The sequence below is a fragment of the Zingiber officinale genome, chromosome 10B (assembly GCF_018446385.1).
Source record: "Zingiber officinale cultivar Zhangliang chromosome 10B, Zo_v1.1, whole genome shotgun sequence".
NCBI classification, from domain to species: Eukaryota; Viridiplantae; Streptophyta; class Magnoliopsida; order Zingiberales; family Zingiberaceae; genus Zingiber; species Zingiber officinale.
The window spans coordinates 45,161,955-45,306,133 of NC_056005.1; the positions used below are offsets into that span (position 1 = coordinate 45,161,955).

Consider the following 144,179-nt stretch of genomic DNA (forward strand, 5'->3'; position numbering starts at 1 on the left):
GGATTCCTCCCCGTCTTTGAGTACCGGGAGTTGAGAGCATTGCGCTCCCCCATCTATGATTTGGGGTAGGAGGATAGGTGTACTCCGACAGCATCCCGTCCACTCGGTCACTCATCAGGAGTAGTGACGACAGAGTGCACGGTTGTCACAGCCCTACCCACTCGGCCTCACTTTTGTATGAGATGATCGACTGGCGTCAGGGGTGACCAGGACGCATCATTGGCATCATATGCACGATGCATTTATTGTTTGTGTTTGTGTTTGTGTTTGTTGCATTTATATGCTGCATATTGTTTGGATACCTATGTTTGACATGCATACAGGATTTCCTTATCCCTCGGACTGTTTGACCTTATACTCAGGACCTGGTTAGTACAGTATTCTCCTGTTTATTTCAGATGCATTCTTATCTTTCTTATCAGGAGACTGTACGCATGATTAGTGCTAGGTGTTGTTTCTTTACTTTGCATATCAATTGTACCTGCTGAGTGTTGGACTCACCCCGCCTCCATTGTTGATATTTTCAGGTTGATGCTGTCAGGAGGGAGTTCCAGTCGCTAGTCCTCACTGCACGTAGTGCTGGTCCTGCAGACCTCCAGGATATGTTTGGTTTTTCTTTGGTTTCTTTCTGTTCTAGACTGTTTGAACTCGTTATGTTCTGGATTTATTTGCTTATGGACATGATATAGATTTTATTATATCGATGGATTTGGATTTGATTTTTTATTCTACTACATGCCTGCCTGGTTGGCAGAAGAGGTGAGTTCGTCGGTTTTGAGCTTTACGAGTGTAGTTGAGTAGGGTGGTTTTTGAGTCAGAGTATTATTACTGCGTGGTTGTGTCAGCCAGAGGCTGAATATATATATATATAAACTGCGTGGTGATTGATTTTTTTTTTTATTGTTATGATTCCAGCCGCCTGTGGCTGAGTATTTAGTGCTTGTAGAAATTTTTGATTGTCCGCCGTACAGGGGAGATGCTGCCGAAATTTTCTCGGACAGGGACTCTTCTGGGGCGTGACACCCCGGCTCGGTTTTGCTGCAGGTTCACTGGAGTCCACGTCAGCCTAGAGTCTACACGGAATTAGCGGAGAGCGCCACGTCCCCAGCGTCAGCCTAGTAGTCCAGTCAGTCGAACTTTTAGCCTCCTTCGACTAGACTTGAGGGGGAGGCACGTGATCCGGTGATGAAGGAGGGGGCCCGGCCGTACAGTGGTCAACGACACGTGGAAGTCAAAGTCAAGATGGGTAGACCAATGTTTTGGCCGCGTGGGGAGGTCACCTCGCCGATCGGCCCTAATAGCGCTCGGGCCGGCGCGAAAACAACCCGATCACAGGACGGGTTTCCGATGCTCAGAGGGTTTCGTATAAAAGAGGTGATGCGCCGACCGACGAGTCCGCTCGGCTGAGATACCAAATGACTAAGGTTACACGCTCGTCCGAGTATGCGACCGAGCAGCCGAGATCCAAATGACTAAGGGTGCCCGTCCAAGTATGCGACCGAGCGGCCGAGATACCGAATGACTAAGGTTGCACGCCCGTCCGAGTATGCGACCGAACGGCTCACCCGCTCGGCCTAGCAACAAATGAGAGAAGAGGACAAAATAAACAGCTAGCGATATCCTTCTCGAGACATGCGCCTCCAACAGACAGTATGGTCGGCGACCAGATCGGACAGAAGATCATACGATGGAAGTTTCCACTATCATATCGGAGATATGCTTGGACGGTTGTGGTACGGCGTCAGACACACTTTTCTGACACGCCCATTTTGAGGTATGCTTTGAGGAGCGCGCATACCTCGGGAAGCGTACACGCGCCCCCCAGGATCCTATATATAAGGACCCCGAGACTTCGACGGAGGTAAGCATGATCATCTACTGTAGCTCTTTGCCTCATTGTTCTGCTTCAATTTCTTCTCGCCTGACTTGAGCGTCGGAAGGTCGTGGTCGGGATCCCCTCCCCGGCTCGGTTTTGCTGCAGTTTCACCGGAGTCCATGTCAGCCTAGAGTCTACACGGAATTAGCGGAGTGCGCCACGTCCCCAGCGTCCATCTACTCGACTCTCGGATAGGATCAATATATATTCCAGTCGTGTTGGCTGATGATTGTGAGCCCCGAGGGCTATGTAGATAAGTTTCAGATTGTCACCCATATAAGGGAGATACTGCCAAAATTTCTTCTGGCAAAGACTTCCCCGGGGCGTGACACTAGAGGAGAGAGACTCTCAGTAAGGACTCATCCCGATGGAGGGACAGTAGGAGTTGGTCCAGTTTAGGTCCATGGATCTATAAACTGAGACCTTAAATAGATTCTAATCTGAGGGAGACAGAATCTAATTACTACTCATTATTATTATGCTAACACTTGTCTTGTAGGTTATTGGTCTAACATTTTTTTAAGGCAAAAGGAACACAAAAAGCCTCGGGTGGACAGCGCCCGAGACACCTTCAAGTTTTGGAAGGCGCCTCCGCACTATTTATGGAAGACACCTTCAAGGCTATGGAAGGCGCCTTCGGCAGGAAAAATTCAGACTTCATTGCAGATAAGGTCCGGGTTGTTTGGAATCAGATTTTCCATATTAGAGGCTCCTTCAAGGCTTTGGAAGGTGCCTTCCATGCCCAATAAAAGCAGTGCTCACCCAAGCCATCAAATCAATCATTGATATGAGTTTCTACACTTCCGATCGGACTTTTGACTACTCCAGCTTCCTGCTATTGCCTCAAAGAAGTCTGTCTACCACCGAGCTACACTTCCGAGTCAATCGATCATCTTCGGTAGATCGACAGCAACACACGAGCGTGTCCAAATTGTTGGTAACTTTAATCGTGTTGTAAATTTTTCATACTACTGCTTTTAAACAGAAGTGTAGCTTGTTACACTGTCCCTATTTTATACTTGATTACCTCTTTCAACAGTTCTGGAAGAGACATTTAATGGATTACCCATCGATAGGTCCACGAGACCTGGATCTTGGAGTAAGAGTTGCCGAAGGCTCCAAACCAAGTAAAATCGATTAAGTTTTCCTTGTGTGTTGTCTTTCCTTAATTTTTTCGTTGCGTAATTCCGTTTAACTCACGATTTTCGACGAACATGATTCACCCCCCCCTCTCATGATCCAACAGACTGGAGCTAGGTCTGGTTGCCCAAAAGTGAAGGTTTATCACATCAAGTTATTCTTGTAGGTCCCTTGATGGTCGGCAAGAGGGGGGTGAATTGTCCTGCACAAACAAACTCAACCATTTCTTGATTTATAACTTAATTATGAACACTTGTATTAAAAAAATAAGAGACTAATTAAAAAGACAGAGATACAAAGAGAATTACTTAGTTTGTAATCAGAAGATTACTAATCCAAGGAAAATGAAGTGCACTTATGAAGATCTCCTTCGGGCGGAGTAGCCTCTTACAACGTTAATAGCTCACAATCAAAAGTAGAACAGAAAGATAATGATTTACAAGTTCTTATCTGAACTACTAAAATCAGGGGTATATTTATAGCTCTGTTCCGAGCACTTGGAAGGATTCCGGGCGCCTAGAGTGGGATAGAATTCTATCCCTGACGCGTCGGTCAACGTCCACATCGATTATGATAAATTCGGGTTCTGGGAACCCGAAATGAGTTTGGGCGCCCGGACCCACAAAGTCAACATAGTTGACTTTTTCGATCCGGACCCTCTGCACTAGTTCTGCTCACCACGGTCAGGGTCTTCCGCTCCGGCTCCACTCACTTTGGTGATTTCAGCCATCCGGAATAGGGCTCACCTGAACCCAACTTTCGGCCTTCTCGAGCAGTCTTCCGCTCCGTCTTCTCGTCCCTCGAAAACGCCGCACGCGTCCTTCTCGTCTACCAGCGTACTCTTCCGCAGCACCTTGTCCCTCGGACACAAAGAGCCCGTCGGCTCTCTCCCGTGTCATCCTTCTCGGTAGCTGCGTCTTTCGCTCGACTTCTTGTGCTCCTAAGTTCCTGCACACTTAGACACAAGGCATCAAATAACAATAGGACCTAACTTGACTCACTTGATCACATCAAAACCTTCACGGGGTACTTACAATCTCCCTCTTTTTTATGTGAATCAACCCTAGTGAAGTTAGGGTAAAATAAGACATGAAATTAAAGACATGAAATAAATATTCAAGTTTTAAGACTTTAGATATGTAATAGTTTGAAAAAAATATACCTCCCCCTTAAACTTAACTTCTAATTCTCCCCTTTTGATCACATTCAAAAATAGGGGTAAGCTTAAAAATGATTAAGAAAATTTAAAAGAAAGTCTAGTTGGTGAAAATTTTAATTAATTATAAGAACGATTAATCAGAGTTATTCAAATATATAGTTAAAATTTGCACGAGAACATAAAATAAATTTAAGTGGTAAAAAAAATTAAAGGTTTAAATAATTTTTTAGGTTAAAAAAATTAAGTTAAATTATTTTTTTAAGTTAAAATAAATTTTAAGTAGTCATGTAGAAAAATTAACCTTTCAGAAACTTAGTGATCGAGAATTTTAAAAATTGGCATGGGTATAAATAATTCTCAAAATTTTGAAATTATTTTTTCTTGAGAGAAAAAACCCAATAAATTTTGTAAAAAAAAAAGTATAGAAAAATATTTTTAAATTAAAAAATATGTTTTTTGTTTAGAAATTCATAGAAAAAGTAAACAAAAACAACTTTAACTTTGTCGATGCTATGTAATGAAATCTTATTTCTCAAAAAATTAAATTATGATTAAATTCTAATAGAACACATGCTAAGAAATTTATTTGACACTATTAAAAAAAAATTAGAGCATGTGAATAAATTAATTTAGGCATGATTTTGGAATTCAATATATGTTTCTTCCTACTGGGTTAATTAAGTATTTTCTAAGGATATAAGTTTTGTCACTTTTCTGATTTGACCTTTATGAAATCTATAGTACCAGTTTAATCTTTTATATTTTCTAATATTTAAAACAGAAATATTTGAACATGTGGAATTTTTTAAGTTTTCTATTTGTTCCTTTAATTTAGCATTTTCAAGTTTCACTTTGTCAAAATCTTTTATTAGACATGATTTTGCTAAAATTCTTTTTATTTCTAAGTTTTTATTTTTTTTAATTTATCATTTTTACTTTTTAACTTGCACATTGATTTTGTTATAGATTTAATACCAAAATAGAGTTCATCGGGAGGTAAGAGACATACCTCACTTACCATATCAGACTTGAAGCCTGAGTCTCCCCTTACTTTGCTGTATTCATCTGAAGTCGCTCCCCCTTCATCGATGCTGGCTTTTGAGGTGCTTCGCTCTTCATGGCTCGCCATCAGTGCAAGTCTGACATATTCTTCTATTTCTGATTCGAATGATGAGCTTTCGTCCCAAGTAGCCTTTAGATTCTTGCGCTTGTTTTGCTTAGGCATCTTGTCTTTTTCCTTTTTGGGTTTTCGGCAGTCCTCTTTTATATGTCCTTCCTTTTGACATTGATAGCATCAAACTCTTCTTCTATTTCTTGGATTTTTCCTGTTCTGCATTTCTTTAAATTTGTAGATCTAAAGAATTTTTTTGAATTTTCTTACCATGTAAGCTTCTTGATCTCCTTCTGAGTCTGACTCGGGTTCATCCTTCTTGGTTGCATTTAATGCCAGAATATGGCTTGACTCTTTTATTGTACCTGCATATCTAGTTTCATGTAATTCTAAAGTAGAAAAGAGTTCCTCTAAGATACTTACCTCTAGGTCTTTTGAGATATAGTAGGCATTGTTAGTTAGAGCCCTAAAGCCAATCATTTGATGATTGTTGTATGGACTCGTTGTATCATATTCTTGTATATAAATAAAGGCATTTGTTTTGGTTATTATACTTACTTGTATTGGTGTCATATAACTAAGTATAATAGCGTCCTTGAGTAGAAGGTTCTTACCTATATCAATCGATTGGTTGAATCGATAGTGAGATGATATAGGGAATGTTGGTGCGGTTAGCACTAACGATTTAACCCAGGTTTTGATGAATGACAAATCAGGTTAAGTTAGTTTGTTTTTGTCTGACACTTTGATCGAGTGTGCAGGAGAAGTCCAGCTAGGTCGACGGGCTGACCGGATAGCTGGCGAGAAGTCCAAGCGGGTCGACGGGCTGACCGGACGCTTGGCGAGAAGTCTAGCTAGGTCAACGGGCTGACCGGATAGCTGGCAAGAAGTCTAAGCGGGTCGATGGGCTGACCGGACGCTTGGCGAGAAGTCCAGACGGGTCGACGGGCTGACCGGACGTCTGGCAGGTAAGTGAGGTAAGTCACTGGAGGGGAGTGACTGTGAGGACGCGTTCCCGGGAAGGGGACATTAGGCGTCGATCCGGCTTAGATCCATTTCGGATGTCTAAGTCGAGATCGTGACTAGATTCCGGTCTCGGAAAGACGGAATCTAAGTCATACTCTCTTTATCCATCTGTTGAACTTTAACTTTGCTAACAATTTGTTTTACAGGATGTATATTTGCCTCGGACTAACTTTGTTTTGCAGGAAAAAGGAGTCTTTCTGGAACAAGGTGGTCCGGGCGCCCGGAGGTCCGGCGCCCGGAGGTCCGGGCGCCCGGAAGGCGAATTTTATCCAGCCAAGTCGTCGTCACGTGGAGCATCTTGGTTTGAGCAGTTACGTCACACTCCAGGCGCCCGGAAGGGATCCAGGCGCCCGGAACAGCATATAAAAGAAGCCCCAGGCAGGAGCTTTAGAAATCAATTTTTATTGAGAACTCTTCTACTGCTGGTCTTGCTGCTCGACGTTCAAGTGCGACGTCAACAACGCTCCGACAAAAGTGCTCCTCCGGTGTTTATTTAATTTTTCTTTGTCGGTATTGCTTTATTATTACTAGCATTTCCTGTACTTATTCTGTAATCATATTTCGACTTGTTAGTGATTGCCCAACGAAAGTGGTCAAGGACCACGGGCCTTCGAGTAGGAGTCGTCACAGGCTCCGAACGAAGTAAAAACATCTGTGTCTACTTTATTTTTTCGCTGCGTTTATACTCGTCTTTTTCGAATCGATATTCACCCCCCCCCTCTATCGAATCTAACGGTCCTACAAGTGGTATCAGAGCAGGTACCGCTCTGATTTGGTGCAACCACCAATCAGGCAAAGGGGGGACTTTTTGAAAGAAAAATTAGATATCGTTTGTCTTTAAAATAAAATCTTACGCCTTTCGTTTTTTCCCTCCAAAACTATTTTTGAAAAATACATCATCATCTCTTCACCATTGCTTAGTATTGACAAGATATTACATTTTCAAAATTTTGAAATAATATTTTTTTATTAATATTTTAATAATATTTTTTTATTATTTTTTCAAAAATAGTGAAATATTATTTTTTTTCGGCACTGCTAATCCAAGACCAAGTCTTGGGATCTCTTGTTTGTTTCTCTGTGTGCAAGAAATTATGACTCTTCTAGAAGGACGGAATCCCTGCGAACCGCCACCATACGATCATGAAGACTTCAACTACTGGAAGCGATTAATGGAATGCTTCTTAGGAAGCGTAGACATCGATTATATGCTAATTTCGAGGAAACCTTCTCAAAACTCGGAACTGAACAAAAAGGTAAGTAACATTATTTGTAATGTTTTACCTAACAATATTTTATGCAGATTAGAAAAGTACAAGAATGCATATGAGCTGTGGACCCAGTTGATCAAGCTTCACGAGATGCCGATGGAGCTAGAAGATCAAGTTAAAGTCGAATCCGGACTCGAGTCAGATCCAACGGAGAAGCCTGCTGAATTAGGGGTTGCGCTCAAGGTTAGTAATATTTACCAAAACACCCTTGCTAGTAGTAGTTTAAAATATGCGACTGTTAATTTGGATATGTCTGAAAGTATATGTGAAAATAGTGTACATGACAATACTTGCAAAAATACCTCTAGGATATTTTCTGATAAAACAAATATAATTAATTTAGAAAATACAGAAAATCTGAAAATAATTAATAAATCTAAAAATTTGAATTTAAACCTAAACAAATTTGAAAATTCAAACAAAAAAGATGACAAAGTCAATATTGATCTAGATAAAATTAATAAATTATTTAATCTAGACAATATTAATCTAGAAAATTCTATCCAAAACCAAGATAATTTAATTAATAAGAAATTAAACTTTAAAGATAAAACTAATCTAATAAATTCAATTAACCATATCAATTTAAAAGGCAAAGAAAATATAAGGATAAAATCAAACACTTTGATAAAATCAAAACGGAATTTAACAAACTTAAAATTAAATGTTAAAGATAACATATTAAAAAAAAAATAATCTAGAAATTTCAAAATTAACAATTAATAAAAAGCTAAAAGATAAACCATTAAGAAAATATAATTCAAACAGTTTAGTTAATTCAAATTTAAAAATAAATAAAAACTTAAACTTTAAAAATAAGCTATTAAAGAAAGATAATTCAATTAACCCAATAAAATTGAAATTAAAAGAACATTCAAATATTAAATACACCCTCTTAAAGAAAGATAATTTGACCAATTTAATTAATTCAAAATTAAAAACAAATTAAACATTACAACTTAACTAAAACCAACTCTAATTATACAAAAATCTTAAATTAAAGACCAATGATTTAGGGGGAGGCTCCAGAATAGCTGGCACCTCCAAAACTAACCCAAACAAACTAACCCGGCAGGGTAATTAGGATTAGTTAAAAAGAGACCAAGTTTAACTTGAATTATGGTACTGGTGAAGTTTTTGGATGAAGGTACGTTAGGGAAGCTTGGGCATCGCATGTCTAGAAAGATATGGCTTCGATCTGGTGCATTTGGCCAAGTGGAACTGACCGAAGCTACCCTTAAATGGATCCTAACTAGTTAGACCAAGGTTTAATACTAAGCTCCGTGGATAGGACTATTCGGAAAACCTCGAAAGGTTGGCTACTTCTAATGACGTCCAAGTGACTCACCAAGCTTAGAAGTTTATCCGAAGAATGCCTATTTGTTGAGACCAAAGCTAAACCTGAATCTAACAAAAGTTAAACCAAACTCTGTAATTAAATCTAATTCATCTCACAAAATTATAGGATTCCCTGATTAATAATCTAGATCGGGTGAGATGAATAAGGATCAAATTAATTTTCAAATTAAATTAAAATTAATTAAAAATTAAATTTCGAATTAAAACTAAATTAATTTTAAAAAAAATATTAAATTAACTTTAAAAATTATTTTAAAAATTAAATTAACTTTAAAAAATTATTTTAAAACAAAAATTAACTTTAAAAAATAATTTTAAATTTAACTTTAAAAATTTTATATTTAACTTAAAAATTTTATTCTAAACTTAAAAATTATTTTAAAATTATCTCCAAATTTTTAAAAAATTATTTTAAAAACTCTTTTAAAAATCATTTTAAAAACTTTAAAAAATTCTTTTAAAAATTTTTTTAAAACATTTTATAAATTATTTTAAAAACTATTTTAAAAATCATTTTAAAAACTTTAAAAAAAATTCTTTTAAAAATTATTTTAAAAAACTCTTTTAAAAATCATTTTAAAAACTTTAAAAAAAAAATTTCTTTTAAAAAATTCTTTTAAAACATTTTATAAATTATTTTAAAAACTCTTTTAAAAATCATTTTAAAAACTTTAAAAAAAAAATTTCTTTTAAATTATTTTTAAAAAAAACTATTTTAAAAATCATTTTAAAAACATTAAAAAAAATTCTTTTAAAAATTATTTTAAAAAACTCTTTTAAAAATCATTTTAAAAAACTTTAAAAAATTCTTTTAAAAATTATTTAAAAAAAAACTATTTTAAAAAGCATTTTAAAAACTTTAAAAAATTCTTTTAAAACATTTTAAAAATTATTTAAAAAAAAAACTCTTTTAAAAATCATTTTCAAAAACTTTAAAAATTCTTTTAAAACCTTTTAAAAATTATTGTTATTTTAAAAATTATTTTAACATAAAAATTATTTTAACTTAAAAATTATTTTAACTTAAAAATTATTTTAACTTAAAATTATTTTAATATAAAAATTATATTTTTTAAATTATTTTAACTTAAAAATTATTTCAAAAATTATTAAAAATCATTTAAAAACTATTTTAAAAATTATGTATCATTTTGAAAAATTCTTCTTATTTTTTCACTATAATAAAATTCTTTTAACTTAAAAAAAAATAGTAATAATAATAAATTATTTCTATAGACTATTTTCACTTTAAAAATTATTATTTTGACTTTAAACTCATTTTTAATCTTAAACATCATTTTAACCTTAAAATTATTACTTAATTTAACCTAACTGAAAATTAAAACTTAAAAATTTAACTTAAACTTAAAACTTAAAGCTAAATTAATCACTGATATTAATTTTAATCTAAAATCAAAACTGAATTGAACGTATATTAATTGTCATTAAATTCCTGTTAGAAATCCCTTAAAAATAATAATTATTATAATTCTTTTAAATTCATTTAAAACTTAGACACCTAACTTAAAACCTTAAATTCCGTTAACTTCAACTTTAAACTTAATTATGTAATTAATAAGTAGAACTTAACTATTTAAGTTTAACTTTATTTGAGAACTAAGCTTGATTTGATCAGAACCTAGGTTTAACCTTAGTAAAAATATTAAAATTACTCTAAGTCATTTTTCTTAATCAACCTTTAAAATATTAATTATTTTTATTAAAACATAATTAAAGTTTGACTTAAATTGAACCTTACTTAACCTTGTTTAATAACGAGTTTAACTTCAAATTACCACCAACTTTAAACTAAGTCAATCCAACTTAAAAGGAAATAAATGAAAAGTTAAATTATAACTAACACCTTCATCAATTAATACAAAATTTAGATTATAGCAAAATTTAATCAATAAATTATTAATATTGATCAATTATTGAATTAATAACAACTTATCTTACTTAACATTACACTAAAGGTTAATTTATTTCAACTTAATCTAACATTAATTACGGTTAGTCAAATTTAAATGAACAATCGTCTAAAACACTTAGGTACAAAAATATGTTACGGTTGTAAAATTTTATATTAAGGGGAAGTAATAAATAAGGAGGATTAATAAATTAAAGGAGTATCAAATTAAGGGGGAGGTTTATTTTTTAATTATCTCTTAAAGTGTTATTTTTTAATCTTCTTTTTAAAATCTCTCTAGAAAATTCTACCTCAATTTAAAAAATAAATATATATCTACTTTGAATATTTTTAGCAAGTATTTTCAAATTTTATGTCAGGTTCAGGGGGAGGAATTAATTAAAAATTTCCCTTTATATAAAATATTTTAAATTTTGTTTGAAAAATGTTTTCTTAAAAATTTCTTAAACCTACTTTTGAAAACTAACTCTTACAAAACTAAGTTGTTTTTAAGAATTGGGTTTTACTTTTTATTGAAAATTGATTTTGAAAATTAGATTTAACTTAGTTTTGAAAATTGTGGAAATTAGATTTTTCAAAACTTAAGTTTACAAACTAAGCTTCTCAAAATCATTTTCCTTAATTTTGAAAATCAAAGTTTAAAAATCAATTTTCAAAATCAACTTGCTTAAAATTGTGAAAATTTTTTAAATCAACTCAAAATTGTTTCTTTTAAATCACAAATTTTTTATCCTTTTTACTTAGTTTTTGAAAACTCAACTTTTCAAGTATTTTAAACCATGGTTTTGAAACTAGTACTTTTGAACTTTAAAATTTTGATTTTTGAAAATTAGATTTAATTATTTTACTTTATCAAAATTAGTTCTACCAAACTCCTTTGAAAACTAAAAGTAAAATTCAAAATCAATATTTGCAAACTGAAATTTGATTTGCAAAAACTCAGTGTTGAAAATTATGAAAGTTAGATTTTTCAAACTTAAATCATTGTCAAAACTTAAGTTTTAAATTAAATCGTTTACAAACTTAGTGTTGAAAAATAAATCAGTTTTTGGAAAAATAAATTTTTCAAACTTAGTTTTGGAATTTTGGTTTTTGAAAACTTATGTTTGAAAATGAAACTATCTAAACTTAGCTAGCTTTCTAAAAGCTAAAAGCTAATGCTTTAAACAAATTTTTAAAAGCTTAAACTCTCCCAGATTAACTTGACATTTTTTTTGTCTGAAGTCTATAATTACTTAATCCATGTTATTTTTGATGAATGCCAAAGGGGGAGGGTTAGGTGGTTAAGTTAGGTTAAGTTAGCTGAACCTAACTGAAAATTCAAACTAACTTAAAAACCACATAAATGCATGGTTCTTGCATATGTTTTCACTAACTTAACCAAGTTGTCATTCCATCAAAAAGGGGGAGATTGTTGGTGCGGTTAGCACTAACGATTTAACCCAGGTTTTGATGAATGACAAATCAGGTTAAGTTAGTTTGTTTTTGTCTGACACTTTGATCGAGTGTGTAGGAGAAGTCCAGCTAGGTCGACGGGCTGACCAGATAGCTGGCGAGAAGTCCAGCTAGGTCGACGGGCTGACCAGATAGCTGGCAAGAAGTCCAAGCGGGTCAACGGGATGACCGGACGCTTGGCGAGAAGTCAGATGGGTCGACGGGCTGACCGGACGTCTGGCAGGTAAGTGAGGTAAGTCACTGGAGGGGAGTGACTGTGAGGACGCGTTCCCGGGAAGGGGACATTAGGCGTCGGTCCGGCTTAGATCCATTTCGGATGTCTAAGTCGAGATCGTGACTAGATTCCGGTCTCGGAAAGACGGAATTTAAGTCATACTCTCTTTATCCATCTGTTGAACTTTAACTGTGTTAACAATTTGTTTTACAGGATGTATATTTGCCTCGGACTAACTTTGTTTTGCAGGAAAAAGGAGTCTTTCTGGAACAAGGTGGTCCAGGCGCCCGGAGGGGATCCGGGCACCCGGAAGGTGAATTTTATCCAGCCAAGTCGTCGCCACGTGGAGCATCTTGGTTTGAGCAGTTACATCACACTCCAGGCGCCCAGAAGGGATCCAGGCGCCCGGAACAGCATATAAAAGAAGCCCCAGGCAGGAGCTTCAGAACTCTTCTACTGCTGGTCTTGCTGCTTGACGTTCAAGTGCGACGTCAACAACGCTCCGACAAAAGTGCTCCTCCGGTGTTTATTTAATTTTTCTTTGTCGGTATTGCTTTATTATTACTAGCATTTCCTGTACTTATTCTGTAATCATATTTCGACTTGTTAGTGATTGCCCAATGAAAGTGGTTAAGGACCACGGGCCTTCGAGTAGGAGTCGTCACAGGCTCCGAACGAAGTAAAAACATCTGTGTCTACTTTATTTTTTCGCTGCGTTTATACTCGTCTTTTTCGAATCGATATTCACCCCCCCCCCCCCTCTATCGAATCTAACGGTCCTACAGGGAACACTACTCTTAATCATTCTTAGTCAAGTATTAACATTTAGGGACAATGTTAATGCGATGAGACTAGCATGTAGGTCAACTCGATGACTTAATCTCACAAGTCATGGATATGGAGATATCAAGTTGACACATGGGTATGCATTGGAGAATGTATACTGAATGACCCGCCATGAGAAAGTATCATGGATCGTTATATGAATGTCATATACTTTCTCATGTGGCTATTAGTATGACTATTAGTCCTTGGACCTGAAGTCACCATGGTTCCCTACATAAGGAGTTACGTACTTTGGCTTCGTCAAACGTCACCCGTAACTGGGTGGACTATAAAGGCGATTACTGGGTATGTAACAAATTATGCGGAGGGATGTGAGTGATGTAGATGCGATCTATCCCTCCTATATGACGGGAGTGACATCGATATTCTTGATAGAGTGAGACCACTAGGTGCATGGTCATGCCCAAATGAGTTAATATGAGATATTGAGCTCATTTGATTGAGTGAGTCTACTTGGGATTCAAGATTTAAATTGATTAGAGGATGACACGGTCTATGCCTCATATTGATCAATCTAGATGTCTAGGATAGAAGGACAATGTCATATATTGTGAGGAGTCACAATTAGTAGTCACAAGGTGATGTTGGATCTCAACATTCTTATAACTTGGGTAGTAATGATGTGTTGCTAGATACCGCTCATTGCTTATGCTTCTAAATGGGTTTAGGAGCATTGCCAACGTTATAAGAACCTATAGGGTCACACACATAAGGCAATTAGATGGAGATTAGGTTCATTTGATGAACCTAAAGGATTAGGCTCATGTGATGAACCAAATTGGATTAAGAGTAATCAAAATTGAGCTAATTGAGTTGGACTCAATTTGGTTCATGTGTTAAGTTAGTCTAATTTGGACTTAGACTCATTTAATTAATTTAATTCAATGAATAGAGATTCATTAAATTAAAATTGACTTGAACCAATGGTTAGATTAGATCAACCAAGGGAGAGAAGTGGTCAAGTTTGACTTGACTTGAGAGGAGGATGAAGGGTCAAGTTTGACTTGACCATTTGCCACCTCATTGGTGAGTTGGCATTAAGTGGGCTTATGATGATGTGCCACATCATCAAGACCACTTCATGGTGTGCCACCTCATGAGGGAGAGTTTTTAACTCTTGAAATTCCATGGAGTATATAACCACTCACTTGAAGGTGGCCGACCACTTTTTTTGTAGAGTTATAAGCTTGAATTGATTTTTCATTTAAGTTATCTTTTTCCTCAAGCTCTTCTCTTCTCTCCCTCTCCTCCCTTGGTCGAACCCTAAAAAGGTGCTAGCACACCTTTTGTTTAGTCTCTCTATCTCTTGCTTGTGTAGATACACATAGAGGAGTATCTACTTTGACACTCTCGAGATCCGGCGAACTTTGGACGAGCAGGATTAAGCGAAGGGCTTCGCATCAAGGGTAAAGCTTTTCTTCTTTGTAGATCTAGTTTAGATCTAGGTTAGAAAACTCATACTCGAAGTTTTTACGAAATTTTAATCTTCGCACGGATCCGTGGCATGGGAATTTCGGGGTTTCAGCAACGCAAAAAGCAGTTTTTGCGGCCCGAAAAACCCAACAGTGGTATCAGAGCCACGTGCGAAGCGAGTATGAGTTTTAATTTGTATTTTTATGAAAATTACAGATCTGTAACTTTCTATGAATTTATGATTTTTGGTATTTTTATTGGTATTTTTCTCTTAGAAGCGAAGCACAAGTGTTTAAACACTTGTAGGTTTCGACTACCAAGAAAATATTTCCGAAACGGTAAGGTTTCACCCCAAATCATTTTAGGACAGTGGACTAAGGTACTGTAGGATCGCTTAGGAACACTCGCGATGATTATATCGCGGGTAGGGGTGCTGCCCCTGACCCCGCAAGGGGATTCGTTCCGCGATTGCGCTCGAAAATCGCTAAACGAGATCGTCGAGAATTGTTACTCATAAAAATTGTAAAAATTGTAAGAAAATTACATAAATTTTTAGAAATTACATAATTTAGAATTATGTATTATTTTGTGATGATCATGGCCCAAAAGACCCAATTAGATTGGAAATTTGTGTTGTAATTCATATTATGGCCTGCGTGTCATTTCTGTGATGTGCGTGTTGTATATGATACGCGACCTGCGCGTCGTACCTTTCCTATTTTTATATTCCTGTTGTAAATAGTTTAGACTTGAATATAACTCGAGTTTCACCTTTGTAATGTACAAATTGGAGCGGTGGAAGATCCACTCGAGACGGAGTTACAAGGAGGGCGCGAGCAACACAAGGTGGTCAAGGAAAGAGCTTGAGAAGCTGTTGACCTTAGGTTGACCATCCGATCTTCTCATTGGCTTGAGAAGATCGTAGTAGGGCCATGACTAATCACAAAATATTTAATTAATTGCTTGTGTGTGTATATGTGATGCATGCTAGAATAGTAATTAATTAGCGCCTTACCGATTAGATTAGATCTAAATCGCATACATGATGCGCCCTAACGATTAGATTAGATCTAAATCGCGTATATGATACACCTCGTTGATTAGATTAGATCTCAATTGCGTCAACTCATAATGTCTACCATGTCATGATACCTATCACTACATCGATCACATGTTATTGTTGAATCTGCCAAAGCAGAGCAACACATATTATCTTGGTAGGGTACGGAGGGACAATTTTGGTCCCACCTAACAACGCATGGGTGAGTACAACTTAATTAGATTGAGTAACTAGTTAACTCAATTGGATCGAGTTTAACTATAGGCATTTTTTCAATGATTGGTAAATAGGTCAAAATCACGTTTATATTAACTCTTGGGCGTATTAGCCAAAGCTAAATCGAGTATTAATATAAATGTGGATCTTGATCCTATAAATAAGAGTTGCATAGAGATGTAATTGGTAATTAGTTACCTACCGATCATACTAACTCTTGGGCGATTTAGCCAAAGCTAACTTAAGGCATAGTATGATGTGGATCTTGTCCCACATGAATTATAGAATTTAGTGGGAGCATCATTTAATTAAAAGGCCTAATTAAATGATTAATAGAATATGATATTTATTTATTTTTCTGTATTTTTCTGTTGTAGATAACCATGACGTCAAATACGAACTCTTTCTCCCCGCGTTCCGTCCTTGAGAAGGACAAGCTCAACGGATCAAATTTCCTGGACTGGAGCAGCCCATTCCGGAGGCACCTCCTGCCACTGCCACGCGAGCTGACCGTGATGCTTACAAGAAGCATCAAGATGACACATTAGATGTGTCATATCTTATGCTCACGACCATGAACTCTAAGCTTCAGAAGCAATACGAGTTGATGGGCACTTATGATATGGTTGAACATCTTCGTCAACTATATCAAGGACAAACGAGGCACGAGAGATTCGAGATCTCTAAGGTATTATTTCAGTGCAAGATGCAAGATCAGACTCCTGTAGGCCCATATGTACTCAAAATGATTGGGTACATAGAAAACCTACAGAGGTTGGGATTCCCACTTGGCCAAGAGCTGGTCACTGATCTGATCTTGCAATCCTTGCTAGATAGCTATAGTCAATTCGTTCTAAATTATAACATGAACGAAATTGACAAGCCACTGCCTGAGCTGCATAGCATGTTAAGAACTGTTGAGCTCAACCTTAAGAAGGTTAAGCCCAACTCCATTGAGGGGTCGCCAAGGATGCTACCTGCTTCCACTGCGGTCAGACCGGGCACTGGAAGAGGAACTGCAAAGTGTACCTGGAAGATCTTAAGAAGAAGAGAAGTGAGACTTCCACTTCAGGTATCTATGTTATAGAAGTCAATCTATCTATTTCTTCATCATGAGTATTAGATACCGGATGTGCTTCTCACATTTGTACTAATGTGCAGGCGCTGAGAAATAGCAGGGCATTGACGAAGGGCGAGGTGGACCTACGCGTAGGCAATGGAGCACAGGTTGTTGTTGTTGTTGTAGGAACTTATCATCTATCTCTACCTTCTGGGCTTGTATTAAAATTAGATGAATGTTGTTATGTGCCTTCTTTAACTAAGAACATCATTTCAGTTTCTTATTTGGACAAGAAAGGTTTTTCATTTATTATAAAGAACAAATATTGTTCAGTTTATTTAAATGATATGATCTATTGTAGTGCACCTCTGATAAATATACTCTATATTCTAGACCTTGAGAACCCTATCTATAACATTAGTACCAAGATGTTCAAGTTAAATGACATGAACCAAACCTATCTCTGGCACTATCACTTAGGTCATATAAATGGCAAACACTTATCCCAGCTCCATAAAGATGGTCTGCTGGACTCGTTTGATTTTGAATCATATGAGATATGCGAGTCATGCCTTCTAGGCAAGATGACCAAGACTCCCTTTAGTGGACACAGTGAGAGAGCAACTGACTTGTTAGGTCTTATACATAGTGATGTGTGTGGCCCTTTCAATGTCACTGCTAGAGGTGGTTATAAGTACTTCATTATATTTACTGATGACTTCAGTAGATATGATTATGTGTACCTGATGACACATAAGTCAGAATCCTTTGAAAAGTTCAAAGAATTCAAGAATGAAGTATAAAACCAGCTTGGCAAAAGTATTAAGATACTTCGATCAGATCGAGATGGTGAATACCTTAGCCATGAGTTTCGTGACTATCTAGTTGAGTGTGGGATTCTATCTCAATTCACTTCTCCTGGAACATCACAGTGGAATGGTGTATCCGAAAGAAGGAATTGTACCTTATTAGATATGGTACGATCTATGATGAGTCACACAGATCTTCCTATGTATCTTTGGGGCTATGCTCTAGACACATTAACCTTCATTCTCAACTGAGTTCCATCTAAGGTTGTAATAAAGACACCATATAGGATATGGACAGGGAGAGATGTCCAGGTGTCTTTTATGAGGATTTGGGGTTGTGAGGCTTATGTTCGACGTCAAGTCTCGGACAAATTCAGACTCAAATCCGACAAGTGCTATTTCATTGGATATCCCAAAGAAACGAAGGGATATTACTTCTACATTCCCAGTCAACATAAGGTAGTTGTGGCTAAGACTGGGGTATTTCTAGAAAGGGACTTTGTTTCTATAAAGACTAGTGGGAGTACGTTCGATCTTGAAGAAGTTCAAGATATGGACCATAGCACTGAAGCCTCGATGAAAGTTGAACTGGAACCACAAAGTGTTGTGGATGATGTTGTTCCACAAGGAGTTGAGGAACCACAACCAGTTCAAGTAGACCTACCTCTTCGCAGATCTGATAGGGTATGTCGTCAGCCTGAGAGATACTCATTTCTCTTATCTGACCATGATGACGTTGTGCTCATTGAAGATGAGCTTACCTCCTATCAGGAAGCTGTGATGAGACCAAATTCTGAGAAATGGCTAGAAGTCATGAGATCCGAGATGGAATCCATGTACACCAACCAAGTATGAACTTTGGGTGATCCACTTGAGGACGTAAAACGCATAGGGTGTAAGTGGGTCTTTAAGAGAAAGACTGACATGGATGGACTTATCTATAAGGGTCGCTTGGTAGCTAAAGGTTTCAAACAAATTCATGGTATTGACTATGATGAAACCTTTTCTCCAGTAGCGATGTTTAAGTCTATTCGGATCATGCTTGCTATTGCAGCATAACATGACTATGAGATATGGCAGATGGATGTCAAAACCGCGTTTCTGAATGGAACCTGCTCGAGGATGTGTACATGATACAACCTGAGGGTTTTGTAGATCCACAACATACTAGCAGAGTATGCAAGCTGCATAGGTCCATTTATGGACTAAAGCAAGCTTCTCGGAGCTGGAATCTTCGATTCGATGATGCAATCAAACAGTTTGGTTTCATCAAGAATGAAGATGAACCTTGTGTCTACAAGAAAGTTGTTGGAAGCACAGTTGTTTTCCTTATATTGTATGTGGATGACATACTACTTATTGGGAAAGACATCCCTTTGCTGCAGTCTGTCAAGACTTGGCTAGGGACTTGTTTCTCAATGAAGGACTTAGGTGAAGCATCCCGCATTCTTGGCATACAGATCTATAGAGATAGATCTAAGAGGTTGCTTGGCCTAAGTCAGAGTACATATATTGACAAGGTACTCCTTCGGTTTGCCATGTAGAACTCCAAGAAGGGATTTCTGCCGATGTCACATGGTGTGAGTATTTCGAATACTCAAGGTCCCTCTTCTAGAGAGGAGAGAGATCGTATGGATCAGATCCCTTATGCCTCAGCCATAGGATCTATCATGTACGTCATGCTATGTACTCGTCTTGATGTCTCGTATGCTTTGAGCATGACGAGCAGATACAGTCAGATCCAGGTGAATGTCACTGGATAGCGGTCAAGAATATTCTTAAGTACTTGAGAAGGACTAAAGAATATTTCTTGATATATGGAGGCGATAACGAGCTAGCTGTAAAGGGTTACAGTGATGCCAGCTTCCAGACCGACCAAGATGATTATCGATCGCAGTCAGGATTCGTGTTGCCGAGTATATTGCTGCATCAGAAGCAGCAAAGGAGGCAGTTTGGATCCGCAAGTTCATTGCCGAGCTTGGGGTGGTTCCTAGCATAGCTGATCCCATAGAGCTCTATTGTGACAACAATGGAGCAATAGCACAGGCTAAGGAACCTCACTCACACCAACGGACCAAATACATACTAAGGTGCTTCCATCTCATTCGAGAGATTATCGAGAGAGGAGATGTGAAGATTTGCAGAGTACCCACAAAGGCTAACATCGCAGATCCCTTGACCAAGGCTTTGGCACAGAGAAAGCATGATGGTCACACTAGGTCATTAGGCCTTAGAGCCTACACTGATTGACACTAGTGCTAGTGGGAGATTGCTAGTTAGAGCCCTAGAGCCAATCATTTGATGATTGTTGTATGGACTCATTGTATCATATTCTTGTATATAAATAAAGACATTTGTTTTGGTTATTATACTTATTTGTATTGGCGCCAAATAACTAAGTATAATAGCGTCCTTGAGTAGAAGGTTCTTACCTATATCAATCAATTGGTTGAATCGATAGTGAGATGATATAGGGAACACTACTCTTAATCATTCCTAGTCAAGTATTAACATTCAGGGACAATGTTAATGCGACGAGACTAGCATGTAGGTCAACTCGATGACTTGATCTCACAAGTCATGGATATGGAGATATCAAGTTAACACATGAGTATACATTGGAGAATGTATACTGAATGACCCGCCATGAGAAAGTATCATGGATCGTTATATGAGTGTCATATACTTTCTCATGTGGCTATTAGTATGACTATTAGTCCTTAGACCTGAAGTCACTATGGTTCCCTATATAAGGAGTTACGTACTTTGGCTTCGTCAAACGTCACCCGTAACTAGGTGGACTATAAAGGCGATTACTGGGTATGTAACAAATTATGATGAGGAATGTGAGTGATGTAGATGGAATCTATCCCTCCTATATGACGGGAGTGACATCGATATTCTTGATAGAGTGAGACCACTAAGTGCATGACCATGCCCAAATGAGTCAATATGAGATATTGAGCTCATTTGATTGAGTGAGTCTACTTGGGATTCAAGATTTAGATTGATTAGAGGATGACACGATATATGCCTCATATTGATCAATCTAGATGTCTAGGATAGAAGGGCAATGTCATATATTGTGAGGAGTCACAATGTGATGTAGGATCTCAACATTCTTATAACTTGGGTAGTAATGATGTGTTGCTAGATACCGCTCATTACTTATGCTTCTAAATGAGTTTAGGAGCATTGCCAACGTTATAAGAACCTATAAAGTCACATACATAGGGCAATTAGATGGAGATTAGGTTCATTTGATGAACCTAAAGGATTAGGCTCATGTGATGAACCAAATTGGATTAAGAGTAATCCAAATTGAGCTAATTGAGTTGGACTCAATTTGGTTCATGTGTTAAGTGAGTCTAATTTGGACTTAAACTCATTTAATTAATTTAATTCAATGAATTGAGATTCATTAAATTAAAATTAACTTGAACCAATGGTTAGATTAGATCAACCAAGGGAGAGAAGTGGTCAAGTTTGACTTGACTTAAGAGGAAGATGAAGGGTCAAGTTTGACTTGACCATTTGCCACCTCATTGGTGAGTTGGCATTAAGTGGGCTTATGATGATGTGCCACATCATCAACACCACTTCATGGTGTGCCACCTCATGAGGGAGACCAAGAGTTTTTGACTCTTGAAATTCCATGGAGTATATAACCACTCACTTGAAGGTGGCCGGCCACTTTTTTTGTGGAGTTATAAGCTTGAATTGATTTTTCATTCAAGTCATCTTTTTCCTCAAGCTCTTCTCTTCTCTCCCTCTCCTCCCTTGGTCGAACCCTAAAAAGGTGCTAGCACACCTTTTGTTTGGTCTCTCCATCTCTTGCTTGTGAGGATACACATAGAGGAATGTCTACTTTGACACTCTCGAGATCCGGCGAACTTTGGACAAGCGGGATTAAGCGAAGGGATTCGCATCAAGGGTAAAGCTCTTCTCCTTTGCAGATCTAATTTAGATCTAGGTTAGAAAACTCATACTTGAAGTTTTTATGAAATTTTAATCTTCGCACGGATCCGTGGCATGGGAATTTCGGGGATTCCGCAACGCAAAAAGCGATTTTTACGGCCCGAAAAACCCAACAGGCATCAATTATCGAGGTCCATTCTGGAGTTCTGAGAAAGACATTGAGTGCGTAGCGTACCGAATCTTGGTTGTTTACTGTTTCACCGAGGTTTTTGAGTCTGGTGATTAGTTCTTTGACCATCACGTGTAGATTGACTACCTTCTCACCTCTTTCCAGATGGATATTCATCAATTTATTCCGAAGTATGTCTCATCTTGTGAGCTTGACTTCGGATGTACCTTCGTGGTGTTCTAGAAATTTTTCCCATAGTTCTTTGGCCAACGAGTAGCTTCCGATATGGTTGACTTCTTGAGGTGGCAGCACACTCAGCAAGTGATATTCCGCTCTATTTTTGCTACGGAATCATTTTGTTCTTTCTTCGTCCAAAGACTCTCCTCCTTCTCCTCTCCGTTTTTATTTATAGGAACTACAAAATCATAATTAATTATTAAATGAATCTCATAGCCAGTTTTTATAAATACCTCCATTCGGCGTTTCCAGTATACAAATCCTCCTTCGAAATTTGGTGGAACTATGCTTGGTCCGGTCATTGATTTCTTTGCTTTGGTCGGCGGTTAGTCCTTCTGAAGCATCCTCGCTCTGATACCAATTATAGGTCCCTTGATGGCCGACAAGAGGGGGGATGAATTGTCCTGCACAAACAAACTCAACCCTTTCTCGACTTATAGCTTAATTATGAACAATTGTATTAAAAAAATAAGAGACTAATTAAAAAGAAAGAGAAACAAAGAGAATTACTTGGTTTGGAATCAAAAGATTGCTAATCCAAAGAAAATGAAGCACACTTATGAAAATCTCCTTCGGGTGGAGTAACCTCTTACAACGTTAATAGCTCATAATCAAAAGTAGAACAGAAAGAGAATGATTTACAAGTTCTTATCTGAACTACTGAAATCAGGGCTATATTTATAGCTCTTTTTCGGGCGCTTATGTAACACCCATGAAATTATATGATAGGTATATGAATATTATTTTCCTTAGAGCATAAAGAAATGAGAAGAATAAGAGAAAAAGGAAAAAAATAAAAACAAAAGAAAATATAGAATAAGAAGAGGTGAGGTCAAGGATTGAACCTTGAACCTTCCACAATTGATGGAGATAAATTGATGGTTGATAACCATTAGGATAAGGAGAAATAATTGGATAGAAAGGAATGAAAAATTTAGTTAAAGAAGAAAAGAAAACTAAGCAAAAAGGAGCAAGAGAAACCCAAGTTGCTTACCTTCTTTTCCCTCTTGGTTAAGAAAAGGAGCAAGCAAAGAGAGATTGTCTACTTCCCTCCCTCTCTCTATTTTCATGGGAATTAAAGGAGTGGGGGAAAAGAGGAGTTGAGGGAATGGATGAGGACATGTTTCATTTGGCAAAGGGATAAATAGGTTTAGAGAAGAAAAACAAGGGATTAAATTCATTTTCTTCTTCCTACTTCTCCCTTCTTCATTCTTCACCGAACCAAGAAAATTTCCCTCTCCTCATTCCAATAGCTAAGTTAAGTTCTTCTCCAAGAAAGCTAATTTCCGAGAAGAAACCTTCAAGTTCTAGCCCTTACAAGCAAAGGAAACAAAAGGAGGTACAAGAAGAAGAAGCTTCCTTTTTCCTTGACACCTAGAACACTTTTCTCTCTAAGGAAAACCACAAGCGAAAGGATGTAAGTTCCCCTCACCTGTGGTACAATAGCTCTTGTTGTTCTATGAAGATTCGGTTACATAAAAATCTAAGAAAACATCTTGAAGAATTCCAACCAAGATAAAACCAAAGGAAGGACCTAGGGAATGAAAAGATCTAAATTTGATATGCTCAATATTTTTCTTGTAACATGTATTCTATGATAAGGATTTATCTCATGTTTCTATGTTAAAATGTTTGGTAGAACTTAGATTCATGAGTATTCGGCCATGGTAGAACTAAGGGCCTAGGAGAGCTTTAATTTAAAACTAAGCATGCCATGATCTCCCTAAGATAAGATATGAAACTATTATGATATGCCCATGATTGTATGTTAAGTTGAACTCTATTTCATGTCCATGAAGGTTCGGCCATGTTTAGTTTTGAAGCCTTGGAGAATTTAAAACAAGTCTAAGATGCTCATGATCTCCTTGATGAAATGTTATGAAACTAACTTAATGTTCTTATGTTTATTGTTGCATGGAAATTTAATTACATGCTCTATAACATTCGGCCACATCATGTTCAAGGGCTTAGGAAATTTAGAACCTAACTCAACTATGCTCATGTTATTCCTTGAAATATTTGCTTTGAAAGTTGTTTAAGGTTCTCATGCTTTTAGGACACTTGAACCTTAGTTTTAAGTCCTATAACATTCGGCCACATCATGTTCAAGGGCTTAGGAAATTTAGAACCTAACTTAACTATGCTCATGTTATTCCTTGAAATATTTGCCATAAAAGTTGTTTAAGGTTCTCATACTTTTAGGACACTTGAACCTTAGTTTTAAGTCCTATAACATTCGGCCACATCATGTTCAAGGGCTTAGGAAATTTAGAACCTAACTCAACTATGCTCATGTTAATCCTTGAAATATTTGCCATGAAAGTTGTTTAAGGTTCTCATGCTTTTAGGACACTTGAACCTTAGTTTTAAGTCCTATAACATTCGGCCACATCATGTTCAAGGGCTTAGGAAATTTAAAACCTAACTCAACTATGCTCATGTTAATCCTTGAAATATTTGCCATGAAAGTTGTTTAAGGTTCTCATACTTTTAGGACACTTGAATCCTAGTTTTAAGCCCTACAAGTTTCGGCCACTTCATGATTAAGGGCCTAGGAAACTTAGAACCTAACTCAACTATGCTCATGTTATTCCTTGAAATATTTGCTATGAAAGTTGTTTAAGGTTCTCATGCTTTTAGGACACTTGAACCTTAGTTTTAAGTCCTATAACTCTCGGCCACTTCATGTTTAAGGGTCTAGGAAACTTAGAACCTAACTCAACTATGCTCATGTTATTCCTTGAAATGGTTGCTATGGAAGTTGTTTAGGGTTCACAAGCTTGAATGATAGTTTTTAACCCAATGTATGCTTGATAAGTTTTCGGCCATGATAAATTGTAAGCTTAAGAATCCTAGAACTCTACCTAAACTTGCTCATGGTGTTTCTTATGGTATAAAAATGATGCTTACTTAGGGTTCACATGTTGGTATGGAGTTTTTTTTACCAAAAACCCAATCTATATGGTTCGGCCACTATAAGACATTAGGGTTAGAAACCTAATTATATTTTCCATGTATATTATATGTCATGATTATGAGATTTCTATGATTCTATGTGTAATTATGCACACTTATGATCTATACATGATGGAAACCCTTATGCTATGGTGTGTATTATTTATGATGAGTTATGTGCCAATTTATGCATGATATATGTGATGAGCAGTGTGCCCAATTTATGCATAAAATATATGATGTGCTGTGTGCCCAAATTTTTACATACCATTATGATGAGCTGTGTGCCCAAAATTCTATATGTTATGATATGATAAGAGATATGATGTGCAAGAAATGATAAGAACCATGATATGTAAGACATGCTATTTTACTTTATGTATGACTTGTACCAAGGTGGGCTCCATAAGCGCCCCGGGGTCGATGGACTAAGAAACGGGCCTCGTTAGGGATGGGCTCCTAAGTGCCCCTAGGTCGATGGACTAAGAAACGGGCCTAGTATGTATGCCTTGTAGGGTTCAAGACTTGCTACCTTGGACCTACATAGGGCGCGCGCATTTATGTATGTGGTACAAGCCGGGGCCCTAACCATGTTATGACTATGTTTAAGTATGTATGAAATAAGTTTTCAAAGGACATGTTGCATATATTATTGCATGAATCATGTTTTTAAAAGTCATCTTGCATAACACATTATGATTATGTTACGATATACCATGATGCCTATGATTATGTTATGTTATGTTAGGATGAATCTTATGATTATGTTTTGATATGTTATGATCATGATCATGTTATGCTAGAATGCACTTTATGACTTTATGAGGATATGCCATGATACCATATGATTTTGTTATGATATAATGCTTCTATACCTGATATGATGAGTTGTCTTTATGCTTTATGCATTGAAGCTTTATTTATGCTATACGGTTTTTGTGAGTAGGAAAGGATCTTACTGAGCCTTGAGTGCTCACAGCTTACTTTCCTTGTACCACAAATAAGGGCAAAGAATGGATGTACTAAGGGAGTAGCAGGAGGGGCAAGAAGGACGTGTGTAGTAGTGACTTGGCTAAAGAGGAAAAACCTGCTTTTAATTAATAAGAATTATGTTCATGTTGTTTTCCTTTATAACTCTATGACACTTCATCATGCTCTTTAGTATCATGGTCTAAGTTTATGTTAAGCATGTTATGTGACTCATATGATAGGTAGTTGATGATGATGTGTTAAAGAAAACAACAAAAAAAAAAGAAAAAATAAATATAGGCTATAGATAAGACTTTCGTTGTTTAAGAAGAAAGGATAAGTAACCCCCGTCAGCTTAAGCAGGAAGGGGCGGGACGTTACAGCTTAGAAGGGTTCCAAACGTCTAGAGCGGGATAGAATTCTATCCCCGATGCGTTGGGCAACGTCCACGTCGATCATGATAAAATTCGGGTTCCAAGCGCCCGGACTCGCTCCGGGCGCTTGGACTTCGGGGGCCCGAAATGAGTCCGGGCCCTCTGCCCCGATTCTGCTCGTTATGGTCCAGGTCTTTCGCTCCGGCTCCGCTCGCTTGGGTGATTTCGGCCATCCGGAATAGGACTCACCCAAACCCAACTTCCGGCCTTCTCGAGCAGTCTTCCGCTCCGGCTTTTCATCCCTCAGAAACGCCACACGCTTCCTTCTCATCCTTTAGCATACTCTTCCACAGCATCTCGTCTCTCGGACGCACCGAGCCCATCGACTCTCTCCCGTGTCATCCTTCTTGCTAGTTGCGTCTTTCGCTTGACTTCTTGTACTCCTAAATTGCTATATACTTAGACACAAGATATCAAATAACAATAAGACCTAACTTGACTCAGGAGCTTTAAGTTAATCGGAAGAGTGCAAATCGAGTTTTATAAAAGGGGAATCGAGGTATAAACATCTAACAACAACTACAATCAACTTCTTTATTCTAAGTGTTTGAAATATCATCCAAGGTCTTCTCGTGTGATCCAAGAAGAGCCAGGACGAGCGTCATTACACTCAGGACTTTAAACATATCCCACAAGTTTGTTTTTAATTATATGTTTTCTATTACATCATTTTTTTTCTTTTATACTTGCGGTTGTGCTTGACAAATTTGTAAGAGATTTCTCCACCTTCAGAAGATTTCTAGAAAGGAGAAAAACACTAGTGTTCACATTGAAACATAGGTGGAGTAGAGACTCAGGGGTTGTCGAATCATATAATATTGGTGTACTTTATATATTGTCTTCTTTTTAGTTTATTATTCTGATGCACTTCTTCTAACTAACTCTAATAGAAAAAAAAATTGATAAAAAGATGAGTTCACTATTTACTCATTCTCTAGTGTCTAGTGTCAAATAAGATTTTAAAAGCTATTTACACTACAGGTATTATAGGCCAGAGTTAGAGGACATCTAAACACAAATATCTCAAGGGCTTATGCCATTTCATTACTTGGGTATGCCTCTAACAATAACCAAACTCAAAATTATGCACTATACCCCCTAATAGACAGAATTTTAGTATACATTAATATTTGTGCAAGCAATAGACTATCATCATATGGGACAAGTATGCCCTCTCCCTCGTCCCCTCGGATAGGTCTAGTGACTAGCGCATGAGATGTTGTCATAATGAGATCTGGGGTTCAAATCTCGACAAAGGCGATGTAAATACCTCCCTTATGTGCTAGTCACTATTCCAAAGGCTAATAGCCGCCCATGATTTACCTCCTCCGTGTTGGTCTTGGGACGGGTTGACGGGGGCGCTGGGGGTGAGCGTATTCACCTTTTGCTACAAAGTATGCCCTCTCCCTTAAGGTGGTATGATGATTGAGGTGTGAGATATTATCATATGAGGTCTTGGGATCAAAACTTGGCATGTCCGAGTATGTCCTCTCCCATGCCTTGACCACTTGCACTAATGGCTAGTAGCTATCCGTGATTTACCTTCTCCATATTGATATATAAACGAATTGATGAAAATATTAGGAGCGAACAAATATTGAATTGGTCATATATTATTGATTATCCATCTTTCCTATATCAGCCATAGTTGTAGAAAAGATAATCAGTATGTAGATATTTCTTATAGGGCTCTAGAAAGTTGCTAGTGACCGAGAGAGATTTATGTTATCCAATAGAGGAGGGTTGATTGAGCTTCCAAGAAATTAAAATTTGAAATAGAGCCCTTATGATGAAATTATTATGGAAATCCACGCAAACAAAGACTCCTTGGGTATCCAACATACTTTCTTAAGTCACAAACCATCTAGGAGTGACAATCTAAGAAAGGAGATTCACATAGATGAAGCAAAGGACTAAAGGGAAGATTGATAACAAAAGATAGAATCACTTGAATGGAGTTAGATGAGCAATGTGAACACTAGATCATTTATTTTTTGAATGCCGATAGATAAGTCAAATATGACGACATATTAAGCAGTAGGTGAATATATATCTAGAGCTATGAGAACACTAAAATGTGCTTGCAAGATTAAGGAGGTAAGAGAAATATCGTAGACAAATCATACTCGAAGATTAGTATTGACATGCAATGTAACAAGTACATAATTAAACAATATTTGAAGCCTAGATAGTTTCTACGACCGCTATAAAAATATAAATGCGGGTATATAAAATAGTTTTTGTGATTTATCTATAAATTCTGTTCTTATATGAACACTGAACGTCAATAGTTGATAAAGGAAAAATAGTTGAGAAGGAATTGTGAAACAGACAAGATATTATGAAAATCAATTTATGAGAGTAGATTAGGAAGAAAATCTCATGTAAATATTTTTATTTTAATAAATAATATTTATATTCCTTATAAAAAAAAACTTCAAAAATCTACTTGAAAAAAATGAAACCATTTTAACAATTTTAGATTTTTTAAAATTTAAATATGAAATTTAAGATTGCTAGGCATTCTTTCTAAACACTAGTGTGATCGTGCACACGCGTTACGTTCAGAACCAACGCATTGCGTTGTGTTCAATTATTTGGATTTTCTAGTGTCATCCTTACATTCAGAACCAAGACTCATGCAATAGTGCAACAATAAACTACTATAACGAGTTTCCCTATGCAAAAAATTATTTTAATTTAATATTATACTTATCTTAGTAAAAAAAATTAAGAAAAATATATTTTTTAACATCGTCGGCCTAAAATATTTATAAAAGCTTCTTTAATCATAGTATTGTCAATTCTAAAATGTGGGACTAAAGAGAACTATATTTTTTTTATATAAAATAACCAGAGAAAATTAATGATGAGAACAATTCATAATAATATGTCGTCGCTGAGTCTTGAACTCTAGATCACTAATTGTTTCGCTTGTGGAATTATTAATAAACCTTGGAATTATTTTTAGTGTCAATAGAAAAAAGGATAGTAACGTAAATTTATTTTAGGCTTCATCAAAGTTAGTTAGTAAAGGAGAAAATTTTTAATAAAATAGTAAGATAAAATCGATTATTTTGAAAAATTAAAAATATTGGGACAAATTAAAAAGTTTTACATTTAGGAAAAGAAACAGGAGGTTTTAAAAAGTTGGAAGGCTAAACTGGGGAGTTACAAAATTTCAAGGAAGTTGAAATTTTTTTAAAAATTATGGGATGAAATTGAAAATAAAACAATTGAGAGTGGTAATTAAAAAAATAAAAAATATAATATTGAAAACATCCGGTGCTAATTGAAATATTAAATATTGAGAAAACATTGTTAAATTAGAATTTTTCTAGGGCAACATTTCTTTGTTTTTTCCCCAACCTCGAGCTTCAACGCCGGTGACACGTCGACCGTCCTTCCGCTGCCTCCTCCGTCGGCGACCACCTCGACTCTCTCCTCGTCTCTTTCTCCTCCGCCTCTTTTCCTCCATCTTTGCAAGAAGTTCACAGGTGTGTTTCTCATCTCCAACTAGATTTCGATCGGTGTTGCGAGATACCAACACCGATTGATCCTTGAGATCTCTTCATCTCATCAGATTCTGTTTTAAATCCACCTTTTGCCACACACTTCTCTTCATGCTTCTAGCACCATCTCCGAAAAATCGGGGAACCTCTGACTGGCCACGGCCGAGTTTTCAGCCTATGAATATCATCCTATTAGTCAAGAGTTGTGATACTTTCATGATTTGCGCACTTCTGATTTTTGTTTCCTGTCATTGTACAAGTAAGGAGAAGCGAAACGAAGAAGGGAATGAAGGGATTTACGAGGTTACTCACAAGATCCTATCTTGCTGGTAGGGCACAAAAACCAAGTTCAAGTTTGTTGAGAGGAGGGAGCGCATATTATCTCCATTCTTCCCGTCGTGTGGTCTCCACTGCATCAATCCCCCTTTCCCTTCAAAACCAGTGGATGATTTCACGAAATCCATACGACTCTTGGCGCTTGGCTACATGGATTGGGTTCGGAGGTGAGACTTTACTCTATTTTCCCCTAAGAGATTATTTGTTCAAAAAAATTTGCATTGGCGTATGGACAAATTGTGAGGTGTCATCATTGTAAAATAGAAGTAGAAAAATTAGGTTCCTTATTCAGTCAAAAGAACCTAGGCTTACATATTTGCAAATATAAGATATTTTTTCAAAAGAAACAACTAGATAAGGAATTACTAAGAACAAATAAGGAAAACAACAATATAAAGAAGAAAATGAAAGACATTGTATCAAAGCTTGTGATTTGTTTATCAAAACACTAGAGACAAAAACATACATACCTCAAAATCTTGATTGTATTGTAAACATAATTCGGTTGGATTAAATCATTTTTATCATTCAATATTTTTAACTTTAGTTTAGTGTTGACTAGATATCTGCCAACTATAGTATATATACATTATACAATGAGCTAATCATATGTAGCTTGCATACACTTTTAAAATCTTTATTGGTCAAACAACCATTAGCAACTTGACATTTGAAAAGTGATATCTCATCTTTAGTAAAATTGTCGAATAGATCATGTGTTTCTTGTGTGTGTTGTCTCTTCATAGAACTCGTTGCTTCATGCTAACTTAATACCTTATTTTTACTTAAAGGCAACAATTGCCAATCAACATGCATGTATAATAGGCCAACCAAGTCTATAAAATTAGAGAGACACTATACTTAATGCCTTATTTTTTTACTTTATTTAATTCTCTAAGGAAGAAATATTTTTAATAAGCTACACAAGAAAGGTTGGTTTGATTTGAACTTTCTGTTTGGCTTATTTGACTCGCTTGGTCATTTGGTTTATCAAGTTTCGCCAAGTGGACCAAATATATTAGGTAGTTTGCTTCACTCATTTGAAAGGGAGAGTTGGGTAGATTGATCATGCTTAATGGAAACCATGAGCTAGGCATGCTAAATGGATCTAGGTATTGGATGGATTGATTTGCTCTAAAGGGAGTAGGTGAATTAAGTAGGCAGAGGTGGACAAATTAAACGATCTAATTAGAACAAACTAAGAGGAACAACTAGGACAAATAGGCTAGACTGCATAGATAAATGGGATAGGTTTGACGAATTATGTTTAGCAAGCAAACCAACTAATTGGGTTGAAATTGTTAAAAAGGTGTTTTGGTCTTCTGGAGTTACTCCTTGTCCATTGCATAGAATGCCCCTTGTCTATTATTAGACATTCTATAAGGCAAACATAGGAATAGTTGTTCTATGGTAATTTTATTTCATAAACCAAATTAAGGAATAAAATAGAAGACATTCCATTCCTTCTCTCTTCCGTTGAGTGCACCAAACACATCACAAGTTGTTAAATTGGTGAGGTTCCGTTATGAATCTTTCTTTCTTTGCTAAAATATTCAAGAGAATTAGTATAACATTCAGTTACATCGTTGAACTAGAATTTTTATAACTTTTGAATTATACATATAGGTTTTTTTTGTTATCTTGTAGACCTTCATTGATCAATAAGCTTTAGAGAGTGCACCTATTCGTAGTTTTAAGTAGTTGAATTTCATGTGAGTTAATGTGCCATGGAATCTCTATTGCAAATTGTCATGCCCTACACAAGCTAGGTTTGTTGTGAAATTAGCTTCGCTTACCCCCTAAAACTATATACAAAACCTAATTAAACTAATTAAATGCATGCCTTTGTAGAAATTCCATTCGTATTTTGTGCAAATCTTAGCAAATAACTTTGAGGTGAAAAAAAACATAAAAATGCAAAGTGAGTATACAGGAAAGATATTAATGAATTTGATCTTCATTAAAAGATTAAACTAATCTAATAACTTATAATTTATTTTACAACTTTAAGATCTCATTTATTTATTTATAATATATATGTATAGTCAACTATTTTTTTCAATTATTTGTTATTATTGAGTTACAATTATTATCATAAGCTTTTATCACAACAATAACAACAACCAAATTTTTATCCCATTAAGTGGGGTTGGTTATATGAATCTTCCTATGCCATTGAGCTTGATCCCCTATTATATCTCTATTTATATTTAAGAGAATTTTATCCTAATTTATCATTGCTAACTAAATTTTTTTGATCTCCCTCTTCTTCTATTTATGTGCATATTTGTCATAGGCTTACATAGCCTAATTATGACATTTATTGGACACCTAAGTACATGTTTGCATTATTTTAAATGTGTTTCTTAATATGTGCTACTTTGTTTTCTCTCAATATGTGCTACTTTGTTTTCTCTCTAATATTCTCATTTTTTATTGGTTCATCCTTGTATGTTCATACATTCACCTAACATTCTCTTCTTTGCGACTATCATCTTTTGCTATATGGTCGCTTCATAGTTCAATATTTAGTTTCATATAATATAGTAGGTCTAACTATCATTTTATAAAACTCCCTTTAAACTTTAGAGGTACTTTATAATCACAAAGAACACCCGTCATCCTCCATTTTAACCATCCTACTTGTATTCTCTGTAAAACAACTTTGTCAACCACTTCATCCTTTTGCAAAAATGATCCTAGATAGTTAAAACTCTTATTTAAATGTAACTCATCATCTTCTAGTATAACAATTGCATTTATTTGTACATTACCAAACTTAAATTTCATACATTATATTTTTACTCTACTTAATTTAAAACCTTTTACTTTGAGTGTTTCTAGCTTAAATTCCAACTTAGTATTTACTCCTTCACTTGTTTCATTGATCAAAATAATATCATTTGCAAATAACATGCATCATGGTAACTTATTTGGGATGTATCCAATAAGGTCATTATGACTAATATAAAAAGGTATGAACTTAGAGGATGTACTTATTATATTTTCATATATATCCTTAATTGTTTTAATATACACTACAATAACATCTTTCTTTTCTAGAATTTTCTATATAATTTTCCTCGGGACTTTTTAAACTTAATGAATACCATATGTAAGTCTTGCTTCTTTTCTTGATACACTTTTCAATTAGTTTTTTTTAGAGGATGTATAGCTTCTATCGCTGACCTTTTATGCATGAATCTAAATTAATTTTTTGTCGCCTTAGTCTCCTTAATTTGATCGGTAGTACCATTTTTTAAAGTTTCATAATATGACTCATTAACTTAATGTCTCTTTAATTTACACAATTTTGTGCATTTCCATTATTTTTATATGAGAATTAGTATATTTACCTTCCATCGATCATGCATTTTCTTTATTTTCAATATTAGGTTTAATGAGTTTGTAAGCTATATACTCTATTTTCCCAGGCATTTTCATAACTCATTTGAATGTTATTCAGTCCAACCCTTTTTATTTTGGTTCTTATTTAACACCTTATCTATTTGTAAAGTTTAAATTCTTAGATAAAAATTTAAATTTCTTAGTGTTCTGAATGATGCTTAAGGCGGCCGCCTAAGTAGCCCCTAGGCGGCGCCTAGGTGGGAGGCAGACATCACCTGCTCTGGTTTTGGCAAAGGTGGCCTTTTATGGTGGTCAAAGCAACAGTAGATTAAAAAAAACCCTTCGGTGCTTTGATTTAAAAAAAACTCACCTCCTTTCTCCTTGAACTGTCGTAGCTGCTGTCGCTATCACTGCTGTCGCTCGTTGTTGCTGACATCATCGCTCGTTGCTTGCTGTCATTAGGTTAGGCTTTTATATATATTGAAATCTTGTCTCATTTCGTCTGGATTGGTGGCATACGCAGGTGTCAGCGTGCAACAACACCTTGCCTGAGCTCGACGACAAGTTTCGACCCGTCACGCCGGCCCAAACACGTCACTTGAGCCGGCAATGGGCTCGGACGCATCGCTCGAACCCGGCGACAGGCTCGGACGCGTCACCCGAGCTCGGTGACTCGTCCGGACCTGTTGCCCTGCCAGGCGAGGCGTCCGTTGCGATGCCCAGGTCTGGCAAGGCGTCCATCACACGAGGCCTCCTATGCATGAAGTTGAAAATTTGAAACTTAGGTTTTTTTCTTTCAACTTAGGGTTTAATCAAATAGTTTAGATTAATAATTTTAATCAATTCCTAGCTGTGATTGGGTTAAGCCTATTTAAATTATCCTATTAATATAATATATATATTTAAAAGATTATTTTTATAAAATTTTTTAGATTAGCTTTTTTATATTTAGTTAATATATTTTATATTTAGTTATTAATATGGTTACTAATTTTTATTAATATTATGTATGAAAATAGTATAAGAAATTCAACCGTAGTGGTTGAGGCAGTAGTCGGTTACTAACTGCCCTGCCACCTATGTACTCTAACCTATTTAAGTTTCGTAAGTTAAATTGGTATCTAAATCTTTATTAAAAAAATGGATGCTCATTTATTTTCTCATTCTTCACTAGTAGTTTATTGATTCATCATTAATGCATTTTATTTGAATAAAATTCATTATTTTTTTTCTTTCACTTAACTATTTTTAGATGTACTTTTCCTCTTCTGTTTCTTAGCTATTGCATACTTTTTTAAGTTTTCTTTGTTCTTAAGTGTACGGTAACTTATAGGCAGTTTTGTAATCCACCACTTTCTCCTATAATTCCTCATTCTACCATCAAAATTTTTTATTTTGTGGTATTTATCTTTTTAACTTATTGAGTACACTCTTGCCTATCGTTTTCAAATTTGATACCATCTTATCCCATGTTATCGCTCAATCACTATGTATTTCTCCTAATATTTGTACTCCGATCATCTCCTTAAAAATATTTGGCTTCCTATATTTTAACTTCCACCACTTGAGCGTAGGAGACATGTATATTTTTTTTCTATTGGAAGTATTCTTGGGGCGCTTATCTATTGGGTGGTTAAATTTTTTCTAGGCATGCTCTTACAATCTCTATAAATTTTTATTATAAAAAAGTCAATTTAGAACTTGTTGTTCTCACTTTAAACAGTAACTTGATGTTCTTTCTTCTTGGAAAATGTATTAACTATTATAAGTTTATATGCTATTGTGAAATCCAATATAACTTTTTCTTAATTTATTGGTCTAAAACATGACCTCGATGCACCCTTTCATATTCGATTTTTCACTTTTACGTGCCTATTTAAATCTCCTCCTATTAAAATCATCTTCTTGTTGGAAATGTTTTGTATGACTTTATCTTCATCTTCCCAAAACCTACAAAGAATAAAACATCTTCACCTAATTCTACTTAAGGTGCATATATGCTAATTATATTAATAGTTTTTTTGCTACAGCTAGTTTTAGAGTTATAATCCTATATCTCTTTCTAACTTCTACTTCATCCCTTAAAGAATTGTCTATAATAATATATACTCTATTTTCTTGTTTTATTCTTTGTAGTGTACCATAATTTAAAATTCGAATTTTCTATTACTTTGCTATCTCCCTACCCATATAACCCTTTATAAATACAAAAAATTAATTCTTTTTCTAATTATCGTATCTACTACTTCATTGCTTTGATACTAAGTGTTCTTATGTTCCATGTTGTAAATAGATAATCAATATTCTTATAGGGTTTGAGAACTTATGCATATTTAATACTAACTTAAGTTTTTATGAAAATGTAGCGATCCTAACGCATTCCTTTTGGGAACAACATAGTATTTACATAATAGTCTGATAGATCCATACATAACATTTGCCTTATTTGAAGTTGACTTACAACCTAACACAATTCTCCTTTATTCGGTCTTGTGATCGGGCTGTGACTGATTAATCTTTTATCACAAATTAAGATAATATTTAATTATCATTTTCTCTTAAGTCTTTATTGATAAATCTATCACCAATAATAAAATTTTAATAAATTTATCATGAATAAATCATTAAAAAAGTGAATCATTGGAGCTAGAGTTTTTAGAATGTGATAACATGTATGCGCCAAGGCCCTCACCGATATACAATAATATAATTACCCATGTGCAAATAAATCGCGATTGTGAGGGAACATTCATTACCACAACCTTATATGGGCAGTTATAACTCTAGATTATATAAAAGTTTAGGCTTAATGTTTTCACTTTTTAGTATTTTTTTAATTTAAAATTATTATTATTTCACTCTAAATCTTTACACTAAACCACAATTATTCTCTTCTAAATTTACATCTTATTAGCTAGTATGAACAAGTAAATTGAATTAGTTTTTTTAATATAAGTTATGGTAATTTAATTGTATATTAGCATCTAGTCTACATATATGAGGTATTCATTATAAATGTATAAATATCAACATCTAAGGCAACATATAACATGGAAAGTAAAATCTGTTGAAGATCATTTTAATTCTTAAAAATAAAGCTTCTCATGTTAAACCTTATATAGCCACCCATATATGTTAAATACTAAAAGAAAATCAATTATTTATCCCCTCAATAGTTTAATTTATTTCAAACTTATTTCACTATTTTAAATTTCATTTTATTTTTTTAAAATACATTATCTATGCACAAGGAAACATAGAAGGAAATCAATAGATAGCTTTACCCTAGAATGAAGAAATCCTCATGTATCCGTTGACTATAGAACCTCAAAAGTAAATTACATGTGGTGGTGATTTCTTCACTTGAGATGTGTAAATTTATTCTTTGACTTCACAAGATTCTTATACATGAATAACGGATAAAATGGATTACCTATTTTGCTATAAACCTTTTTGAAAAATGAGATTAAAATAATATTTTAAATGATGAAATAGTTTTAAAATAAATTAAATCATCGAGTGGTTAAATAATTGATTTTCTTTTCATCTTATATGTGGACAATAGGGATTAACATTGGGACAGATTATTTTTTAAAAATTAAAATGATACTTTGAATATACTTTACTTATTTCATTATACTAATTTACCTCCAATGTTCTTTTTTAGCTTAGATTCTGATACTTGTATTTTATAATGCATATGTCTTATATCTAAGCTAGATGCTAATACACAATTAAATTAGCATAACTTATATTAAAAAGTTGATTAAAGTTAGTTGTTCTGATTAATCGATAAATATACATCTAGAGTAGAGGAATTGTGGTGCAAAGATTTAAAGTGAAATAATAATGATTTTAAGTGAAGTGAAAGAAGTATCATAAAATAAAAATTTGAATCTAACCTTATACTAGAGTACTTGACTTAGTAGCAAGTGGTTGCTTGCAGATAGGATTTGTTTATACGAGGACACTATAGTGTTGTATATTATTAGTGAGGGCTTTGATCCATACGTCAAATAACATAATTATACTCCAAGCTTCTTAGCTCCAGTGATTCATTGCATAGTGATTTATTAGAGATATATTATTAATGACAAATTTATTAGAGGAGATTTAAAAGATAATAACAATAACCAAGCTTTTATCCCACCAAATGAGATTTACTATATGGATCTTTTTACACCATTAGACTTGATCTCCTATTATATCATCATTTATATTTAAATAAATTTTATCCTCTTTGATTATTGTTAAGTAATGCTTCTTTAGTCTCTTTCTTAATTCATCTACGTATTTGTTACGGTCTCACATTACTTAACTGGGATATTTGTTAGTTGCTAAATACATGTTCATATCATTTTAAAAGCTCTCTTGGCGTTTTCCCATAGACCCATCTTAACATTCTTATTTATGTGATTCTCACATTCTGCTTGTTTGCTCGATTCATAGCTTAACATTTAGTTCCATATAATATATATAACATGTTTAACTATCGTTTTGTAATTTTTTTAAAGCTTTAAAAACACTCTACAATCATAAAAAAAACATCCAATACCCTCCTCCATTTCAATTATCTTAACTTCATCCTTTTACAAAAACGACCCTAGATACTTAAAGCTCTTAGTAACGATAACTTTTCATCTCCTATCTTAACAATTGCCTTACTATGCCTACGACAATCAAATTTAAATTTCAAATATTCTGATTTTACTCTATTAAGTCTAAAATCTTTTACTTTTACTTTAATAGCTTAGCATTTCTTTATCTGTCTCATATGCAAACAAGATGCATCATGGTCCAACGAGTTCATCCATGACTAGTGTAAAAATATGAACTTAGAGCCGATCAATAATGTAATTCTATTTTTATAGGAAACACATTGATTAATTCGCCTGAAGTCTTTCACTCTCGTTATTACATCCTTATACATATCCTTAAATATTTCAATTTATGCTATGCTAATACCTTTCATTTTTAGAATTTTTCACATAATTTTTCTCGGGATTTTATCATAGCTCATAACTATTTTGACATTAATAAATATCATGTGTAAGTTATATGTCTTTTTTTTTTAATATATTTTTCAATCAGTTGTTTGAGAAGATGAACTTTTAGACATGAATCCAAATTGATTTTTTTTGTTATATTGATCTCTTTCCTTAATCTTTTTTCTATCACTCTTTTTCATAATTTCATAGTATGACTCATTAACTTAATGACTATAATTCACATAATTTTGTACTTTTGAATTGTTTGAAAAGAAAATGATTATAAAAATATTTTAATTTGTGATAAAAGATGATAATAATAATTGACTTTAAATGTTGATATATAGTTGAAAAGAAAATTAATAGTAAATTGTGATTATCTTTTAATCATTAATTTTATGCACATTTTTTCTATATATCCATGTTCTAAGCTTTTGATCTCAAGTTATTGTAGTTCATGCATAGAAAGCGAAGCTAGGCTTAACAACTAACCTAGCTCATGCAGGGTGACACAAATTTTTCATTTTTATTCGAAGAAAATTCATGAGGATCCTTATTATTTTTATGTATTTCTTTATTTTTTCTGCGAACTCCTGTTGATAGCCACATTATGGATATCAATTTTGTGCAAGGACTGAATACACTTTACCATGTTACAATGATTCACCTTCTGTTATTCAATAAGCTTTGAAATTTATCTGTTGCATTCTTTTTAGTTAATTGTTAAGATGCTCCTTGTGTGGTAATAAACTTATTGTATGTCTGGGGTGCTAAAATGAGGCATTGGGTGAAATGCTTGCACTGGATCAATTTGATTCATCTTAACAGGTGGAATCATTTCGGTGGATGGTGGTTCTATTTTATTCACTCCAAGATTTAACATATGGAATGCACATCCTATTTTCAGCAAATAGTTTTATATTTTTTTACCCCTGAACAAAGGGTCAACAAACAGGACTTGGGAAATTAGACATTAGTTACGCTTTGATTTTATTCTATAAAATTCATTTTAATTTTGTGAAATCAAACCTCAGAATAGAATCAGCCATTTCTCGGGATACTTTTTTGCTTCCCTTCTTAAGTACAGATTTTATTCTTAGTGGATGGTAAGGCAAATTCGCACAAGGAGATGTATTATAAGATATATGATGGGTTTAGAGCAAATTCTCACATTGAGGTGTATTATATGATATGAGATATATGATGGCGTAAAAATCCCTTGGTTTAAGCTTTTGATTAAATTATCTTTTTAATATGATTATATTGGCAGTTCATTGAGAAGACTGTTTAACCTTGAAGGTCTGTTGAGTTCGTTGCTTATGACTACTTAGGTGCATAAGGGGTTTGTTTTTATCTCATTTTGGGGAGATGTATTAACTTGGCTAATTGAGTTTGATGCATCAGACAGCTCTACCAAATAAGTAATCAATGTATCTCTGTTGTTTTTGGTAGAGTTCGTAGGTTACATGTATGTGCAGGCTGTAGCAGGCTGGATTGTGGGTTTTCTTAGTTGAATTTTTTACCAGTGTTCTCTCTTTTGGTGCATTACCTGCATATAATGAACTCACAATGATCATGTCACATTGGTAATGATGCTATTGTGAATAATGATTTTTTTTTCTTATAAATTAATTATTTGGTGTCATTTGCCGATTTCTGGATGGTTCATTTTGTGATGATTATTTGCACAGGACAGAGGAGGAGCATGTTTATTCAAACACAGTCAACACCAAATCCATTATCCCTCATGTTTTATCCAGGAAAACCGGTAATGGAAATTGGAAGTTCTGATTTTCCAACCATTCGTGCAGCTATGATTTCACCACTTGCTAAATCATTATTTGGCATCGATGGTTAGTCCTATTTTTTTTCCTTATTTATTCATTTCCTTCCTTTGCTTAAACATTTGTGTATTGGTCGGCTTAACTAGTTGCTGAGGCAATTTGACTTGGTTCCAATTTATGATTAGATGGTTTGGACATGTTCTAATTTTATAATTTGAAGGATTGAATTTATTAAAAGTTGGATCATGATGATAGTGAAGTGATGTGAGCGCGAGAGGGCGAATAACTTGTTTGCAAATTAAATTACTCTTTTATTAGCAAAGTGATAACCGCGTTGTCGTACCACGATTTCAAACTCAATTGAATTACCGAACTCTCTCTATGCTAATGTAACATTGAGATAACTCAAGTCGACTCCTAATGCATGTAACGTCAGGATGAGAATTCTCAGGATCGTCTTATTGCTTTGAGTTTTTGATATTGTAATTGGGGGTTTGGATTTAGGTTGCTAAGACTAATGAATGAAAGACATTCTAATATAATCTAAACTACGATTGCAAGAGAATTAAAGGAACCACAAGCATTTCTTGCATCCAAATTGATGACAAGAACTTAAAGCATTAAACAAAACAAGCATGCAAGTAATTAAACAAATTGAAATGCATTAACTAAAGTAAACAAAGTGTAAGGGGCATTTGAAGAAACACTTGACATGCATAAAAACTAGGCAAGCTAAGACTAAGGTAAGATGGAGATCTCTCTCTTCGATGGTGAATGCGGATTCTGGCGATGAAGGAGAAAACGCCTCTCCTCCAGACCAAGGCTTGTCGATGTGAATGAATCCTTTTTCTCTAATCTGATGAAGAGATGATGTTGACGGAGTGGTGGCAATGAACGGACACACTTTGTAATCCCTAAGGGTGCGTTTGGTTGGGGGTTATCTTTGATAACCTTGGTTATTCGTCTAAGGTTATCAATGAAAATCCTGTTTGATTTAGGTAATCGATGATTCCCGAGTAATGTTCGATGCCCGACACATCAGCAAAAGGGACATGCAACCCGGAATCGAAAAACCTCGGAAAACTGAGATTTTTTTAGATTCCGGGGTTAACAAATTTTTTTTTACCAAAAATACTCTCCGACAAGAGGAAAATGTAAAAAAAAGAAAAACGTAAGGAAATATAAATTTTTTTTAAAAAACTTAAAAAAACAAAGAAAAAAGACGAAAAAAATAAAACAATAAACAATTTAAAAATAAAATAAATAAATAAATAAATAATAAAAAATAAAAACTTAAAAAAATAAAAACGTAAAAAAAATAACGTAAAAAAATTTAAAATGTAAAAATTAAAAAACATAAAAAAGGAAAAAGTAAAAAAACGTAAAAAAAATAAAAAAAAAATAAAGGAAAAAAAAGTAAAAAAGTAAAAAAGAAAAAAGAAAAACATAAAAAAATTAAAAAAACATAAAAAAGGAAAAAAAATTAAAAATAAAAAGAAACGTAAAAAATTTAAAAAATGTGAACAAGAAAACATAAAAAAAAGAAAAAATGTAAAGTTTTAATAATAATAATAATAATAATAATATTATTATTATTATTATTATTATTATGTATGATTGTTTTTGTAACTGAGGGTAATATAGTAAAATATTAAACTAGGTAATTTATTAAAACTTTCAAACAAACAAGTTTTTGTTGCATTATCTAGGTTAAACCAAATAATATTTCGTTATGTTTTTTCCCCATAATCTTAGTTATGTGATTATCAAGTAATCACATATTCAAGGTTATACATGATAACTTGAACCAAACACACCCTAAGCGTGATGAACAATCCTAGCTCTCTCTAATCTGTTTGAGATTGGGGGAATGTCGTCAGAGATGGAATGGATCCTCTTCCTCTCTAATCCGAGAAGGAGAGGTGGAGATGAACTCCCTTCCTGCTAATCTGGAGGAAGGGAGGTGACTAGGGTTGATGGAGGTTGAAGGAGGGTTGCTAGAGAGAGATTCCCCTAACCCTAGGTTTGAGTTTGGTTTAAATACTCCCTTCAATTGACTTGTAACATGGTCGTGTCAGCCGTTGTGAATAGCTTCCGAGTGTTCTTCCATCCGACATGGCCGTGCCCATAGGCATGGCCAAACCCTGCTGGAGGCTGTGGGGGTAGTGGCACAACTGGGCTGTGTTGACCTGAATTGCCTCTGAATCGTGCTTCAGGATGGGACATGACCAAGCCGTGTTGGTTTTTGTAGTGAGCTTCGACTTCTCTTTTGACTCTGATTTTACTCTCTTTTGATTCCCTTAAAAGATAAAGTTCAAGTATTAGTAAATAATGCTCTAAATGTAGAAGAATTGCAATGAAGCTCTAAATAAACCTTTGCTCATAAAATATGATATGAATTAACAATTAAGCATATGAGAGAATTAAAACGTTGAGTATAAGAGTGAAATAATATGCCAAAAATGATTGTTATCACAGTCAGAAAACACAATTAGTAGTGGAAAAATGTAAATGAAACAATCACATACCACACATAATGATACTAATGATTTAACGTGGTTCGGTAGCACCTAGACTCCTAGTCCACAACCCATGTTTTGTCACTGGCTCACTCCTAGAATGCTTTTCAATAAAATGCTATAGGTGCAAAAACTTACAAGATCATTAATGGACAACTTTGGAGGCTTACAACTGAATTCTAGGTTTTGCGATGAGGCTAAACAAATTAGCAATTAAAATAACAAATTAATTAATTTGTGTTGTCTTGGGGCCTCTAAATCCTTTTATAAAGCCTCCTCTACACGGTAAAATTTTGACAGTCTTATTGATGTGGCACCCATTAGTCAACTAATCAGTCAATTGATACAATTGATGCTCATGGTTCGTGATCAATTATTGTGACGATTGCTTCATCTAAGGTTGTTGACTGAAAACCAATCATTAGTAAATTAATTTTGACTAAATATTGCAGCTTGCAATTGAACGATTAGTAGATTCCAATTAAAACATGATATAAAATATTTTTTAGTAGATTGATTGCACTAGTTGATTATACAATTGGTTGACTACACAATCAGAAACAAAACTCACATTAAGTTTGTTAGTTGACTGATTTGACTGCACTAATTGATTGCCCTAGTCGACTGCTAATTTGACTTCAATCCATCTAATTTCTAAGTACATCCAAGTTGAAATCTATCCACATCTGAGTATATTTTCACTCAACTCTTATCTCACAACAACTATCATTCATCACGAGATCTTTTGCCTTCAAGCTAGGGATGGATGCTCTGAGTTCTCTCTTTCCCTTCCCATGTTATTCTTCTCGCTCTGTTTACGTAGTGTCTCCAACAATCTTTGCTAAATTTCTCGTCCCTCAGAGGCACCGAACTCTTGGCTCCCTCCCTGTGCCATCATCTTTATTCCTCGTGTACTTTGCTTCTTAGGCATAATTGCTTCTAATGCATCGTGTCCTATGGACACTTGGGTGCCCCATATCATCCTTTGACCTTTTATGGACTTTGAGCCATTGGGTACTTCACGTGTGTAACCCTAAGTCCCTACATCAAATATAACTTAAACTCTTTACTCAAATATCAAAATCTATATTTACACAGAACCATTTAAGCACCGAAAGTTCTGATAGTCTCCCCTTCTTGATATTTGACAATTTGTTTAATGTAAGAAAAAAAATATTTTTCTTAGAATTTATTGCATATTTTTTTAACATTGGGACATATGACTACTTTACTAGAAATCCATCATGATCAACTATTTCAAATATTAGTCAAGTGTTACGTAAAAGCATTCAATTTAGGTTAAATTCAGTGTATTTTAGAAACCCCATTTTTTATGTTGGCAAAGAGGGAGTAGTTAAGTTAGAAGACTAAAATTCCACAAAATATATAGTGATGTAGGTTAAAAGAAATTAGTTTAAGGGAGAGTTGATCTCTATAAAGAGCTTTCGATAGCCTAGGACATTTTTGTATTTTTTAATTTGTCTATAAAATCAAATTAGCAACATAGATTAGAAAGAAGAAAAATGATAAACCTTCGTGCAAGGCTCAAGGAACTAGTCATAGGTTTAGATAACTTGGGTAAGACAATGTCTAATTCAGACATTAAAGAGTGCAATAAATGTCTTTCCTAGAACACTTAGCTTTATGGTCAATGCATTTTACATATCAAAAGATCTCGAGGCAAGCTAATTGATTTGGAGATTTCTTCTCAATCATGGAATTACACAAGTCTAGATTTGTAGACATAGAAGAAACTAAATCTTTTGGAGCAATAGAGAAGAAATCCTAATCAAATTCTGTCTCCATTGAGACTAAAAAGGAAAAAGATAAGGTTAAAGCAAAATCCAAGGTGAGGGACCTAAAAGTTATATGGGACGACACATCACCCTTCTCAAATTAGGAGATGGATCACATGATGGTATTGCCTCTACATCAAAAGCCATCCAAGATCAAGTAAAGGGGGAGTTGCACCTTATAACTCAAACGAGACAGTGAGGTAAGAAATTTTCCTTTTTAAAAATTGTATGATGCAATTAAATTGTTGTCATTGTTGTCAAAATTTTTAAATAAAGTTGTAGGTAAATATCTAGACATGAAGAACTTAGTAGACTCACTTGATTCCAAATTAGAAAATTCATGTTAAAATTTAAGAAATTAGAGGTTGACAATTAGGATTAAGGAACATGTAGAAACCATTAATGTATCCTTAGGAAAATTCTCCATTGGCTAAAAATAGGATGTATAAAGGAAGCTTTAGCGTATAAAGACTTAACTTAAATTTTAGATTACAAGCTCGTAGGGGAGAAATGATAATTATAAATCTTTGGAAAAGCTTAATATCTAAAAATACCTAGTAAATGCAGTTGACACTAAATTATTGTGTGCCAAAATAGCTCTTAACATTTTGAAAACCCTAGGCCAGCCAACCATAGTTTAAATGAATTTAAAATATGTTTATGGTTGACTTGACATATAAATTGCATTATGATATAATCAAATTTTGAAAAATTAATTTAATAGTGAAAAATATTTTTCTAAAATATACGGTGAAACAAATTATATGTTTTTCTAGATTTTCTAGAATTTATTGTATTTTTTTAAACTTTGGCACGTTAAGAATAGTCACCGATTTAGATATTGAGTGCAATTGGTAGGAAGAAGTATCAAATTATAGGTTCAACTAAGGTTTAAAATTTCAAGTCGTGTCGAAGTTTCGGTGTATGACTATGTCAGTATGATTTTGGTATTATATCATAATGTGCTAATACAATTTTGGTACTTTTTAAAAATATAAATATATTAATTAAAAAATATTTTTATAAATATTTGATTATTATAAATATTTACTGTTGAGTTATATTTGATATATTAAAAATTGAGTTAAAATTTTCTCATAAAATATTTGATGTTTATTGAGTAAAAATTAATTTAGAATTAGTTAAAGTCCACCAAGTAGATATGATAGTATCACGAAGACTTATAAATTGAATTGAATTTGGATTTATTTTGACTAATTTAAAATCAAACTACATTTTTATATATAATAATTTAATTCATTGTAAAATCGCCAATGTTGATCCCAAGTCCATATGAAAAAGGTTAGGGGTTGTGTTATATTTCTAGCAAATGTCTATCAAACCAATAATTTAATTCACAGTAATATATTTTATAAGGTTAGGAGTTATATTATATATATTTTTTATTTTTTTAAGAATTTATTTTCCCCCTCTTAAAAAGTTTATTTTCTTCTATTTACCATGTGAATAGATACAACAACAATAACAAACTTTATCTTATTAGGTGAGGTTATATGAATCGGAGCATTTATTGATCATTTAAGTACATGCTTGTACCATCTTAAATGCGTCTTAATTTTCCCTCAATAGTTGTATACCTGATTTTTTTTTCTAATATTTTCATTTCTTGTATGTTCGCACAACAACCTTAACATTCTGATCTCTGTGACTCATCTTTTGCTCTCAAGTTATGGCGCAACGTTTAGCTCCATATAACATAACAGATCTGACCATCATTTTGTAAAACTTTTCTTTAAGTCTTAGAGGTACTTTACGATCATAAAGAACACCTAACGCTCTTCCAGTTCAATCATCCCATTTGTATTCTGTGTCACGTCTCGAGGGTAAGGTTGTCCAACAAAAATCGGACAGCACCTCGCTTGTAGCAGTGACAAATGAAATATATATACAATGACACAAGGCTACTCACAAGCTATCAACAACCCACACGGTTGGATGTAAACACAACCACGCAGTTTATAAGTAGGCCACACGGCTGGAAGTAAAATACAACGAAAGTCACAAAATAACGAACGTAAAACCACACAACAACTAATTGCGAGCCAGCTCGGCTTGACACCATGACACTAAAACAAATACAAGATGCCACAAGGCTAAACTTCAAGTTCACGTCGAGTTATTACAATACCAAGTTCACAAATTCAAAACACGAATAAAATAGGAATTAAAACCAGAAATCCATCCTCGGATGTGATGTGAGAACGGCAGTCAGGATCCTCTATTTCCTGGCGAAAGAAAAACTAGTCCAAGGGGTGGTGAGTGCTCAGCGGGTAATAGACAGATAGTGCATAAACATAATATGTAACTTGAGATCCAAAGGTTTACAGTCTCATAGGGAAAAGTATCATGAACTACAAAGATATCATAATAGATGTCCATACCTGAACCCATGTACTAAGCTAGTAATAGAAAGTCAAGAATAGTGAGGTATATATATATACTACCAATAAATAAGTCAATGTCTAACACATGCAACATGTGTATAACTCAACATATGTAAGCATATCATAGTCATACATATACAATAAAAACAACAACATAAGTAAGCATAGTAACATAAGCGTATGCACGGTATGGTTGCTCCACCCACCCCTCTGCACCATGACTCCTGTATGATCAAGAGGTTAGGACAATGACAACTGTACACCACTTTAACTGCCACTATTCTTGAGTGATTGAGTGAACAATTTGTGTAGTAGCTAACTAGATATATAGCAATGAGGTCTTTGCTGCTCACAACTCTAGCTACTACTACCCATAAGCGGCTGAGTGGGGGCATAATATGACAAACGACACGTACTCCAGCTACCACTATCCATGAGTGATCGAGTGTGCGATTCTTGTCAATTACTCTCTCGATCACAAGGAAGAATTTGTCATTAACAAGGATGCAATGATATGATGAGCAAGATGCAACAATCATTACATATATAAATAGCAGTAAGTTATTCTACAATAAAATCAACATGCTCAAATAGGTACATGAATAAACAACAATCAATGTAAATAAACATGGTATTTGGTATATGCTAAATATCATGGATGATAACGAGAGAAATATGGATCTAATCATCTTAAAGATCAAGCAGGTAAGTATCAAACTCAAGAAAAATATGAGTGGAGTCAAGGTAAATACAGCAATTATCCGAATAAAGCTCATGCACTAAGGTCAAAGTACTAGAGAAACAAGGTAAGAAGTACCTACCTTTATCTGTCGATCGTATTATACAATTCCCACGTCGTAACGCTCACCTCGAATCAAAGTCCTGCATCACATATTTAATTTAGTTAATTGTATATGTAACATTTACAGCTAAATCCAATTCCCAAACTAATTGGGAAAAATCCTAATCGAACGATCATTAATTAATCCTAATTTAATGATCAACTTCACTTAATCTAATCTTATCAAATTAGGGTTAACCTTATCATCAACCCTAATTAATCCATCTTTTTGACTATATTAGGTTTAATCCAATAATTAATCTTCATCGGACCATAACCTAATTAAATTAGAGTTTATAACCATGGATTACCCTTATCGCTGGTGGCTCATAGCCGGAAGGGTTCACACGATTGCCGAAACTATGGATCGCTAGCAGACTAGCCAAGCATCAAATCTCTAACATCCCAATACCAAGAATACAAAATTGATCTCTGCTAATCCAATTCTAAACATGTCTTCGCCTCAATCTAATACCAATAGAATCCTCTCCATTATCAGGTCTTTCGGCCACTTAGTGATTAGTCAATGATAGAGAGGAAGAGGGCAAGGTGACGCTGATCCACGCTAGAGCAATGACTGGCCGGCCGTGGTGGCACTAGTGGTGCGCTACGGGGAGATCGGTGACTCAACCTTCAGCGGCGACTATGGTTGCATCAAAGGCAGGGGCGTGCTGGATCAGTTGCACGTCTTCGGACGAAGAAATCCGGTGGTTGACGTAGAAGAGGGAAGCCGAGGCAAGTAAATTCAACTGCCGGGGAGTGAAGAGGGAGAGACAGTCGGTGATCTAGGGTACGGAAGAGGCAACACAGTGTGGTGGCTCTCGTTTGTGGCTGAAGAAGAGTTGGTCACTACCACTCCTACACCTCTGGCAGTTTGATTCGAGAGGAAGGGACTGGAGAGGCAGCAGATGGCGTCGGCGTTGGGCAGTAATGGGTGTCAAGCTGACGAGAGGAGGATTTGTGCAGAAAACAAGAGAAACCGCTTGTCTTCAAGGTTTTTCAATAAAAGAAAATTTTATTCAATAATAGAGGATAATCTCTTAAACAACTAAACACACGTTTTATAGACTCAAAATTCTAAGATGCAAAAAATGAAAAAAAATCTTAACAGAAAAGATAAAAAACTCACGATCCTAAAATTCCGAAAAGGACTTAATATCTAAAAATACAAAAGATATAGAAATTATCAAAAATACCACAAATCCAAAAATTACAAAAAAAATAATTTACTAAAAATAATAAAAAGATCTAATGAATTCTCCTACATTAGTCGCCTTTGGTTGAAAAGAACTCGTCCTTGAGTTCTGAGTAAGTATCAGGTGCTAGTATAGGAGGGAGATCTTCTAACACCAAATTGGCAAAATTGAAGGGAATGCTATTAGGTGATGCTGCTAACTGATTCTGCTGCAATTCTGGTTGGCTTTGCTAGTCGCTAAGCTTCTCAAGCTTTTCATTTTGCATGCTATGCAGATCTGGAAGGGCCTTTTGCCTTGATGACTAAATGGGTGTATCTCTCAAGAGAATTTTTAGCCATTTCTCTTCTCCTTTCAGATTCATCATATGCTTCTTCTTGCTTTGCAGCATCATAGCGATTACATGCATAGAAGCCACCAGTCCTTTCTCCATGTTCTGACCATGAGCCAAGGCATAGCCAACAAAACTTAAATTTACAAGGAGGTGTGCAGGTTATATGCATACATCCTTGATTTTTCTCAATTGGATGCTTGCACTTTGGGCAGGGTTTTGAATTTACCAATATCCAGTTCATATTCTCAGATTCAACACAGTTTTTCAATATCCATGTTGCCACTGTATCACAATCAACTGGTCGATGAGCTTCCTCAGTGCAATTCCAACAGAAGCCATTTGAGCAATTGCAGCAAACATCAATTGCTTCCACTGCCAATTATATACTCAACTGCAAATTCACAACCAGGAGCAGGACACCATTTTGTCTTTCTGTTGTCTTCAATGTACGATCTTAGAAGATACCGAGAGTACTTTTTATCTTCATGGGTTGCCAAGAGATCAATCATGACTTGGCCAACAGCAGCACCACAGCAGGACACCTTAACATTAAGCATCCCGGGCCATCACTTATTGATGTGCTAATGTAACCTCTCCAACAAGTGATGCAAAAAAGATGACCACAAGCCACAAAAGTCATCCTGTCATGAGGCTAGTTTTCCAAACAAATTCCACATGTAAGTTCTCTTGTATTCTGCATTTCACTTGGCTTTTCCAGCAAACCAATGACCTTTCGAACATTGTCTTCATTTGCAAACCATTCATCATGTACTCAACTAATACTCCAGTTGTAATGGTGTGGAAGAATGCATGCTTCAGATCTTGGTATCAAGAACACAGTTGATATCCTACGTATGTCTTCTTCTCGGTGCAGCCTTATGTCAGCTTCACCTAAAATAGTATAATTTTGCTGCTGGTGATGCGAGGTGCTTTCCTCGGCACCGTCTGACACATTGTCGACAAAATCGTACTCATCGCCGCCATCGCTGCTCAAGGTGCATCCATGCTATAGAAATGGTCGTTTAACGAGTCTAGGTCGTCGGTGTCATGCATGTCGTCCTCGGAATCCATCTCCTCTTTGTCTCTCTTCTTTGTCATAATTTGGATCATTAGTTGCCTCGGTCTTGTCTCCCATTTGAGATCGAGATTCTTTTTCAATTATAGTATCTTCCCAACTTGTAGCGTGTTCAAATTCCTCTAAATCATCTTCGAATCTATCCCGGTCATCTTGGGCGTCTATCGTTCTCCATGGCAAAACCTAATAATCTCTATAACAAAGTTTCTATGTAACCAAAGGGAAAAGAGTGACTTTTTTTATCTTCGTCATCTTCTCTCAATCACTATTTTGCTTTTGCCTTGCTGTCTCGTGAGCGCCGCAATTGCTTCCACCACGCCGATGCTTGACCCTTGAGTCTGATAGTAATTAGTTTCACCTTCATCCGATTTGAAACTTCTTTGTAATCAAAGATCCTCTCCATTTCGTTGATCCAATCAATGAAGCCCTCTGTTTGTAATGTACTAGAAAATTCAGGCAAATCAACTTGAAAACCGAGGTCTCCATAATGCTCCTCTCGACCACAGTGTTCCCGGTATGTAGCCTGATGGTGATATGTGTTCTCAAAGGTAGACTCAGATTCTTGATTTGAAATCTCATAATCTTTAAGATTTCACACCATCGCCGCTAGACACTGGGTTAATTTTACCACTTGCCTCTTTAAATTTTCAATCGTCATCATATCCTGAATGCTACGATCACGGTGCTCGACCTTCTCAACTTGCATGTTGTTGTGATCACGACTACGATGATCGTTCATTGGATATGACTTGCTTTGATACTAATTGACACTAGATGGAGCAATTATCCTGTGGGCTGATGAGAAGGAGAATTTGTGTAGAAAATAAGAAGAGAAACCCCTGTCCTCAAGGTTTTTCAAAAAATAAAATTTTATTCAATAATAGAAAATAATTCCTTAAAGAACAACATACGCTTATATAGACTGAAAACCCTAAGATGCAAAGCAAAAAAAATCCTAATAGAAAAGATAAAAAGGTTCACTATCCTAAAATCCCTAAAAGCACTCAAAATCTAAAAATACGAAAGATAGAAATTATCAAAAACACCTAAAATACCAAAAAAAATTCAAAAATTACAAAAAAAGGAGAATAATTTACTAAAAGTAACCTGCATCATAAGTATTTAAAACTCTCAATTATAGGAAACTCGTCATTTTTTATTTAACAATTATCTCATTACGTCTAATATTGCTAAATTTAAATTTGATATATTTTGTTTTTACTCAACTAAGTCTAAAACCTATCACTTTTAGTATTGCTCGTCAAGATTTGAGTTTAGCATTTATTCCTTCATGTGCCTTATCACTTAAAATAATATCATTTGCAAACAATATGGACCACGATGGTACCATATCTTGGATGTGTCTAGTGAATTCTTTCATGATTAGTATAAAAAGATAGTGACTTAAAGCTAATGTAACCTATCCTTATTGGAAACACTTCGGTTAATCCGCTCCGAGTCTTTATTTGTCATTATATCCTCATATATTTTCATAATTAGTTCAATATACATTATGTTAATACTTTACTTTTTAAAAATTTTCTATATAATTTTTCATGGGACTCTATTATAAACTTTTCTAGGTTGATAAATATCATGTGTGATTGTTTTTGTTCCAGATGCTTTTCAATTAGTTACTATTGACGACCTTCCAGACATTAATCCAAATTGATTTTCAGTCATCATGGTCTCCTTAGTCTTTTTTCTATTACTCTTTTTCAAAGTTTCTTAGTTTGACTCATTAATTTAATAACCCTATAGTTTATATAATTTTATACGTCTCCTTTGTTCTGATATAAGAGAACTAGAGTATTTACCTTTCATAGAGTAGATACTTTTTTTTTTCCTTTTTAATATCAAATTGAATAACTTTGTAAGCTATTCAATACCTTGTTTCCTTAAGCATTTTCATACCTCTATTGATCAATTACTTTTCCATTGTGTATCTCATTTAAAGCTTGTCTACTTTTGAAATTTGAATTTTACGATAAAATTTTAAATTTCTATATTGATTTGATTTACTTAAATTATCTAAGTTAAGTTGATCGCTTAAATTTTCATTAAAAAGTTGATGAAAAAATATTTTCTATCACTCTTTTATTTCCTCTTCATTTATTAATACCTATTCATCTTTAATACATTTTATTATGGTAAAGGGAGAGGGTTTCAGGCTCAGATAAAGGATGAGGGTTGCATTAGGTTGCCAACCAACGTTAAACTATGATAAATGTTTAATGAATGGATAGCCTACCCCATTTAGTAGGATAATGGTTGGTTGTTGTTTAATGAGTGTATATTCGACTCCACCTAGTGGGATAAGGTTTGATATCTGAGTAAGATCTTTTGTCTTCCTCTCTCTTTAGCTATTCTATAAATATCTTTTGGTTCTTCTTTAGTATCTAATTTTCAATATAAGTGTTCAAAAATTTTATTTTAACTTCTTTCTTGATCTCTTTCTTGGTTACTATATATTTTTTTAAAATTGTCTTTTTATTACAAGTATATAATACCTTATAGGTTATTTAGTTTTCTTTCACTTTCTCTTGTATTTTTTCATTTCATCATCAAAATTCTTTACTTGGTAGTGCAAGTCCTTTGACTCATCAAGTACACTTTTGATTACTATTTTTACCTTTAATACCATCTTATTCTATGTTATATTTAAGTTACCGTATATTTCTCGTAATACTTACTCTTTCCTATTCCTTAAATATGTTTTACTTTCTATCTTTTAACTTTTATCACTTAATTTTAAGAGTCGTGCATATTTTTCTTCTATTGATGCTAGATATATCTAACACTACTAATTTATGTTGGGTAGTTAAGTTTTCTCCCAGGATAACTTTGCAATTTTTACAAATCTTTTTATCCTTCTTCCTAATACTAAGAAAGTCAATTTACGATTTATTATTTGTATTTTTGTACGTGACCATATCAGTGAATAAAATTTCATTTCGTGCTGGGCGGAACGGGCGAAACTTACCGTTCCGCCCGCGCACCGAAACCGGCACCGGACGAGCGACAATTTCGTCGCGTCGTGCATCACGCGCCAGGAGGAGTCGCGCGCGCACCAGAAATCGTCGCCGGAAGCTTCGCAGCACCTGAAGCGCGTCGCGGGCGTCGGAGGAGTCGCAACGCGACTTTGGTAGCGACGCCGAAGATGTCACGGAGGCGTCTGGCGCTACCGGAAGCGTCGGTGGTGTCGCGGGGCAGGGAAGCACTGTGCAAAATTACAATTTAAATAAATTAAACAATTCCCATTTAATTGTGATATTTTAAAGGGGCTTTTTTAAATCATAATTAAATTATCCCAATAAAATATAAAAAATATATTTAAAATTTTTAAAAAATAATCAATTTTATTAAATAATATTCTGAAATTATTTTTACTATTTTAAAATTTTTAAAAATTCTAAAAAAAATTAAAATTTTTTATAAAAATTCTATTAAATCAAATTTATATTCTTATATATATATTTTAATTATTTTATATTTTTTACTGATTTAATGTTTAAATAAAATTACCGAAACCGTATCGGCACGGCACGATACGATACCGAAACCGTATCGTTCCGGTCTCGGACCGAAACCTCGGCACGGGTCGAAATTTTAAACCTTGGACCAAATGTTCTTTTGTTTTTTTTTTAAAAAATATATTAGTTAATATAAGGTCATATGCTATTGTAAAATCTAATATAATTTTGCCTTCTTTATTTTTGTTCCAAAGCCATAACTCTTATGCACCCTATTATATTTCTCATTTTTCACTCCTGCACGCTCATTTTGGAGAATGTTTTGCAATACCTTATCTAGGTCATCCCAAAATCTAAATTCGGTGTGTTCATCTAATCCTACTTGAGGTGCATATATATGCTAATTATATTAATAATTTTTTCTCCACCACTATCTTGAGGTATAATCTTATCCCCTTTTTAACTACTACTATTTTATCCTTTAGCGAACTATCAATAACAATACCTATTCTATTTTTTATTTTATTCCTTCGTGTGTACTATCATTTAAGATAGAGGGAAAAAATTAACTCATTTAAGAGGAATTTTTTTTCTTGGTTAGATAGAGGAAAGGAATTAATCATTGATAAAGAGGTAGAGGTTTGTTTCCTCTCTTTTTATCTCATGGATGGATAAAGAAGAAAAAATTAATAAGGAGAAAAAATTAATGGATGAAGGAGAAAATAATTAAAAAGGAAAAATAGGGGAAGAAATTTAAATTAACGGTTAGAAATGAAAAATAATAAATAAATAAATTTTATTTTTTAAAATAAAAATGAAAAATAAATAAATTTTTAAAAATATCCCTAGATCTCATCGGGATCAAACTTCTCACCGCGATCGGTCGGTGTACAATTAACATTTTTATTCTCCCTAGGACCTCAATGGGATTGGGCTTGTTTTCTTGGTCGGTGCAGGATTGTTGTTCCTATTATCCTCAGTACCTTTGTGGGATCGAGCTTGTCACCTTGGTCGGCATGGGATTGACGTTCTTATTATCTTAGGACCTTGAGCTTCCCACCTCGGTCGACATGTGCTGTCTGGTCTCATCGTAAAATCTTAGAATTTTGTTATAAGCTTCCAATGCTATTCATTGATGATCTTGTAAGTGGTTTCTTCACCTCCAATATCTTACCTAAGAGTAGAAAGAGACTCTGGGAGTGATCCACTGAATCGATTATAAGTTGTTGATTAGGAGCCTGAGGCTGTCGTACTACATTAAATATATTATGTTTCTTTTATATTCTTTCATTGTTAAATTGTGCTTTGTGATCTTGTTGGGATCGCAGCAAGAGAAAACATTAATTTTATTTGCAGGCATGTTATTCACTCCTCTTCCCCCTCTAGTGCTCATGTTTACTTTGTTATCACCACGATTCAACACTTATAAGGCATGCAGACCAAAGAAGACTCTAGTTGATGTACTTTCAACATTTCTAGTGTTATTTCTTCTTGAATTGCCATGGACGATTATCCACTGTTGGTTTCTTTCTTTCACACAAATTTCTAGTATTTATGAAGTTTGGTTGTACTGTAGTGCCAGCAGAAAAATCTTATCCTAGCAAGGGAAATTTTCTTGTTTAAGTCTCATTTCCTTGAATACTGGACATATACCTTTCTCATTTCAGCTTATGTTTATTATTATGCTTTTCCTTCTACGCTGTCAGATACTTGAGGGCATTGTAATATTCTAAAATTATTTTAATTGGTGGAAATTTAGGAGTTACAAGGGTCTTCTTTGCATCAGATTTTGTTACAGTAACAAAATCAGAAAAAGCTTCATGGGATTTCCTCAAGCCTGAAATTTTTGCAGCAATTATGGACTTCTATTCATCTGGGAAACCACTATTTCTAGATTCAAATGTTGTTGCTTCCATGGACACAGCCATACTGGAGGTATTCTTGTAAATTGTACTATGATTCCAGAATTTTTTTATATTTGCTACAGTTGAGGAACTCAAACATTTAAACAGATTTATTATGTAAACTTTAGTTGGTTTATTTTTTGAATTAGAACAAAGATAATTCACCTAGCTATTGAATTGATCAGAAAGGGAAATCAAATTTCTTGTGAAATAAATTGAATTGAGAAGTTTGGTACAGAAATACCTCGGATGCTGGTTTCTAGCTTATTGGTCAATCTTTGTATTAGAAATTTTCAGCATTGCTAGATATTGCAATGAAATTGAGTGTACTTCTGAAGTTATAGTGTTCTTTGGTGTCTTATAATTTTTTTCCAAAAAGGGATATATTAGTTGCTAGATGGAGATTGCTGACTAGTTAATGGTCATCTCTGACGGGGTTCCTGGAGTGTTATATCAAATGTTTCAAAAGAGATAAACAATTTTGATACAATTATAAACTTCTGAAGCTTGATTCTTGATATGAATTAAGTAAACCCGGCGATAGGCTGTGAGGAGCGCCTGGGGTGAGCGTAATCATCTTTTGTTACAATTTTTATGAATTAAGTACAATTTGATGTTTGGGTAGTTCAAATTTGCAATTAGGATCAGATATTAAAGTTTGTGATGATCCCCGTCTAAAAGTAGGACATTTGTAGGATGATTCAGAAATTGTTGCAATGATCAAAGAATTGTTGGAGACACGAATTCGTCCTGCAGTACAAGATGATGGTGGTGATATTGAGTATTGTGGATTTGATTCGTATCTCTCTGACCTACCCTCTTTGCTTCTCATCATACAGAAAACAAACTTCTGCATATTTAGCCTAATTTGAATTTTATTTATTGTTTTCTTTACAGACACACTGGAATTGTCAAGTTAAAGATGCAAGGTGCCTGCAGTGGCTGCCCAAGCTCATCTGTGACATTAAAGTCTGGCATTGAGAACATGCTCATGCATTATGTACCGGAGGTAATCCCTAGACCAATCTATTGTTTTCCAATAGCTCATCCTCAGAGAAAGTTTTCTAGGAAATAATTCAGTTTCGTTATTGTATCATCATCTATTGTCGTTGGACCATTGCTGGACCATCGCATTGTTGGACCATTGATGGGCATGAGATTCGTTGGCCAGACCACCTTCAATGTTGTCAGACTATGGCCAAACTACCACTAGTTACCATCCTTTGTGCCTTTCCAACTTGAGTAGAAAAGAGTAGAAGATGCATGATGGAATTTTAAATTTCCACTCCTTCCTGCTAATCCAAGTATATAACTTTTGATCACTTTTCTTCTTCTCGATCCTCTCCTTTCTATCCACTATCCATTTGCACTACAATTGAAATGAGCTATTCTAGTTGTTGTTGTTTCAGGTTATATGAAATGTCCTCATGTTTATTTTACTTAATAGCCAAGATATCTTCTGCTAGAGGATGTTATCCATGCCTTGAAGAGAATTAAAGACTTCACATTGTTCTTATATGTAAATAAATTTTAGCTAACACACTTACCAAATTGTCCCCATTATTAAGAGCATGAGTAATGTCTCATGCACTCCTAAGGATGGATGAAAAAGAGGATGAATTGCTTGAGAGTCAATATACTTTTCCTCGTTTACTTGATGAAAATTTGAAGGATGGATTCTAAAATCGTCTATGAATCAATGTTTCCTTTATTTTTAGTCTGTCCAAGTGGAATTAAATTTCCTTTTGTCAAACTTAGACGATCCTTTTATATGCGTCCACACAACGCCACTAACATTCAATGATAATGTTAGTTGAGGTTGTGGAGTCTCACCTGGTTGTGTGGTTGTAGCGGCCTCACGTGTCTATGAGGTCATGGTGGCCTCGTAGGTCACTGTTGCTTCGCCTGTCAACGAGGTCACTATGGACTCTGCTGTCTGAGAGGTCACGGTGGCCTTGCTTGGCTGTGAGATCTTTGTGAGTTTATGGCGGCCTCGCTTAGTTGCGAGGCCTCTCGTGCAAGCCTCGCTTAGCCTCAATGCGGCCACGCCTAGCCGTGAGGCTTGTCTCTCGCGGTGAGGTCGTGGCAGCTAGACAGAGTAGATCACAACAATTAATTGTGCCTCTTGTTTTTTCCTTCTCTTTTATATTATTTTCATCCTTTCCTCTTATTTCCTTCTCAATGGTTTTGATCTTTTGAAGATTCTTTTTCCACCATTGGTTCATTTCCTCCATCCGTTCGAGAATTGATCAATAAATTCTAGACATTTTCATTTGCTACTTTGTAAATTCCGGTGGCCAAAAATGGAGATGATCAAGCATTCGTATATCTTATATCTTTTATCTTTATTTTACTACACGAGCACGGTGGTTTTGTTTTCATTGTCAAAAATGTTTTTGTCAATTCTCTTTTTTTGTGTTTCTTTTATGAAAAACATAGGTAATATTTATGCTCCAAGCTGTAATCATGTGCCTAAATCTTAGACGGAGTATTTGTCATGTCTAAAGTCGAATTGTAACCCTATTTAGTACAATAATATAATAATTGAAGGATCGAAAGATACGATAGGGGAGGGGGTGAATATCGCACGTTAAAAATTTTTCTTTTTGTAACATAAAAACAAGAGCAGTGCAGCGAAAATAAATGACTCGTTTTGGTTACTTGGTTCGGAGCTTAGGTCGACTCCTACTCTAACACTCGCGATCTCTTGATTGCACCGTTGGGCAATCCACTATAATTCTTCTTTCTGAAACCTTCGGAAAGAAGCAATTAGTACAATGAAAGAGTATAAGGTAGTAACAACTTACTATCTTATTCGAATAACTACAATACAAGTTAAATAAAAATTATACCGACAGAAGAATAAGGATGCAGCTTGTCGGCACTTCTTGGAGCAGTAGCTTGCTTATGAAGATTAATATTAGCACGAACATCATCTTTGCACAGAGATGAACTTAAAACAGATAATCAGCCTCGGACCTCGAGCTCCCCTTTTATAAGCATTGACACAATTTTGTCGACCGATCCTCGGGTTTGGTTGACTGAACACGCTCCCTTCTTCGCTGAGATCCGATCTTCGAGCATTTATGATCTTTAATGGTTCGATCGACGGATCATCTTATTCAATCTACTGAACAGTGAATCTCCCTATTCGCCGAGGTTCTTACTTAATGCTGCTTTATTGAGATAATCTTTTGGTTGACCTATCCCCTGGTTCGATCGACCGAATAGTGAATTTCCCTGTTCGCCGAGATTCACACTTAATGTTGCTTTAATGAGATGATCTTTCTGTCGACCTATCCCCTAGTTCGGTCGATCGATCAGCCAGGTTTCCTTCCTTTGGCTCGGTCTTATCTGTGCCACATCATCAAAGTTCGGTCGACCAATCAGACTTCGATCGGACTCTGCTTTGGTCTAAATTAGTCTCTGGTCAGAGTTAATCTTGTTCAGTCGACCGATTCTCGGGTTCGGTTGACTGATCAAGTCATTTCCTGTAAAACAGAGTTAGACAATATATCCATGCAAAACAAAAGGTTAGCACAGTAATATAGTAAGATGCATGAGTAGATAGTAAGACTGACTTGATCTCAATTTGGAAACGTTCCCGGTTTCTTCAGTTGGATCAGTGACTTAGAGTTTGTTCTTTCTCGGAACACGTCCTCACTGTCGCTCTTCTCCAGTTGCTTACCTCAACCTACCTATCAAATATTGGTCCTTCAGACCTGTTTGGACTTTGCCGCTTAGCATTGAATTGGCTCACCAAGATTGTTTCTCGATCTACGATCCTCCTGACCTATCGAGTTTCTCTGCCAAGTGTCGGGTTCTCTCGACCCACTTGGGTTTTCTTCCTAGCTTCAATGATCTGCTAAGACTTTCTCCAAGTTGAGTAAACAGCCTGCATACTTAGTCAACTTGTTAGATCACAACACGACTTAACTTGAACCTTTGACAACATTAAAACTCAGGTTCGATTCTGGTGCAACCTGCACCAATAATGTCCTATTTTTTTATGTTTGACAATCAAGGTTCACAGTTAAATTAATAATATATGTAAAAATTTGAAAGTATTTTTGAAAAAAGGAAGTTTGAAAATATGTAAAGTAGAAATTGAAATTAAGATTGAACATTTGTTAAAGTTAATTTTTGAAAAATTTTTAAGTTGTAAATTTGTAAAAGTTTAAATAATTTTGAAAATTTGATCAGTTAAATTTTAAAAAATTGTTAAGGTAAAATAATCTTGAAAATTTGTTAAGGTAAAGGTTTTAAGAATAATTTTGAAGAATTTGTTAAGTTAATAATTTTAAAAATTTGTAGAGTTAAAAATAATTTTAAAAAATTTTATAAAGAAAAAAAAAAAATTGAAAGTGGACTTGAAAATTTGTAAAGTTAAATTTGAAAAATTTAATGTGAGTTTTAAAAATTTAGAAAGATTTGAAAATGATTTTTGAAAATATTTTGTAAAGAAGAAAAAATTTAAAAATTGAGAAAATGATATTGAAGCTCCCCTAAAATTGATAGGTACCTAAAAGTCCAAGCATGATTGTAAAAATTAGAAAAATATTTTTATGATGAAATGTCCAACATTCATACTTAGCTGACTATCATATGATAGCAGCTTCAGATTCAGATTGGTCAATTTGAGCATTTGATTCCAACTAGTTTGTTACTAGCCAGATTATTCAAATTGATCAATGTATTTTGTTTAAAGCCCATATTTATAGCGATGCATTGACTTAAACATCTAAAATCTTAGGCTAAGTCCTAAGCATCCTACACCGTTTTATGTTTCAAAATATACAAGTAAGATAACCAACTGTGCTTGTGAGATGCTGGCTGCTAAAACTATAGGAACATACATTTCTAGGATAAAATCTAGGCTACTCCAAAGAGATGAAATTTTTAAAATCTGTTTTGAAAATAAATTTTGAAAGGGGAATTTTGAAAAACTACTAAGTAATATTTTTTAAAAATATGTTAAGAGATAAACAAATTTATTATATAAAACACATACCTAAATGTCTTTTTAAGTTACTAAATTCATTTTCATGTAAAGGTTTGATGTCTTTTTAAGTTACTAAATTCATTTTCATGTAAAGGTTTGGTAAATATATCAGCTAGGTTAGATTTAGAGTCAATATAGTTAAGTTCGATATTTTCTTTAGTGACATGATCCTTAACGAAGTGATGTTTTACTTCTATGTGTTTAGTTTTAGAGTGATGTACTGAATTTTTAGTTAGATTTATAGAACTTATATTATCAATATATGTTTTCACATTTTTATAATCTAGATTAAAATCCTTTAAAGTATGGGACATCCATAGCAATTGAGCTACACATTTGCCCATTGCTATGTATTCGGCTTCAGTAGTAGATAAGGCAACATAATGTTGTTTTCTACTAAACCAACTGACTAAAGAAGATCCTAGTAGTTGACATCCTCCACTTGTACTCTTTCTATCTAACTTACAGCCGGCATAATCCGAATCAGTATAGTCAACCAATTCAAAATGTGATGTTCTTGGTACTACATTCCTACATAATGGTTCCTTTTAGATATTTAATTATTCTTGTAACATAATATAGGTGAGATTATTTAGCGCATGTTTGATCACGAGCACACATACTGCAAATAATATGTCAGGTCTACTTGCAGTTAAATATAGTAAGCTATTTATCATATTTTAATTTATAATATTAATGCTATTTGACTTGTTCCTAAAGGCTGATCGGGTTTAAACTCTTAACTCAGAATTACCTATTATTTGTTCAATTGTTTGATTAGGGTTTGGTCGTATTGTTCGTGGGTTAGTTTTTTTGTTTTGTGTTAATTGTTCTTCTCCTTCTTGATTTGTTGAACTATGTTGATTAATAGGTTTCTCAAGATTAATTATATTGTTAGTTTCATCAAAAGTTACATTAGTGGTTTTTTTAGTTTTTGATGTAGATTTATTATAAATTTGATAAGCTCTACTTGTAGAAGAATATCTAAGAAAAATTCCTTGTTGGATTTTTGAGGTAAATTTTTCTAAGTGATTTTTAAGATTTAAAATATGTACATTACATGCAAATACTTTAAAGTATTTTATATTTGGAATTTTATTAAAATAAATTTTATAAGATGTTTTGTTTGGAAATTTCTTGATTATAATTCTATGTTGGACATAACAAGCTGTATTAATAGCTTCAGCCCAAAAATATTTAGATAAATTATATTCATTTAATATTGTTCTTGCAGCTTCTTGTAAGGTTCCATTTTTATGTTCGACTAGACCATTTTGTTGTGGGGTCTTGGGGCATGAAAACTCATGATGATAATCATTTTTTAAACAAAAGTTTGTAAAATTTTTGTTCTTAAATTCATCTCCATTATCACTTCTAATTTTCTTAATTTTTATTTCTTTTTTATTTTCTATTTGTTTGCAGAAGTTACTAAATATTTCAAAAATTTCATATTTATGAGTTAAGAATTTAACCCATATATATTTGGAGTAATAATCTATTATAACTAAGCAGTAAAGACTTCAATTTAATGATTTTATTTCATGAGAGTCAAATAAGTCAAAATATAATAATTCAAGTATTTTATTCATTCTGTTTTGATTAGTTAGTTTATGGGTTGATTTAATTTGTTTTCTTTGTTGACAAAGATTATATATTTTATTTTCAGAGGTTCCTAATTTAGGTATATTTCTAACTAAACTATTTTTATTTAATTTCAGTAAATTTCTAACATGGGTGTGAGCTAATCTCTTATGCCATAACCATGTTTCTTCATGTTATGTCAAAAGATATTTGGGTGAGCTTTTTGGTAGATTAATTGAGTAAATATTTTTATCTTTAAATCATTTCAATAATATATTGGTTGAGTTTGTGTAACTTATTTGATATTTAGAAGACAAGAATTTAACTTGAAAATTAGAGTCATATAATTGACTTATACTAAGCAAATTATATTGAAAATGTTTGATAAACAATACTTTCTTAATTGATATGTTAGACTGTAATTGAATTTCACCTGTACCAATTACTTTTAGTTTATCATTATTTCGAAAGGCAATTGATCCTAGATTTTTAAACTTTATACTAGTGAATTTGTGCTGGTCTCCAGTCATATGTTTAGAGCAGTCATTATTCAAAATCCATTTATCCAGAGCTTTGAATTCCTACACATAACGTAGGAGTTAGACTAAAGTTTGGTTAATGGAGTTTTAAGTGTTTTGAGTTTAACTAGAGTTTAGTTATTTAGTTTTAGTTAAGTATTAAGTTAAGTGTGTTAAGTTTAATTAATTTTTAACTTTTAAATTAACTTTTAATTAAATAATTAAGTTTTAAAATAATTAAGGTTGAAAATAATTTTCTTAAGTCGTTTGACTTGACTTTTCAAATTGGAATTTTCTTCCTCAAGTTTCGCAACTTGAGTTGAAGTTCCGACTTGAACTTTGTTAGTCGAGTTACTCAAGTTAATTTACTTCTTAAAGTGGTCAATTTCCTTAAGTAGCAAGTTATTTTGTTTTTCGGATTTTGTTAATTTGGTAAACAAACATTTAACTACTTTAAGTAAATTTGACTTTAAATAAAAGATTATCATATTGGGACCTTCGGAAACTGATACGGATCTGTGACTTTTTTCGGACTCGGTGTCGGTCTCGGACTCGTACTTTTCCTCGGACATGGAATCTTCGTTTCTTTCCATAAGGGCAAGATGGCTTGAGTGCTTCGACTCTTCCGCATCGGACTCCTTGGAAGATGACTCGTCCCACATCGCTTGAAAGACCTTTTTCCTTCTTGCTATTTTTGGTCTATCCTCCTTCCGATTTGGGCATTTGTGTTTGAAATGCCTCTTCTTGTCGCATCCGTAACAAATCATTTTTGATTTGTTTTGCGTCTGGTTGATTGGTGTCTTCTTGGTGCTCTTTTTGAACTTCTTTCTTGTTAGTAGTTTTTGGACCATGTTGACTAGTTTTTCTTCATTTGTTGAGTCTGAGTCGGACTCATTTTCGGATGCTTCTGGTCTTTTCATTTCTTTGCTTGATCTTGCATACAAGGCAATTTCTTTCTCGACTTAATTTAAGTTAGACTGTTTGTGTAAATTTAATTCACAAAAAAGCTCATCTAACTTAAGAATGGAAAGATCCCTTGAAACTTTATATGCATCTACTATTGATGTCCACAAAGCATTTCTCGGGAAGACGTTTAGTGCGTACCTTATCTGTAGCGATTCTCTAGGTTGTGTCCGATTAGATGTAGGCCATTGAAAATTTCTTTCAGTCGAAAGTGTAGTTGCGTGGTCTGTAACGACCACCCTTCTTACTACTACTACTACTCTCTAAGGATGACCGTTACTTATCTACTAACTCTACTTAACCGGTATAATTAAAATCCTCGAAGAAACCCTACCGAAAAATTCCGGCAGAGTCTCCCCTGTACCGGTGACCTTATTCAACAATACATGACATAATATACACAGCCACAAGCGGCTGGAACACATATCAATCAATCACGCAGTTTATATATCAAAAAGAAGCACAATACCAAGGAAAAATCAACTCTAACGAATACACGACAAAACAAATTAAATAATAATATGCACAAGTTCTAAATACGTTAAACACTTAAACCAAAACATTATAAATAAATTCTGGTTCAATCTCTTAGTCTACTCCATAGTCCAAACATCACACACCATCCGCGCCACCTTGTCGCCTTCCTTGCTATATCTTTTCCTTTCCTATATCTGCAGTAAGAGGAAGTGCAATCTATAAGCAAAATTTGCTTAGTAAGCGCTATCTAACTCACAAAATCTCGAAAACAGAGGATTAAGAACCCGGAACTACTCTACTGCAGGTGAGTAGCAACTTACCTTGTTCTTGAGCTTACTACCGAAGGAGAAAGGCAGCTCTAGGGTTTCGGAGGAGCTCACGATCTCGGCCTCTTCCCTTCGTGTCCGCGCGTCCTCCTTGACAAGGCGCTCACGGGCTTCTTCTTCACTGTCGCTCGAGAGGAGAAGGCGCACGGGAGGAGGAGATGGTGGTGAAGCCCTAGCCCTCTTCTTCGTTTCTACCCGAGAGAAGCCGACGCCGTCGCTGCGTGCGAGAGGAGAAGAGGGATCGAGCAAAACTCCCCTTCCTCTCTTCACTTAACCTCCTTTTTATAACCTAGGGTTATTTTTATTACCAACCATTGCTTAAGAATATTTCGCACCTTATCTTTTCACGAAATATTTGCGGAAGAGTTGGTTGGCCGCATTTTGACCAAGTTAAGGGTTGCAGGTTCAAATCTTCCGTCGCGCCCTTTTTATTTCAATTTATTTCCCAACTACTGCTTAGATGGTTGGGCTGAGTTCGGTAAGACTCGGGTTCGGGTCCGTGATCTTGGGTTCAAAACCCGGCTTCAACATATATTATTTCTCTTTTTTTTTTTTTTTAAACTTCTTTCTCTTGGTAAAAATACCAAACGAACTCCAAAAATTGCATAAAAATACTCTATAAATTCCTAAAAATCTCTAGAATTTTTCTAAAGTATTTCTAAATATTTTAAAGCACTTTTAGAACTCCTAATGGGGAAAATTGGGTCGTTACAGCATAGCCTTATCCCCAGAGCCAAGCTTCTTCCTTAGTAAGAGAAAATATTCTGGCATTGGTTGGAACGGGCGGGGCTTCCAACTGTCCTTGACTGAGATAGGGTTCCTCTAATGACGTTGTCATGTGGTGTAACTGTGCAGGCTCGTCTCCATATTGCACTGACAGTGGCTGAGGTGCCTTAAACTTGTTAGGACATGCTTTAGCTAGATGTCCTTCTTGGCCACAGGAATAACATCCGGTTGTACCCAAAAGACAGACTCCTAGATGTATCTTCCCACATTTAGGGCAGGGAGGAAACTTGGTCTGCTTGTTTACTGGACCTCCCTCTTGGCTATCCCCTGTATTCCATCGTTTCCTTTTATTATCCTTGCCCTTCCAATTCTGATCACTTGACTGAGGTTTCTGGCTTCCCACTGTCTTGTTTTCGATCTTGACTGACTTGTGTTGCTCTCGTTGCGCCTTGATGCTGTCCAGATAGTACTCAGCGACTAATGCTTTGCTGACCAGCTCTTCGCCAGTCTGGGGTTGGTGAGTTCCACTACTCACATTAAGTGCTATTACTGGTCTCAGCATCCTGAGCATCATTCTGACTCGTTCCTTTTCTGTACTTACTAGCTCTGGACAAAGACGGGCTAGCCTATTGAATTTCTGTACTGCTTCTTCCACCGACAGGTCTCCTTGTCTGAATTCTATAAACTCCTCAAAATGCTTATTGGTGATTCGTTGGCGGAAGAATTCTTCGTAAAACTCTGTCTCAAAGTCAGCCCAGCTCATCTGATTGACTAACCTCTTGCTCTTAACTCTCTCCCACCACATACGGGCATCTCCAGATAGGCAGAAAGAAGCACACTTGACCTTCTCGACTTCCGGCCAATCAAGAAGCTCCATGGTGCTTTCTAGTGTCTTGAACCAAGTCTGAGCATCCCAGGGCTCAGTCGTGCACTGGCTTCAGCTTCAACCACTGTATCAGGTAGGCTTCTTGTCTTCTAGGTGCTGTGGGGACTTCCAGAGCGGCTGGTGGAACTTCAGTCACTACTGGAGTCTCCACATTAATAGTTGGAGGAGTGGGAGGAACTGGATGTTGATTCGCCATCAGATTGACGATCACTTGTTGCTGCTCTGCCAACTGTCTCTGGAGTTGAGCAACAACTTCAGAGAGATTTGGTTTAGCTATTCTGGGCTCTTCGTTTTCCTGTGCTCGGTCCTCAGTACGAACGGTACGGGGACGTCCTCTTCTTGACATCTAATTATGTAGAGAAACTTAAAATCGTCCCTACGCTTTCTAGACATATATACATACGTAAACAAAAGAAATCAAGAACTTCTATCTTACTTAAACATTTCTAAGCAAATATTCTATACTACAAATAATAAGAAAAGTATAAAAGAAAACTTAAATACTTTCTTACTTGAAGACGACAAGGATGGTGCTGATGTGTGATGCTAGAGAATGGGAACTGCTCTGATACCAACTGTAACAACCACCCTTCTTACTACTACTACTCTCTAAGGATGATCGTTACTTATCTACTAACTCTACTTAACCGGTATAATTAAAATCCTCGAAGAAACCCTACCGAAAAATTCCGGAAGAGTCTCCCCTGTACCGGTGACCTTATTCAACAATACATGACATAATATACACAGCCACAAGCGGCTGGAACACATATCAATCAACCACGCAGTTTATATATCTAAAAGAAGCACAATACCAAGGAAAAATCAACTCTAACGAATACACGACAAAACAAACCAAATAATAACATGCACAAGTTCTAAATACGTTAAACACTTAAACCAAAACATTATAAATAAATTCTGGTTCAATCTCTTAGTCTACTCCATAGTCCAAACATCACACACCATCCGCGCCACCTTGTCGCCTTCCTTGCTATATCTTTTCCTTTCCTATATCTGCAGTAAGAGGAAGTGCAATCTATAAGCAAAATTTGCTTAGTAAGCGCTATCTAACTCACAAAATTTTGAAAACAGAGGATTAAGAACCCGGAACTACTCTACTGCAGGTGAGTAGCAACTTACCTTGTTCTTGAGCTTACTACCGAAGGAGAAAGGCAGCTCTAGGGTTTCGGAGGAGCTCACGATCTCGGCCTCTTCCCTTCGTGTCCGCGTGTCCTCCTTGACAAGGCGCTCACGGGCTTCTTCTTCACTGTCGCTCGAGAGGAGAAGGCGCACGGGAGGAGGAGATGGAGGTGAAGCCCTAGCCCTAGCCCTCTTCTTCGTTTCTACCCGAGAGAAGCCGGCGCCGTCACTGCGTGCGAGAGGAGAAGAGGGATCGAGCAAAACTCCCCTTCCTCTCTTCACTTAACCTCCTTTTTATAACCTAGGGTTATTTTTATTACCAACCATTGCTTAAGAATATTTCGCACCTTATCTTTTCACGAAATATTTGCGGAAGAGTTGGTTGGCCGCATTTTGACCAAGTTAAGGGTTGCAGGTTCAAATCTTCCGTCGCGCCCTTTTTATTTCAATTTATTTCCCAACTACTGCTTAAATATATATCGCTCCATATATAATTAACAAAACATCCGTAGACCAGATGGTTGGGCTGAGTTCGTTAAGACTCGGGTTCGGGTCCGTGATCTTGGGTTCAAAACCCGGCTTCAACATATATTATTTCTCTTTTATTTTTTTTTTAAACTTCTTTCTCTTGGTAAAAATACCAAACGAACTCTAAAAATTGCATAAAAATACTCTATAAATTCCTAAAAATCTCTAGAATTTTTCTAAAGTATTTCTAAATATTTTAAAGCACTTTTAGAACTCCTAATGGGGAAAATTGGGTCGTTACATGGTCGTCTCTCTAGGAAGTATTTTAATATTAAATAAATTATTTAATAATAAATCTCTTTTATTTACCTTGGATTCATCGGTTCCTTTGTGCAGTTTTACCAGATGATCCCAGAGTTCTTTTGTATTTTCGTAGGGCCTGACTCGGTTCAGTTCTTCCATGGTCAGGCCGTACTGTATTGTGTTGATTGCTTTATAGTTTAGTTGTGTTTTTTTGATCATTGGGGGAGTCCAACCTTCTGGTTCTATCGCCTTTCCATCTATTATCGGGGGAATGTATCCTTGAGTATGGTGAACCAAAGTTCGATGTCGGATTTGAGATAGCATTCCATTCTGTTCTTCCAGTAGCTGACTCCCTTTTGAACAATGAAGGGTGGGCGGTGTTGTATCCTTCTTGGCAGGAGTTCGACATCCTTGTGACGAAGAATAAAAAGAAAGAAAATTTCCAAAACTTTCGTCTTGGGATTAGTAGTGCGGGATAAAAAAGTATTACTTAAGAATTAAAAAAAACACTTTTAAAGAAAAAGATTTTTTTTAAAAAATTGCTCGAAAAATGGTAAAGTAATTTCAGAGCTCGGATATCAATTGAAGGATCGAAAGATGCAATAAAGGGGGGGGGGGGGGGGGGGGGTGAATATCACACGTTAAAAACTTTTCTTTGAATATCACACGTTAAAAACTTTTCTTTTGGTAACGTAAAAACAAGAGTAGTGCAACGGAAAATAAATAACTCATTTTAGTTACTTGGTTCGGAGCGTAGGTCGACTTCTACTCCAACACCCGCGATCTCTTGATCGCGCCGTTAGACAATCCACTATAATTCTTCTTTCCGAAACCTTCGGAAAGAAGTAATTCCTACAATGAAAAAGTATAAGATAGTAACAACCTACTATCTTATTCGAATAACTACAATACAAGCTAAATAAAAATTATATCGACAGAAGAATAAGGATGCAGTTTGTGGGCACTTCTTGGAGCAGTAGCTTGCTTATGAAGATGAGTAGTAGTAGCATGAACGACAGCTTTGCACAGAGATGAACTTAAAACAGATAATCAGCCTCGGACCTCGAGCTCCCCTTTTATAAGCATCGTTATTGTTTGGTCGACCGATCCTCGGGTTCGGTCGACTGAACACGCTTCCTTCGTTCTTCGTTGAGATCCGATCTTTGAGCATTTATGATTTTTAATGGTTCGGTCGACCAATCATCTTGTTCGATCGATCGAACAGTGAATTTCCCTATTCGTCGAGATTGATACTTAATGCTACTTTAATGAGATGATTTTTCAATTGATCTATTCCCTAGTTCGGTCGACCGATCAGCCAGGTTTCCTTCTTTGCTTTGGCTCGGTCTGATCTATGCCACATCATCAAGGGTCGACCCTCTCGTTCGTTCGGTCGACCGATCCCCTCGTTCGGTCGACCTATCCCCTCGTTCGGTCGATCGATCAGACTTCGATCGGGCTCTGTTATGTTTTGGTTTGAACTAGTCTCTGGTTTGAGTTTGCCTTGTTCGGTCGACCAATCCTCGGGTTTGGTCGATCGATCAAGTCATTTTCTATAAAACAGAGTTAGATAATATATCCATGTAAAACAAAAGATTAGCACAGTAATATAGTAAGATGCATGAGTAGACAGTAAGATTGGCTTGATCTCAACTTGGAAACGTTCCCGGTTTCTTCAGTTAGATCAGTGACCTAGAGTTTGTTCCTTCTCGGAACACGTCCTCACTGTCGCTCTTTTTCAGTTGCTTACCTCAACCTACCTGCCAAACATTGCTCTTTCAGACCTGTTTGGACTTTGCCGCTTAGCATGGGATCAGCTCACCAGGATTTTTTCTCGATCTACGGTCCTGCAGACCTATCGAGTTTCTCTGCCAAGTGTCGGGTTCTCTCGACCCACTTGGGCTTTTTGCCTGGCTTCAACGATCTGCTAAGACTTTCTTCAAGTTGAGTAAATAGCCTACACACTTAGTCAATTTGTTATATCACAACAAGATCTAATTTGAATCTTTGACAACTTTAAAACTCAGGTTCGATTCTGGTGCAACCTGTACTAATAATAATTTCTTTGTCATATTTTTTTTTAATATAGTTCATGAAAAACAAAAGATCCACTATTATTTAAAAGAATTTCTTCTCTAATTAAAGGTGATTAATAATTTGTTTTCATTGATCATCTATTGGTGGCTGGCTACTTTAGAATGTTGGATGGCTACTTTAGAATGTTGGAGTCTTATTTGAGAGATTATAAAGTGATATGGTGGCAAGTGTGGTCGATGTGTTCGCTGAGGTGCTAACAAATAAGTTGGTTATTCCCTAGTTTTAATCTTATCTGAATGAACCCGCTTGCTTAACAATTTTATATGAAGGAATATCAAGAGGTAATTTGTCTTAGTTAAACTTGTTGAGGCTGCAAGCTTTGTTGCAAACAGATCCAATGTATAACCAAGTTTTCCAACAATTCAACACATTTCACTTAGTGCATAGATTGTTGATTAACTTGTGTTTGCAACTCAATATTGTCTTATCCCTGCACTATGGCTTTTGGAATCCCCTGATCAAGAATTAGGTTTTCACAAAATATTATTTTTGACGTTGTAGATGGAATGCATCCTTAGTTGTGGTTTAAAATTTCGGCTATATGGACAAAATTTGCTGCTCAGCTCGTCGTCTAACATTGTTACCAGCATTGCATCAGAATTTGTCGATCTTGTGGCCACCTTTGCAGGGTCGTGGATGTATCGCGATCTTGCGGCAACATCCGAGGGGTCGTGGAAGCTATTGCGATCTGGTGGCGACCTTTGCAAGATCGCAGAGGTTGTTGTGATCCGTAGTGACCTTCGTGGGGTCGCAGAGGCTGTTGTGATCCCGTGTCGACCTCCATGGGTTGGAGGAGGCTGCTGTGTCGACCTTCGAGAGTTCGCGAGGTTACCAGATCTTGTGGTGACCTCCGCGAGGTCGCGGAGGTTGTCGGATCCCTATTTTAAAATTATTATTTTTATGTTTTTTAATATTTAGGTTAAAAATTTTATTTTAATTTTTTTAATTAATATATCTTATATTTAAAAAAAATGAAAATTATATTGGCATGACACAATATAGTTTTGGTTATAAATTGAGACACCGATATGATTCAAAATTTCAAACAATGTCCTCAGTTTGAATGCAAACTATACTATACTCTCCTTTCTTTGATTATATAAGAAGACCTTTTGATGATAGATTAAATCTAGAGAATAATTCCCCTTTTTAATTACCCACCTTAGCCACAACAACAAACTCCCTTGCAATTATTCAAATGTGCCTCCAGCTTACCACTATTGTCACCCCTATTGAATCTTGAATCTAAGCCACAACAACAAACTCCCATGTAATTATTCAAATGTGCCTCCAGCTTACCGCTATTGTCACCCCTATTGACCGCTATTGTCACCCCTATTGAATCTTGAATCTAAGCCACAACAACAAACTCCCTTGCAATTATTCAAATTGTGCCTCCAGCTTACCGCTATTGTCACCCCTATTGAATCTTGAATCTATTAAATTGTAGGAATAAAGGATATAGAAAGACCAATGAAAATATTATTGGTTCACTCATGCTTCAAATGGTTGAGTCTCACCATATGGTTTTGATGAGGTTGAGAAGGTTTAAAGTTATATTCATATTGTGCATGTGTAGGTATATGACACTGATATTACAATAACAATGATCGAAATTTAAATGGGTTGTGGGTGACCATACATTTGGTAGAACGTCTAAGTGGATCAAGGTCAATTAAACACTTAAGAAAGGAAGCTAGGTGTTGGCAAATTTGGAAGACCATTAGGTGTTGATAGACGTGATGAGAAAGACACAAAGTGGAGGTCTCTTGGGAGACAAAGAAGTCTTGGTAGGCCGAATTTGATTAGATACCTAGTAGATAAGACCCGGAAGTGAGGCCTCTTGGTAGAAGAGAAGTTTTGATAGGTTGATACTTGACATGAAAAAAGTTCAGCAAATCTTTTGACATGTAAGTTGGGAGAAAGAGCAACATGTATTTTAGAGGTGGGTAACACTCTTTCTTAGGTGAGGGCTTGTTAAATGTTTTAGAGTCAAAGTTGTAGGAAACTTGAAATTAAAAAGCTTGCTTCTGATTCAAGTTGAGTTGACTGAATGATACTTTTAAGTTATTATAATATAGTTGCAATAAATTTGGCAGAAAACACTAGAAGGAAAATATTTTAGGCTTAGTAGAATAAAGACAAAATATATGGAATTTAAGTTTAGCAATATTAGATATAATGAGATAACTATTAAGATAGAAGATGATGAGTTCTCCCGGAATCGAGAGGTTTAGATATTTAGAATCATTTTTGTAAAATGATTGAGGGATTGAGAGACATGTCTTACATAGAATACAAGCAGGATAGTTGAAATGGAGGAGGGTGTCGGGTGTTTTATGTGACTGTAAAGTACCTTCAAAATTTAAAGGAAAATTTTATAAAATCGCAGTTCGACCTGCTATGTTATATGGAGCTAAATGTTGAGCTATGACTCAAGTATATGAGCAGAACATGAGAGTTTCAGAGATCAGGATCTTAAGGTGGATGTGTGGACATACGAGAATGGACAGAATAAGAAATGAGAGCATTAGAGAGAAAGTCGGAGTTGCATCTATTGAAGGAAAACTCCGAGAGACAAGTTTAAGATGGTACAAGCATGCACTTAGACGATCAATAAATGTTCTAGTTAGACTATGTGAAACTATGACAAATATGCATATCAAACGAGGAAGAGGAAGACCAAAAAAGACTTGGTTAGCAATGATAAAACAAGATAAACTTTATTTAAATATAGATAATGATATAGTTGGAGATAGAACTCAATGATGTAAAATGATCCATATAACTGATCCCATCTAGTGGGATAAAACTTGGTTGGTGTTGTATAGTTCTAATAAATTGACAACTATCACTAAGAGCTGAATGACATTGATCTATTAACCGATTGATGAAATAGTCATTAGAAGTTTTGGTCGCAAATAGATTTGGATCATTTGAGTCAACTATAAAACTTAAATGTTAGTCGATTGATAACACAAAATAGTTGACTAATGACGCAGTTAACAAAAGAACTGGTTGAGATCCAAGTGAAGACGTGATCTAGAACAATCCAATCGATTGTATCAAAGTTTAATCCAAGCTAGTTAACTGAAATTGGAACATTTGACTAATCATAAGGATTGAGTCAATTGGATGAAGTAATGATTGAGCATGGTCGCTGCCAACATTGGATTAGTTGATTAATAGAGATAAACTCTAATCTATAAATACTAAGCAAAGACACATTATAAAAACAATAATAAATACATTATCTATAGCAACATATGACAATTCTCAGTTCTCGACAATAATTTTTTCATTATTGTTTTAGTTCTCGCACTAACTAAAGATAAAGCTAGGTTGTTGTTTTGTTTTAGTTCTCGTAGTTTTTGCTTTATTATTTTTGTTGTCTCTCACTTTGATTTCTTTAGCTTAATGTATTTTACCTTTGAGCTTCATAATTTTTACAGTATCTATTATTGCGCTTATTTCATATTTTTTGTATTAGATTTTGTAAAGGATTTCTCTTTCTTTGTAAGGTTTTGTAGCAAGTGAAAGATAGTGGATTTCTAAGGATTAATTCCTGAGTTTATGGGCCTCGGAGTAGGAGTCAAGGGTTGCGAACCATACACGAGGGTTGCAAACCATACAAATTTTCGTGTCTTCTTTCTTGTCTCACTTATTGTTTTTCTTATTCTTACTAATCAAATGTTTTTAAAGATATTTTATTACTTATGCTATGTTAATAACTACAATGCATTCTATATCTTTCCTTGTGCTTAAATATTGGATTCTATTTCATTGTTTTATTTCCTACATTATACTAGCTTATATCTATTTTGCTAACTTATACTTCTATTATGCTAACTATTATCTCATAACCACTCTCTTTTATGTAAGATTGAGTGTGTCGTAAGATTAAGTGTGTTGCTAAAGACTGGCGGTGAATAGTATAATAAAAACTATTTAAATTCTTCATAATAAAAGACAATTCAACAACAACAATCAAGCCTTATCCCACTAGATGAGGTCGGCTATGTGGATCCTTTTATGCCATTAAGCTCTATCTCCTACTATATTATTATTGTTACTTACCAAGTCTTTTTTGATTTTTCTCTTCCTCGTTTGATATGTGCGTTTGTTATAGTTTCACATTGCCTAACTAGAGCATTTATTGGTCGTCTAAGTACATGCCCGTACTATTTTAAATGTCTCTTGGAGTTTTCCCTCAATAGGTGCAACTCCGACTTTCTCTCTAGTACTCACATTTCTTATTTTGTCCATCCTCGTATGTCTACACATCCACCTTAACGTCCTCATCTTTGCAACTCTCATCTTTTGCTCATGTGCTCGAGTCATATCCCAACATTCAGCTTCATATAATACAGCAGGTCTAACTGTGATTTTGAACTTTTCTTTAAGTTTTAGAGGTACTTTACGGTTACATAAAACACTCGACGCTCTCCTCCATTTTAGCCATCCTGTTTGTATTTTATGTAAGACAACACTTTCAATTCTTCTATCATTTTGTAAAAATGATCCTAAATATTTAAAGCTCTCGATTTTGAACAACTCGTTATCTCCTATCTTAACAATTGTCTTATTACGTCTAATATTGTTAAACTTAAATTTTATATATTCTATCTTTACTAAGCTTAAAAGCTTTCACTTATAGTGTTTGTTTCTTGCCAATATTCTAGTTTAATATTTACTTCTTCAGGTGTCTCATCTATCGAAATAATATCATCTATAAACAACATACACCATAATGCTGTGCCTTGAATGTGTTTAGTGAGTTCGTCCATAATTAGTGTAAGCTGATCCTTGATGTAACCTTATCTTTATTGGAAATACTTCAGTTATTCTGCCTGAAGTTTTTACTCTGGTTGTTATATTCTCGCACATATTCTTAATTAGTTCAATATATGTTACGCTAACACATCTTTTTTCAAGATTCTCTATATAATTTCTTTTGGGACTCTATTATAAGATTTTTCTAAGTCAATCAATACTATGTGTAGATCTTCTTTTTGCTCCCAATATTTTTCAATTAGTTGTCTAAGATGTATAACTTTTAATGTCCACATTTTAAGCATGAATCCAAATTGATTTTCGGTCATCGTGATCTCATTCCTTAATTTTTTTCTATTGCTTTTTCTCAAAATTTCATGGTATGGTTCATTAGTTTAATACCCCTATAGTTTGCACAATTTTATATATCTCTTATTCTTATATAAGGGAAATAGAGTACTTACCCTCCATTGATTAGATATTTTTTTTTTTCATTTTTAATATTATGTTAAATAATTTTATAAGTCATTCAATACTTTGTTTCCCTAGGCACTTCCATACTTCTATCGGAATATCATTTAGTCCAACGACTTTTTCATTGTGTATTCCATTTAAAGCTTATTCTACTTCTGAAGTTTGAGTTTTACGATAAAAATTTAAATTTTTATACTCATTTGACCTATTTAAATTACTTAAGTTGGTCACCTAAACCTTCATGTAAAAGTTGATGAAAATACCTTTTTCGCTACTTTTTTATTTCTCCATGGTTTACTAGTACCCTATGACATTTATCTTTAATACATTTTATTTTGATGAAATCTCTTGTTTTCTCTCTCACTTTAGCTATTTTATAGATGTATCTTTCCACTTCTTTTGTATCCAATTTTTGATATAATCGTTTAAAAGTTTCATTTTTTGCTTCATTCACTACTTTCTTAGCCTCTTTCTTAGTTAGTGTATATTTTTTTAAGTTTTTCTCGTTCTTACAAATATATAATTACTTATAAGTTATTCGTTTTTCTTTCATTTTCTCTTATACTTTCTCATTCTACCAAGATTCCGTATTTAGTGGTGCATATCCCTTTGACTCATCGAATACACTCTTAGCTACTATTTTCACTTTGATACCATCTTATACCAAGTCATATTAGAGTCACCATATATATCACCTAATGCTTGTACTCCTATCTTCTCCTTAAATATATTTTGCTTTCCATCCTTTAATTTCCACCACTTAATTCTAGGAGTTGTATATATTTTCTTTCTATGGATATTATACTTGAGGCGTCCAATACTACTAACATATGCTGGGTAGTTCTTTACAAATCTTTCTATCATTCTTTCTAACTATAAGAAAGTAAATTTGCGATTTATTATTCCTACTTTTGAACATGACTAAATGTTTATCTCTTTTCTTAAAAAATGTATTAGCTAATATAAGATCATATCTATCGCAAAATTTAATATAGTTTTTCCTTCATTTCTCATTTCAAACCATAACCTCCCATGTACCCTCTCATATTTCTCATTTTTCACTCCGATATGTCCATTTAGATCACCTTCTATTAAAATCATTTCATTTGGCGGAATGTTTTGTAATACTTCATTTAAGTCGTCCTAAAATCTTAATTTGGTAGCTTCATTTAATTCTACTTGTGGTGCATATACGTTAATTATGTTTATAGTTTCTTTCGCCACTATGATTTTAAGCGCTATAATTCTATCCTTTTTTCTAACTACTCCTACAACTTCATCTTTTAACGAACTATCTAGAACAATATCCATTTTATTTCTTGTTTTACTTTTTCCTGTGTACCATAACTTAAAGCCGAGTTCTTTATTATTTTTGCCTTCTCGCCTATCCATTTTATTTCTTGTACACACAAAATAGTAATTCTTCTCCTAATTATCGTATCTACTATCTCCATTGATTTATCAGTGAGGGTTCCTATGTTCCATGTTCCAAATTTTAGATTATTAGTTTTCCTATTATATTTGCTTTTATCCAACCTATGGTGTGAGAACTCTTGTTTATTTAACACTACACCCAAGTTCTCATGGAGATATAGAGGTCCTTGCTAATACGTTCTAGTCGGACCCTGCAATGCAAACTCTTGCATATTTAACACTACACCTAAGTTCTGGATATATAGCGGTCCTTGGCGAAATGCTAAAGTCGGACCCTGCAATGCGTTCTTTCTGGGAACTTAACATTAACATAATAGTTTAATGGATCCATTCATTGAACATTTGTCATAGTTTTAACGTTGATTGACAATTTAACATAATCCTCCTCCTTTATCTGGATTTGTGACCCGCCTGGTTTATCATGGGTAGAGTTAAAGACAAAATTCAACAAAAATATAATATTAAGTACAACGCACAATTGTGATTAAGCACAACAGAAAAATCATATATCCTAGCTAGTACAATGACAATATAATTTAGTAATAAAATGAATGTTATAAGAAAATAAGACAAGAAAAAAAGAAAGACACCAGTATTTATTTGGGTTGGAATCCTTAGATCCTCTTCCATAACTTACAACGTATGAACTTGTGAGGTGAGACAACCCTTGAAATTCTAGTATCTTTCTTCATCTCAAAACCTCTTGGAGGTGTATAAACCTTTACAATATTATTATACAAGGAATAAGGCACAAATGGTAAAAAAATATATATCTTGAATGCAAAGACCTTAAGCTTGAAAAAAAAATGAACGAAGAATAACTAAAGAAAAGTGACGACGACAACAATAACCGAACCTTAACCCACTAGGTGGGGTCGGTTATATAGATCTTTTTACGCCATTAAGCTCTATCCCCTACTATATCATTATCTATATTTACATAAATTTTATCTTATTTTATTATTACTAACTAAGTATTTTTTTGGTCTTCCTCTTTCTTATTTGATGTGCATATTTGTCATGTATCGCCTAACCGGACATTTATTGGCCATCTAAGTACATGTTCGTACCATCTTAAACGTAGCTTTCGGAGTTTTTCCTCAATACATGCAACTCTGACTTTCTCTTTAATATTTTCATTTTTTTATTCTGTCTATCCTCGTATGTTCATATATCCATTTTAACATCCTTACCTTGCAATTCTCATCTTCCGCTCATGTGTTCGAGTCATAGTTTCACATTCAGCGTCATATAATATAGCATGTCTAACTGCTTTATAGAACATCTCTTTAAATTTTAGAGGTGCTTAAATAAAGTAGTAAAGAATTTAGAATCACACAATATTGTTGTAGATGTAGTGTTTGTTTTACTTTTCGAGGTGCCTTTGTTCACTTTTCTCGGAACTCTGTCCATATCGATCATTGCCTAACTGTTACTACCTCAGCTCATTCTTTGTCACAAATTGACCGTATGAATTTTAGCCGATTGAAATGACTTTTCAGTCGACTAAATTGGATTAAACTTTAATATGGTCTATTTAATTGTTATCGTTTCATCTAGATTTTGGCTGGTTTTTCCAGTGAGTGTATAAAAATCGTGACCAATTACCTTTGAACTGTTTCTGTTGCCTATGTCATTAGTTGAATCAAATGATCCAAGTCTATCTTTAATAAAATATTCTAATGACTTCACCGCTCGACTTCAGATTATAACATATCATAGACTTCTTCAAGCATATCCTATATATGATTATAATAATTTGATTTAAAATTATTAGTGACTTAAGTGTCGTCCACTCAACTCAACTTGAAATAAAAGTTATTCTCTTTTAAGTCTCTTGCCTTCAATCAACTCCTTGATTGGTTAAACAAATCATTCGAATAAACGTGGCTATCAGTTAAATTAATTTTGACCTTGAAACATTTGTTTTTGAGTTCTCTCTTATGAAAGACAATTTTCCACATCCATAATACATATTGCTTTGTTACAATTCATATGCTAAGAGATTACCTTAAAACTTCTTCCATGTGAGGTATTTAATCGTCTTCGATCTACTAAGACTTTTTATTTGCCAAGAGGTCTCTCATTGGGTTTTCCTCGTTTGCTAGGTATTTGGTTTACCTTCTCCTATCAAGACTTCTTGTTTGCCAAGAGACTTCACCTCTTGGTCTTTCTCATCTACCTAGTATTTAATCAACCTTGACTTTTCATGACTTCTTGTCTACCAAGAGGCCATTCCTTGCCTTCCCTATTTGTAAGGTATTCGATTGACTATGACCTATTGGGACTTCAATTGTTGTGAGACCTTGCCTTTGTGACTACCTCATCTATTAAATATCCAGTCGACCTTGACTTACAATGAATTTGTTTGCTAAGTGTCTAGTTGACCCCCACTTGGATTTCTAGTAGCACTGATTGAACTTTTCTATGACACCTACAATGTAAGTATTGAAAAAACGTGCACTTGTAAACTTGATAAATAGCATGACTAACTACAATATAAATTTAGACATTACTAATAATGTAGTGTTACAAAATAGATTCTTAATTGTTATTGTATAGTGTTGCAAAATACAATGCTCTATTAAGATTTATGTAGTTAATATTAAATAGTTGCATAAATATAAAAACATAGTAAAAATCTTGTATGGAACTTTGTTGTGGGCTGCAGTAGATTGTTTCCTTCACAAATCTATGAATTTTGGAATTTTTAGTTTATCCAGTATTTAAAGCTTGTAGCTACTATTTTGTTAGTAGTAATGAAAATATCATGTATCTATTTGGTGCTATTCCATGTTACCATTAAACTTTTGGCAATAATTATCAGCTTACATTTGGTACCTGAAGTACCTTTACTAACTTCCCTTCACTCAGATGAGCATTGGAACCGTCTCATAACCATTGTAAAAGATCTCACCAAGCACTACTTAGGCACCCCCTTGAAACTCCTTTTATAAGGCTATTTGGATTCTACCCATTAGTCGACTAATATGTCTTGTCAAGTTTTCATTGCTGCCCAACCTTTTATCAATGACTAAATTTCAGTTCATCTTGTAGACATAGTCGACTAGCCATATTTATAGGTTTGCTCTATAAATGGAGCTATCTATCCCAAGGTCGACTAGATTCTCAACACTATGGAAAGTCCAACATGTGTTGGCAGTGGAAGTTGAGACATATCAAAGTAGACGGTGTGTTTAGCAAGTGATTGAAGTTTAAAAAGGTCAAGATAAACTGGAAGTTTGATACAAGACGGAAGGGTTAAGGACTTAAGGTAGACGAGATGTGTAGCATATGAAGGAAGTCAAGGTATGACGACCGAATCGTGGAGTTTGAGTTAGGTCAATGAGGATCAGGTATTTGATAGTTAAAGTCCAAGTAGGTCAATGAGGACCACAGCCATCCAATTATTAAGTCTATAAGGTGTGGGCTTGAGTTATGCCATATTCCGAACCTACATCGGAACCCTCATCCCAACTTGTAGATTTATGTTCAAGGAACCTCCAAGGTAGGAGAAAAGCCCGTAGGGGAACTTGGGTATTAAAGTGACAGTATGGCTTCCCACTAGTTTTGGAGGTGACTGTTTTTCTTGATTTTTGTTATGCGTGACTGGAACTTACCTCTCCATTTTAGGGGCTTCTGCGAGGGAAATCACATTAACACCTTGGCTGTTAATTGCGTTTTGTATCAGTGGTTGGTTTTATTTGTACATTGTAAATGAACAAATGAAAACAACCCCAGGTGCTACCTATAGACACCATCAACAACCAAGGAAAGCTCCTATGTGAAATGGTGGGATCGTCAAGTAATAACAAGTATGAAATTAAAGGGGTCGTAAGGCAGAGTACAATGTTAAACTTGTTTGATCAAGCGTAGCAAATCAAGGAAGGTGCCTCCAAGAATAGTTAACCCTCCTTACCATGTTCCTAATCTACACTAGAACTTAGCAGTGGAAGTTCTAGCAAGTCAATGCTGACTAGATGGCAGGTAGTGAAACTCCTAAAAGCCTAGAGGCTTATTGGCATGGTGCTTAGTAAAAAAATGTTTTACTAGGTTGAAATTAATCAAATTCTAGGTAAGGCTACCTTTGGGTAAGTCGAGGTCGACTTGTACTATACTGATATAGAAGTGCTGGAGACATGGATTCTTTTGGGACAGTACAAATTTAACCTCGGTAAGAATTAAATCATAGTGCTACTCGACTGATGGACTAGAAACTGCAAAGTTGTGATTTGGTCAAATTTAGGATACAATTGTTGACCGATGAAAATGGTTATATTGACTAATGAACCCGAAATCATAAAGTTGTAGTGACTCAGGGTTTGAGCAGTTGACTAATGGAGCAACTACCATCAGTTAGCTTATCCATTGTTCTTCATACTCTATCTGTAGCAATAGTCGACTTATCCATTGTTCTCCAACTTTATACGTAGCAATTGTATCCTGATTGATTGTTACTGCCTTTTGTTGACTCATTCTTTATCACTAGTCGTTTGTTTAGTCGACTAAACTGGTTCAAACTTTGTTATGATCTAATGGATTGTTATTGTTTTATTTAGATCTTAACCGTTTTGGTGTCTGTACCATGTACCATCAGTCTGTACTTTGCTATTAGTTGACTAATTTAGATCGACTCATGATCAACTCTCTTGGATCATGACCTTTGTTTGTTGCCCTGTCATCAATTGACCCAAATGATCCAAGTCTATCTTTAATGAAATCTTCTAATGATTGTTGCACTAGGACTCTTCTAATCGACTATCGATTTCATGTTATAACTGTCAACTTTTTCAAGCCATATCTTGTTTAATACAATAACAACCAAGCCTTTTCTCACTAGATGGGGTCGGCTGTATGAATTCTTTTACACCATTGAGCTCTATCTCTTATTATATCATCATCTATATTTAAATAAATTTTATCTTGCTTTATTATTGTTAACCAAGTCTTTTTTGGTCTTCCTCTTTCTTGTTTGATATGTATGTTTATCATAGTTTCATATCACCTAACTGACGCATTTATTGGTCCTCTAAGTACATGTCCGTACCATCTTAAACGTGTCTCTCGGAATTTTAAACTATTGTGTCGCACAATAATTTAATGGATTCATTTATTGAATATTTGCCATAGTTTGACGTTGGCTGACAATCTAACGCAACCCTACTCCTTCATCCGGGTTTCGGACCGGCCATGACCGGTCGTCATGGGCGGAATTCCATATCTTATTTAATGATTATAATAATTTGGTTTAAAATTATTAGTCAAGTGTCATTCAATCAACTAAACTAGAAATATAGCTTATTAGAAGCCATGGTATCGATTTGCTTTCACTCGACACCATGATGGTCAACTAGACAAGTCATTTGATTAAATGTATCAGTTGATTTGTTGACTTTAACCCTGAGACACTTATTTCTTAGTAGAAATTTTGCCCGAGAAAAGAGAATTACCCACGTCCATGATACATATCGCTCTTTAACTCATATGTCAAGATTACCTCTTGCACTTCTTTCACGCTTGGTATTTGATCGTCCTCGGCCTATCAAAGCTTCTCGTTCGTCAATAGGTTTCACCTTCAGGTTTTCCTCATCTACAATCCATTTTATGTTGACCTATCGACACTTCTTGTTTATCAAAGGCCTAACCTTTGGATCTTCGCTATCTACTAAGTATTAGATCGACATTGACCATTTGGGACTTCCTTTTGTCGGTTAGGAGGCTTTGCTTTGAATTTTTCTCTACACTTGTATTGCCCCCATAATGTAAATGCCAAGCACATTTGTGTTGGGGTTATAAGGTTGCAAACATATAATCCCACATTAAAAGCACATGAGAAAGATCATGAATTATAAGAAAAAGATGTTTCTATTGGTATGAGGCCATTTGTGTAGAGTCCAAAAGTAAAACCATGAGGACTTAAACTCAAAGTCAATGACATATTTAAATTTCTTTTGGTCATAACAATTTATATCAGAGCAAGGAAACTCTTCAGATGACTAACCGCCGGAAGAAGCACGAGCTAGAGACATGATCCAAGATCGAACTATGTGGGTGAAACCTTGAACGAAGTAGGGCCCTGAGTAGGTTAGTGACTTGATGCTTAAGGGGAGGTCCTGAGCAGGTTAAGAGTGGCCCGATGCTCGAGGGGAGGTCCTGAGTAGGTCAAGAGTGACCCGATGTTTGAGGGAGAATCTTGTGGTCCTTTGTTTGAGGGAGAGATTATTGGCATTTTAAAGTTGTAAACATAGCCCCACATTGAAAGCATATGAGAAAGATCATGCGTTTATAAGAACAAGATATTTCCATTGGTATTAGGTTTTTTTGGATAAAGCCCAAGAGTAAAATCACGAGGCTTTAGGCCTAGAGTGGACAACATCATATTATTATGGTGATATCTAAAATTTTTTGGTTCTAATAATTTGCACAAGCAGACTTGACACATCGCAATATGAGTACTATAATATAAATTTAAAACTTTTGCCAAACAGATCAAAACTATATGCTTGGACTCCATCACCTCTTCACACTTGCTATATTGCCCTACTTTTTTTTATATATTAATATTGTCCTTCTCGATCATACAAATATTAGTTAAGTTGATAAAAATTAATTTAGACATTACTAATAATATAGTGTTGCAAAATGCAATGCACATTTATGTAGTTAATCTTAAATAGTTGCACAAATATGGAAATATGGTAGAACTAGTGTTTGGAACTTTGTTGTGGGCTGAGGTCGATCCTTCCTAAATTTGAGATTTTTGATTTTTGATTTTTTTAAACTTATCTAGTATTAAATCTGATTTTGTGAAAGGAGGTAAATCAGAGAGTCATATAGCCGACCACCAGTAGTTAGCGGGTGGGAGGAGTTTTTTCTCTGAGAGTATGTATCCGTCAGAAATTGATTTTGATTCAATTGTAGTAAATCTGCCATCCTCTAGCCAGCTATTGAAATACTTTTCCATGTCGCCCGGCACGGACAGTTTTTACCGTTCCGTCGACGAACTGAAATCGGCATGTCACACACGCGTCTCGAGCAGCAGTGAGGAGTTGTCGGACGCTTCCGGTGCCGTCGGTTGGGCGTCAGCATCGCGGGCGATGGTGTCTGCGAGGTGTCGCGACGCGATGGCGAAGCGCGGGACGCTTCCGGCATTGCCAGAAGCGTCGTCGGACGTTTTCGGTGCCGTCGGAGGCCTCTGCCACCATCGCGGGCGTTTGGGGTCGCGGGCGCGCGGGCGTTGCGTCGCAAAACTAATATTCCTTTAATAAATCAAATAATTTCCATTCCCATTCCCATTCCCATTCCCAAGTGTGATATTTTAAAGAGACTTTCATAAATCCCAATTAAATTATCCCAATAAAATATAACAAATATATTTAAAATTTAAAGTTTTTTAATAAATTTTATTAAATAACATTCTAAAATTATTTTTAATGTTTTTAATTTTATTTATAATTTTTTTAAAATTCTAAAAAAATTATAAAAAATATAATAGTTCAAATTTATATTCTGATATATTTTTTTAATTTTTTATATTTTTTTACTATTTTAATGTTTAATTGATATTGTAATTTTTTTTACTATTTTAAATAGATATAATTTAAATTATTAAATAAATAAATAAATAATTATTTTATATAATTATTATATATAAAATAGTATTTTATATTAATTTATATAATTATAATTATTTAATCTGGACATTGGAGAACTATAAAAGTTATGTATCAATTTTAATTCGAATTATTGATAAATCAATTTTTTTTAAAGAAAATTATAATTAATTATTTTTTTTAACAATATCTAGTTGTTTCATAATAATGAATTTATATAAAATCAATATATAATTTATTTTTAAATTATATATAATAAATATATTTATCTAATAATTACTATATATAAATAAAAAAAATACCGAAACCGTATCGACATGATACGATACGATACCGAAATCGTATCGTTCCGGTCTGCGATCGAAACTTCAGCACGGGTCGAGATTTTAAACCTTTCCTCTAGCCAATTAGACACCCATAGAGATAGCTATGAAAATATCATTTATATATTTGGTGCTATTCCATGCTACCATTAAACTTTTGATAAGAATTAGCAGTTTACCTGTAGCTGAGCTGCCTTAAAAAAAAAAAAATACTAATCTCCCTGCAAGTGACCGGCCTGATCATACAGAAATTTTCCATCGGCTATCAGGATAATCGAAAAGCGTATACGGTGGCCAACTCAGAAGTCCTAGCATCCTTTAATTGCGTCCCCCATTTGGAGAAAATTTCTGTAAATACGTCATAGCTGGGGATTGAATCACAGAGTGCTTGGGTGATAATTTGAATGTTCTACTGCGGCACCATAGCCCCGGGGATTAGCTGAGCTGCCTTAAAAAAAAAATGATAATCCCAGTTAGCCTCATTGACTATCTCTGGGGATGACCGGCACGGTCCCACGGAAGTTTCTCACTGGCCACCAGGGTAAATCGGGAAATGCACGCGGCGGCCAGCGCAGAATCCCAGCATCCTTTGATTACGCCTCCATTTTGAGGAAAAATTCCTACAAATACGTCGTAGTTGGGGTTCGAACCACGGGTACCTGGGAGAAAACGTGAATGTCATACCGCGACACCATGATCCCGACGACAGCTGAGCTGCCTTAATCAAATGTGTTGCAACATCATCTTCTCTCAGATTATCAGCATGCACACGCCAAACTGGCAACTGATATGTTTGAGAACCTTGCTTTTAGAGTTCTGTTTTCCATATTCCATTCAACGTGAATTTTTATCATAACCATACAGTTGCAATAACTTAACTATCCTCTTATTCGACAGGTTAAAGGGGTTGAACAAGAGCTGGATATCGACGAGGTTGCTCCATTGAGTGGTCAAATAGAATAAGCAGGCCACAGGAAACGCCCAAGTGATCAAACCTTGCCCGGAAATCAATATCTGCTGTTGATCTTGGACTAGTTAACTACTTAAACTTTCAGTGCCAACTTTTGCGGACGTCAGCTTGGAGGCTCGTGGGATAATCACTTTTTTTAAAAAAAAATCTATTTGCAGATGCTAGTTCTGTTGTGTGCTCGCACTATCTATCCTAATTTCATACAGCAACTTATATTATGATGTTGTGAATCACAAGTATACGATTTATCGTAATAAAAATATTGATACTTAAGGATTGTTGATTAAACATTAAATGAGGTTGGAAGGCTAATTATCTAGACTATTGAAGTTGAAGGAATTCATGAGAGAGAGAGAGAGAGAGCGCGGAGAGGAGAGAGAAAATAAGTAATCGAAGAAAGGGACTTGGATTGAAGGAATGATTTTAGGATTTTGGTTTTCACTGTAATGTTGGTTGATTCCTTAAGTGCATAGTTTTTTTTATCTCTATGTTTTTACAATTCAATCCGATATAGAGAAGAGAATGTTTATTAATGTGATGCCGGTATCTTTGGATGGATTCCTCGTTCCTTTGGTGGACGGATTGTTACGACGACTAAAAGGAACGGATTGTTATGACGACTAAGAAGAATATTCTAGGATTCCCTAGAAAGGAGATAACCCTCCTTGAAGAAGGGGGTAGAGCCTCCTGATTCAAGATGGTTTAAATAAGGGTTTTTTTTTTTTTTTTTTTTTTTTTTTTTGACCCTTTTATATCTTCCCTAAGCTTTTTAAATCTGCCAAATTTGTAGAGCTTTGCTAAAATGGATTGTTCGTCCCTTTTCCAGTTTTATCCGTTTGCATTCTAAATTAAACTTGTAGATCTTAAAATTATCTACATTTTGATAGGTTGCACGCTTCATAGCTCAAATCGAACTGAAAGTTAGGTCGTTCAAAGTTTAGTCTATAGTTTAAGTCGGAAGCTAATACGGTTGTGCCTAAGAGGCATGATCGTCCTGCGTTCATTTCTAGAAAATCTATAAATTTGACATGGCCATGCCTAAAAGGGGCATGACCGAGGCATGTTGGAGGTTGTAGATTTCGTTTTAGCTTTGTTTTGTGTCAAATTTTATTTGGAGGAACATGTGTCATGAGACTAAAGTGTGTTCCATGATTAAAAATCATTTTTATGGATTTTTGTTGTCTTTTCTTCCCATATGCTTCGTGTTCGCTTGATGATGAGGCTCGATGATCGACATAACCATGCATGGGTTGAGTTTTTTTACACTCTATTCTTTGTCTTTCATTAGCCATAGGAGTACGCCTATATCATTAGACACGACCAGAGCGTGCTCCTTGCTCTAACTCTACGTTATAAAAGTTTTATGCTCCATTTTAGTCCTAAAACACGTCCTATTAATGAAAATAAGAAAAGAGCAGTTCTTCGAACTAAAAGAGTAAAAGTACTGAAAATACATAGAACGAAAGTGCACAAATGCAAAATATACTCAAAATACAATAAAATATATACTAAACAATGCTTAAAAATATGCATAATTTACATCCATTACACCTTCAGATTTAAACCTTTGTTTGTCCTAAAAGAAAACCTACAATCTAGATTTGTGTATAAATGATGCATCATAGTCCCTAGTAAATTAATCTAATCCTATGTGTAGTTTCACTAATGAGCACGATAATAAAATGTTTTGAGTGTGACTTAAGTAAAAGTTTTTCGTGCTCAATGCAACGAATGACCTAATCTTTTCAAGTGTTTATCTCTAAGTCTAGTTAAATCGTCATTTAATTATGTTCCTCATGTTTAGAGTAATAGACACTTACCTGTAACTCGCAAAGTTTTTCTCTCTCAAAATCTACATAAGGTCTCAAAGTAATATTCGGTATCAAGAGAAATATAATAGTTATTTCTCTAATAACCTAACTCAGTTTCAAAGAGATAACTTGTTAGTTTTCACTCACAATAACCGTTTTTATCCTTGCATGTTAGCTTTGTCCATTGTGTCGAGAAAAGCCATGGTCGTTCTTATTTGGCACGACCTGCCTGTGTTGGTCTTTGCTAGCTCAAAATATGATGGCATGACATGTCTTCCTTTTCTCCCCATCTCCTTCCACACTTGTGGCAGATGCCACTGCCTGCTTGTGGTTGTTTTGGCTCTGAAATTAAACAAAACAAGAAGTTAAAACTATCAGGCAAGAGAAAAACATAAGCGAAAATAAGAAATAACTAGGGTTATCTCTCAAGAAGCGTTTATTTTTGGTCATTAGCTTAACCTCTTATTAGTTTCAGTCTGAGGGGGGAGGGGGATGGTTTAAGGTGTCATGACCCCTTCTTTTCTTATTAGGTTTCTCAATGGAGTATCTTTTAAGTCTTACTCTTGTCGGAGTAAGATACTTCCAGACTTTCTTATTTTTATGTCTTGGCGTCCTCTTTGACTTGCCACATCTCTTAAACATTACTCGTGGAGGGGTCAGGTCCTTGCTTGCCTTGCCCCTTTGTCCTTGATTGAACATACTCAGTTTCATAGGGTCATCATGAGGTTGTCCATGTGATCCTTCTATCTCTATCCACTATGAAAAAAATTCCCTACAACAAATATGCTCAACAAAAATTTGATTAGTAGTATTGGATAAATCAAATGAAATTTTTGTCTTTACCGTCCACTAGAAAGAATTCAACATTAGTTAATATGCTTCGATTGCAGTTGAGGAAAACTTTCTGGAATTTTGAGGGTTGGATATAACTATATTAAAGCAATGCACTCTTTCAAAGTCCCAATTTCCTGTTTCTCAAATTCTTCTTCATGCAATGTCTTAGTAGCTTCTAACCCTTCGTTTTTTTATGTCCGAGAAAATATTTTCCATAAGAAGACAACTAAATATTTTTCTTCAAGTGATACCTCAGTGTTTTTATCCTCTTCATTCTGGTTGTTTTGAGTTGCAAAAAAGTTTTCCATCCAAATTTTCAACTGGCATAACTTGCTACAATTGTATGCCCTCTTTCTTCACAAGCCTCATAATATTGTTGTTTTTTATTTTCCATCAAAATTTTCAACTGGCTTAATGTTGTCAAAACTGTAAGTATATAGTTAAATCGTCAAGTAATAAAATGTCAAATTCACAGAGATTATTGTTTGAGCACTAATTAAGTCCGTAAAGTAAGTTATCTAAAGGATCGAGGTTATGTGAAAGCTTGAGAACTAGAGAGTATGAGAGAGAGAGGGGGAGAGAGAGGGATCCAAGGTGAGCAAGTAATCGACGAGAAGGGAATTGAATTGGAGAACGATCATAGAATTTCAATTTTATCATGATGCTAATTAATGTTCTATCAATTGTTCATCTCTTTATCTTCACACTTACACACTTGTACGGATCTAAACCAATTACCGGCATGAACTTGTGAAGGTTGCATCGGAGTGTTTACACCATTTTCTTCCAATACTATTTGTTGGTGCAGGAAGCATCCGACGATTGAACTTATGTTTTGATTATGTCAAAGAGTTCAAGTTAAGTTGTTTTGTTATCTAACATGTGCGAATGAGATTGCAGAAAAGTCCTAACTGCGGTTAGGCAGGTGGAAAATCCTAGGGGGTGGTAATCTTAGGTAAAGGAATACCTTAAGGGGCGGTAACCTTAGGTCCTAGGAGGTGGTAACCCTAGGTAGAGGAAAACCCTAAGGGGCAGCAACCTTAGATCCTAGGGGGTGGTAACCCTAGGTGGTGAAAATCCTAAGGGGGGTAACCTTAGATCCTAGGGGGAGGTAATCCTAAGTGGCGAAAAACTCTATGGGGTGGTAACCCTAAGTCCTATGGGGTGGTAACCCTAGGCGGAAAGTCCAGTCGGTTTGGAGGATCGGATTGGCATAAGGTATGCTCTCCTGAGTGGAGTAGGTGAGGACGCGCTCCCCGGAAGAGGGAACAGTAGGTGTCGGTTTGACCTAGGGTTTCCGGCCGAAAATCCGAAGTCAGAACCGGACAGTCCGAAAACTATCAATTTATTTGCTTATATATTATCTGCTATATTCTAACTCTATTTTGCAGGAGAACATTTCTATCAATTTCTGTGCAGGGTCAGAATTGACCAGGATCGGTCGACCGAACCGGGTTATCGGTCGACCGAACCCCCAAAGTAGTTGATCAGACTTCCAGCGAGTGGACCGGGCTCGAACAGGGGATCGGTCGACCGAACCGGGTTTTCGATCGATCGAACCAGGGATTAGACTTGACCAGATTGAAGTGGAGCGAGCGGATCGGACGGATTGGATGAGGAGGAGATCGCCTGATCGGTCGACCGTACTGGGGATCGGTCGACCGATCCGCCTCGGGTCAAAGCTGATCCCGAACTTCGAGGATCTGGATAAGATCCATAAAGGCTATAAAACGGGCCTCGGACTGTCTTGTGTATTGTCGGTATTATTTCTTTATTAAGCACTTGTACTCTTTAATTGTAAAAGAATTTCGGATTGATAGTGATTGCCCACCGAAAGCGATCTTCGATCGTGGGCTTTAGAGTAAGATTCGCCACAAGCTCCGAACCAAGTAAATACCTTGGTCTTCTGTGTGTATTTGTTTATTTATTTCCGCTGTGTTTGATCGTTTTACGAATACGAAACGGGTGAAAACCACGAGCGCTATTCACCCCTCCCCCTCCCTTCTTCTTCTAGCGCTTTCGATCCAACACTATTAAGTAGAAAAGGTACCTCCTACCACATAAGAGCTCCTATCATACAATCTAAATTATACGAGTCATTGCTTAATATTGAATTGGTAGAAACCTATTAAACTCTAATTAGCTAATCTCTTATAGAGAATTAGTCCCCATTTCAAGATGATACTTTAGAAAGTCCGGTTAAAAAAAAATACCCTTTATCACTAAGGGTCCTTCGATCATACAATTTAGAATATTTCCCCTACATGGTGACTAATCTTTCACATCCATTCAATCAAATAACACATGCTAGAATTCATTCATCACATACATTCAATCAAACAAGAATAAGACAAACATTTCATTGAATAGAGAAATGGGCAAATCCATGGTTAATACATCAACATCACATCATGAATACTCCCTACATCATAAGATATAAGAGATCTATTCTATAGTAAGAGAAATATAATCACAAGATAATGAAATAAGCATTCTTACAACCCAAATGGAGAAGAGAGAGAGGAAGAAATGCTTAGCCTGATATAACCGACATCTTGGGATGAACTCCTTACTTGGATGGTGGATGGATCGATGAAATCAACATGGGATTATGGATGGATCGTTGAGAATTCCGCGGAATTGGACCTTGACGATATCCTTGAAGGAAAAACCCTTCCTTCCTTCAAAAGGGGATATGACTCACCTTTTATAATAGGGCATACGCCCCTTTTTTTTCTCACCACATGACCATACCTAGGGGGCATGACTGTGGCATAATTTGTATTGAAAATAGGGCATGGTCATGCCCATGAGGCATGACGGTGGTATAGAAGCCACAGTTGAAAAAGGCACGACCGTGGCATAGAAGCCACTGGTGGAAAGACACAGCCGTGCCTTTTAGGCATGACCCAGGCATAGGAGCATCTGAAATGAAGGCACGACCATGCCTATGAGGCATGACCAGGCTGACTGTGCCTATGAGGCACGACCATGACATGGAATCTGTTGCTCTAAAGGTGTAGGGCACGACCGTGTCTAGGAACTATGACCGAGGCATAATCACTGCTATAGGATAGGCACGACCGGACCATAAAATATGCTGCAAGACCTATCTCTAGAAGATATGGTCGTGTGCCTAAGAGGCACAACTGTGTGCTACTCAAGTTCGCTCCAACGCCCGATTTACTTCGTTTCCACTCTAAAATGCGTCCTATCAATCAAAATACAAAGATAGCAGATCTTTGATCCAAAAGAGTAGAAGTATGACACAATAATAAAATACGGTGTGATAAATGTAGATCATGCTTATGAAATGTAAGTAGATGTACGATAAACAATACCTAAAAGCATGCATAATCTACGTACATCACACAGCTATACTTAAACCTTTACTTATTCTCACGTAAAAACTTGTAATCTAGACTCATGTGGCGAAATAGTGCATCATAGTCCTTAGTGAGTCAATCTAATCCTATCATATAGTTCATTGGTGAGCATGATACAAAAATTATTTAAGTATGACATAAGAAATAATTCTCCGTGCTCGATGTAATGAGTAGCTTAAAATTTTCAAGTGTCAATCTCCAAGTTTAGTCAAGTTGTCATTTAACCATCTTCTTTATGCCTCCAATGATAGACACGTACGTGCCACACGCATGGTTCATCCCTATCACACTATACAGGGTCTCAAAGGAATACTCGGAATCAAAAGAAACACAACATTTATTTTTTCACTAATCTAACTCGATCTCAAAGGGGCAATTTGTTAGTTTCCATTCATGATAAATATTTTTTTATCCCTTATTCACTATTTTTTTTGCTAAGTGATTACAATGTGTAATATTTTTTTTTTGTTTTGGTGCTTGCAAGGTGTAGCACTATACCAAACACAGGGATATTGATTTTTTTCAAATGAGTTGATAGGATTCGAATTTGTTCAATAACTAAAATATAATTGAGAGGTTATCTTAGAAGCACTAGTACTAGTTTGGTTTTATGAATTATGACTATTTTTAGAGTTATCTACCATCAAAATTAGACAAAGTGTAAAGAGATCCTAAAACAAGGCTATAACTCAAACTCTCAAAGTAAAAATATTGTTCACTTAATACTATTACTCATAGGAAAAAGTAGATCACTAAACATATTAGCACTATAAATCATAGCAACATGAAAATCTAGGACTAGCATGCTAACATTTTTGCATTAATGACAAACAATAATAATGTGATGAATGATGCTGACATGCTATAGATAAAATATGATGAAATAAAAACAAACTGAAACAAACAAAGTAAACTACAAACAGGATTGAAATAAATGAAACAAGTACTAAAAAGAATATGTACATATGTACTATAGGGATCTTATGAGAAAAATAATAGATAAACACAATAAAAAGTGGATCCCTCCAAAGATCCATGCAAATGCAATATACACATTATTCTACTTTATCAAGATAGAATAGTTACCTTTGTTGCATGAATGGTACAATCCCGACAGTATCTTTGATTTGTCGAATCTTAGCGCGATTAGAATGTCCATGCCTCTTCGGTATCCACATGAACATGCCCTTCATTCATCTCATGAACTCAGCATTCGGAGAAGAACCACCTTCGTAGTGCTAGCAACTTAGATGATTCGGACAAGAGAAGAAGAAGTGGAAGAAGAAGATGCAATTCTCTACCAAAATACAATGCCAAAAATCTTTTATATTCATCCAATGAATATCAAGGGGTTTTTTTCCCTTTGATCTTCCTCTCATTAATACTCCATTAGACTATTTAATGGACATTATTCCTAATGAATCTAATCATTTTTAGTGGTTGAGTCTAATCCAATGAATCTAATTCAGTTTAGACTCAATTCAATAATCCAACGGTTGGATTCATACGAGTCTAACTCAATGAGTCTAATTTGGACTAGACTTAACCCTATAATCTTAGGTTTCATCATATTTTACTCAAACTAAAATATACATATCTCTAAACCAACATGTTCTTTACGTGTAACCTAATAGGTTCTCGTAACGTTGGAAATATATCTAAAATCATTTTAGATATATAAGTAATAAGTGACATCTAGCAATGCATCATTGCTACCCAGTGACGAGAATGTCAAGATCCGACCTAACTTTTCTGTATTTATTATCTTGTATAACTTAGTCCTTTTATCCTCAATATCTCGATTGATCGATGAGGCATAGACAGTGTCATCCTGTTATTAAGCTTTGTGTTTCTTGATATCTAAGTATACTCACTTAACCAAACAAGCTTAATATCTCATATTGACCTATTTGAGTATGACCATGCATTTTAGTAGTCCTATTTAATCAAGGGACCCACAAATATCACTTCCGTCATATGGAAGGGATAGATCCCATCTACATCACTCACATCCCTTCGCATTGTTAGAGTGTATACTAAAAGCCTAGCTTTTGATATAAACATTTATCTAGAAATAAGAATCACATTGGTCAAATATCTACATTTATGATAAATGTAGTTGTTCAATTAATTTATATTGTAGATAACATGGTGTGTGGTGTCACACACAGAGGATCATGTTATCAGTACCTTATAAATTATAAACAGTAACTCACGACCATAATGGAAAGGAACAAACCATTGGAAGGTCGTAGTGTAATTAGGTATTAGTTTATCTTAACTATATAATTACACTAGTACACTTAGAGTGTATTGAGTAGGACCATTAGAGGTCGTTTCTTTTATACTGACTTTATAAAGAAACAAAGACCTCAGTTATTATGGAAGTGTGTGCTCTTAATCCTAATATAATAACAAGCACATATATTTGATATTTATTTCTTTAATTTATCAATGGGTGAGATTTATTTCGATGAATCAATAAGCCCGATAAGTTGGGAAATGATATCACTTATAGTGTGTATTGTTGATTATAGAAGGAAACTGTGTCCTAGTGATCTAGGTTGAGAATGTCCGAGGAGCTCATAAGGATTGTCATGTTAAACCCTGCAGTGGACTTAGTCCGACATGATAATAAGGTTGAGTGGTACTACTCTTGGACTAAGATATTAATTAAATGAGTTGTCAGGAATTCGCTTAATTAATGGACATTTGACATCTTAAACACAGGGAGACTAACACACTCATAATAAGAAGGAGCCCAAAATGTAATTTGGGATTGGTGCGGTAGTTCAATAATAGTTCTTTAGTGGAATGAATTATTATTGATGGAATTAAATTGTGTGTTCGGGGCGAACACGGAGACCAAAACCAATTCCTCCTCTGGTCCCTATCGTAGCCTCTTGTATATAGAGATTTATACCCACCACATACCCACCTTCTTACCCAACCAATAGCTACCAAGCTAAGCTTGAAGCTCAAGCTTAGGGCCGGCCAAGCCTAAAGGTTGGCCTTAAGGTGGGCCGACCAATAGCTTGGAGCCCAAGCTTGGGTGGCCGACCACATCATATTAAAAGGATTTTTTAAAATTATTTATTATGTGGATATCATAGTTTTAAAAGAGAGTTTAAAATTTAAATCTTTCCTTTTAAAGCTTTCTACAAAAGATTAAGAAAAGATTTGAAATCTTTCCTTATTTGTAGATTGAAAGGTAGATTTTATTTTTAAGAAAACTTTCCTTTTTAACCATGATAATAATTTAAAAGAAGTTTAAAATTAAATATTCTCTTTTATTAGTTTCTACAAAAGATTAAGAAAAGATTTGATATCTTTCCTTATTTGTAGATTGAAAAGAGATTTTAATTTTTAGAGATAACTTTCTTTGAAATTATCCACATGTTTAAAAGAAAAATTTTAATTTATAAAATTTCCTTTTATTAACCAATCATGAAGGGATAAAATTATTGGAGAAATTTTATAAATTTCTAGAAACAAATTAGGAAGTTTTAATTCTTGAATTAAATTTTCCTTGTTTTGGATTGTAGTGGCTTACCATTATTATTAAAAGAAGAAAATTATTTTTAATTAAAATAATTTTTCTTTTTTATGACAAAAGAATTAAGGAATTTTTATTAAAATTTCCTTATTTGTCAAGACCAAGGATTATAAAAGAGGGGGTAGAGGTGCCTTCATGGGTGATCAACTCTATTCTATTCTTCCTCTCTTTTCCTCCTTGGTGGCCGACCCTAGCTTCTTCCTCTTCTCTTCTTCTTATGGCCGGCTGCAACCTCTCTTGGAGCTCTTGATGGTGGCGGTTCTAGCTAGGAGAAGAAAGAGAGAAAGGTGGTTTTGTTTCTTGCATCCCTTGGAGCTTGGTGGTGGTGGCCGGACCTCTACTTCTCTTGGAGAATTGTGGTGGCCGAAACCTAGAAGGAATAAGAAGGTGCTTGATGGTTCTCATCTCGGAAGATCGTTGCCCACACAACGTCCGAGGTTAGAAGAGGAATACGGTAGAAGATCAAAAGGTTTTTTTAGAAGGTATAACTAGTAATTTTTCCTTCCGCATCATGCTAGTTATTTATGGAAATAATACCAAATACAAGAGGCTTACGATTCTAGTATTTCAAATATGTTTTTCGAAGTTGTGTTCTTTTATTTTTATTTTCCTTGTGATTTGATTGTTCTTTTTGGTTGACCTAAAGTTATTTTAGGAAATTAAATATTAGCTTTCCATAAAAGGTTTTGTCTAGTCGGTGGTGGTTGTTCCCATATCCAAGAAGGCCATGTGCCTCGCCACGTCAGTACTGGGAACCAATTATGGAAATTAATATTTAATGGAATTAATAACTTAGGTGATTTGGATCAAACGTGTTAAGTTCCGCAGGAGATCCAAGTCTAAACCTTAAAGAACAAATAGATTAAGTTTTGGATCAAACGTGTTAAGTTCCGCAGGCGATCCAAAATTTAATTTAAAAGAACACATGGTAGCTAGGAAAAGGTTCAGACCTTTGTACAAAATTTTTGTACAGTGGAACCTCTAGGTTTTCCGAGTAGCAACCAACACGCATAACTTATTGCATACCTAGTCCAACTTGTTATAGGTGACGTTTGCCGATACCAAAGTGCACAACTCCTTATGTAGGGAACCATAGTGATTTTAGGTCTAAAACTATTTATACCAATAGTTACTATGAGAATATTTATGATACTCATATAATAACCCATGAAACATTCTCATGGCAGGTCAATTCAATACATATTCTTTAATATATACCCAAATGTCAACTTGATATCTTATATCCATGACTTATAAGATTAAGTCATTAATTGACCTACTTGCTAGTCTCACACTATAAGAAAACAGGGCTTCAGAGACGAAAAATTCCGTCTCTGATAGTCAGTTTTCCGTCTCTAAAGAATATTTGAGACAGAATATTCCGTTTCAAATATCCGTTAGTGAAACCCCCGTGGCTAAATTTGAGACGGAAATATTCCATCTCAAATTTCAGAAACAAATTAAAAAATTGTTTGTGAATCTGTTTTTATTTGACCAAATGGAATTAATTGAAAATATATATTCTGTTTCTAATTTTGTTTTAAATCCGTCATTAGTCTGTCTCAAATTACATAAAAAAATATAATTTTAATTTGTTTATAAATTCATTTATAATTCGGTTTATAATTCTGTCTCGAATTTTGTTTTAAACTCATCATTAATTTGTCTCAAATAACATATTAAATATGATTTTAATTTGTTTATAAATCCGTTTATAATTTTATTTATAAATCTATATATAGCTTCATTTTTAAATTTATCATTAAATTTATATTATTATTTATATTTATCATATACATGATACTTTTAACAGGCACACATTTCAAATAAATTTAAAATTTTTAAAACAATTAATTTCTAATGCAAATGTATCATAAAATTAATATTGAAATAGGTAAATATTCATATCATCTAAATACATTTAACCATTAATCAAAGATAACATCAATATTTAATCTTTATTTCGCTTATCACAGTGCTCACGGGGACCAGATCCTCCTGGATATAAATGATTTGTATATCCCGCCTCTTGAATCATTTTACGAACCATCTCTTTTAGATTTTCTTCTCTTTGCCTACCTTCCTCGATAAGTTGTTCTTCCCTCTGTCTATTTTCTTTGATAACGAGTTCCAATTTATTTTTGCTTTCAGTAATTTCTTCCTCCATCCTCTTGCTATGCGCATGTCTTCAATTCTTGAGATAATTCCTTGTTCTTCTCATGAGAGCACATTTCATTGAAACTTCCATTGTATGATCTTCTAAAATGTTGATTGCGTCCAAATCCGTACACCCTCCCCTTACATGGGTCGCCCACCACATCACACTATGATTTGAGATTGAATGAAGGTTAAGTAGACTGATCATCAATATTTTGTCTCTCTTTATATTGTTCCTGTCCATATTACAAGAGCTTATATTAGTTTAAAAAAAATAAAAACCAACAAGTAAGAATTAATATAAGCTAATAGAAATTAATGAATAATTAATTATGTTGACTTACACTAACTCGAGCCGATTTGTTATCCACAAACTCTCCAGTACCTTGCTTTCTTTTATGCATTCGTTCAAAAACCTCAAAATCATCCACATCTCGTCCCAAATCTTTTTTCTACAATCATACATAATACATGTCAATATAAAATAAAACAAATGAGATACATTGAATTTATATCTAAATGTCAAATATATAATATATTTATCGAATGTGTAAATTATTGGAATAAACATGTTAGAAAAGGAGGTTTACCATTCTCTCACGGTGTGTACCAAAAGAAATTGAACCCCCCAGTATGTTTGGTAGTAGACCCATCCTTCGTTGTCATTTTATTCTTCCGTGCAATTTCACATTTGCTCTTGTGATCTTCTTTATTCCAATGAATTTTAACCAAGTCATTCCATATATTAGCTTCCATCCAATCAGGTCCTCTACCTATCATATCTAATATGTCTGGTTTCCTTCCTAAATCTTCTTGTGCAGATGATAATGTTGCTTTCTTTGCCAAATGAATGGATGCCCTGTATCTCTCACTTGAATTTTCATTCCATACCTTTTTCATTTCTCTGTCGGTAAAATTATCCCAATTATATCTCAACTGCATCAAAACAAATAAATAATCAATGATTATATATAATATCATATGTAAATAAATAATCAATGGCGGCTCTAATTAAAAAATGTATTACTTACCTTAAAATTTTCCCAAAGTAAATCTTTAATATCATTAGGCACCTTTTTCCACGTTGGCCATACTCCTTTAATAACTCCTTTGATATCATTTGTAATTTCACGAGGAGCCTCATTTTCGACAAATCTAAAGATAACAAAATTAAGAATATTATAACAACAAAATTAATTTAATACAAAAGTATCAAAACTTAATAAATTTAAAAGGTCATATGACTTACTTATTCATAACCACATTTATTTTGGTTCATTCATCAATATTGGTTGGAATTTGAGACCCTTGATTAGGTCCTCTTCGTCGAACTACTGATGAACTATCTTCTTCGCATCTTGCATCATTAATCACGTTATCATCTGAAATTTGTCTTCCCACCTCATCCTATGACAAATAAATAAGAAAATTTTGTTTAACCATGGATATTAACCTTACCATTGTGATTTTCAAATAAATAATAAAATTTACATTTAAATCATTCTGATCAAGGTGCTAATGCAATATCGAGATAAAATTTTAGCTAATTGAGCAGCATTGAAGTAGCAATACAAGAGCATAAATTTTAACTAATTAAGCAACAATACAAGAGCTTAAATTTTAACTAATTAAGCAGCATTGAAGTAGCAATACAAGAGCATCAAATTTAACTAATTGAGTAGCAATACAAATGCTTAAATTTTAGCCACGGTTTAATGAACATTGTAACTCAAGAGTTAACAAAAGGGTGACAGTTGACTCAAGAACAGAAGCTTAATTGATTAACAAAAGAGTTAACTCAAGAGTTAACCACGGTTTAAATTTTAGCAATACAAAAGCTTAATTGATTCAGTGCTGTCATGCTAGGCTGACAGTTGACTCAAGAGCAGAGTCCTTGAGTGCAACTAGGGGGACTGCTAGCCAATGGTGCCAATGGTGTCTAAGGAACATAGGATGTCACTACACAAAGGCCTGCTGCCAATGGTAGTCTAACACAAAAGAGAACAAAATTCCAGATTGACTGCTAGCCAAAATGTTAATTTAATTAAGTTATAATTAATGTTAGGTTTAAGTTTTAATTAATTTTAGTTTTAGATTTTAATTAATTGTTAATTAATTTAGTTTTAATTAATTTAGTTTTATTTTTTTATTGTATTTTTAATTTGGTTTTTATTAAGAATTTTGAAAAAGGTTGTTGAACCCATGTTAGATTCAAACTTAGCTTTCAGTCAGTTGCGAGACATATAACCTTCTTATGTATCAACGGTAGACCACTTTCTGAATACTTTCCAAAATAGTCCTATCTAAAAAAATTAATACTATATTTTGGTCTAACTAGCTCATGTTTGATTGGGGTAACTTTGGCTAGATCCACTACGTCAAGTGCACTAGGTAGAATACACAAGATTCAGCCTAGGCATGCCTTCGACAAACCTTCCTTGATGTACTATCATCCCAATCCATTCTGATGTCATGTTATTAGAGCTTGGTAAACCTTTTTAAGTAACCATTCTAATCTAAACAGAAAAGTAAACCTATTCCTAAGCACGCATAGTTAGTTAATCAAGTATTTTGAATAGGTTTTCTATTTTCTTCCCGTGAGTCATTGCTTAGATATGATCTATCTAAGTAGTGAATTTGACTCCTTGGGATCAAATATTGGTTTGGTTTGATTAGTTTAGTTAAGCATTTTTTAGGAACCCATGCTTAGACTTGATTTCTAATGTTTTGACTAATTCATGACAGATATGGTTTATTTATGTTGTTTTAGTTGTAGTCGAGTCTCGATTTATTGTACACGGCTCTTTGCGATCCAAGTACCATATTTAGACACTTTGTTGGATCGAGACGCGCTAGAGGGGGGGGGGGGGTGAATAGCGCTCGTGGCTAAATCGTTCGTATCGGAAAACTATCGGAGTTAAATACGCAGCGGAATAAAAGAAATAATCACACAGAGACAGGTCGATTTTACTTCGTTCGGAGCCTTGATCGACTCCTACTCGAAGGCCCGCGATCCTTGATCGCTTCCGGTGGGCAACAACTATAAGCTCGATAATGATTACAATTTGAAGTACAATAAATGACAACAATTAATTATACCGACGACAATATCGTAATCTGAAAATTCGGAGCTCCGGGTCGTCGGTGTCTCGTAGCAGCACTTCAGAATCGTCTCATGAGCAGCTTGTAGCAGAAAGATCGCTTGTAAGTTGTTATTGAAGAAGCTGCTCGAAGTCCCCTTATAAAGGGCATCCAAGGCGCCTTGAAAGCCATCCAAGGCGCCTCCACCGCACCGATTCCATCGTGCAGATAAGCACTGACCATTCTGCGCTTATCACAGTTGAAGGCGCCTCCATCACCACTCAAGGCGCCTTCAACAGGTCCAAGGCGCCTCCATCACCACTCAAGGTGCCTTGAACACTGTTTCGCAGCCAGCTCTTCCTTTGTACCCGAGGCACCTCCAAGCTCCATGGAGGCGCCTTGGACACTGTTCATCCGAGGCTTTAAGTTGCTCCTTTGCACCTGCAAGATACGTTAGTCCCAAACACTATCCTGCAGCACAAAGTTAGCACATAATACAATAGATATTATAAATGAAGTATTAACAGTCTCCGGACTGTCCGAGTCTGACTTCAGGTTTCCAACCGGAAACCCTAGGTCGACCCGACGCCTACTGTTCCCTCTACGGGGAACGCGTCCTCACCTACTCCACTCAGGAGATTTACCTTTTGCCAGTACGATCCTCCAGATCGACTGGACTTTCCGCCTAGGGTTACCACCCCCTAGGACCTAGGGTTACCACCCCCTAGGACCTAGGGTTTTTCTCCACCTAGGTGAAAATCCTAGGGGGTGGTTTAAAATTATTTTAAAAATTATTTTCTCCACCCCAACTACGCCTTTCATTTTTTCCCTCCAAAATTATTTTTAAAAAATTCATTTTCATCTCTTCACGGTTTATTAGTTTTGAAAAAATATTGAATTTGGCAAAATTTGAAATAATATTTTTTAATAATATTTTAATATTATTTATTATTTTTTCCCAAAATTCGTGAATTTCTATTTCTATCCTCATACCGCACTACTAATCCAGGATTAAGTCCTGGGACAAGTTTTTTGTTCATTTTTGTGCTAGGTTTTTAAATGGCCTATGAAGATGGAGACAATACCGCAAGCCTACCACTCTTGTCCAGCGAAAATTTTAGTTACTGGAAAGACCAGATGGAGCACCAACTAAAAATACAGGAGGAGATATGGACCATAGTCCAGATCGGACTCATTTCCCCCATCGAAGACGGAGTACCCATCACCTGTGACAAGTGGGATGCACAAACAATAAGGACATTCGAGGTAAATGCAAAAGCAACTTACATTCTCCTATGCGGACTAACAAATTCAGATCTTGATCGAGTTGGAAAGTTCAACAATGCTAAGGAGCTTTGGGAGAAAGTGCTCAAGCTTTATGAGATCCCTTCAGAGTTAGAAGATCGAATAGAACCTGAGTCCGAATTTGAAATTGAATCCTCAGAGTCAACCTCCGAACCAGACTCAGAAAAATCAGAGCAAACCAATATCATAGCACTGATGGCCAAAGACGAGATATCTGAATCTGAGTCAGAATTTGAAATGGCAACAGTCAAGGGGGAGGATCCTATCACGGATCTAAAAGGTAAAATTGTAAATTCAAATTGTAAATCTCTCATAATCTGTTTTAAGTGTAGGGAGAGGGGGCATTATAGAAACGACTACCCCACTCGTAAGACTCGACCGGCACAATCGGAGGAGAAGGAGAAAATAATCAGGAGAGGGAAGAAATACATCAAATGCTCCAAATGCAAACTAATGGGTCACTGCAAAAGACAATGCCCAGAAAGAAGACCCAAAAATCCAGAGGGAGAAATCAAGGTTAGTACATTTACATTATATGAAAATCCAGTTTTTGCAACACATGATCGCACTAGCTTAACTAATCCTACTTGCTCTAGTATAGATTTCTCTTCAAAATTAGATATACATGCTAAAAATGTAATGAACAAAATTAATTCAAATAAAAATAAGAAATTAACTCTTAGAAAAGTAGAAATACAAAATAATATTTTAAAAGATAAAGTTGATAAATTAGAGAAGATTGTTAATAATTTAGTCAAATCACGAAATCTAGACTTGGGTTATAAATCTAAAGTAAAACTTAAACAGTACAAACCAAGTTATAATCAAGTACCTTTTATTTACTTAACTTAATAAAACGTAAATCAATAACATAGAAGGAGGCTCCAGAATAGCTGGCACCTCCGAAATTAATCCACCCGATAAGGGTAAACAAGAGTAGATTACCCGGCAGGGTAATTTAGGTTAGATTAAAATGGATTAGGTTTAACTTAACCAACGGTACTGGTGAAGTTTTTGGAAGATAGTACGTTAGGGAAGCTTGGGCATCGCATGTCTAGGAAGATATGACTTCGACCTGGTGCATTTGGCCAAGTGGAACTGACCGAAGCTACCCTTAAATAGATCCTAACTAGTTAGACCAAGGTTTAGTATTAAGTTCAATGGGTAGGACTATTTGGAAAACCTCGAAGGCATGGTTACTTTAATGAGTTCCTTGTGACTCACCATAGCCCAGAAGTTTATCCAAAGAATGCTTACTTGTTGAACCCAAAGCTAAACCTAAATCTAACACAAAGTTAAACTAAACCTGTAAATTGAACCTCAATTCATCTCACAACAATCGTAGGATTACCTGATTGAAGATTTAGATCGGGTGAGATGACTAAGGAATTTAAAATTCAAATTCAGAATTAAACTCGTAACTATAATTAATTCAAAAATAGATTCATAATTAATATTACTTTTTCAAATAACACTTAATTTCATTATTTGAAAAATCTTTTCAAATCAATTTCAAAATTATTTAAAAATCTTTTCAAAATCAATTTCAAAATTATTTAAAAATTAATTTCAAAATTATTTGAAAATTTTTTTAAAATCTTTTCAAAATCTTTGAAAAATCATTCAAACTTAATTTCAAAATCTTTGAAAAATCTTTTAAAACTTAATTTCAAAATCTTTGAAAAATCATTCAAACTTAATTTCAAAATCTTTGAAAAATCATTTCAAACTTAATTTCAAAATGATTGCAAAATCATTTAAAACTTAATTTCAAAATCTTTGAAAAATCTCTTAAAACTTAATTTCAAAATCTTTGAAAAATCATTTCAAACTTAATTTCAAAATCTTTGAAAAATCATTTCAAACTTAATTTCAAAATTATTTGAAAAATCATCTCAAAATCTTTGAAAAATCATTTAAAACTTAATGTCAAAATTATTTGAAAAATCCTTCAAAATAATTTTAAAAATCTTTTAAAACTTCATTTCAAAATTATTTGAAAAATCTTTCAAAATGATTTTCAAAATCTTTTCAAAATTAATTTCAAAAATCATTTAAAAAATTATTTCAAAAATACTTTTAAAAATCATTTCAAAAATCTTTTAAAATTATTTCAAAATCTTTTTCAAAAATATTTTAAAATTATTTCAAAAATTCTTTTAAAAATTCTTTTAAAAATTATTTCAAAAATCCTTTTCAAAATTATTTCAAAAATCCTTTTAAAAATCATTTCAAAATTCTTTGAAAAATATTTGGAAAACTAGTTTCAAAATCCTTTGAAAAATACTTGAAAAACTTATTTAAAAAATCCTTTGAAAAATATTTGAAAAACTAGTTTCAAAATTCTTTGAAAAATACTTGAAAAACTTATTTAAAAAATCCTTTGAAAAATACTTGAAAAACTAGTTTCAAAATCCTCTGAAAAATACTTGAAAATCAATTTCAAAATCCTTTGAAAAATATTTGAAAATCAATTTCAAAATCCTTTGAAAAATCTTTGAAAAACTTATTTCAAAATTCTTTGAAAAATGTTTGAAAAATTTATTTCAAAATCCTTTGAAAAATCCTTTGAAAAACTTATTTCAAAATCCTTTGAAAAACTTATTTCAAAATCCTTTGAAAAATCTTTGAAAAATTTATTTCAAAATCCTTTGAAAAATATTTGAAAATCAATTTCAAAAACCTTTGAAAAATCATTGAAAAACTAAATCCTTTGAAAAATACTTGAAAAAACTAACTTGAAAATCTTGCTCCTCTAAATTTACTAGACTTACAAGAATATGGAATTAGCCCTGAAGGAAATGGAGATTTGAAGTTTGAGCATGCTCATACTTTAGGGCTCTGATACCTCAACAAAACAATCTGGATAACTTAAAATCTATTAAACATCATGCTTGGACTTAAAGACCAACTAAAATAAATAACCTAAATTAAACATTTAGCTACTCCCTCTTCATCCTAAAAATTAACAAGATCTTAGTCCTATTTTTCAAACTTAAGCCTTTAAGCTAAGTACCCTTTTAAACTGAACCTACATTCTCAAAATTCATTGTTTGCAAAAGGCTTAGCTAAAGTGACTCATATAGCAACCTTCAAACTTTCTCAAACTTAGCCACCTTATAAATTTTAACTCTAAATGCTAAAATACTTTTCTAAGTTAAAAGTATTAAAAAGCATTTAACTCATGGCTTTCAAAAGATTTTTGCTAAGTAAATTGAGACATTAAATTTCTTTACAAACAACTTGGCTCCAAAATTTAAATCTAGCTAAGTTTTTCTAACTTTAGTTAAGTATGTCTTTCTAAAAACAACTAAGTCTCAAAAGTGGCTAAAGACATCATTCGAAATAATCCATATATTAGCCTTTTAAACTTAGGTGAAAAATATTCCGTTTAACTAAGTTTCACAAGCCTTCTTCTTCATTCTCTCAAAAAAAGATTGTTTTTGCTTTCAACTGATTTTTGATATATGGCAAAGGGGGAGAGTAAAAGAAAATTCAAAGAATTAAAGAAAATTGAAAGAAAATTCAAATTTTAAGGGGGAGTCTTTACATTAAGGGGGAGCTTTGCACTTAACTATCATTATGCTTGTATTTTCATGCTTATCTTTTAATGGCATTATTTTCTTAACTTTGAATTTTTGTTGCCATAATCAAAACTTAGGTTCGATCGTCGGATGCTTCCTGCACCAACACACTTGGATCTCAATTCAAACTTTTCCAACATTTTCTTGAGTCGCTCAACTTGATCTTTCAAGTTGAAATTTTCTTCCTCAAATTTTGCAACTTGAGTTGAAGTTTCGACTTGAACTTGGTTAGTTGACTTACTTAAGTTAACTTGCTCCTTAAGGTGGTCAATTTCCTTAAGTAGTAAGTTATTTTATTTTTAAAACTTTGTCAATTTTTCAAATGAGCATTTAACTACTTTAAGTAAGTTTGACTTGGAATAAAATGTTACCATATCGGGACCTTCAGAAATGTATATGGATCTGTGGCTTCTCTCGAACTTGGTGTCGGTCTCAGACTCATACTCTTCCTTAGACTCAGAGTCTTCATTTCTTGCCATAAAGGAAAGATGGCTCGAGTGCTTTGGTTCTTCCCCATCGGACTCCTTGGAAGATGACTCGTCTCACGTCGCATGGAGGGCCTTCTTCCTTCTTGCTAGTTTTGATCTTTCCTCCATCCGGTTTGGGCATTCGTGTTTGAAATGCCCCTTCCTGTTGCATCCATAACAAGTCATTTCTGATTTTATTTTGCGTCTGTTGATTAGTGTCTTTATGGTGCTCCCTTTGAACTTCTTCCTTATTAGTAGTTTTCGGACCATGTTGATCAACTCTTCTTCATTGGTTGAGTCTGAGTCAGACTCACTTTTTGGTTCATTCTTGGTTTTGGTCATTGTTTCTTTGCTTGATCTTGCATATAGAGGGCAATTCCTTTCTCGACTTGACTCAAATTAGACTGTTCGTGTAATTCTAATTCACAAAAAAGTTTATCTAATTTAAAAATGGAAAGATCCCTTAAAAATTTGTATGGATCTACTATTAATGCCCACAAAGGGGTTCTCGGGAAGACATTTAGTGTGTACCTTATTGTGTCATGATTTTCGAAGATGTTTAGTGTGTACCTTATTATTGTTGGTTAGTCCTAGGAAAACGTACCGGTTCCACTGTACAAAAATTTTTGTACAAGTGTCGAACCTTTCCTTAAATAACCTATTGTGTTCTTTAGAAGTTAAATTAGGAATCGCAGACGGAACTTAATATCATTGATTCCAAATTTAACTTATCTGTTCTTAATGGTTTAGATTTGAATCGCAAGCGGAACTTAACACTATTGATTCAAATCTACCTAAGTTATTAATTTCATTAAATATTAATTTTCAAAATTAGCTTTTAGGACTGCATGGCGAGACACATGACCTTCTTGGATATGGGAGCAACCACGACTGCCTAGACAAAGCCTTTAAAGGAAAGCTAATATTTAATTTCCTTAAATAATTCTAGGTTAACCAAAAGGAACAATCGAATCACAAATTCAAAAGAGAAGAAAACACAAACTTGAAAAATAAATTCGAAAAACTAGATCTAATTACCTCTTGTATTTAAAATTCTTACAAAGAAAATAACTAGTATGATGCGGAAGAAAATTACTAGTTATACCTTCTTTTTGTAAGCTAATGACCTCGAGATCTTCTGCCGTATCGTCGTGTGGGCGACGATCCTCTAAGATGAACACCACCCAAAAGAGCTTCTCCTCCTTGTAATATTCAGCCACCACCACCACAATAGAAAAGAGAGCAAAGGGAGAAGAGAGGGAGAGAGGGGCCGGCCACCAAGAGAGTCTCCAAGCCAAAGAATAAGAGTTGTATCTCATGAAGCCCCCTCACCCCTTCTTTTATATTACTTGCCCAAGGCAAATAAGGAAAAACTTTTTACAAAAAATAAAATCATCCAAGAGTTTTTCCTTTTCCCTTTTTATTTTTCCTTTTCTTTCCTCTTGATTGAATCAATCACCAATTTTAATTTTGTGATGATTTTAATTAATTTTAATATGGTCGGCTACTTGCTTGGGCACCAAGCAAGGTGGTCGACCACCTCATCAAGGGGAAAAAGGAAATATATTTTTTTTATAAAATTTTACAAGAAAACTCTTATAAAATTTTATAAGTTCTCTTTCCTAAAATAGGAGTTAAAAAAGGAAAGTTCTAAAAATTAAAATCATGTTTTAAAATTTAAAACTTCTCTTACAAAATTTCCTTTTTTAACATGATGATAGAAAATTTTAATTTTAAAACTTTTCTTCCTTTTTTTCTTAAACCATGAGGATAGTTAAAAAAGAAAAGTTTTAAAACTTTTAAAACTCTCTATTAAAACATGTGGCCAAATTCAAATAAGGAAGATTTTTAAAATTAAAATCTCTCTTTTAAAACTTATAGTTTTCTACAAAGAGAAGATTTTAAAAATTCAAAAACAACCCTCCTTGTTTAAATATTGTGGCCGACCCCTATAAAGAGGATGTGGCAGTCTCTTGAACCAGCGTTGTGCGGCTCCTCCGAGAGTAGTAAGAAACATCCGACATTTCACCCCATCATAGAATTGTTGTAATAATGCTACATTCTCAAATTTCAATAAATGATCTTCTGGATCTGTTGTTCCAGTGTACTCTCCGATCTGAAGATTTTGATACCGCTTAGGAAGCGGATCATCCAGTACACTTTGAGAGAATGGAGAGATGACCTTTTTTGGTGAGCTATCACTAGTTATCATTTTGATCTTATGCTTTTATTTGTCTGGTGCTTCACCAAAGGATTCTTGAAACACAGGCCTCCGACCCCCCTGATCCATGGGAGTGCGAAGAAAGGCTCGTGGACGTCTTGTCGGAGAAACGACAACTGGGGGAAAATACACATGTTCCTCCTCTTTCGGCTCTTTTCCTTTCCGATGCTTAGTAGTCGAAACCGCTGGATTATGAGCTGTTGGTAGAGTAGCTCCAGTGTGAGCTTGAAGTTGTTGTTGTTGTAAGGCTTTTTGTACATGAGAATTGATGAGAACATCCAGATCCTCACGGCTAATGGTGAGTAGGTTTGATTTTCCGGCTTCTTCCATCTTGTAGTCTCAAATTCAGGTGAAGTTCCCACAAACGACGCCAAATTTGATCCTGTCTGAGAAGCTGGACAAAACGGAGAGCCGAGAGAAAAAACCCACTGCTGATGGAGAATAATACTTGCGGAACGCCAATCTGAGAAACCCAAAGAGGATCTAAGAAGATGAAGCCACAAGAGTGCCCCCTCGATGCAAGATACAAATGGCGATGAAGAGATCCGATCGAAGAACACCTAAATTCGGAGCTCCCAAAGCTTCCTGCGCACAAGAGACCAACCAACACTACCGTCAGTGACCTAAGACCGGGGTGGGAATCCATGGCTAGGCCCTCCGACGCTCAAGTCAATGATCTCTCTCGGTGTGGAAGAAAGAGGAAGAAGATGAACAGTAGTTGAAAAATTAGGGTTCTCAATATGCACAATGATGTGAACTTACCTAGCCAACGAAGAGGATTCCCCTTTTTATACCACTTCATATAACCTCCGTAGTCATGAAGTGGACCCCGGTTTGTTAGAGTTTATTATGAGATGACGTAAGTTGTGTACTTGTGGTAAATGACTTTTTAAGGAATCTTCTTCGTACCCCAGATGTACCTTCTTTGTCGTCTAGCACCTGCAAAACCATCTGAAAACACATTTTCCGTCAAAATATATAACACTGGTTATGCAATCATATACCACAAACATATTTAAGAACTACTTTATTCGTAATATCACTTCTCTTCTATCTTACCAGTTCTTTTTCAAAGTGTTCCTATCCTTCCTATTCACCCCTCCTGTTTCTGCTACATCAGAGATAACTTAATGTACTAATGTTTCTTGTCTCAGTCGGAACTGGGTCTAGCTAGGTTTGACCAATTATTATTACCTCTCATGAGGTTCCTGGGGAAGTGTTCGTCTGAACTCCTTTATTTATTATTTTAACTAGCATTGGGCTATATTTTATCAAATATCTTTTCAAGATATTAGTCAACCCGGTTGATATTAACCTTCCTTCTTGGGGGTATGTCTCGGTCGATACTAGTTTACCTGCTTGGAAGTATATCCCGGCCGATACTGGCCTACTTCCTTTGAGGCATAGCTCAGCTGATACTTGCCTACTCGCTCGGAAGTATATCCCGACCGATACTGGCCTACTTCCTTTGAGGTATATGCCAATCGATATGGGTCTTCCTCCTTGGAGGCATGTTTCGGTCGATATTGTCCTACCTCCTTTGAGGTATATCCCGGCTGATATTAGCCTACCTCCTTTGAGGTCACGTTTCAATTGATACTAGTCTACTCATTCGGAAGTATATCCCAGCCGATATTGGTCTACCCCCTTTGGGGCATATGCCAATTGATATGGGTCTTCCTCCTTGGAGGCATATCTCGGTCGATATAGACCTTCCTCCTTTTGAGGTATATCCCGGCCGGTATTAGCCTACCTCCTTTGAGGTATATGCCAATTGATATTAGTCTACTCATTCGGAAGTATATCCCGGCCGATATTGGCCTACCCCCTTTGGGGCATATGCCAAATGATATGGGTCTTCCTCCTTAGAGGTATATCTCGGTCGATATAGACCTTCCTACTTTTGAGGTATATCCCGGCCGATATTAGTCTACTCATTCGGAAGTATATCCCGGCCGATATTGGCCTACCCCCTTTGGGGCATATGCCAATTGATATGAGTCTTCCTCCTTGGAGGCATATCTCGGTCGATATAGACCTTCCTCCTTTTGAGGTATATCCCGGCCGATATTAGCCTACCCCCTTTGGGACATATGCCAATCGATATGGGTCTTCCTCCTTGGAGGCATATCTCGATCGATATCGACCTACCTCTTCTTGAGGTATATCACGACCGATATTACCCTACCTTCTCCATTTGGTTATATCCTTTCCCCTTCTTATCGGGGACTCATGAAACCTAACCCATATCACTAGCCTTCCCTTCAAGTCTAGTCGAAGGAGGTGTAGACGACTGACTAGACACAAGTCTGATTTTGTTTTTTCCTACCCGTGCCACCTATATTGATTTGACTTTACAAATTATATGTACAGCTATCTCGTGACTCTATGTACAGTGATCCCGTGAACCTTAGTATAGTGATTCATTGGGTCCTCTAATCCTTTAAATAGGGCTACAACCTTCTCTTCGTTCATCACCTTCCTCAGTTCTTTTCTTTCCCTTCTGATCTTTTCTTGCTAAGAGTATGGCTTCGGCTCCCCCTCTTTGGGGGCGACTCTTGTTGGACAAGGCGAGATCTATATATGAGTTTATTCAAGTTTTTGCTTCGGCTAACTCTAGGGTTCGAGGAACTGTCTTAAGATATGAAGTTTTTCAAAGTTTAGAATTTTCATCCAAAGGTGTCAATGCTCTGAAGGCTCAAGAAACTTCAGAGAGATTTTCGTTACTCATGGAGGGTCAACTGAATAGCCCATGGATGTCGCGAGAAGGGCACAATACATGTTACCGATGGGATAAGCTTGGTGGCTCTAGTTGCAGAACTCCAGGGTTTGAGGAGGGAAAAGGCTTTTTCAGTCACCTCTTCATCATGGTCTGAATAGATCCATCCCCTTCCCCTTGCCCTTGAGTCTTTCTGCTTCATAGTTTTCTTCGTCCGAGGCAAAACATTGCCACTTATGCGCCTTGACAAGCTCGGACGGGCTTCCTTTGCGCTAGGTAAAATGTTTCCACTTCTGCTCCATGGTAAGTTTGACTTCAGTGGGACTGCAATTTTCTAAGCATCTCGAGAGCTTATGTGTGTGATTTTTGTTATTTGTGTGAGGCTTAATGTTCTGAGGGGAAATGTAATGTTATGTACTTGACCAGATTCTAAGTGTAACAACAATTTTTTATATTGAATCAGGTAACTCTGTTGAATCCTTTTAATCTATAATAATAAAGGTGATGTTGTGCTCATTACCCCTTCGTATATCCTATGTTTTGCTATCTTGATAAATATTTTTCATTTACCATGACCAAGGTTATCTTGATCACTGGAGTACTTCTCCATTATAGCTAACGTTATATCGATCGATATTAGCTTATCTATACTAAACAATGTGATTTAAATCGAGATTATACTTATCTAACATAGCCAAAGTTATGTCGGCCAATATAAAATTATTTTGATCAATGTCAGTTTGCATTTTTATAATGATACTAACTTAAAATCTGTTACTTGCCTAAATCGCTATCCTTAAATATTTTTTGTTCCTTAGCCTGGGCTTAGTCAAACTCAGTCTCTCTTCCTTTATTATGTCTGGTTAATTACGCCTCCTTTCAATACTTCCTGATTAGTGATTGGCTCTACCTCGGGTGAGAGAATGTTGGAAGCGTACAACGAGGTGTTACCAACCCCAGTGTGATCCGATCTGTCACATCCAGTATAAATGTTTCCTTTATGACTTATATGACACATACTTTCTCTTACTGCCACATTATATATGCCCTTGCCTTTTTCCTATGATCCTCATCATTTGCTGAGATAAAAACGTTTTGATCTGATGACGGCTGTGTGTTCTTCAAACCCTAAACCCTTTGTCTTCTTTTCAACTTTGTCTCTTCTTTTTCCACCTTAGCGTTCTTCTTTAGCTGCAGTTTTCGACCAAACCTCGTGCTCATCATTTCTAGGTGATTTCCTTTCTTTCTTTCAGTAAGTAATCTGTCATTTTGCTAGCCTCTACTCTTGTTTATGGCTGAGGAAGCAATTGCTCCTTGGTATGTCCACATGTCTTCTTCCTTTGATAAAAATGCTAGGCTAACCATCCGTCGTCAGTATGAAATTCTCCAGGAGTATGACATCATAATCCCAAAATCGGATGATTGTCCTCATCATCCTCCTGCTAATTGCGTGACTTTTTTCAAGGATCAGTTGATTGGAGGTTTAAGGTTTCCCATTCCTCCTTTCTTGATCGAAATAAGCCAGTATTTTGATATTCCTTTGTAACAATTTGCCCCCAACGCATTTCGTTATCTATGTGGTACTTACATGCTGTTTCGTTTGCTAGATATTCCTCCTACTCCTCAAAATTTTTTCATGTTCTCTTATCCCAAGTGTTCGGAACCTGGTATTTTCTTGTTTCAGTCACAGACTAAAATGGTTCTTTTTGAGGATATGCCCTCGTCTCTCAAAGTTTGGAAATCTCATTTTTTCTTCATAAAGTTTCCCGGACCCATTCCTTGGTCTTATGCTTGGAAATCTTCCTTACCCTCTTTGCTCGATATCAGAGAGTTCCATCTCCATCCCTCTTTTCCTATTTATTGTGAAAAGTTGTTAAATCGTCGACTTTCTATTCCCAAGTGACTGAGAGTCGATCTTCTATACCTGTTTGGCTTAAGCCCCGTCAAACCTGATACTCAAGTCCCTTTAGGTAAAACCTTGTTTCTTTCTTCTTGATTTTAACTAACTAAACTATTTTTCTTTTCTATGTAGTGGAGAGCTTGTATGACGCTTTGATTAATGAAGAACTGCGTCTGGAGGAAAACGCCATTCGCGCCAAGGAGGCAGAGCTTCTGGCTGCTATTACTCCGCCACTTTCAATCGAAGAGCCAGCTCCTTTAGTTGGGATACCCAGCTCTTTGGGAGTTCTTGAGGCTCTGGAGGCTCCTAAAGGTCTTCCCGTAGAAATCCCTGCTGTTTCTTTACCTGCTGTTACTTCTCCAGTGGCTGCTGCTACCTCATCCTCTGCCCCTCTTCCTATCGTTGAACTCACATCTTCTGGTAGCCCAAGTAAATCGATAACTGAGATTGCTACCAGCAAGCGTCTGGGGCGCAAACTTACCAGAGTTCCTCCGTCAAAAAGAAGGCTTATCCTTCCTACTGACGAACTAGTTTCAGAAGGTTTTGTTCCTGCTGACCTTCCTTCTGATGAGCCTACACTGCCTGACCTTTACCCTTCTCTTAGTTTTCCTACCTCACCTTTTTCCAATGCCAATGCTTCTGGCGATGTCTCTTTCACCTTTCCCTTGTCTATTCCAACTTCTGGATCTTTACCCTCCTCACCTTCTTCTTATTTAGTCTTTGCTCCTCCATCTATTCCTACTTCCTCCTTCTCTGCTAGTTCTTTTAGTATTCCTGTCCTCCCCATATTGCTAGGCGGTTCCTTCGCCGGCGCTTGGGATGAAGTTCGTCCCATTTTTGAAGAACTCAATACTCCTGAAGCAATTGATCGTTTCTCTCATAAGGAGAACCAGGTACGTTTACTAACGTCTACTCTCTATTTCTCAGCGATTATCTCATGGCCCTCTATTATATTTCTAGTGATGGATAGAAAACATGGGCTTATCTCGACTGATGCACAATTTATACAACGAGAACAAGAAATTAAGATCTGAGAATGATAAGCTAAGACAACAGGTTACTGAATTATCTTCTGCCGCGTTTTTCGCTGCTGCCAAGAAACAACTTGAAGCTCAAATTGAAAGTCTTCAAGTGCAATTCAAATCGGCTACAGATCTTAACCAAGAATTATCTTCCAAAATTGGCGAACTAAAGGATGATTATGAAGCAGAATTGGCTAAAAAACTCAAAGTCCTGCGGCTGAAGGAAGATGAAATAACTTCCTTGAACACCTCCCTTAATTCAGTTAAAACCGAGGTTTCTGTCAAAGAGAACGAATTGAAGACTTCCCAAACGGCTCTGGTAGTTTACAAGGCGAACGAAGATACTCGTTACAAGGAACGGGCCACCGCTATGATTGAATCTCCTGAATTTAATAGGCCGATCGTGAAGTACATCTTATCAGCCTTTCCTGCGGGAGCTAAAGGGGCGATTCAACAATTACGAGAGGAAAGCTACTTATCTCGTGATCCTCCTAATTTCCTAAATCGTCGTAAACTCATTGAAGACAAGCCTCCTGATCTATTCCCTCAGCTGACCTTAGTATGACTTAAATTCGAATCCTTGTAAAGGGGGACCAAAACTCTGTGATGACAATCTGACAAACTTATGTGAAGTTGATTATCCCTTTTTCATTATTAATTTTACTCTTCCTTATGACGATCATCTGTTTAAATATGTTAAATGTTGCTTGGCTGGTCATCATAAAATCCTACCCAACATATTATTATGTTTGGATTGTTTTATCATGACTGGACGGTATATATTAATGCTGACAAATACCGTCTGATACTTTATAGATCAATTATGTCTCGCCCGATCTAGCACAGTTTTATTATGATATTCCCAATATCGGTCGATTTATTTTACTTGATTGATTTACGCTTATATCTTCATATGCCATCTTATGTATTAATCAAGTCTCATATGGTTTTATCATAGTGTATGTTACTTGACCTATAGCGATAAGCCTTTGGTCGACATATTTGGATGGTATTTATCTCGGCCGATCTATTAGGACCGCCCGATTTATATTTATGGACTTCATCCGGTAGTCTTTAACCAAGTCCTATCTATTAACTAATACCTTGTACCCAACTTTTGCTTGATTGTATTAAACAAATAATCCAAACTCATAATCACTTGACTAATTTTTCTTTATATCCATCAAACTTTCTTAAGAATTGTATCTAGGGAAACTTTACATATTTTTCGAGGAAGATTACTTAACTTCACCTCTCTTCTTTGATTTTATCCTTTAATGGTATCACCCATTTATGACGATTGGAATTCCGAGTACTTTTTCTTTTCTTGTTTTCTTCTGCTATTTCTGTTTGGGGGTTTTAGCACAGGATCGAAAGAAAAACAAGGGTTTTAAGAAGTTTTCTTCCGCTTTCCCACATCTCTCTTCATCTTCCTTGATTCCTCTTCCTTCTACTGTCTCACTATGGCAACTTCCCCTCCTGCGTGGTTTCTCTCGTGTGCTTCCGACTTTATAGATACAAAAGAAGTGGATCTAAAGGCGACCTATGGTTTTCCTTTTTATATAGTTCGTCCCGCTCCTCAGGATAGTCCACATCTTCCTCCTTTAGGGTGTATATCTATCTTTCGAGATCAAGTCCTACAAGGTTTTTTATTTCCTCTCCACCCTTTTTTCTCTGATGTTAGTCTCTATTTTAATATTCCACTCAATCAGTTTGCCCCTCAATCCTTTTCTATCCTTATGGGTTTTGTCGGGGTATCTAAACTGTTAGATTTTCCCTTGTCTCCTCGTCTTTTTCATCGCTTCTTTGTTCCTCGTTGAGTGGATGTTGGTGTTTTCAAATTCCAATCTCGTCCCAAGGCCATTTTGTTCAACCGAATTCTTCCTCAGGGGGAATGGTATCACAAATTTTTCTATATGCGTCTCCCTTCTCCTCCTCCGTTTCTCATTCAATGGATATATGACCTACCTCCGCTTCCTAGCACCCATAATCTTCTTAACGATCCCTCTATTGCTTTTGCCTTACCTAAACTGAGAGGAGCAAAATTCAGCTTGTCGCATCTAATTATGGAGGGTTTGATGTTTCCTTTTGGGATAGGCAATATTGACACTCCTTTGGATGACTCTTTTGGTATGTATAAACATTTCACTCCGCACTTACTGATTAGTATATTTCTTTTATAATGATGTTTAATTCCTGTGTTCCAGCTGATGCCCTTCTTCTAGCTTTTATGTACAAGAATCCTGCTATGACTAAGTCCTTTGTTAACAATCTTGGAGAAGAATGGTTGCGAGCTCGCCGGGCTAATCCTAATTTCTACACCTTGGGCTTGCTATCCGAAGAAGAACAACGGGCAGAGGCTGTCGCGACCATGGAAGAGGAAAAAGAAGAGCCTTTTATTACCTTAATCAAAAAGCAGAGGCTTACTGAGGATGCCCCCTTTAGCAATTTCTTTGGTACTTTTATGCAAGCTCCTCTTGTCCCGACACCCATTTCCCTTGAGAGAGGTAAGGCACCGATAACTCCTACCCATATTATCTCTAACCCTTCTCTTAGGATGATGAGACCCGGTCTGCTCATCCCCTCTTCTTGTGTCATTATTTCAGCTCATTCTGCTTCTGCTTCCGAGATGACCATTATCCCATCTGTGTCTTTTGCACCTCTCACGTTGGCCTTGCCTCCTTTGGCTTCTGGGCCCCGGGCAAAACGAACACCTTGCCGGAGATCTTCTTCAAGTGTCAGGCCCTCAGCTATTCACGTTTCCACAACTGAGTCAGCCCCCCTTGCATTGTCACCTTCTATTCCCTCTAGTTCTTCTTCTGCTTCTTTTGTTTCTACTATTTCTCTTCCTTCCATTGCATTTTCTTCTTCCCTACCTCCTTCTTCCTCCATTCCCCGATCTTTATTTAAACAGGCTATGGGTCTGCCCTCTCAATTGGGACAGTCCTCTGATCCACTTAACTATGGTTCTTTACAACTACAAGGCTTATTTGCCGAATCTTGGCTACATGGCCAAGAACAACTAAGAGGTTCCACATCGAGCCGACCGCCATAGTCGTCAGGCAGTAGCTGTAAGTATTTCTAGTTATATGTTGTCAACTTCGTATCCTTATCTTTAACTATATCATCTTTTTGTTTAGTTCCTTGCCTCAAGTCTGCATATCGACCAACTACTTATGTCTAAGGACCAGGAGAACAATAAATTAAAAGCTCAACTAGAGACATTGAAGGCTACTTTACCTTCTTCTAATAACGTCCTGGCTCAGTTGCAAGAGAAAGTGATTTTGCAAGATCAACAATTAGGGGCATTGAGACAGGAATTAGAGGAATCACAACAATTACTGAAAGAAAAAGAGCTTCCAAGGAGAACTCTGGAATTATAGGTGGATCGACTACATTCTGGTCTCCGACTGGAGATTGCTTTAAAGGAGAAAGCTCTCTTAGATGTTTCTCATAAAAGTCTTATTTTACAAAAAGTAGAGAAGCTTCATAATGTCTATCTTTCTGACCAAGCTCAAGACCTAGCCTCTCATGATTTCACTATCCTACAGGAACAAGAGCAAAGGAAAGCTCAAGATGTTGAGTTGTCATTGCTCCAGAAGGAATTGGAACAGCTTAAATCAGAAAAGGATGCTTTAAAAGATCAAAACATAAAACTGCAAGCTGATTTTCAAAGCTATAAGGAGCAAGAGAAGAGTCGATGGGAAGAGTGACGTCTGGCTTATTTAAAGTTTTCGGCATTTGCCCAAGAATTTGTCCGTCGGATAGTGGGTACTCTAAATCATTCTGTATCGGGAGTTCTTCGACAATTGAGAGAGGGTGGTTATCTACCTAAGGAACCTCCCTCCTCTTTCATAAGTCGTCGCAGACTTAACGAAGAACTGCCCGCAAATTTAAAAAGTTCTTTTATTAATTATGTCTATGTATCTAAAAAGATTGTCCATAAAAAAGACTTGTAATGGAAAAACTGGCAATGAAAAGAACTGTAACCAAAAACTTGGTAATTGAGTGATTGCAATATATAGAAAATTTGCAATACTTACTTGTTTCTCTTTTGTGCTAGTGTGAGAATGCCTCTTTTGAAATGCTTTCCGAGTATTGAGTATAAGTTTTGTTTAAGAACTCCTTGCTTACCTCTTGAAGTTAACTCGTGTCTTAATGAATCCTTTCGCAGATAATATCCAGTGTGCTTCATATTTCAAAAGAATGAATAATCCTGAGTGATCTTTAGATAAGAAATTGTATAAGACTCCTGAGTTTCAAGCTAAGTATAATACCCCAAGCAATTCTAAATAAGGATTTCCATGTGATAAGCCTCTAGATAGAAAATGTGCCATATGCATAGAATCCTTTGTGAACCCTGGCTTCTGATCCAGTGGAAAATTTCAACCGATTTTGTGAATAAATTCATATAACCTTGTATTTACTATGCCCATGAAGATTAAGTTCCATGATAGTTTAAAGTCTCCGGTTCCTCCCATGAAGACCCGTCCGAGTTACCTCATAAGATTTCCCGATCGACTATGTTCTGTGATGGTTTAGAGTCTCCGGTTCCTCCCATGAAGACCCGTCCGAGTTACTTCATGAGCTTTCCTGATCGACTATGTTCCGTGATGGTTTAGAGTCTCCAGTTCCTCCCATGAAGACCCGTCCGAGTTACTTCATGAGATTTCCCGATCGACTATGTTCTGTGATGGTTTAGAATCTCCGGTTCCTCCCATGAAGTCCCATCCGAGTTACTTCATGAGATTTCCCAATCGACTATGTTCTGTGATGGTTTAGAGTCTCCGGTTCCTCCCATGAAGACCCGTCCGAGTTACTTCATGAGATTTCTCGATCGACTATGTTCTGTGATGGTTTAGAGTCTCCGGTTTCTCCCATGAAGACCCGTTCGAGTTACTTCATGAGATTTCCCGATCGACTATGTTCTGTGATGGTTTAGAGTCTTCGGTTCCTCCCATGAAGACTCGTCCAAGTTACTTCATGAGATTTCCCGATCGACTATGTTCTGTGATGGTTTAGAGTCTCCGGTTTCTCCCATGAAGACCCGTCCGAGTTACTTCATGAGATATCCAGATCGACTATGTTCTGTGATGGTTTAGAGTCTCTGGTTCCTCCCATGAAGACCCGTCCAAGTTACTTCATGAGATTTCCCGATCGACTATATTCTGTGATGGTTTAGAGTCTCCGGTTCCTCCCATGAAGACCCGTCCGAGTTACTTCATGAGATTTCCCGATCGACTATGTTCCTATGCCAAATTATGATGTTTGTACTGACCTTGTGATGGTTTTAAAATATCTGAATTTTTCTTAGGGGAGCTGAATAGGTCTTTAGGATTCCCCACCGTTGTTGATTTCTCGAAAATAGATTATGAAAGTTCTGCCAATACTTGTCAATCTGTATGAACCACATTTATTTCTGTGGCGATATTTGTCTGGCATTGCATTTATTGAAAGAAATGGAGTACATAAATTGTAAGAATACTTGTCTTCATCTCACCGGGAACTTACTTTAGACAATTATAATTTGTTCCTTCTGACGTATTCTTGAGTGGCATGATCATGTCAGGTCCGGTAAGGTTGTAAATGATTTGCACTCCAGGGACGTTCCAGAATTCTTCCTTCAGTATCTTGGAGATAATATGAACCTGATGCGAGCTTTTCCACCAATTTGTAGGGTCCTCCCCACTGCGGTGCCAACTTACTGACATCTCCGACAGGTTTAACACGCTTCCATACTAAATCTCCTACTTGGAAAAATCTGGGGATGACCCTTTTTTTATAATTTTGCCTCATTCGTTGCCGGTATGATACGAGACGAGTAGCAGCTTTATCTCTAATTTCCTCTATCAAGTCCAGCTCCATGAGTTGTCGACCCTTATTATCTACATCATATAATTGCCTTCTGTCAGATTCTACTCCTACCTCAATGGAAATTATTGCTTCTCCCCCATAAACTAATTGAAAGGGAGTGATTCCTGTAGCTTCTCGAGGTGTAGTACGATATGCCCAAAGAACGCTGGGTAATTCATCTACCTAACTACCTCCGACATGATCCAGTTTGATTTTTAAACCCCTTATAATTTCTCTGTTGGTTACTTCTGCTTGGCCATTACTTTGCGGATACGCGACAGAAGTGAAGGCCTGAATAATACCATAACTTTTGCACCAAGCTAAAATTCTATCCCCTTGAAATTGCCTTCCATTATCAGAGACTAATTTATGAGGAATACCAAATCTGCATATGATATTATTTCACAGAAATTTAATAACTGCATCTTCGGTAATCCAAGCAAGTGGTTCTGCTTTTACCCATTTGGAAAAATAATCCACTGCTACCAATAAAAACTTTCTTTGTATAGTCGCCATAGGAAATGAGCCTACTATGTCCATGCCCCATTGATCGAAGGGACATGAGACTATAGAGGTTTTCAACAACTGTGTAGGATGATGCGAAATATTTTTATGTTTTTGGCAAGACATACAAGTTCTTACCAATTTGTTGGCATCCTCGTGTAGAGTAGGCCAGAAATATCCTGCTAATAAGATTTTTCGAGCCAAGGATCTCCCTCCTGTATGACTATCACATGAACCTTGATGAACTTCTTGTAAAATAAATTGTATATCTTCTGTGCCAATACACTTGAGCAGAGGTCTAGAAAAAACTCTTTTATATAACTGTTCTCTTACCATAGTGTACTGAGCAGCTCTCTTCTTAAATACCCTTGCTTGTTCTGTATTACTTAGAAGAATACCTTGCTGTAAATACAATATGATTTGAGCCCTCCAATCACCTTGAATTTCTGCGTCAGCTTGTCTTTCAATACAGGATATTAACAAGGTTTGTTCTACGGGTCGATCTAAACTCCATGGTACTATGGCAGAGGCCAGCTTAGCCAATTCATCCGCTACCTGATTCTCAGATCGAGGAACCTTTTGTATATTTAATTCTTAAAACTGAGACTTCAACTTGTCAAATGCCTCAGCATATAACTTAAGCCCGTCATTATTAATTTCAAAATTACCTGATAGTTGTTGGGCAACTAATTGAGAGTCAGAATAAATGAGGACCCGAGCTGCTCCTATATGCCTAGCGGCTTGCAATCCAGCTATTAAAGATTCATATTCTGCCTCATTATTAGTAGCTCTGTAATTCAATCTGATAGAGAGCTGGAGTCTATCTTCCCTGGGAGATATAAGAAGGACACCAATTCCGCTATCTTGCCTAGTTGAGGAGCCATCCACATAAACTTTCCATATATTTTCTTCCTTAGGGCCTTGAACTTCTATGATGAAATCTGCTAGAGCTTGTGCCTTGATGGACGAGCGAGGCTGATATTGAATGCCATATTCTCCAAGTTCAGTTGTCTATTTGACCAATCGACCTGATGCCTCAGGATTGAGTAACACCTGTCCGAGAATACTGTTGGTTAATACAACAATTTCATGTGCTAAAAAATATGGTCGCAACCTCCGAGCAATCAACACTAATGCATAAGCCAATTTTTCTAGTGTAGTATATCTACACTCAGCTCCTTTTAATAAATGGCTGGAAAAATATACAGGTTGTTATTTCTTTCCTTCTTGTCTGACTAATACAGAGCCTACAGCGTTTTCATTAGCCGACAAATATACCCAAAGAGTCTCTCCTACTATAGGTTTAGCTAATACAGGAAGAGTAGACAAGTAGTCTTTTAACTCTTTGAAGGCCTTATCACATTCCTCGTTCCACTGAAATTTGTTTGCCTTCCCGAGTATTTTAAAGAAATGGAAGCTACGATCGACCGATCTGGAAATGAACCTAGACAAGGCTGTAATTCGGCCGGTCAATCTTTGAGCTTCTCTCATGTTGCGCGGAGGCTCCATGTTCTGAAGTGCCTTTACTTTGCTCGGGTTGGCCTCTATCCCTCGTTCGGACACCATATACCCCAGGAATTTTTCCCCTTTCGTTCCAAATAAACATTTGCTCGGATTTAATTTGAGCCCGTACTGTCTCAAGGTCTTGCAGGTCTCCTCTACATCCCTACACAGATCAACAGCTTGAAGAGATTTAATTAAGATATCATCAACATACACTTCCATATTTCTCTCTATCTATTTTTGGAAGACCTTATTCATATGCCTCTGATAAGTTGCTCCTGCATTTTTTAGTCCAAAGGGAATAACATTATAACAATAAGTACCTTCAGATGTTATGAAACTGACCTTTTCTTGATCTTCTTTAGCTAAGGGAACCTGATGATAACCCTGATAAGCGTCTAGCATAGAGATGTACTCACATCCAGCAGTAGAGTCTACCAATTGATCGATCCTGGGTAATGGATAATAATCTTTTGGGCAAGCTTTGTTGAGATCCCGAAAATCAATGCACACTCGCCATTTATTTCTTGGCTTAGAGACTAACACTACATTAGCTAACCAGCTAGGAAATTGTACTTCCCTGATGTAACCAGCTTCCATAAGTTTAGTTATTTCTTCTTTGATGATTTGGTTCTGTTCCGCACTAAAATTCCTTTTTCTTTGCATGACCGGGCGGGCATCTGGGAAGACATGTAAGGAATGCTCCATGACTGTAGAAGAAACGCCTGAGACTTCTTTAGGTGTCCAGGTAAATACATCATTATTCTTCTTTAGACATTGTATCAGTTCGACTTTCAAAGTGGGATCAAGATCAGCCACAATATACGTAGTAGCTTCAGGCCGACCGGTTTGAATCTGAACTTCTTCTTTTTCTTCATAAACCAGAACAGGCTGCTTCTCTTGAATGACATTGACTTCCATTCTTTGAATCTTTCGGGCAGCGCTAGCTTCAGCCCGAATTATTTCCACATAACATTTTCGGATTGTCTTCTGATCACCCCGCACCTCTCCGAGTTGATCATCAACAGGAAATTTAATTTTCTGACAAAAAGTAGAAACGACCGCCCTAAACTCGTTTAAGGCCGGTCGACCCAGTATCACATTATAAGAGGACGGGGTGTCTACCACCATAAAATAAGATCTCCTTGTTCTCATCAGGGGTTCCTCTCCTAGGGATATGACCAACTTTATTTGACCCAGCGGTTGCACTTCGTTGCCTGTGAATCCATATAAAGGAGTGACCATCTGTTGAAGTTCACTTGGGTCAATCTGTAATTGATCGAAAGCCTTCTTGAATATGATATTGACAGAACTGCCCGTGTCTATGAAGGTATGAGAAATAGCATAGTTGGCTATTACGGCTTTGATAATCAAGGTATCATCATGGGGTATTTCTACCCCTCAAGATCTCTAGGCCCAAAACTTATCTCAGGACCAGCTGCTCGTTCCATGCTACACCCCACGGCATGAATTTCCAGTCTTTGGGCATGTGCTTTCCTGGCTCTATTAGAATCCCCATCAGTAGGCCCACCTGCAATCATATTGATACTACCCCGAGCGGCATTGCTTCGGTTTTCTTCTTGTCGAGTTGTCAAGGCTTCAGAAAGAACCTTTTCCGATACTTGACTTGTACTAGCCGGGGTTGCAATGCATCCTGCCGAGGCTCGACCGGGCGATATTCCAATTTAAGCGGACTTTGTTGTCTAGGGTACTATTGTCGATTATAATTTTACCTCTGATAATGTTCCCTATTAGCCCGTTTATTTCTTAAAACAAAACAGTCTTCAGTGTGATGACTGCTAGTTTTATAATAAGTGCACCATCTTCTTGGTGCCTCTGGCTATATCTCCACGTGTTGTACTGCCTGTGGACGATATTCTGGTTGACGGTGAGGTGGATGAGTTGCTCGAGGCCCCCTTGGTGGAGGAACAGGGGCAGGAGCTTTCTCCTTAACCTGGATAGGAGAAGAAGTAACGCCCTCCTTCCTATGGGCGGCTTGAGCTTCTTCCACATTAATGAATTCAGTAGCGCGCTCAATCAAGGAATCAAAATTAACAGGAGGATTTCTCACTAAATCTTTAAAGAAATCATTATCATTTAAACCTTGAGAAAAAGCGCTCACTAAGATTTCTGTGGTGGCATTAGATACATCGATAGCTACCAGATTGAACCTTTTGATGTAGGCTCGGATGGACTCCTTGGATACCTGCTTAATTGAAAATAAACTCCAAGGAGTCTTATGATATCTCTTGTTGCTGGAAAAATGATGCAGAAAAACTTTCTTGAAGTCTTTGAATTTTCGGAAAGACTTCTCTAGTAGTCTCTTGAACCAGCGTTGTGCGGCTCCTCCAAGAGTAGTAAGAAACATCCGACATTTCACCCCATCATAGAATTGTTGTAATAATGCTACATTCTCAAATTTCAATAAATGATCTTCTGGATATGTTGTTCCAGTGTACTCTCCGATCTGAAGATTTTGATACCGCTTAGGAAGCGGATCATCCAGTACACTTTGAGAGAATGGAGAGATGACCTTTTCTGGTGAGCTATCACTAGTTATCATTTTGATCTTACGCTTTTCTTTGTCTGGTGCTGCACCAGAGGATTCTTGAAACACAGGCCTCCGACCCCCCTGATCCATGGGAGTGCGAAGAAAGACTCATGGACGTCTTGTCGGAGAAACGACAACTGGGGGAAAATACGCATGTTCCTCCTCTTCCGGCTCTTTTCCTTTCCGATGCTCAGTAGTCGAAACCGCTGGATTATGAGCTGTTGGTAGAGTAGCTCTAGTGTGAGCTTGAAGTTGTTGTTGTTGTTGTTGTTGTAAGGATTTTTGTACATGAGAATTGATGAGAAAATCCAGATCCTCACGGCTAATGGTGAGTAGGTTTGATTTTCCGGCTTCTTCCATCTTGTAGTCTCAGATTCAGGTGAAGGTCCCACAGAAGGCGCCAAATTTGATCCTATCTGAGAAACTGGACAAAACGGAGAGCCGAGAGAAAAAATCCACTGCTGATGGAGAATAATACCTGCAGAACACCGTTCTGAGAAACCCAAAGCGGATCCAAGAAGATGAAGCCACAAGAGTGCCCCCTAGATGCAAGATACAAATGGCGATGAAGAGATCCGATAGAAGAACACCTAAATTTGGAGCTCCCAAAGCTTCCTACGCACAAGAGACCAACCAACACTACCGTCAGTGACCTAAGACCGGGGTGGGAATCCCTGGCTAGGCCCTCCGACGCTCAAGTCAGTGATCTCTCTAGGTGTGGAAGAAGGAGGAAGAAGATGAACAGTAGTTGAAAAATTAGGGTTCTCAATGTGTGCAATGATGTGAACTTACCTAGCCAACTGAGAGGATTCCCCTTTTTATACCACTTCATATAACCTCCGTAGTCATGAAGTGGACCCCGGTTTGTTAGAGTTTGTTATGAGATGACGTAAGCTGTGTACTTGTGGTAAATGACTTTTTAAGGAATCTTCTTCATACCCCAGATGTACCTTCTTTGTCGTCTAGCACCTGCAAAACGATCTGAAAACACATTTCCCGCCAAAATATATAACACTGGTTATGCAATCATATACCGCAAACATATTTAAGAACTACTTTATTCGTAATATCACATCTCTTCTATCTTACCTGTTCTTTTTCAAAGTGTTCCTATCCTTCCTATTCACCCCTCCTGTTTCTGCTACATCAGAGATAGCTTAATGTACTAATGTTTCTTGTCTCAGTTGGAACTGGGTCTAGCTAGGTTTGACCAATTATTATTACCTCTCGTGAGGTTCCTGGGGAAGTGTTCCTCCGAACTCCTTTATTTATTATTTTAACTAAGATTGGGCTATATTTTATCAAATATCTTTTCAAGATATTAGTCAACCCGGCAGATATTAACCTTCCTTCTTGGGGGCATGTCTCGATCGATACTAGTTTACCTTCTTGGAAGTATATCCCGGCCGATACTGGCCTACTTCCTTTGAGGCATATCCCGGCCGATACTAGCCTACTCGCTCGGAAGTATATCCCGGCCGATACTGGCTTACTTCCTTTGAGGTATATGCCAATCGATATGGGTCTTCCTCCTTGGAGGCATGTTTCGGTCGATATTGTCCTACCTCCTTTGAGGTATATCCCGGCCGATATTAGCCTACCTCCTTTGAGGGCACGTTTCAATTGATACTAGTCTACTCATTCGGAAGTATATCCCGGCCGATATTGGCCTACCCCCTTTGGGGCATATGCCAATTGATATGGGTCTTCCTCCTTGGAGGCATATCTCGGTCGATATAGACCTTCCTCCTTTTGAGGTATATCCCGGCCGGTATTAGCCTACCTCCTTTGAGGTATATGCCAATTGATATTAGTATACTCATTCGGAAGTATATCCCGGCCGATATTGGCCTACCCCCTTTAGGGCATATGCCAATTGATATGGGTCTTCCTCCTTGGAGGCATATCTCGGTCGATATAGACTTTCCTCCTTTCGAGGTATATCCCGGCCGATATTAGTCTACTCATTCGGAAGTACATCCCGGCCGATATTGGCCTACCCCTTTGGGGCATATACCAATTGATATGGGTCTTCCTCCTTGGAGGCATATCTCGGTCGATATAGACCTTCCTCCTTTTGAGGTATATCCCGGCCGATATTAGCCTACCCTCTTTGGAGCATATTCCAATTGATATGTGTCTTCCTCCTTGGAGGCATATCTCGATCGATATCGACCTACCTCTTTTTGAGGTATATCACGTCCGATATTACCCTACCTTCTCCGTTTGGTTATAACCTTTCCCCTTCTTATCGGGGACTCATGAAACCTAACCCATATCAATGATGATAGAAAATTTTAATTTTAAAATTTTTCTTCCTTTTTTTCTTAAACCATGAGGATGGTTAAAAAAGGAAAGTTTTAAAACTTTTAAAACTCTCTATTAAAACATGTGGCCAAATTCAAATAAGGAAAGTTTTTAAAATTAAAATCTCTCTTTTAAAACTTATAGTTTTCTACAAAGAGAAGATTTTAAAAATTCAAAAACAACCCTCCTTATTTGAATATTGTGGCCGACCCCTATAAAGAGGATGTGGTCGGCCCTTGCTTGGTCACCAAGCATTGGAACGACCCACTTCTTGGACACCAAGAAGAGCCTTACATTTGGATGGACTTGAGGCTATAATGAAGCTACGACAGGGACCTAGAGGAGAAATTGGTTTTGGCCTTCCGATGAGCTTGAGTATCCCGTGCTCGCCCCGAACACACAACTCAAGTTCATCGATAATAACTCATTTCACTAGTGAGCAATTACTGCACTACCGCACCAATCCCAAATTACATTATGGGCTCCTTCTTATTATGAGTGTGTTAGTCTCCCTGTGTTTAAGATTATGAATGTCCACTAATTAAGTAAGTTACTGACAACTCACTTAATTAATATCTAGCTCCAAGAGTAGTACCACTCAACTTCATTGTCATGTCGGACTAAGTCCACCTGCAGGATTTAACATGACAATCCTTATGAGCTCCTCTTGGGGACATTCTCAACCTAGATAACTAGGACACAGATTTCTTCTATAATCAACAACACACACTATAAGTAATATCATTTTCCAACTTATCGGACATATTGATTTATCGAGCTAAACCTCACCCTTTGATAAGTCAAAGAAATAAATATTAAATATATGTGCTTGTTATTATATTAGGATTAAGAGCACACACTTCCAAAATAACTAAGGTCTAGTTCTTTTACTAAGTTAGTACAAAATTAACTTACCTAAATGGTCCTACTCAATACAATTAAAGTGTATCAGTGTAATTTATTAGTTAAGATAAACTAATATTTAATTACACTACGACAATTCTGATGGTTTGTTCCTTTCCATCTTAGTCGTGAGCAACTGTTTATAATTTATAGAGAACCGACAACATGATCTTCTGAGTGTGACACCACACTCAATGTTATCTACTATATAAATTAATTGAACAATTACATTTAACAAATAAATGCAGATATTGACCAATGTGATTCTTTTATTTCAAAAATAAATGTTTACAATAGCTAGGCTTTTAGTATACACTCCAACAATCTCCCACTTATACTAAAAGACTAAGCTGCCATATCTGTTGTCATACATCTGATTCCCATCCCCTCCACATGCCGATCAAAAGCTTTCGTCGGAAGGGCCTTAGTGAAAGGATCTGCCAGGTTATCCGCTGATGCAATCTTGACGACGACAACTTCTCCTCGCTTGACGATGTCTCGTATCGGGTGGTACTTGCGCTCTATATGTTTACTTGCCTTATGGGCTTATGGTTCCTTCGAGTTTGCAACTGTACCACTATTATCACAATAAATTGTGATGATCTTGGGCAAACCAGGAATCACATCTAAGTCCATTAGAAAGTTCCTGAGCCATACAGCTTCTTTGGCTGCCTCAGAAGCTGCCACATACTCAGCTTCCATGGTTGAGTCCGAGACACATTTCTGCTTAACACTCCTCCATGCAATGGCTCCACCTCCTAGAGTAAACACATAGCCTGATGTAGACTTACTATTGTCCCTATCTGATTGGAAGTCCGAATCCGTGTAACCCACAGGGAGCAAATCATCTGCCTAGTAAACTAGCATATAGTCTCTAGTCCTTCTCAGATATTTTAATATATGCTTTACCGCAGTCCAATGTCCTTGTCCAGGGTTTCTCTGATATCTGCTAACCATGCCCACGGCAAAACAGATATCAGGTCTCGTATATAGCATTGCATACATAAGGCTTCTTACAGCCGAGGCATAAGGAACTGCCTTCATGTCCTCTATCTCCTTTGGTGTCTTCGGAGACATCTCTTTAGATAAAGCTACTCCATGCCTAAAAGGTAAGAAACCTTTCTTGGAGTTTTGCATGCTAAAACGAGCAAGGATTGTATCTATATGTAAAGCTTGGGATAGGCACAACATTATTTTCTTGCAATCCCTTATAACTTTAATCCCAAGAATGTGTGCACATTTTCCTAAGTCCTTCATATCAAATTGTTTGGACAACCATACCCTTACGTCCGATAATACCTTGACATTGTTGCCAATTAACAAAATATCATCTACGTATAGTACAAGAAATACCACCACGTTTCCGTTACACTTCTTGTATACACAAGACTCATCCGGACACTGAATAAATCCATATGACTGGATTACTTCATTAAACCGGATGTTCCAAGATATTGACGCTTGCTTCAGTCCATAAATGGACCGATTGAGCTTACACACTAGATGCTCTTTACCCTTTTCAATGAACCCTTCTGGTTGCTTCATATGGATGTTTTCTTCAAGACTTCCGTTAAGGAAATCTGTCTTAACATCCATTTGCCAAATCTCATAATCCATATGAGCGGCAATGGATAAGAGTATCCGGATAGACTTAAGCATAGCTACCGACGAAAAAGTCTCCTCATAATCGATTCCCTCTTTCTGAGTGTACCCTTTCGCAACAAGCCTTGCTTTGAAGGTTTCTACCTTCCCATCTATCCCTCTTTTCCTTTTGTAGATCCACTTGCATCCAATGACTTTTACACCATCAGGTGGTTCTACAAGCTCCTAGACCTTATTAGAATACATAGTTTCTATTTCAGAATTCATTGCCTTTTGCCAAGATACTGCATCTATATCTTGGAGTGTTTCGTCATATGTTCGGGGATCAGGTTCATGTTTACTTGGGATCAAGTCCGAAGACTCTCCCAAAAACATGAATCTCTCAGGTTACCTCACAACCCTCCCACTACGACGATGCACTTTCTCTGGCTGTGTATCATGTGTGACACGTATTGCAGTTTGTTGTGGTACTTCATCTTGTACTGTTGGTACTAAAGTAGACGTGTCCTCTTTAATTTCTTCTAGAATAATTTCACTCATGGGCTTATGGTTCATTACATAATCTTCTTCTAAACATCGAGCATTGGTGCTAACAATGATTTTCTAATTTTTAGGATTATAAAACAAACCACCTTTCGTTCCCTTAGGATATCCCACAAACAGACAAACTTCTGTACGTGATTCCAACTTGTCAGTATCTCCCTTCAGCACATGTGCTGGACTACCCCATATCCGGATATGATTCAGACTAGACTTTCGCCCATTCCATAATTCCATGGGAGTAGAAGGAACTGTTTTAGAAGGTACCATATTCAGAATGTACACTGCTGTTTCCAGAGCATATCCCTAAAACCAATTTGGTAATTCTGAATAACTCATCATCGATCTAACCATTTCCATAAGAGTCATATTCCTTCGTTCTGCCACACCATTCTGTTGGGGTGTACCAGGTGCAAACAATTGGGATTGAATCCCGACTTCTGATAAGTAGTTCCTAAACTCTCCAAAGAGGTATTCGCCACCACGGTCAGATCGTAGTGTCTTGATACTTTTACCAAGACGTTTCTCCACATCAGCCCTATATTCTTTGAACTTGTCAAAGCATTCAGACTTGCGGCACATCAGGTAAATATATCCGTATCTTGAATAATCGTCTATAAAGGAGATGAAGTATTCATAACCACTTCTTTCCTGGATAGACATAGGACCACACAAATCAGAATGAACCAGTTCTAACGCATCTTTGGCTCTATACCCCTTGGCCTTAAAAGGTCTATTGGTCATTTTACCTTCCAAGCAAGATTCACATGTTGAAAAATTTTCCAACTCTAATGAACCCAAGAGTCCATCGGCTATAAGCCTTTGAATCCTACTTAAGTTAATATGTCCAAGCCTCAGATGTCAAAGACACGTTTGGTTCATTTCCGAAGGTTCTTTTCTCTTATTAGAGTTAGAAGATGTGTTATTAATTTTCATATTTTGCTTTATCGGAGAAATTGGATTTAAAGTATATAAATTACCAACCAATGCACCAGAACAGATAATCACCTTATTTCTCTTTATAATGACATTGTTACTAAAGGAAACAAAATATCCATCCAAATATAGTTTAGAAACTGAAATTAAATTCTTTCTAAAACTGGGTACATAAGGACAATTTCTTAAAATCAAATTCCTATTCCTATCAAATGATAAGTAGACATCTCCAACTACAACAGCCGCCACCTTAGTAGCATTGCCCATATAGACAGTTATCTCTCCATCAAATAGTCGTCGGGTTTCCTAGAACCCTTGCAAAGAATTGCAGATATGATTAGTGGCTCTCGTATCTACACACCAGGTGCTGGTAGATAACACCGCTAAACATGTTTCAACTACTAGAGTATGAGATATAACTTTATTGTTCTGGTTCCTACGAGGACAGTCCGCTTTTCAATGTCCAGATTGCTTGCAAATGAAGCACTTGCCCTTCGACTTCTTCATTCCAACTTTCTGTCCTGTACCTTGAGGTTTATTCACCTTCTTTGCTGAAAAGACCTGTTTCTTCTTCTTCTTGCCTTTCGACTTAGAAGTAAAACCATTTTCAGTATAGTGAATATGAGAACTTTGATGAAAAATACCTTCTGCTACCTGTAGTTCTGTCAGAAGTTCCGCCAACGTATACTTTCTTTTGTTCATGTTATAGTTCAGGCGGAACTGCTCAAAACTTCTTGGTAGCGTTTGGAGAATTATATCAACCTGGGTTTCCCCATCGATTTCTCCTCCAAGGACTTGTATTTCATTCAAATAAGCCATCATTTTGAGGATATGGTCCCTTACGGGTGTCCCCTCAGACATGGTGGCTGTCATTAGCTTTCTCATTGCCTCTTGCCCAGCAGTCCGACTCTGGTACCCAAAGAGTTCTTTGAGATTGTTCATTATATCATAAGCAGTTAGTAAATCTTGATGCTGATGTTGCAATACATTTGACATTGATGCCAAAATGTAACATCGCGCCATCTCATCAGCTTTTATCCATTTCTTATGATACTCAATCTCCTCTAGGGTAGAGTCACCGTCAGGTGTATCAGGGCAAGCCTCAGTCAGTACAAACTTATAGCTTTCAGCAGTAAGGACAATGTCCAGGTTTCTTTTCCAATCTACATAGTTTGGACCAGTAAGTTTGTTCTTCAGTATAATGGCCAGTGGGTTGAAAGTCATCCTAAGAATCACAAAAATAAACTTTGGTCAAGACTCTAAATTTAGAATAATATTGATTCCTCAAACAATACTATTTTAAATTAACCAACACCTCAAATCATCGTGAATATTGCATGCCACGTTAGTGTGGACGTATACAAATTCAACATTTGTAAGAGGAGGGTGTGCCCCATTAATTTTATTATCTTGTCATCCTAACTTTATGACAAATAAAATTAATAGTTGGTTTTACTTTGGTCACACAAAATAGTAGCAGTGACTCCGTTGGGGAGGATACTATTGAATGCGTCTAAGTGTATACCATTACTTGATACTAAGTCCATTAAATAGGATTGTGCCCCTTCAATTGGAGAAGATCACATGCTCCTAAATAATTTCCTATAACCATCCATAAAAGGAAGTTTGATCTATTGATCCGCAACAAACCCATCCGTTGTGGAGGGAGGCACTCAGAGCCAACACGCAAGCTTGTTACAACACTTACAAGCCAGTAATGGAGACCATGAGATTTATTAAAATCCCTCTTCCACTTAGTTATTTAAAAATGAGAATTTTAACCTATGCTAGTATACATCACATGCACATAAACATTACAGTAAATAAAAGTAATAAATTTGGAAATTAATTTTCTAACTATTATGGCATTTTCCTTCATTGTCTTTAGTATGCTTCAATCCTAGCTACTGCCATCTATAGCCACCGCTATTGGGTTGATTCGTCACATCCATCTTGCTTCTTATTCCGCTGCGCCTCTGGTGCTCTGATAGTACCATGCCTTGCAAGAATCTGATCCGCGACAAAGATAGAATTTTACATATATCGATCCGATATTCCACAAGGGAATATACATGTAATCTAGATCGAAAATAATACAGCTCCTGCTGTATTTGATACATACAATCACGCACACACAAAATATTACCCTTGACATGTCCAAGGGTCCAATCACACACAACATCAATAAGCCATAATAGTTGGAGCCTGCAACCAAAGAGTTAGTACATCCTACTATTATCCCGCCTAAATTATGTATGACATGTGCATTACCTATTTGAATTCTAAACACACAGAGGCAAACCCTAGCTCTGATACCAATTATTGGTTAGTCCTAGGAAAACGTACCGGTTCCACTGTACAAAAATTTTCATACAAGTGTCGAAGTTTTCCTTAAATAACCTATTGTGTTCTTTAGAAGTTAAATTAGGAATCGCAGACGGAACTTAACATCATTGATTCCAAATTTAACTTATTCTTAATGGTTTAGATTTGAATCGCAAGCGGAACTTAACACTATTGATTCAAATCTATCTAAGTTATTAATTTCATTAAATATTAATTTCTAAAATTGGCTTCCAGGACTGCATGGCGAGGCACATGGCCTTCTTGGATATGAGAGCAACCACCACCGCCTAGACAAAGTCTTTTAAGGAAAGCTAATATTTAATTTCCTTAAATAACTCTAGGTTAACCAAAAGGAACAATCGAATCACAAATTTGAAAAAGAAGAAAACACAAACTCGAAAAATAAATTCGAAAAACTAGATCTAATTGTCTCGTGTATTTAGAATTCTTACAAAGAAAATAACTAGTATGATACGGAAGAAAATTACTACTTATACCTTCTTTTTGTAAACTAATGACCTCGAGATCTTCTGTCGTATTCCTCGCCTCGCCTTGGACGTCGTGTGGGCGACAATCCTCCAAGATGAACACCACCCAAAAGAGCTTCTCCTCCTTGTAATATTCGGCCACCACCACCACAATAGAAAAGAGAGCAAAGGGAGAAGAGAGGGAGAGAGGGGTCGACCACCAAGAGAGTCTCCAAGCCAAAGAATAAGAGTTGTATTTCATGAAGCCCCCTCACCCCTTCTCTTATATTACTTGTCCAAGGCAAATAAGGAAAAACTTTTTACAAAAAATAAAATCATCCAAGAGTTTTTCCTTTTTCCTTTTTATTTTTCCTTTTCTTTCCTCTTGATTGAATCAATCACCAATTTTAATTTTGTGATGATTTTAATTAATTTTAATATGGCCAGCCACTTGCTTGGGCACCAAGCAAGGTGGCCGGCCACCTCATCAAGGGGAAAAAGAAAATATATTTTTTTTATAAAATTTTACAAGAAAACTCTTATAAAATTTTACAAGAAAACTCTTATAAAATTTTACAAGTTCTCTTTCCTAAAGTAGGAGTTAAAAAAGGAAAGTTCTAAAAATTAAAACCATGTTTTAAAATTTAAAACTTCTCTTACAAAATTTCCTTTTTTAACATGATAATAGAAAATTTTAATTTTAAAACTTTTCTCCCTTTTTTTCTTAAACCATGAGGATGGTTAAAAAAAGAAAGTTTTAAAACTTTTAAAACTCTCTATTAAAACATGTGGCCAAATTCAAATAAGAAAAGTTTTTAAAATTAAAATCTCTCTTTTAAAACTTATAGTTTTCTACAAATAGAAGATTTTAAAAATTCAAAAACAACCCTCCTTGTTTGAATATTGTGGTCGACCCCTTCATGCTTGGTCACCATGCAAAGGGCTGACCCCTATAAAGAGGATGTGGTTGGCCCTTGCTTGGTCACGAAGCATTGGACCGACCCACTTCTTAGACACCAAGAAGAGTCTTACATTTGGATGGACTTGAGGCTATAATGAAGCTACGACAGGGACCTAAAGGAGAAATTGGTTTTGGCCTTCCGATGAGCTTGAGTATCCCGTGCTCGCCCCGAACACACAACTCAAGTTCATCGATAATAACTCATTCCACTAGAGAGTTATTACCGCACTACCGCACCAATCTCAAATTATATTATGGGCTCCTTCTTATTATGAGTGTGTTAGTCTCCCTGTGTTTAAGATTACGAATGCCTACTAATTAAGTAAGTTACTGACAACTCACTTAATTAATATCTAACTTCAAGAGTAGTACCACTCAACTTCATTGTCATGTCGGATTAAGTCCACCTGCAGGGTTTAACATGACAATCCTTATGAGCTCCTCTTGGGGACATTCTCAACCTAGATAACTAGGACACAGATTTCTTGTATAATTAACAACACACACTATAAGTAATATCATTTCCCAACTTATCGAGCATATTGATTTATCGAGCTAAACCTCACCCTTTGATAAGTCAAAGAAATAAATATTAAATATATGTGCTTGTTATTATATTAGGATTAAGAGCACACACTTCCATAATAACTAAAGTCTAGTTCTTTTACTAAGTCAGTACAAAAAGAACTTACCTAAATGGTCCTACCCAATACACTTAAAGTGTATCAGTGTAATTTATTAGTTAAGATAAACTAATACTTAATTATACTATGACTATTCTGATGGTTTGTTCCTTTCCATCTTAGTTGTGAGCGATTGTTTATAATTTATAGAGAACCGACAACATGATCTTCTGAGTGTGACACCACACTCCATGTTATCTACTATATAAATTAATTGAACAATTACATTTAACAAATAAATGCAGATATTGACCAATGTGATTCTTTTATTTCAAAAATAAATGTTTACAAAAGCTAGGCTTTTAGTATACACTCCAACAATTATGTCATGATTTTCTAGGTTGTGTTAGATCAGATGTAGGCTATTGAGAATACCTTTTAGTCAACCATGCAGTTGCGTGGTCGTCTCTCTATGAAGCATTTTAATATTGAATAAATTATTTAATAGTAGATCTCTCTTATTTACCTTAGATTCATTGGTTCCTTCATGTAGCTTTACTAGATGGTCCCAAAGTTCTTTTGCATTTTCAGCTCTTCCATAGTTAGCCCGTATTAGATGGTGTTGATTGCCTTGTAGTTTAGTTGTGCCTTCTTGATCATTGGGGGAGTCTAGTTTTCTGGTTCTATTGGCTTTCCATCTACCATCGGAGGTGTGCCTCCTTTGAGTATGGTGAATCAAAGCTTGATGTCAGACTTGAGGTACCACTCCAACCTATTCTTCTAGTAGCTGAAGTTCTCCCCTTTGAACAGTGGAGGGCAAACGGTGCTATACCCTTCTAGGTAGGAATTCGACATTCTTGCAATCAAAGAATTAAAATAAAAAATTTTCAAGACTCTCATCTTGGGATCAATAGTGCGGGATAAAGAAACAAGTGTATAAAAATTCCTTCAAGGAAAAGAAAAAGTTTTTTTTTATTAAATTTGCTCGAAAAATGGTTAAGTATTTTCAAAGCAAACTTACTTTGATACCAATTGAAGGATCTAAAAGAAGCGATAGAGGAGGGGGGGTGTGAATATCGCTCATTAAAACTTTTTCTTTTTGACAATTTGTAAAACAAGAATCAAAGTGGCAGCGGAATATAAAAGAAAAAAACAATACAAATGACTCAGATGGTTACTTGGTTCGGAGCCTATATTGACTCCTACTCCAAGACTCGCGATCCTTGATTGCGTCGATGGATAATCTACTATAACTCTTCTTTCCTAAATCTTTCGAAAAGAAGCAATGCGTATAATATGAAGAATATAAGATAGTAACACACAACTATCTTTTAGAAATTAAAACATTGCAAGCATTAACTAAAGTTATACCGACACTAGGTAGAAGATGAAGCTTGGTCAGTACTTCTGGATGGAGCAACTTGCTTATGAAGATGAAGCATAGAGTAGTAGAATGAACAGGAGCTTTGCACATCATTGACTTGAAAATTGTTACTTTACCTCGGACCTTGAGCTCTGCTTATATATGTCTTTATCGGTTGACTGATAAATCATTTAGTTGACTAATACATTCGGTCGATTGAACCTCCTAACGGTTGACTGAACTACTTTACTTCCTTCTTCGTAGAGATCTAATCTTCGCGCAATTATTAGCAATTAATGTTCGGTTGATTGATCCCCTTGATCGGTCAACTGATCAGTGCAGTTTCCCTATTCGTCGAGATTCTCCATCAATGAGCCTTTAATTGTATTTAATGTTCAGTCGACCGATCCATGAGTTTGGTCAATCGATCAAACTGGCTTCCAATTTTACTTTTGATCAATATGATCTGTGCCACGCTGTCTTGGTTCGGTCAACTGATCCATAGGTTTGGTTGATTGATCAGTTAACTTACCAACTTTGCTTTCGAGTTGATCTTTGTTTTGTATCAACTTAGTTCGGTTGACCGATTCTTGGGTTCAATCGATTGATCTGGCTTGTTCCTGCAAAATAGTATTAAATATAATATTCTTGCAAAACAAAGTTAGGATAGTAATATAATATGCATGAGTAATAAATGACAATTGAACTATCTTGATCTAAACTTAGAAATCTTCCCAATTTCTTCAGTTGGATTAGTGACCTAGGGTTTGCTCCTTTCTAAAACATTACCTCACTATCGCTCCTCTCCAATTGCTTACCTCAATGTACCTGCCAAATATTGGTCTTCCAGACTTGTTTGGACTTTGCCGCTTAGCATCGGATCGGCTCACCAGGACTTTATCTCGATTTTTGGTCCTCCAAACATATAGAGCTTCCTTGTCAAGTCTCGGGTCCTCTCGACCCACTTGGGTTTCTGCCTGGCTTCCACGATCTGCTAAGATTTTTCTGATCGAGTAAATATTCTGAACACTTAGTTAACTTGTTAGATCATAATGAGACTTAACTTGAACCTTTGGTAATATCAAAACTCACATTTGATTCTAGTGCACCCTACACCTATATTGTTCCCCGAGTCATGTAGAAGTATATAAATGCCCTCTATGAGTAGAAGAGGATAGTGATTTTATTTTTAAGAGAAAACTCTAATTTAATTAGGGATACTTCTCATTCTCTTGTCCCTCTCTCTCTTTCTCTCTCTAGCCGCCACCCAAACTCTTGCCGCCCAAGAGTTACCATCGGCCATCTCCAGCCAACAAATTTGGTGCCACTGAATTTGGTGTCAATGATTTCAATGCCGACAAATTCAATGCTAATGATTTCGATGTCGATCATTTTGATGTTGATGAATTCAGTGTCGATGAATTTGGTGTCACACCGCTCTTTAAATCATGTTGTGGGAGTTCTCTCGGATTCCTTCATCTTCAAGCTTAGCTAGTACAGATCGAAGATGAATGGCTCGTGACTTCGTGAAGTCATCTCAACGACAACTCAGCTTGGATACGAATAGAGGTAAACCTTTCGAGTGTCGCTTGATTGATTCCAATTCCAGTCCTCATCAATCAGTCACTTGCTCATTGATTTCGAAGGAGGCTTGCCTTGCGAGGCTAGCAAACGCTATCTATAAGGTTTGATCACGAATTGTTAGGTATGTCACGCCCCGGGGGTGTCCCTGTCCGAAGAAATTTCGACAGCACCTCCCCTGTACGGGTGACAATCTGAAGCATTTCTACAGACACAATATACATCAGCCACATGCGGCTGGAATATATACACAACCACGCAGTTAATAATCTCAGCTTACACGACTGGACAAACATAACAACAACTACGCAGTTATATATATATTTTATCAGCTCACTCGGCTGAAACTAAAACCAACACAGCAGAAATACATAAAAACAAGCTCATATAAAACAAAACAACACACTGCTAGCCGGCTAGGCTTACACCACACAACGACACAATACTTCGAAAACAAAATCGGAACACACCAAGCCAAAAACACACATATCGTATACCAAGATAAAATAAACAAGAAGGCGGAGACATGTCTTCTGATGTGATGTGGGGATCAGCAAGCAGGATACTCTAAGCGACTCCATAAACAATCTGGTACCTGAAAAATATAGAGTCCGCGGGGGTGAGTTCAACAACTCAGCGAATACCAATAGACATGCCTAGTAAGATATATCTAACAGGAATAAACATGGAATACAGCTTCCTAATCATATATATAGGAAAGATGCAAAACTAAAAGGTAACTGAGGAAGCTGTACTCACCAGGAACTCCTATCCAGAACAAAAGGGTCGTCAAACCGAAAGTGTCCTAAATCCTGCATGCATGTCAAACATATGCATCCAACCAAAAATGCAGCAAACAAATGCAGCAAACACAATTACAAGAAATAAATGCATCAATGCGTATGATGCCAATGATGCGTCCTAGTCACCCCTGACGCCAGTCAATCATCTCACATATAAATGGTGAGACTGAGTGGGTAGGGCTGTGACAACCGTGTACTCTGTCGTCACTGCTCATGATGAGTGACCGAGTGGACGGGATGCTGTCGGAGTACACCTATCCTCCTACCCAAATCATAAATGGGGGAGCGCAATGCTCTCATCTCCCGATACACGATGACGGGGAGGAATCTCTGCCGGCTATCACACTGCGTCACACTACCCATGAGCGGACCAACGGAGCCAAACAAAGTCCCTGCTGCAACACACTCTGCCTGAATCGACCACTAACGCATGAGTGGTGGTGTGTGCAGATCCATGTAACTGGCGATGTGCTCAACAATAATGGAGGCGACTATCGCACAGAAATGCAATCATGATGCATGACAATATCCTGATCATCATAGAAAAAATCCATATATATATAATATGGGTACCACAATATCAGTATGTCAAATTCACGGATCTAGGGTATACTGGTCCTCTATGGTATAACAACCTAGATCCTATACATATCCCCCTCTATAACATATGTACCAGCAATATGCATAGATCAAAGAAAAAGGTTCTAGGTACACAAATCAGATATGATATACAAATAGAAGTACACAAGCCAGGTATGGTATAAAAACCTAGGTATCAGATAATCTAGATACACATGCCAGAAATAAAAATCCAGAATCTAGTCCTAAAACTCAATAAGCATGGTATGTCACTTACTCTAGGAACTAAGGTACTCATGGCAATAATCACGTGGTATAAACATGGATACCTAACAAGCGACAAAACAGAATATGCTATGGGTATCAAACCGTGACATACCAAAGGCAATCATGATTATTGCTTGTAGCTATAAAATACTATGCATATCCAAATGATAATATCATAAAAGATAAGTCAAGAGGTACCCGCCTCCAATAGGAAGGATCATATTCAGTCCAAATCTGACATTGAGATATCGTCTCGCGTCAAGGTCTTGTGTCAATCAATATATATTTTTATTTAGCTAACACTCATAAGAATTTAAATAGCTAAATAAAATCCACGAGACTAAATTAGGGAAAACCCTAATCAACATAACCACTTGTCTACCTAAACTAAATCCAACAGTTAACTAGGGTTCATTTCTTTAACCCTAATTAGTCCATCATCTGTTTAAATCTAACGAGCAAGATGAATAACATTTAACCATGTAATCCTTTTCACACTAACATCAATGCATTTACCTTAATCCAAAAACTCACTCAAATTCTGGATTCTCCACTGTTGACTTGAGATTAGCGTGATTGAAAGCTGGATGAAGTCATTGACCTACAAGTCGGAATCAATATATATATATATATATATATATATATATATATATATATATATATATATTTCTGAGAATTTAAACCCTAACCTTAAATCCATAACCTTTATGCTAACGAGTTACCCCAAGTAAGAAAAACCCTTGATAACTCGAAGTGCTGCTGGAGGTTACAACTGAAGTCAAATTAAGTCCAGCTCCTGCCCTTATACCAAATACCACAAATCAATACTTGCTGGACAACATTCAACAAAATACCAGTTCTGTAAATTGGATCGTAACCTCCTATGCGCGGAGAAAACCTGGTGGCTGCTCTTCAAATCCAGAGAAGGGAGTGGATAGATCGGAGCCATCAACCACTGATCCGGTAGTGATCCTCCTCACCAAAACTGGACAAAGCACAGAGATCGAATCTAGGGCTCGTCCACCTCCATCAAAGCTAGGGTACGGCTCGAGAGTGAAGGTGATGAATCTGTACCAGCATTAGGGCACGTTGTCAGCCGACGATCAGCACTGGGCTCCCGTGGCCGGTGATCGGTGCGCGACTCCGAATGGATGAGGAGGAAGAATTGGCGGAGGAAGATCTCTGTGGCGAGGAGGCGATGAGGCAGAGGGAAAACCGAGAGCACCGGCAAGGGAGGAGAAGCACATCCTTCGGCCACGGCTCCGGTACCGGAGGAAGAAGCAACCGGCACCGAGAGAGAAAGACCTAGGGCTCGGTGTGTGGCCGGCGACAGGGCTTTATCCTTGGCTCTCGTCGGTCGGCGAGGATAGATTCGCCGAGAGGAGGAGCCGGCGGTGCTCTCGTGGCGGTTAGGGCAGAAGATCAGGAGAAGAATGTTCGGCGTCGGCGCATGGGTTCGGCGGGGGAGAAGGAAATAAGAAATAGAAAAGAAAATGTATTTATAAATAACATTTCCTCACTTAAATGGGTAGCCTAAATAAGCTTTTACCAAGGCCCTATTTTATCCCCGTAAACTCGTCCATACGAGCTCCGAAAAATTTCCGAAAAATTTCCAAAAATTCTGAAAAAATCCCTTATCATTATTCGCTAATTTTCAGTATTTTACATTCTCCCCCACTAATAAAAATTTGGTCGCCAAATTTCGTTATCTACCATCAGCAAATACTAACAACAGGTAAAGAGTATAAATGCTGAATGGTAAATAATATCACACACCTCAAGTGAAAAGATGGGGTATCGAGCTCGGATAATATCCTCGAGCTCCCAAGTAACCTCCTCATCCAAATGATACTGTCATCCGACTTTAACTAGTCGGATTGTCTTGTTTCGCAACTGACGCTCTTTTTGATCCAAAATCTGTACCGGAACTTCCTCATATGTGATGTCAGGCTGAACTAGAACTGAGATATCTGTCAGAGCTGGTGGTAACGTCAAACGATAAGCTACCGCTCCAATTCTCTCCAAGATCTGGAAAGGCCAATGTATCGCGGAGCTAGCTTATCTCTTTTGTGGGTGAAACCCGCAGAAACACATGGTCGCAAATGGAGAACTCTAAGAGTCTAAGTCTCCGATCAGCATAACTCTTCTGGTAGTCCTATGCCTCTGGCATCCTCCGTCTGATAGTACGGAACAACTCTGCCTCATGCTGAGCTCTATGAGGTCCCAACAACTAGACCTCCCCAACCTCACCCCAGAGGGTGGGTATTCGACAAGGCCTACCATACAACGCTTTAAATGGTGTCATCTGGATAGCCGAATGAAAGCTGTTGTTGTAGGCGAACTCTACCAATGGTAAATTGTCCTCCCAAGTGCCTCCAAAATCCAATACACATGACCTCAGCAAATCCCCTAGAGTCTGAATGGTCCGCTCTGACTGTCCATCTGTCTGTGGATGGAAAGCTATACTGAAACGGAGTTGAGTGCCCAAGGCCTGCTTCAGACTTTGCCAGACACAAGACGTGAACCGGGGTCTCTATCCGAAATAATAGTCAAAGGGACACCATGTAATCTGATGATCTCCCGACAATATAGATCTGTCAATCGATCCAGGAAATCATTCTTCCGGATCGCTAAGAAATGCGCGGATTTGGTTAATTGATCAACGATTATCCAAATCGCGTCATGGCCTCGTCATGTCCTCGGCAAACTCACCACAAAGTCCATAGTAATGTGTTCTCATTTCCACTCAGGAATAGAAATCTGCTGAAGTAAGCCGGCAGATCTCTGATGCTCGGCCTTCACTTGCTGACAGACAAGACATATAGCTACAAAATCCGCGATGTCTTCTTTCATGTCGTTCCACCAATAAAAACACATCAAATCTTGGTACACACGGGTACCCCCTGGGTGGACAGCAAATCATGAGCGAAGAGTCTCCGGAAGTAACTCCTATAAGACCGGATGAGACTGAAGTACGCATAATCTGCCTCGGAAGTGTATAACACCCTCCTCGTCTCGTGTGAACTCGGTCTGCTACCCGGAAGCTATCTAGCTGCAAATAAACTGCAAATACTGATCAGCAGCCTAGGGCTCTCGAATCCTCGTCCTGATCGACGACTGAGCAACCATGGTAACCAGAGTACCCTGCTATGTCTGTCCTTACCCCTCAAGGGCCAAATCGGAGGAACCTTAAATCGAGTCTGTGACCACAACTCGGTGGCAAGCTAAAGTCCCTCCGGACTTCCTGCTAAGCGCATTAGCTCTCCCCGGGTGATAGCTAATGGTACAATCATAATTCTTCAGGAACTCCATCCATCTCCTCTGTCGGAGATTAAGTTCCTTCTAAGTAAACAGATATTTGAGACTCTTATGGTCAGTGAGAATCTCAAATGTAATGCCATATAAATAATGTCGCCAAATCTTCATGGCAAAAATAATGGCGACTTGCTCCAGATCATGTACAGGGTAGTTCTTCTCATGCTCCTTCAACCGACGAGAAGCATAGGAGACTATTCTATCGTGCTGCATCAGAACAGCGCTCAAACCCTGAAGAGACGCGTCGGTGTAGAGCACGAATCCGTCCTCTCCAGAAGGTAAAACCAAAAATCGGAGACGACACTAAACTCCGCTTAAGCTCCTATAAGCTGGTCTTGCAAACCTTAGTCCAAGTGAACTTCACGCCTTTCCTGATCAGACGTGTAAGTAGCATAGCAATCCGTGAGAAACCCTCAACGTATCTCCGGAAATATCGAGCCAAACAAAGGAAGTTGCGAGCCTCTTATATCGACTCCGTCTACACCCAACGGTAACAACCTCGATCTCCTGTGGAACCACGATATGCTCCTACTGGTGACCGTGTGTCCCAATCATCATCACATAAGACAATCCAAATAAGCACTACTGATCATCACATATAGATGTTCTCATCGAAACATCTCTAGATCTAAGCAAAGGTGGTGTACGTGACTCACCTCGGATCCGTAATAAATCGCAACATCGTTAACAAAGACAATGGAAATCGATCCAAACATCCTCGGAATACCAGAATCATCGAGTCCTTGAAAACACCTAAGGCACGGTAAGCCTAAATGGCAAAACCCAAGACACATAACATCCGTATCATAGACATTCCTATCCATAAGATCTCTGACAATAAGTCTGAAATCTAATCACCAACAATATAAATCACCAAAGAATAGATCCACCAGTGTGAGAGCAACGCTCCATCACAGAAA

The 144,179-nt window shown here is 36.2% G+C and overlaps 1 protein-coding gene and 1 pseudogene across 1 annotated transcript; one reads left to right on the forward strand and one right to left on the reverse strand.

Moving 5' to 3' along the window:
- The first annotated feature begins 29,954 nt into the window (after positions 1-29,954).
- On the forward strand, positions 29,955-86,485 carry LOC122029423 (nifU-like protein 4, mitochondrial). The gene is made up of 7 exons (XM_042588400.1): positions 29,955-30,124; positions 30,400-30,642; positions 40,503-40,664; positions 55,991-56,166; positions 56,831-56,934; positions 57,033-57,144; positions 86,140-86,485. The coding sequence occupies exons 2-7, from the start codon at positions 30,426-30,428 to the stop codon at positions 86,203-86,205; spliced, it is 837 nt and encodes a 278-aa protein (XP_042444334.1). The 5' UTR covers positions 29,955-30,124; positions 30,400-30,425; the 3' UTR covers positions 86,206-86,485.
- Positions 49,530-51,289, reverse strand: LOC122029422 (annotated as a pseudogene).
- Positions 86,486-144,179: the final 57,694 nt, after the last annotated feature.

Coding starts and splice junctions, on each gene's coding strand:
- LOC122029423 (XM_042588400.1), top strand. CDS start 30,426: ATGAAGGGATTTACGAGGTTACTCACAAGATCCTATCTTGCTGGTAGG. Junction 30,643..40,502: donor TACATGGATTGGGTTCGGAG/GTGAGACTTTAC, acceptor TTATTTGCACAG/GACAGAGGAGGAGCATGTTT. Junction 56,935..57,032: donor GAGTATTGTGGATTTGATTC/GTATCTCTCTGA, acceptor TTTTCTTTACAG/ACACACTGGAATTGTCAAGT.